The sequence below is a fragment of the Dasypus novemcinctus genome, chromosome 2 (genome assembly GCF_030445035.2).
Source record: "Dasypus novemcinctus isolate mDasNov1 chromosome 2, mDasNov1.1.hap2, whole genome shotgun sequence".
NCBI classification, from domain to species: domain Eukaryota; kingdom Metazoa; phylum Chordata; class Mammalia; order Cingulata; family Dasypodidae; genus Dasypus; species Dasypus novemcinctus.
In genome coordinates this window covers 131,317,086-131,461,264 of record NC_080674.1, presented here as the reverse complement: position 1 = coordinate 131,461,264, position 144,179 = coordinate 131,317,086, and the positions used below count along the sequence as shown (strand labels likewise).

The 144,179-nt window shown below is 40.2% G+C and overlaps 1 protein-coding gene across 6 annotated transcripts; it reads left to right on the top strand.

Annotated features, from left to right (window-relative positions):
* Positions 1 to 30,198: 30,198 nt before the first annotated feature.
* Positions 30,199 to 140,853, top strand: ZNF608 (zinc finger protein 608). Of its 6 annotated transcripts, none has more exons than XM_012524557.4 (10): positions 30,199 to 30,514; positions 33,839 to 34,932; positions 79,091 to 79,346; positions 128,337 to 128,424; positions 128,939 to 131,393; positions 133,022 to 133,439; positions 134,022 to 134,194; positions 137,314 to 137,467; positions 139,105 to 139,186; positions 139,865 to 140,853. In XM_012524557.4, exons 2-10 carry the CDS (start codon positions 34,027 to 34,029, stop codon positions 139,869 to 139,871), a joined length of 4,539 nt encoding a protein of 1,512 aa, XP_012380011.1. In that variant the 5' UTR covers positions 30,199 to 30,514; positions 33,839 to 34,026; the 3' UTR covers positions 139,872 to 140,853. The 6 variants fall into 6 exon arrangements, 5 of the variants coding, with proteins under 5 accessions (XP_012380011.1, XP_004456959.1, XP_012380010.1 ...); XR_011646451.1 differs by lacking the exons at positions 30,199 to 30,514; positions 139,865 to 140,853 and adding exons at positions 31,667 to 32,837; positions 133,566 to 133,591 and having other exon boundaries at positions 139,105 to 139,182; XM_012524556.4 differs by lacking the exon at positions 30,199 to 30,514 and adding an exon at positions 31,667 to 32,837.
* The last annotated feature ends 3,326 nt before the right edge of the window (positions 140,854 to 144,179 follow it).

Here is a 144,179-nt window from a genome sequence, read left to right as displayed (position 1 = left end):
CCCCCATGTAGGGGAGCCCCACACGGAAAGAGTGCGCCCCATAAGGCAAGCCGCCCAGTGCGGAACAAAGTGCAGCTGGCCCAGGAATGACGCCACACACACAGAGAACTGACACAACAAGATGACGCAACAAAAAGAAACACAGATTCCCATGCCACTGACAACAACAGAAGCGGACAAAGAAGAACACGCAGCAAACAGAGAATAGACAACTAGGGCGGGGGGGAGGGGCGTGGAAGGGAGAGAAATAAATAAAATAAAAAATAATAAAAATAAAAAGGAACCAAACCTGGGACCTCCCATGTAGTAAGTGGGCATCCAACTGCTTGAGCCACATCTGCTTCCCTGACCTATTTTTATTCTCTCAATCACATTAAGAATTTCTTTCTTTAAATGTGTTTCTTTCTCTGTTAGTTACCATGATATCATGTTTTTTAATGTTTTGCTTCCTAACTCACTGATTGCCTCTTATTTTCTTTTGCTGGCTCCATCTTCTCTGCCCAAGGCTTAGTCCTGGACTTTCTTCTCTATCTCATTCTCCCTATAGGTTATCTTACCTAGTTTATGGTTTTAAACACCATGACTCCCACATTCATACTTATTAGCCAAAACCTCATCCTCAAGCTTTAGACATATATCCAATTGCCTTCTTGACACATTTACTTGGAGGTATTTCAAGCATCTCTAACTTAAATCTTTATTTTCTATTGTAAATCTAGTCCTCCCCCAAATTATCTCTGGAGTAGGCAGAATATTGGTCCCCAAAAGATGTCCACATCCTAATTTCTGTATCCTGTGAATATGTAACCTTACATGACAAAAGGTATTTTGCCAATATGATTAAGGACCTCAAGATAGGGAGATCATCCTGTTGTCCAATTGGGCCCCAATTAATCACAAGAGTCCTTAAAAGTGGAAGAGGGAGGCAGAAGAGTCAGAGAAGGAGATGTGACAATGGAAGAAAGCATAAGAGAGATGGCAGTGTGATTATCCAGGTGGGCCCAATCTACTCCTTTCCCCACTGTGGTCAAGGTGATAAGTGACCACAGGAAGAGATTCAGAGTGTGAGATGTGAAAACCACTATTGCTGGCTTTGAAGAGGGAGGAAGGGGGCCATGAGCCAAGGAATGTGAGTGGTCTCTAAAAGCTGGGAACGGCAAGGAAACAGATTCTTCCCCAGAGCCTCCAGAAAGGAACAGAGCTCTACCTTGATCCCAACCCAGTGAGACCGGTGTTGGACTTCTGATCCATAGAACTAGAAGATAATCAATTTAGTTTTGGGGTTTTTTTTTTTATGCTGCTAAACTTGTGCTGATTTGTTATAACAATAGAAAATTAATACAATCTCTATCTCCAGAAGTGGCACCAACATCTACCCAGAAGCTCAAGCCAAAACCTTAGGAGTCACCCCTGATACATCCCTTTTAACTACTTTCTTCCTACCCAGTCCATCAGCAGATTCCGACAGTTCTAGCTAGCAAACAGATCATGAACTTATACATTGGGCCTAGTCAAGGCCGTCATCAACTCACATCTGGACTATCGCAATAGCCGCCTAAATGGTCTCTTTGTCTCTATACTGACCCCCATATAATTGATTCTTCATTTAGCAGTCACAATGATCTTTTGAAAAGTGCATGACACTTCTCTCCTTAAAACTCTTTAATATCTTCCCATCACATTTACCATAAAATCCAAGCATCTGAACATGGCCTACAAGGTCCTTCATTACCTAGATCCTGCTCATTTCTCTGATTTCACTTTGTTTTTCACTTTACTCTCACTCACTTTGTTTACCCTATTGGATTCTTTTCTGTCTCTATAAAGTGCCAAGCTCAAGGCCATGGCCATTATTCTCTCTGTACATGGATGGTTAATTCACATGTTTTCATTTTTCCAATTCTGAAGTCAATTATCACCTCCTCAGAAAGGCCTTCATTGACCTCTCCAGCTAAAGTATCCCACACCACCAGTCATTCTTTGTCATATAACCCTGTGTCTAATTATCTAGATTTGTTTTATTTGTCTCCTTTGTTCCTCAGCTAGAATGCAAGCTCCATGAGGCCTTCCTGGCTAATTTCAAACTTACCTCCCCAATACTTACAACAGTGCTGGCACAGAGTTGGTGATAAATGAATGCCCCTTGAGGGAGTGAGTGGGTGAGTGAGTGAGTGATGAGATGACATTTGGTTTTAACAAGTCACAAAACCTATTTTGGGATTAGGAATGTAGGCAGTGATTTCTAGAGTATAAGCCTTATTCAGATTTGCCTGGTTCTTATTTTCTAGCATATCTCTCATACCCCAGAATTTCTCAGAGACACTGAGAGTGACTTTATGACCACATCTGCATTATCATCATAGAATTTATAATCAAGTTTTTTCTTTATGGACTCACACACAGATTCCAAACTGAAAAGGGCTGGAGACAGGAGTGGGAATAGGCAGAAAGAGAGTAAGAAGAGTGGTAGGTGTAGTTAAAATTATGACTTTTAAAAAACATGTATATTACAAAATAATCTATTTACCCACCCAGTGATGAACTCTGTGTTTCCCTTGGAAATGTTAGTAGCAGCCAATGCTTTCTGAATGAGGCACTTGGAGTCCCTTGATGATATGTTCAATGCCATATCAGTGTTAGAAAGTTTTAATCTGCAATTAGATATATATTAAGCCATTCAAATATCATTGAATTTTAATGATTTGAATCTATGAAAATATGTAAATTAGTAATGGCTTATTAAACTTTACAGTTTCGGGTTATTGTAAAAACGATCTGTACATATAAAATGTTATAGGGAAAAAAGCTTTTTGTGAATTTTATTACATCATTCTTCAGTAAGGATGACAATGTAAATGTTCCTGCAATTAACAGTTTTTAAAAATAAGTATATTAGTTATTATGAATAGAAACCATTTCCATGAAAACTGAGTGCAAACAGCTGTTTAGATCTAAGCACTTTATCGTGATCCCTGACACTGTTTTGTGCTTTGGAAAGCTCTACTCAATTCACAACACACATTTGGAAAAGGCTTCCTCCTTGGCACCCTCCTGAAAGCCTGTAGTTATGGCGGTTACTTAAATATTATTTCCATAGCTACGCTGGCTTTTAGCCACAGTTGAAATGCATATCAACAAGCTTGCTGTGAGAATGGGAAAGGGGAAAAAAAAGAAAAAGAGAAGACAGAGGACACTAATTTTCCTTCTTTGGAGTAGGAGGTATAATGTCTTTATAAAGTAATAATTAAAAGAAAAACAATTACTGGAACCTTATCTGGACCATGCAGCTGTACTTCCTCCTTTTGCATTAGCAGTGTTTCTAAGGTTATGACAAACCATGAAAATTGCATCTTTAGAGGAGTTTTATTCCTTTTCCTATGATTTGATTGAAGCAGACAGCTACATTTTGTGTATATATAATTAGGCAGTAAAATAGGCTTTGAAGGCAGGTTTCCATTTAGTATGTGAGTCACATGCACAACAGCCTTTCATTCAACAGCCAAAGACTGATCTTTTTAATGCCTCAACTCGCTCAACATGTTTTCTGAATGCTACATCTTGCAATGAGGGGGAGAAAGGGGGGAAAGAAAAAAAAATCAGCTTTTAGCCCATATTTCTTTCTTTTTTTCATCTTCTTTCCAAAGGAAAAACAATCTGAAAAGCCAATCTAGAAAGTCTTTGGTGATTTAACCTTATGACAAACTGATTTTTATCGTCCTTTTTCCAGATTGTCGTCCAGGGCACCAGTGAATGCTGCACCAGTTCTTGGCGTGTCTAATCCCTCTCATAAAAGGCCATTGTGGCAGTAAAACTGAGACCAATGGCTTTTTCATTCTCCACCTCTCAGCTCTCCAAAGTAATGGCACTGGGTCTCCTCATCATGTTTTTCTTTTCAAATGCATAGTTTCTCCCTTTAACAAGGTTTTTTTTTAAAAAAAAAAAATTTTTTTTTAAAGGAGGGGGAAGGAAAAGGAATACAATCCCATTTTCTCAATGCTGCCTTCCCCATTTGTAGCACTAAGTGATTTTCCCCCCTGATGTTAAATTAGGGAAAGCTTTAACAGGGTGCTGTTATTTGAGATGAAGTCTGGTTTTTATTTATTTATTATTTTTTAGATTTTCCACTGAGATTTTGTGAGTACACTGAGAACAATCTTGGGTGTATTTTTTCACATAATAGAAATCAGGCCTATCGATGGTGCATCATCGTGCTTTATCTGATTAAAAGGCTGTTGCTTATTAATTCTCTATCCTTTCATCTCACTGTACACCATTTGCTATCTCCTGTCCCATTATGATGAACCCAAAGATGGCAAGAAATAATATCAAGTTTCTTGGCTGATTTATGCAAGTGATATTTGTGTTTGTAGAATGCCTTTCATCTGAAGACCTCAAAGCGCCTTAGGAACATTATCACAGTGACAGGGCCCCATTCCAACATAAAGGCTACGGAATGGCCATAGTCATGTAAATCTGAGTTTCTAGAGTGAATAGTACCCTGGTAACCAAGAGCGATGAACTGGGTTCTCATTTTTGAAGTGAAATTCGATGTCCATGCAAGAATTTCAATTTCCAATTCAGGCCCCATCGCTGAAGAAACCACTCAGTATTCAATTTACTTCCTGGGATGTCCCCCTGGGGAGGTAACTCCCTGAGATGAAGGGCTTTACATGACAGGCAGGTGTATATATTTCTTCAATTGGCCTAATCTAATAAAGTTAGACATGATTTATATGTGCAAAATGTTGCCATGTTAAATAATTCAGAGTGAAACGGCCTCTTCTAGTTGAGCTACAAATCGAGGTCAATCTGCATTTGATGGCACCTGCATGCCCACGGGGACTTTTGGACCAAGTGAAAGAAAAATGCATTCTTTCTGCTGGTTCTGAGGCAGTACACGAGGGCAGCTCCTACACTGACCTCTTTCAAAGTGGCAAGTCCTTGCTGGCTCTGCCTTTTTGTTAGGAGAAGGAGCAGCTTCCATTTGAAAGGTGTGATGACCACCAGAGTTTCCAGGTAAATCTGATAGGTGACTCCCCCCACCGCCTTTTTTTTCCCAACTTCCCTCTTTGTTAGAGACATGTACGCATGGAGGATCAAGGCCCCAAACTCTAATAATCAGTATCATTTAAGGGTTCTTTTACCACCTTCCTCATTCTTTGTCTCCATATCTACCTCATAACCTCATAACCTCTCTCCCCACACCCAATCTTTTCCCCCCAAACTGAATTTTTAAAGATTTATTTTTTTCATGAAAATAATATCTCAAGTCAAATCTCTATGGAAGCTTATCATTTAAATAAGCCGTAAGGTTTGCATCCATCACGTCTATATTAACCTTATAGACACAATGGGAGCCCATCTGCTTGTTTAAAAAAAAAAAGAGGTCTCTACAGTTCCATAGCTCTGTTTCTGAACCTCAGCAATGGTTTGCATTTATATGCTAAAGCAAAGCAGGCATTATTTCACCATTGAAGCCTCTTTGCTTTGCAAAATGAAATGGCGACATTATGAAAATGATCCAGCCGATATTGGTAGTTTCTTGATAAGAATCCAGTTTGTATGATCAACTTGTCAGCCGACTTTTATCAATGGATATGATGAAACAAGGGAAGCAGACCACAGCAGTTATTTCATCAAATTTTAACAGCTGATTGGGATCCAGCATTGTGTGTCCCTGAAAAAGGATGTAGCAAATGGCCAGTGATAGAAAACACTGAGTGAACTCTATCCCTGTGCCTCCCTTGGTCACACAGAACCATGTCATGATTTTTTTAGGGCTAGCCCTATTTCAAAAGGCTGATGCTTAGTTAACATTCCCTTTAATGCAATCATATGCTTGATCTTTGTTTTGTGTCCAATTCAGAGGAATATTCTACAGTTAGGAAAGGAAGACACTGACTAATTTTTAGTGTATGCAACTGAAGAGTGGAAATAGTTCCTTGACCCCCATTATGACCCTTTGTATCATGCTCTTCTATTAACATTTTCTTCATAGCATTTGCTGTGATCTGAAATTATCATACTTATTTACCTGCTTATTATTATTATTATTAGATTCTGATTCTATAGTTCTATAAATATTTAGCCAGCATAGAAATGATTAGATAATTTTATTTTGATTGTTGCTTAGTATAAACATTGACCCCACAGGAGTTAACTGTTAGCTAACTTCCAATAACTCTACTGTTACTTCATCAGACGGCACTCTAACGAAAAATCATACGCATACGAATGACCCTGAGTCAGTGAAAGATGCTGAAGTGACATAATTTTGACTCAAAGTTTAGATGTTGATTCTGGGTAGTTTATGGTATTCAAATTGATTGATAAATCATGGAAGTCAATATACTACTTCCTTTATCAACTAGTCTATGGATCAAGGACAGGTGGTAGTAAATCCAGCAAAATATTGTCTGGATCCCCTAACATGTCCTCTAACTCTCTCTCTCTAATTTCAAGGTCATAGAGCAAAATGGTCAAGAATGTGGACTTTGGACTTTTGCAGGCCAAGCTTCACCTCTGCCACTATGCCTCCATTTCTTTCTCTACAAAATGGGATCATACTTTCTACCTCAATATGTTTGTGTGTGTGTGTAAGACAGAGAGAGAGACATTTTAAAATGATAATGTCTGTAAAATACTTAGCACCATGTCTGGCACATAGCACTTGGCAAAAGTTAGCTATTATTGTTATTACTATCATTATTCTCTTAGTTATTTGTCCCAAGCTTGTTTTGCCTAGCCATGTTTCATCTCTGGAACCTATTGCTTGAGTCTACATTGTCTCCAGCTCATAGTTTCTTTTCAGTTAGCCTGTTCTTTCCTTTAGAGTTTGTTGGACTCATTTCTGCTCTTTATTGGAATGTATCATTCAATTCATCTGCCTCTTCTCAGGTCTGTCCTGAGCCTCATTTAGTCTCCTGGCCTTGTATTGAACCAGCATCTCTGAAATCCCATATTCCTAATCCAGCCACTACCTTGAGCCAATCTTTTGCTGTGACATGACAAATGGCAACCAGAATATTAGAAAAACCTTGCCACCAACTGGATGTTTGACCTTGGGCAAAACACAAACAAACTGAATTTCTGTATTTTGGGGTGCAAGATTAAGGGAGGGAAAAAGAGAATGTGGTTCAAGCGACTGGGCTCCTGTCTACCATATGGTAGGTCCTGGGTTCGATTCCCAGGGTCTCCTGGTGAAGGCGAGGTGGCCCACACAGGAGATAGCTGGTGCAGCAAGATGATGAAACATAAGGGAGACAAAGCAGACACAGAAGAACACACAGCAAATGGACACAGAGAGCAGCGAGCGAGAACAAATGGCGGGGGGGGGGGAATAAATAAATCTTTAAAAAAATAAAGATCATTGATTCAAATTAAAAAAAAAAAAAAAAGACTAAGGGAGGGAGTTGGATTACAGTGCTCCCTGAGGTCTTTTCCAAACACAAAAACTAATTCTAACGGTGCAAAATTTTCTTTATTCCTATAACTGTTAAGGTTAAATTTTGAAAGCAGGGAAACAGATGTGGCTCAACTGATTGGGGTCCCATCTACCATATAGGAAGTCCAGGGTTTGATGCCCAGGGCCTCCTGGTGAGGGTAAGCTGGCCCATGTGGAGTGCCATCCCACATAGGAATGAGGCCCTGTGCAGGAATGCCAGCCGATGTGGAGAGCTGGTGCAGCAAGATGACGCAACACAAGACAGAAAGGAGAGAAAATAAGATGATGTAGCAGAACAAGGAGCTGAGGTGGCAAAAGAGAGTAATCACCTCTCTCCCAGGTCCCAGGATTGGTTCCCAGAGCCACCTAATGAGAATAGGAGCAGACCTAGAAGAACATACAGTGAATCAACACAGAAAGCAGACAATGGGGAGAATGGGGGGGAGGGGAGAAATAAATAAAAATAAATCTTCAAAAAAAATATTTTTCGAAAGCATTTCTACTATATAGCAAAGCACTCAACCACACTATTATTTTATCAAATGTTAGACTACCTGATCTAGATGAAAAATTTGCTATTGTCTTTATCTCAACATTTCCTATATATAGCCAGCAGATTCTAATAGACTTTTTTCATTTTTTAAAGATTTATTTATTTATTTTCCCCCTTCCCCTCCTCCCACCCTGCTGCCCTCATTGTCTGTGCTGTCCTCTCCTCCTACCTTCTCCCCTCTTGGACCCACTGGAGACTTCCCATGGGGAGAGATTTCCTGTCAATTCCGCCACCTCAGTTCCTGGTTTCCGCTGCACCTCACCTTGACTCTCCCCTTGTCTCTCCTCTGATGGGTCATCATCCTGCTGCATGACTCAGCACGTGGGGCAGTGGCTCACCACGCAGGCACCACGCAGGCGCTCGTGCGGGCACTTGTGCGGGCACTGGCTCACCACGCAGGCACTCGTGCGGGCACTGGCTCACCACGCAGGCACTCGTGCGGGCACTGGCTCACACACAGGCACTCGTGCGGGCACTCGTGCGGGCACTGGCTCACCACGCAGGCGCTCGTGCGGGCACTTGTGCGGGCACTGGTGCGGACACTGGCTCACCACGCAGGCACTCGTGCGGGCACTGGCTCACCACGCAGGCACTCGTGCGGGCACTGGCTCACCACGTGGGCATGCTCCCTCTTCTTCCTTCTCACCAGAAGGCCCCAGAGATCAAGCCCAGGTCCTCCCGTTCGGTAGGCAGAAGCTCCATCACATCTACTTCCCTCTAATGGACTTACTGTCATATGTATGGTCTGTTTTGTCTCCATTATCAATTCATATTGGAAATACAATTTCAGTGTTTAATATTAGCAAATTTATTATGCCTCTTTGTGTAATCCACAACTGTCAAACTAAAGCACCAACCATTTATATGCTTATTTGGTGGTTTCACTAGTCCCCACATAAAATAAAAAAGCATAGCATTGGGGGAGTGGATGTGGCTCAAGCAGTTGAGCTCCCACCTCCCACATGGGAGGTCCTGGGTTCAGTTCTCGATGCCTCCTGAACAAACAAAAAAATGAGCAACAAGCAAAACAAATGAGAAAACCAACTCAGGAAGCTAATGTGGCTCAGTGGTTGTGTGCCAACCTCTCACATTTGAGGTCCCAGGTTTAATCCCCTGCCCTGCGTACCTAAAAAAAAAAAAAGGCATTCCATTTGCAGATTGCTTTATGTTTTTAAGCACATTCACATATATTAACTCTTTTGACACTCACAACAACCAACTGAGGTAAGTGGACCAAGCCTTATTGTCCCAATTTATAGCAAGAAAAATTAGGGCGCCACAGAAAACTGATGTGGCTTGCCCTAGGCAATACAGTTGATTAGTGACAACTAGGACAAGAGCCCAGTATTCTAATTTGAATCTAGGATTCTTTCCATGGTGCCTGTCCCCATTCTCAACCAGTTTACTCACTTCCCTCAGAGGCAATCAGTAAACCCTCCACGGCTTTAAGAAATCGCTCCTACCCACTAATAGCTTTGCTTTGTTTTGGGCAGAATTAGTCAAAGATTTGGCCAAAGAATAGCCAAAGATTTGGCTATATGGATATAAAAAAGTATGTGTGCATGTGCTTATATGAAAAGTTGATTTAGGGAAGGATATGCAGTTTCTAGTTTTAGATGTGATGCGTTCCTGGAGATACTTAAAATCCTGGCTAAACTTGGCTATAGTGCACAATTGTCTTCTTCACTATGGGCCCTGGAGTAAATCATTTAATCATCAGTTGAAAATAACAAGCAAACAATAGGATTCTGGAGAAGAATGAGTAGCATTGCTATTTATGGGAAGCAGTGAAAAATGGTTACTGTTTGAACTGTGAAGTTCTTTCTGTTTACAATCCCAAATGAGCTGTTAGGTCAGATACTTACATAAGCTCACCTTCCCAGTTTTATTACTGTAAATTCATGGGGGTTGGTATTAACTTCAAAAAACCTAGATGTTTCATTATTTTGCCACATCTTCAGTCTTCTGTCATTGATCTCTCTCGCACTTGGGAATCCTTGCACAATAGTAGTTGTTCTTCCATTTCTTTGGATCTGCAAATTTTGTAAAATCAAATTTCATTTGAACATTGCTCAAGCAATGTACTACATATCCATATAGTCAAGGAATATAAAAGAAGTAGAAAGTACCATTTGTCCTCTTGAAGTCTTACATTATCTTGAGAGATTAGGTACAAATGAGAAGGCAGTAGAGAGCCACAATGATATGCCATTTCACACCCACTAGAACGGTTACTATTAAAAAAATTTTTTAAACCCAGAAAATAACAAGTGTTGGAGAGGATGTGGAGAAATAGGAACACTCATTCATTGTTGGTGAGAATATAAATTGATGCAACTGCCATGAAGGACAGTTTGGTGATTTCTCAGAGAGCTAAGTATAGGATTACCATATAATCCAGCAATCCCACTTCTAGGTATATACCCAAAAGAATTGAAAGAAGAGACTCAAACAGATATTTGCACTCCAAAGTTCATAGTGGCATTATTCACAACTGCCAGAAGAAACCAAGAAAGTAACCCATGTGTCCATCAACAGACAAATGGATAAGCAAAATGTGGTATACACATACAATGGACTATTTTTTTCTTTTTTTTAAAGATTGATTTATTTTTTAATGTATTTCTCTCCTCTTCCACCTCCCCCCCCCCCCCATTGTCTGCTCTCTGTGTCCATTCGCTGTGTGTTCTTCTGTGTCCACTTGTATTCTTGACAGCGGCACTGGGAATCTGTGTTTCCTTTCGTTGTGTCATCTTGCTGCGTCAGCTCTCCACGTATATGGTGCCACACCTGGGTAGGCTGCACTTTTTTCACCCCGGGCAACTCTCCTTACGGGGAGTACTCCTTGCACGTGGGGCTCCACTATGCGGAGGACACCGCTGAGTGGCACGACACTCCTTGCGCACATCAGCATGGCGCGTGGGCCAGCTCATCACATGGGTCAGGAGCTCCTGCGTTGAACCCTGGAACTCCCATGTGGTAGGTGGACGCTCTATCCATTGAGCCAAATCAGCTTCCCACAATGGACTATCATTCAGCTATGAAAAGAAATGGAGTTCTGATACATGTAACAATACAGATGAACCTTGAGGACATCATATTAGGAGATATAAGCCAGACACAATAGGACAAATATTGTATGAGTTCAATGATTTAAAATACCAGAATAAGCAAATACATAGATCAGAAATTAGAATACAGGTTTCCAGGGGTTGGGGTAGAGTAGGAAATGGGGAATTTATGTTTAATTTGTACAGAGTTTCTGTTTGGGGTGAAAAGAAAAAGAAAAAGAAAAGAAAAGGAGACACTAGAGAAAAAATATATGATAACCTATGGAAAATGAAATTGTGTCATATGCAGTGCAAAGAAATGATGAAATCAAGAGAAGAACATTATGTGGGTTAGTATTTCTCAGTGGAGAAACCATGGCGAGGGTATTAGTTTCCTAGGGCTGCCATAACAAAGTACGACAAACCATGTGGCTTAAAACAACAGAAATGTATTATGCCACATTATCCCAAGCCAGAAGTCTGAAATCAAGTTTTCAGCAAGAGCGTGTTCCTGGGAAAGCCCTGGGGAGGAATCCTTCCTTCCCTCTCGCTGCTTCTGGTGGCCCTCAGCGTCCCCCAGCTTGCGGTGGCGTAACTCCAGCCTCTGCCTCGGGCTTCACATGGCCATCTTCTGTGTGTCTGTACCTCTGTGTCTTCATATGGCCTTCCTATAAGAAAGGACACAGGTCAATGGGTTTAGGACCCACCTGAAGCCCGCAGGGTCTCATCTTAACTAATCACACTTGCAAGGACCCTATTTCCAAATAAGATCGCATTCTGAGGTTCCAAGTGGACAGGAGATTTTAGGGGACACTATTCAACCCAGTTTAGTGGGCTTAGATTGACTTTTTAACCTTGGAAGGATTGTATGATTTGGATTGTGGAACCCAGTGAAAGGAATGGTGAATTATACCTATAGTCCTATGCTCTTGGTCTTAGGGAGATGGCATGTTGTCTTTCTAGCTAAAATAGTGGTAGCTATCATTTGAATGCCTATTGTGTGCACTATGTTCCATTCACATTATTCCATTTAATTCTCCAAAAAACCTTCTTACCCAATGCCTGACAGTATGCCTGGCACATAGTAAGAGTTCTATAAATGTTTGTTAAATGAATGAATGAAAACCAGTGTGTTTCACTTTCCCTGTGGCTATAACAAATACCATAAAAAGCATTCGCTTAGAAAAATGGGAATTTTTTCACTCCCAGTTTTGAGGCTATGAGAAATCCAAAACTGAGGTGTCAGCAAGGCAGTGCTTTCTCCCAGAGGGCTGTAGGGTTCTGGGGCTGGCTGCCAGCAACCCTTGGTCCTTGGCCCTTCTGTCACAGGCAGTGCACATGGTGACTTCTTTCTCTTCCATGTTCCATTGACTTCCAGCTTCTGACTGCTCCCTGTACCTTCTCTCTCTGTCTGACTTTCACTCTACTTGTAAAGGTCTCCACTAAGCTTCATTAAAGCCCAGCTCGATTGAGTTGGGCTGCACCTTAACTGAAGGAACATCTTGAAGAGCTCTTGCAGTAAGTCCACATCCACAGAATGCAGACCAAGACCAAGACCAAGAACACGTTCAAATTGGGGTACACAATTCAATCTCCAACATAGTGTATTTATGAGGAAATTGAGGCTCAGAGAAGTCAAATTACTTGTACAGGGCCACATAGCTTAACAAAGAAGTAGGATTTAAACAAAATCTGTCTGACTTTAAAATGGGGATAATACTTTCCTGAGTTATTGTGTGGATTACCAAAATATTCTGGCTAACCCTTGAGTACAATGCCTGGCACAGAAAGAGTCCTTAAATATGAGAATGAAACTTCACACCTAGGTAAGCTGATAGGAGATGAGTGAAGAACAACAAGGGAAGCAGTAGCAAAACCATTTTTGGATTTTCAACAATTTAAGGCAAGGTGTTTGGTGCTGATGGAACTTCAAATGACCCATGTAAAGCAAATATTTGATGTGATGTTTGCTTTCATGCTCAACTATGGCAAGTATTAGATTTTTTGCCTAATAGTTTTTTTTTTTTTTAGGCACCAGGGTTGGAGATTGAACCTGGCACCTCATATGTAGGAAGCAGATGCCCAATTGCTGAGCAACATCCACTCCCCTGTCTAATAATTTTAATTGTAGGCATAAAAGAGACAAGTAAATGAATTTTCTGGATTAGCCTCCATTTTTCATATTTAATAGTGGTTTAAAAATAATTTGTATGTTGCTATGTCAAGTAACATCAAGTAATATTCCCAAATCATATAATAACTTAATAATCTTTTGCATCACTGAATTAAATCATAAGCTTATTGAAATCAGCCTAAGTATGTATCAGTTGGAGAACTGATACTATAAATTCCAGTATTTCCTTACTAAAAGCATTATGAAACCATAAAAAAAATGATATGTACTGATCTGGGAAGATGTTTATCATGTATTCTTTTAAGTGAATGATAATTGCAGAAAAAGTTATATAGTGTGATTCCTGTTTTCACAAGGAAAAAAAAACCCTACATATGTGTTCTGATGAATGTATAGAAAAACATATGGAGAAGTATATGCTAATCTGTCAAGAGAAGTTTCTACTGGAGAAGGGATATGGTTAGGAAGTTTGAAAGGAAGCGTATACTTTTTTGCTTTATATACATCGATATTTAATTTAAACTTTTTAATATAAGCATGATTGGGTTTTATTTCTCCAATTTAAAACCCAAAAGGAGTATATAAAGATAGTGATCCAAACACTGCTGTTTGGTTCCCCTTATACCCAAAACTCCATTGAAATGACAGAAAACCTTTAAAAGCACTGCAAAACAACACAGGTTACCATCAGAGGACCAGTTTGAGAAATTCCTGAAAGACAGAAACCAGTAGAGAAAAACCTGGATAAAAGAAAGTGATTGCAAAGATATCAGTAATCTAAAAAATGCTCTAACATGTATAAAGTTCAGTAGGGACACCAGTGTAATCCTCAGGGCACCTAAAACACCACACCTAGAAAAGCCACTGCAGTTGGTCTGTTTTCTTCTGCTCCTTTGTCACAGCAACTGAACAGCAGGAAATAACTTCTTTCTAAACAAAAGAAGAATCAGTGAACCAGAGGCCCCTAATTTGTGAGTTCAAGCCAGAAAGGAACTCTAGGTAGCACAAGGTCTACTAAGGGGGAAATAACATAAAAGTAGGAGAGCAGATGTGACTCAAGTAGTTGGGTGCCTGCCTCACATAAGGAAGGTCCCAGATTCCATTCCAATGCCTCCTAAAGAAGACAAGCAGACAATGAGTGGACACAATAAGCAGAAAACAAATGGACAGCATGAGAAAGGACAATGAGCAGACACAACAAGCAGATACAAGTGGACACAGTGAGCAGACTGATGAAGGAGTTTTCTCAGGAGAGGGAAAAATAAAGTATATACCAAATTTAAAAACAAACAAACAAATACACATAAAAGGAGAGGAGGGCAGTTGAATCCAGCATTTGCTACTAGTTTAAAACCTTGAATAGGGTCTCTGGAGTAGGAGTTCTTGTGAGCACTGGGGTCAGCACCGGATATGTTATAATTTTCCAAAGCCAAGAGGAGTTCCCAATCCCAGAAGATAAACTAGCACCACACCCTTCCTACCCAAGGTCAAACCAGACCGAATGATATCACCAAGCTTTTAAAGAATACCCACACCTTGTAAAGAGGCTTGAAACTCAGGAAGCAGAACTAAGCCCTGAGGAAAGAGAGCCTCAGAGAACAGAATCATGTATTTAAACTCGGGAAAATTAATATTGTGAAAGATTCAAGAACATGCAATATACACAAAAGAATAGGCTTATGTGGAAAAGAAACAATAAGAGTTTTAGAAATAGAAAATTGCAATTGTCTATATAAAAATTCTCCATAGGAGAAATAACTGAATAAGTATGCTTACCATCCAATTAATGAGCAGGAAGATTGAGCCTAGTTATTCTACCAGAATCCAGGGCACAAGGACAAAACCATGGAGAAAAGTATGAGAAAACTGTTAGGAACTCTGAAGATATATTCAGAAGCTTTAGCATTTATTCTACAATACTTTCAGTAAGGTAGAACAGATATAATGGAAGAAAGGACATAATCACACAAAAAAGAAGAAAAGTATATACAGAACTGAAGAAAAATGAGTATGTTAAAGAGTTCATGGTGTGTTGAGCAGGATTTTTTAAAAAAGAGTCATACCACAAATTGTGAAATGTAAAAAGTAACTTTAAGCCACTCAGTTCAGGAGTAGTGTGCTACTTAGTTATAGATAACTAGATTAGTGACTAAAATTATCAAGATTCCCTGGTCACTGAAGTTCTAGCTCAGTGTTCCCTCTACCACAACCCAGTCTTATAACTTTATTGCTTTAAAAATGAGCACAGACTCCCTTTCTAAACTGAGCCATAGTTTTTTAGATATTAGATACATTTACTGGTCGATATTATCTAATTTAAGTGGACTTTTAAGTAAACTGTCTTTCATTAAGGAAACAGTTATAAAGATAGGGGAAAACAGATCATTCTGTTCATGGGGTATGAGTGTATCAGTCTGGGTCTAATCAAGATAGGAAAATGAAACAGTAATTTGAACAGAGAAAGTTTAATATAAAGATGTAGGAACTATAACAAGGGATTGGAGAAATTGTCTAGTAAGAAGGAAAGAGAACTTTAAAGAATATAGGAAGGGGGAAGCGGATGGGCACCCATCTACCATGTGGGAGGTCCAGGGTTCGATTCCTGGGGCCTCCTGGTGAAGGCAAGCTGGCCTGCACAGTGAGGTGACCTGAGCAGAGAGTTGGCCTGTGCAAGAGAGCTGGCCCGTGCAGGATTGCTGGCCCCCATGGCAAGGCGGCCCAAGCAGAGAGCTGGCACAACAAGATGACACAATAAAAAGAGACACAGAGGAAAGGCAATAAGAGACACAGCAGACCAGGGAGCTGAGGTGGCACAAGTGATTGAGCACCTCTCTCCTGCTTCGGAAGGTCCCAGGAGCAGTTCCCAGTGCTGCCTGAAGAGAAGACTAGCAGACACAGAAGAACATAGAGCAAATAGACACAGAGAGTAGACAATGGGTATATGTGTGTATGTGTGTGGGGGGGAATAAATAAATAAATCTTTAAAATAAAAAATAAAGACTATAGGAGGGGAACAGAGGTAGCTCAAGTGGTTGAGCACCTGCTTCCCATGTACGAGGTCCTGGGTTCAGTCCCTGGTATCTCCTAAAATATATACACACATATATATATATGAATAACGGATATGTAATGTCCACCACTTTTAGTGCTAAGATAAGGCACCCAAAGAAACATCCTGCACCCTCCCTCCCCCACCCCCAAGCTGAGATCTAGATCTCTCTGGAGAGGGCATGGCCTTGGCCAATCTTGCTAAGAATCCCCCCTCAGGAACTTGCTGTAAATCTAACTAAAGTGTTGGTGAAACTGTTTATAAGGAGGTGTCTCATAAGAGGCACCCTGCTACAAAAAGTGTCCAGGGGAGGGTTGGGGGAAACTGCTGGTCACTCTGTGCTGTTGGCTGTCCTCCTTGGAGGGGCAGGGTGGTAGGCTGCAGGAACCTGATGTTGGAGAAGCCAGCCATGGTGTAGGAGGAGCTACAAGAGCTGCAGGAGCTTGCTGAGCTAATACACTGGAACCAGTATGCAAAACCTTTTTCTTGCAATTTCTCTCCAGCGACATCTACTAGCAAAGCTTAACATTATGCCAGATGACAAGTAAAAGTGTTTAAAGTGCTCATATCCACTTTCACAGAGCTGGCAATAAGGGTGAATTCAGAAATGAGAAGAGAAAAAAAAAAGATAACTGGCATAATGAGTATGAACTACCTATCAGGATTTCACTTATCCTATCTTGACCTTCTTATATCAAAGTTCTGTAAAGGACTATCCAGATGTTTTCAAAAGGTAAACAGTCAGGTGGTATTAACATCAAACTCATTATTTTGTAATCAGAACTTTTATGTGGACACCATTTGGTAGAGTATGAAATAGTAAATATTATTTTCATAATTATTATTAAAAAAGCCACTAATGACTGTAAATGGACACAAGGTGCCCAGAGCTATAATTATTTCATGACTTTCATGAATCTTTTCTAGGATTCTGATTCCTCTTATAAATGATATACAACTCCCAACAATTTTTTCCATTTGTTTATCTTTTAATTTTTTGGAAGAGATTTTTTAGAATATTTGTGTAATCATCTTTATTAGATAGTTTGATTCAGTTGGCAGTGAAAGGATATTTATCAACCCAGAAACTTTATTGGCTCTTACTTATTATTTATTCTATTTGATTGAAATGAGACTTCCAAGACTGCTGCTGAAGTTGCAGATCATTTTTGTTTTTGTTGCCTTCTTTAAACAATGTCATATTGGATGCTTTGTTTGGTTTTGTTTGTGGTTTGTGACCTGGGGTTACCTAAAGTTTCAGCAATGTGAGCACTGGAACTGGACATCCTGGGTTCTTTCTGATACTGATCTATGCTTCACCTAAGGGATGCAAGGAGTTCCCTAATCAATTTCTTTTTTCTGGAGTGCAAAGGTTAATGACTTTATAGAATTTATTCCAACTCTAAGTGATCATAAAACATGTTTTAAAAAAATTTAAGGGGAGTGAATATGGCTCAAGCAGTTGAGCACCCACCTCCCACATGGGAGGTCCCGGGTTAAGTTTCTGGTACCTCCTAAAGAAGACAAACAACAAGGAAACAAAGAGCCAAACAATGATCAAAAACAAAGAGCAGTGAAGCGAACTTGTCCCAGTGGTTAGGGCGTCCGTCTACCACATGGGAGGTCCACGGTTCAAACCCCCGGCCTCCTTGATCTGTGTGGAGCTGGCCCATGCGCAGTGCTGATGCACGCAAGGAGTGCCCTGCCACGCAGGGGTGTCCCCCGCGTAGGGGAGCCCCACGCACAAGGAATGTGCCCCGTAAGGAGGAGCCGCCCAGCGCAAAAGAAAGTGCAGCCTGCCCAAGAATGGCACCGCCCACACGGAGAGCTGACACAGCGAGATGACACAACAAAAAGAAACACAGATTCCTGTGCTGCTGACAACAACAGAAGCGGACAAGGAAGATGCAGCAAATAGACACAGAGAACAGACAACCAGGGCGAGGGGGGAGGGAATAAAAATAAATAAATAAATAAATCTTTTAAAGAAAAACAACGGGCAAACAGATGAGGAAGCCAATTGGGGGGGGGCGGATATTAAAAAATAATATATTAAAAAATGAATCCTTTTCAAGAATTTACAAATAAAGTTTCTCTTTGTATCACCAAGTCTAGCACAGTGACTAGAATAGAGTAGGTGCTCAAGAAATGATATTTAATTGAATGAATAAAATAACTGTACAAAATAAACTACTAAGATTTTAATGTAGCTCCACTTTGCATTGAGGCAAGTACTGTATCTGTGGACCCATAACAAATTATTGTTTACCTAAGTAAATACAGAAGCCATTTACCTTCAACAAATTTGAGCAGTAGGATGTAAAATCAGCATGTAAAATCCTAAATTTCCTTTTTATCTGTACCAAGTCTGAACTTCAAGTAGAGAGAACAATTTAGGACAATACTTATTGAATTTTGACTACAAAGATAAATCGGTTCTAATAGCTAAGTTAAGTTTCTTTCTCCTTAACTCATTAGCTTCCCAGAAAGTTCCTGAATATAACGAATTAAGAGTTTTAGATGGCTAAATAAAAATTCGAGTCATTTTTGTCTCTCTTCATGTGTTCCCTTCCTGGTTTTTCACTTGTGTGTGAGACTGGGTCCCACAGAGCACCTTATGCTGATGAGAAGCAGTTATTTACCATGGGGGAGCAGCTCCCCAAGTCTCCACTACACCCTACTTCTTGGGTTTCCCATGTTATATATGTATTTTAATGCTGGGATGGTCTTGCTGTAGATACAACTGAAACTGTTGAATCTTCTCATTTCCTTTCTCTCTTTTCCTTCCTAGCTAGAATCTTTATTCATCAGTTTACCTCTTAAACTTCAACCATTCCCTCTCTACTGATTTCTTTCCCTCAGCATCTAGGTAGGTTGAAAGTTGTTTCACATTAGAAAGATACAAACTACTCTTTCAACAAGGAGCTTCTAAAGAGTTGGCGTCATTTGATCTTTCCATTTGCTCCTGTTTCAGTCCTCAACCTATTGCAAGTCTTGTTTTTGTTACCATGTCACATACATTGCTCCCTTTAAGATCAACAGTGATTTCCTGAATGTCAAATATGACAGAGACTTTTCAGTCTTAAAGTTCCTGACCTCTGCTACATTTGGACTTGTTGGCCACTCTATCTTTCCCACAGGTATTCCTTCCCTTGTTTTAAAAATCTCTCTGCTCACTTATTCAAGTCTTTATATTTTCTGCTCCACACTTAGAATGTTGGTATGGCCTTATGTCCTGTTTGTCAACATAAACTTCTGTTTTTTAAGGAAGTACTAGGAAATTAACCCTGGACCTCATATATGCAAAGCAGGCTCTCAACCACTGAGCCACACCCGTTATTGTTGACATTTACTTTTGCTTTGATCAACATGTTTTCATCATAAAGACCTATCCCTTAACAAGTTTTCATCATAAAAATACTGGTTAGTATTTTTAATTTGACCGTAGAATATTAGGGAGAATTTGCACCTTCTAATTTGAGGGCTTCTAAATTCAGAGTTAGCTTATTACATATTTATTGTTATTCTTTGTCCACTAAATGTACTTTTAGGGCAGTCTACTCTGGTAGTTGGATTGAATAAATTTTAATACACCCTGAGCTACTCATTAATCATTATTGTCCTCTACATTTTTGGAAAATCCATTTTCTTTACTATTGTCACATATATAAGACCAGTATTAGTTCATTAATTTGGCAAACATTTTTGAGCATTACAATTTTCAACAATTCTGCCAGTCATGGATGATATCATATAATTTATTATATCATTATATGATATAATTTATTTATTACTTCCCAGACCTTTTTGGAATCTGTCTGTCTATCTATCTATCTATCTATCTATCTATCTATCTATCTATCTATCTATCTATCTATCTATCTATATTATATATATATACCAACAAAAGCCCATAAATTTACTTACAAAAGATTAAAAAGTTTTCCATGGTCCTTCTAGGGCTAAGCCATTGTCTATGGTAAAGGCCATGAGGACGAGGGCAGCCCTACCATTCAGGCTGGCTGAGATCACAGTCTCGGTGGCTGTGTTATGAAGTCTGAGCCTTCCTGGGGCTGACCAAGGCACACAGCTTGGCAGACAGAGCATAGCTGAAATGCAGCTTCCCTTTTTCCCTCAGCAGAGCACCTTGTTTACAGTAAGGCTTCAACCTGCAGCCTGACCAGGTGGACAAACACTCACTAGAGCTTCCTTTCTTTTTGCCTCTATATCTACGAGCACTGTGTTTCCACTGCTTGGCATGTCCTTTCCTCCATCTGCATCCTAATGTGGCCCAATAATTTAAGCTTCCTTCTTCCCCAGATCCTATCCTGATTCCTTACATAAAGCAGGTTTCCCTCTCCCCCAAAGTTATCCTTTTTGGACTTCTTCTAAATCGCATCCTTCCAAAAGTTTGGAAAGTGTCTTGTCCAGAAAATTGAAGCATCTCAAAGGCAGACATGATGTCTTATTGCTCTTAACATTTTCTTCTGTGAATCTTGAATCATACAATAGAGGTTTGCTAAATAACGAAATGAATGGCCTCAAAATTAATCACAGGAAATGAGTTAATATTTGTAAAATGTTTAACATATTGCTTTGCACAGAGTGAGTGCTATACCAGTGTTTGGTAAATAAAATGAAAGTTTGATAGGACCTGGATTTGCATTTAAGAGGACTATTGCTATATAACTAATGATAATTCTGTCTATCATTTATTAATCAACTCAGAGACATTTTCCTCTTCTATCACTAGACTGTTAGTAATGCAGAACCATGGATAAAAACATTGCTTTTAAAAAAACTATGGAAAAACAAAACAAAACAAAAAATATAAATAAAAATATTATGTTTATTTTTCTGATTTAATTTCATAATATTTAATGATTTATCCATTTTCTGCTATAAGTTTTATCAGTAACCCCTTGTGTTATAATCTCATTATTTCACAAAATTATATCTATTTGTTAAGAACAATGACTGTTACCATGATTTCATCTCCTTCAATGCTCTTTTTTTAAAAGATTTATTTAATTTTTAAAAATTTATTTCTCTTCCCCCACCCAGTTGTCTGCTTTCTGTGTCCATTTGCTGTGTGATCTTCTGTGTCCGCTTGTATTCTTGTTGTGTCATCTTGCTGTGTCAGCTCTCTGTGCAGTGCCATTCCTGGGCAGGGTGTACTTTTTCCTCATTGGGTGGCTCTCCTTATGGGGCGCAATCCTTGCATGTGGAGCTCCCCTACATGGGGGACACCCGTGCGTGGCATGGCACTCCTTGCGCGCATCAGCACTGTGCGCGGGCCAGCTCAGCACACAGGTCAGGAGGCCCTGGGTTTGAACTTTGGACCTCCCATGTGGTAGGTGGATCCCCTATCCATTGGGCCAAATCCACTTCCCTTCAATGTTCTTTTAATGTCAACGTCATCTCTCTTTGTGAAAAGATTAAAATCTTTTCTCTTCGTTTAGTTTAATTCTGCTCAATGTTGCTTATATTTTCTATTTTCTTTCAATATATGCTGCCATTCTATTTAAAGAATTTGACTCTGTCTGAAATATTGGTTTCATCTTTAAAACGATATTTCTTTGTGTAACAAAACATGCACTGAAGAAATGTAAATTATCAAATATTTTCTTTCCTTCAATGTATAATACACCTGTAATGAAATATTGAATCCTCCTCCCTTGATTCCAATTTAATATATTTTGTAATTGGATTAGTTTTTTACCTCTTGATTGAAATATCATTTATACAAGAAAGTTATTAAAGTTCAATTGAGTACATGTTGAAAATATAGATGGAACATTACAGATTTTCACCAGATATGGCTGAACCAGTGAATTTGACTTCAAACAGACAAACAAACAAACAAAAACCTGTGTTTTGTTTTCTTTAATATTTCTGTATGCACAAATTTACCCTATTAGTTTTATGCCAAAAAACTTCCAAAGTCAATGGGTAGCTCCTTCCTTTCCTAAGACTTGGGAGATTTCTTTTTTTTTTTTTTTAAGATTTATTTATTTATTTCCCCTACCCCCTCATTGTTTTGAGCTCACTGTCTGCTTTCTGTGTCCATTTGTTGTGTGTTCTTCTGGTTCTGCTCGTCTTCCCTTTAGGCAGCACTGGGAACTGATCTTGGGACTTTTCAGGGTAGGAAAGAGGTGCTCAAACTCTTACACTACCTTAGCTCCCTGGACTGCAGTGTCTCATATTGTCTCTCCTCTGTGTCTCTTTTTGTTGTATCATTTTGCTGCACCAGATCTCCGTGTGGGCCACACTCCTGTGCGGGCCAGTACGTCATGCTGGTCAGCACTCTGTGTGGGCCAGCTTGCTTTCACCAGGAGGCCCTGGGAATTGAACCCTGGACCTCCATTATGGTATATGGGAATCCAATCACTTGAGCTTCATCTGCTTTCCTAAATCTTTCACTTTTTAATATAGAAACTCATCATTAGCCTCACCAATGACTAGTATTGCCACCCATTCTGGTAGCAATTTTTAAATGTTTAAAAAATTTTTTTCAGTTGAATGATAACAAAAGTTGGATTCTCTCTCTCATCATTTAAATCCTGAGTCTTAAGATCAGATCTTTTCTCACTTAGGATGGACACTTTCTCACAAAATTTGCATATATTTGAACAAATGTGCCAGGTCTTCTTGGTGTAGTGTTGTTTGCTGGCAGAAAAATGAACAAAAGGGGTTAAATTCATTCTTCAGGAAGAGGAGTCATCATCAATCACCTGCTCCTGTTCCTAAGCTCAACAAAACAGGAGGCACTGTTGCCTGGAGCCAGGTTTTGGTGGCAGTCTAGTGCAATGGTTAAACATACAGACTCAGGCTTATCCTACACCTCAGATTTTTTTCTCATCTGATGATAATAGTACTTATCCTCAGGGACTGCTTGAAGATCAAATCTATTAATACCTGTAAAAAATTAAGAGCTTCTGGAACATGGTAAGTCACAAAAATATTTCCCATTATTATTCACGTTCTTGAACTACAAACCAATTTTAAGTTTAAAAGAGTAGTACATTCTTAAGACATTTGTGGGTCTGTTAGAATAAAAAAGCACAATTTTTAAACAATGCATTTAATTATATAAAAATGCAACTTTAAAAATTTTTGAATAAAAATGCATGTCAATGGGATCTAAGCCTCTCAATCAGAAGCGGAGTGGGCATCACCGTTCCCAAATCCTCAAGACTGAGGAATGAACAAACATAATGGAGAAATGCAACTATGGACTAAAGTAGACATTATTATTCTAGTAATGGAAGAACATGTAACACTGATATAAAGACAGTGGTCACCAGAGGTTCTGAAGGGAGGGAGAGGAAAGAATAGGTGTAACCAGGGGTGTTTTTGTTACATTGGAATTGTTCTGCATGATATTGTAATGACAGATACAAGCTATTACACATTTTGTCAAAACTTATAAAATTGTGTGGTGCAAAGAGTAAACTACAGACCATGGTTAGTAGCAGTGCTTCAATAAGTGTTCATCAGTTGTAACAAATGTACCACCCTAATAAAAGATGTTGTTAATGGGGGAAAGTGTGAGGGGGGAGGGGTGGGGTATATAGGAATCCCTGTATTTTCGATTTAATAGTTATATAATCTGAAGCTTCTTTAAAAATAAAGGAAAAAAAAAAACATTTAAAAAAGGTATGTCTCCTTTACCCATAAACCTGATCTGGCATGACTGTTTTCAGTATTAAATTAAAAGTTTTCTATTTAATTTTTAAATTTAAAAAATCAGCAAAGAAATCTTGCCAGGGATTAATAATGCTTAGAATTATAAAAATTAAAGCACATGTTAGGACAATTTGCTCTTTTAATTTTCGTAGAATTCCTGTAAAATCTAAGAACCCCCTTAAAATCCAAAGGCACCTCATGAAAGCCCAAATATAAACAGAAAAACATTAAAATATGGTTAGAAGAAATATCTTGTACATTAACTCTATTCTTAGCAGATCCCCAATATGATCAATATGTTTTAAAGAACACAGGGTGCTTCTCTGGATGATTGATGATAAGGTCTTAAAGAAGAAAAAGAGGAGGAGGAGGAGGAGGAGGGTAAGTGGGGAAAGAGGAGGAGAAGAAAAGAAAAAGGAAGGAAAAAGTGACTGAAATATTTTTGGAAGAAGAGCGTCCACAGAACAGGCTAGCTCGCAGTATGTGTGCTGAGCTGTAGAAACCTCAAAATACTGGCCCAGGAATCAGCCAATCAGGAGGCTGAGAACCACATTTCCATAATGATGATTGGCTGATGGCTGGAGGCTCAGCTAAGCAGCCTGAGAGGATGGGGAGGAAAGGCTCTGCTGAGAAAATAGCAAAACAACTTTCTGGCTTTCTGTTGTTTACTGCATATTCTCCAAATGATTGTAGTGATTCATCCTTTAGGAAAGCTTGTTTTGAAAACAAAAGAGGCACAGTTGTTCACAACAAAAGTGGTATTCAACAGCCAAAGGAGTGTAATGGTATAATGGTAGTCTTTTATTTTTTTAAAAAATAAACTTTCATCTCATGATTTCTTTAACCAAGTATGTTAAAAAAAAAAAAACACCAAACAAACAACTTCCTAGATGATTCATGAAAGTAGGATTTAAATTATAAATTGGACCAGACTTAGTGTCTCTAATAAACATGTTTGCTTTATTAATCTTCTGTTAGCTCTGTGAAATGTGCTCGAATGGAATGTAATTCATTATATGTGGAAAATCCTTAAAATTTAACTTCAAAAGTACATTAAATATTTCACAATTAAGGGAATTATGCCACTCTTCAATCAGAAACTATTTCAGGCTTTTTTTTCTCCTTTCTCTGTAGTTTTATACATCTGAAAGCTAGAACTACATTTACCAATTTTTGGTACTGTTCTCACAATTCTTTACGCATATAAAAATCCATTGGCATTAAGTCACAGAGATTTAAACAAATGACAAGAGAGGGAGAGAAACAGACAAAGAAGAAAGTCGGAATGGAAAGTGATGGCTGTGTCCTGCCATCTTTTGACCTTCCCCTGCTTGTTAGTATTTATTGGGTTTTTCGGGTTTGTTTAAAAAAAAAAAAAAAATCAAATGGAGTAGTGGCAACATTTCACCTGCAAGTTTTTAAATTTAGTTCTACAAACATTCTTTCCCCAGACCTCTTTTCTGTAAATGACAGTAACTCTATAATGCAGATTAAGCAGAAGTACTTTGCAGTCTCTCTCAGTGACCATTCCTTGGCTAGCTAACAGACCAGCCATTCAGAAGCAATTTTCTTCAGGCTGAAATTTCGTGCTGACCGTAGCAGATCACTGCCCATAATAACCCTTCCCCCACCCAACACTAAATACAATCTGTCTCCTACTCACTGTAATAACGTGCAAATGACTGTAATTTTGCAGACAAGAAACAGCTCAAAGTGAAACGTGTCTAAACAGAGGTCGATTTGAAAAATCAGGGCTATTACCTAAATCTGTAAAATACATATTGTAATAAAACCAGCAATAGCAATCTCCTATAAGTAGTTTTGTTGTTGTTGTTGTTGTTGTTGTTGTTGTTTTTAATGTACCTTGTGTTTTGATCTTATTTATACACCAGCCTCTACTGGCATAAAAAAAAAAATCCTTTTTCAGAAATGAAATGGTTTCATTACATGCAATGAAATCGCTTTACCTTGCTATGCGGTTCACTGATGTGGATACGCACTGGTCCAGCACTGCTCCGCCCGACCCCGCCTGGCCCTGCAGGAGCTTAGGCCAGGTGGAGGTAAAATTTCGGACACTTAACACTGACCTACATTGCAGTCCCTCAGTGTGAACAATATACAAATGTTTTCCCTTAAAAGAATGTGCTGTTTTGCGGTATTTTGTTCAGTTCTATGGAACTGCAGGCATAAAAAAGACAAGATTTGCTGCTTTTTCTTTTCGATTATTTTAGAGGGCAGAAGTGGAAGAAGAAATGGAGGAATGCATAAACGCCTGGGAGTAGTACCTCTAATTTTATATTTACTATTAAAATTGATAGTAATGAAATCAGACCATGGAAAATTTGCTTTATATCATTTCAACTTGTTTAAGCTAAACCGTGTTACACAGATCTGTCAAGAGGGTTATTCTTCTCCGTCCCTTGCATGGAGGATCCCTTTAGCATACTCCAAGGAGTTTAAATTGAAGGTGAGCTAATAGGGCAATGATTTGAAAGGTCAACACTGTTACACAGTGTTACAATACACAGTGTGATTATCCATATTCACAAATGTATACCAGAAATGTCTACATGTCCTCCGTGGCAAGTGCATACCATCGGTACCTTTTCCCCCTAACTCCCCACTTCCCTGTCCAGGGAAGGACCTGAGAGTTTCCAGTGAGCGTGGACCTCTATTGCAGGTCTGCTTTTTGGAGCTTTATCTTGGTCCCACTAAATTTCAGGATAATGCAATAAGTCAAATGTTTGACCAAGAACACTGCTTATCTCTTCCTGGTGACAGTTATCTAGAGATGGCTATTGTTAAAAGTACTCCACAGAAACCTGAATTGGATTTAGTTTGCAGAGGTGAAAAGCCAGAGTGTTTTCACTTGAGGACACCTGGACTTTGCCTGTAGGTAAAAAGGTGAAGACCTTCTAGTGTTTGTGAGAGTGTTGGATAAATCACCAACTCTACATTCCCTAGAAAACAGGGCAGGTCACCAGCCCTCTGCCTTGAGGCAGGCCTGTTCATAAACAACTAGAGACAGATGATAATCTTTCTCCACAATCTACTTGGGTAGCCAGTAAGTTTCTCATTATGTCTAAATTAAGCCCATTTCCAGGTAGGCTTTATTATTATTTTTTGTAACCTTTCTGTCTTTCTTTCTTTCCTCTCTCTCTCTCCCTCCTTCTCCCCTCTCCCCCTTCCTCTTTCTAAGTCTTGAGTAAATCTCAAATGTCAATGTTGGCAAAGCTTTAGAAAAGTTAGGCTCAGGTAGAGATTCATTTCCTTATAAATAGAAGTCCAAGAAATTATTTTTGTTCCTTAATGCTATACCCCAACCAGAGGAAACAGACAGCAAAGAAAGACCACTGTGCTTTCCTGTGTTAACTGCCTGAAGTCCCAGCCTCTTTAGCACGGAGCTCTTCTGCCCTTAAAAAGGAGGAAACTTGCTGTGTTGGGACCTTCTGATCATTTTGTGGGGATGTGGCACTTGTAGAGGAAGGTTTAATCTTGGAGCCCAGGGAGATGAGATGAATGGTTAACTAGCTCAGTACACAGTCCAGATGCTCCTCCCACTCCTCCCTTTTTCCCAGACTCATTTCCAGACCTCTCTCCTCTACCACAATTTAGAGGAGACAGGCATTGACATGTAAAATTACAAAGTGCCCAGAAGTAGGGAATAAAGCCTTGGTGTTATCAAGTATATATACATGCAGATGTTAGTACTGAGACAAATGTTTTTCCCTGTTACCTAGATGGGAGATTAAGATAAAATTTTCTTCTGCATACAGTAGAATTTCCCAATTGTGTGATGAGAGTTGCTCTGGTTTTCAAACCTGTCAGTTATCTTAGTTTCAGTCATCAATTAGGGGATAGCCTTTAGATGTATCTCGATTGGCCCCTTTGTCAAACAAAACAGAACAAACACCAGCAAAGCCAGCATAACACCAAGGGTTTATTCAAAAGTATCTGAGAAGAATTTGGGAGGCCGGAGCTGGGGGTGGGATGTAAATGGCCTGTGAGGATGTTGGAATGTAGGGAACTGCTTTAACTTACCAAAATGGTTTTGGTTAAATGTGCAGTTGATTTGGGCATAAGTTTTCATTTTTGGCCAGTGGGCCTATAGAAAGGTTTAAAATTTAGACTTAGGTGTTGAAGTTAGGGCTAGATCTGATTATTTCCATATTAGGAAAGCTAAACTTTGGTTTTGGTTATACTAAATCACTCTGTGATCTGCTTTTACCTTTCCAGTTTCATCAGACCTCATTTTCTATGCCTTTTGAAGTCTTGTTGTTTTAAGAGCTGACCATTGATTTTTCTAAACTATAAAACATATGGGGTAGCCCTAGGCTTCCAAAGACTGAAATGCAGATGACACCCCAGAGACACAGGAAGTGCCCTAGTGTGATTTCTTCTTTGAGTACCACTTTCCTAAAAGCAGAAGAGTGAAAAATTCACCATGTGGTGCTGTGTTGTTATTGATGGGACATACATAAATTGTAAAATCTGTAAGCTCAGAAATGTAAAACAAACATCAAAGCTAAAATGGAGGACAAATGGATAGCAGACAGCCAATTCACCTCATTTTATTTGTTAATGTACAGCCTAGATTTAAAATAAGTACGGAGACATAAGCACTATTATAGATTGCATTTCTTTGGTTTATAGGACCCAGTAAAGGGTGGAAACTGCTCTTTATTACTATTTGCTGCATCAAATCTAGTTCATGTAGGGTTGTGAAACAACTAATTGGCATTTTTTTTTATAGACTAAATATATTGAAATCTCAAACATGGGTCAATAGGCATTACTTAAAACCTGTGACATAAATATTTTTATCGATCCACAAAGTCATCACTGAATATTTACATCATAAGCTATCTTCTGCAAGCCCGATTCCACTGTATATGTCCATTTGACTCAGTTAACACACATGCTTAGATTGCAATTGTCATGAGGAAATTACAATCCCAGCAGTATAGCACCGGATCCTTAAAACTTGGAATCACGATGCTTTGATTGAATTCAGTGCACCCTTTGGCTTTGATATTTCCATATTATAGCTCTTAAAAATAACAATGAAAAATTAAAAAAGAAAAAGTGCTCTAATGGCTTATTCTAAAAGAAGTAAATTAGCTTAAATAAATTCGCTGTTATACAGCACCAGACTAAACTTATTTCATATTAACTTCTTATTCTTGACCACAGAGCCCCATTTAGTTGGTTGGTGGCATTTGTCCTACAATAAATTCTAAAAATATTCCTGTATTCTTGGTGGATTGCAAGATGTAGCAAGATTTTGGGGGAGGAGAACTCGGACCATTTGCCGGTTTAAAACGGGGAAGGGGACTATTTGAGGGGTTAATCTTCCTGGTATGTTTCTCTCACGAATCCATTTGGGGGAAAAAAATGAAGCTGTCCCGAGGTGTTAATATGGTTGGTTGGGCGTTATTTTATCTTTTTATTTTTATTTTTGATTTAATTTTGTTTTAGAGCCGCGTAAGACTAGGTGGAAAAGATTTGTTACTAATTCCAGGAAAGAATCATTCACGTGGTGGTGGTTAGATGGTCGCTAGCGTTCACACTTCAGTGCCGGTGGACCAGAAGACTGGAAACAAAAGGGTTACTTGTTTCCCCACCACTGCCTCCCCCTACCTCCGATCGATTTTTCTTATTTAATAAGCGAGTAAAAAGAGAGACACAGGGAAAAAAAAAGATGCAAGGGCAAAGCGGTGGGGGAGGGTTGAAGCCAGAAGCTGCAATATAGAAAATCAGTCTTGGGAGTTCACGCAGCCGAGCCCTGGGAACAAGGAAGGGAAGCCAGCGAAAGCTCGCAGTCATTTCCACACAGCCAGCCTTCCTTTTCTCCTCGCTATGCGCTAGTGGCTCATTTGGCTTCTCTCTGCCACCGAGCTATCACATACATTATTTCCCCCAAGATAACACAATCAAACTTGTATTTACTGACATCTTCTCCTCGCAGCCTGTTTGAGGTTTGTTTTAATAAATAAGTGTTTTATGTGAATGATGTAGTAATTGAAAAGGGCACGCCATTTTTTTCCCCCTTACTGCAGGAGGTTCCTCAACCCCAATCTGGTTGGAAAATAAAACGCTTTGTCTCCACAACCACCCCCCACCGCACCCCCACCCGCTCGCAGTATGTGTGTTTTATACGTGTGTATATCTCAACCCCCTACAGTAGCCAAGAGAAAGCAGATAGCCAATCAGAGAGCCCAGTTTCATAAAAGCTGCTCTTTGATTGGCCCGATGCGAAAGGGCATTGGGAACAAAGAAAAGTCCCTTTCAGGTACAGAGGCTGAGAGCTCCTTTTGCTCCACTCCCCCTGTGCATGTGTTGTGTTTCGGTCCTGATTTCAGTGTTGCAGAACAAGCTTGTGTGTGTGCACCAGGGGGATCTTTGTTTTCTGTTTTATTTTATTTTTATTTTTGTTTTTGTAAAAAAATACATAGGACGGTCTGTGACATTTGATGGTCCATCTTCTTTAATAATAAATTTGTTGAAGAGATTATAATTTCCAAAATAAAGCGGCTGCAACCAAACACATTCAATGCAGTTAGAAGGAAAAGGTCAACTCGATCCAATACAGACCGTAAGTACGGTTGCGTGGTGTGTCTATATAGCACTTAGCCGGGACTTCATGCAGGGGAATGTGCGAGTTTTATGCATTGAAATGAGGAACTAGTTACAGGGTTTGGCTTTTGCATTTAAAACAACAACCCAAGAAGGGGTGAGTTTTATTTCAGTGGAGGGTGAAGCATTTGTAACTTCACACAAATCAAGCTTGACTGGGCACTCGGGCTAACTTGAGTAAATTACCTTTTGGGCTTTAACCCAAAAGAGAATAAAAGTGACATAGTTACATATCGTGGTCTGCAGTGTCCATTCTCTAGCTCACCTCACTCCCACCGTCTTCTACCCTGGCAGTGCGGACCCCCTTCCAGACCGAGCCAGAGAAATGGGGCAGGGGCAGAACAAGTCTATTTCTGTCTCCTCTCACATCTTAGTGCCCAATAATTTAAAATACAACAAGGGAATGGTCACCAATTAACATGTAATGGTTATAATTGCCATTTTCCACCTTCTTAAAAAAAGCAAGCAGGAAAACACCATGGGGCGGGGGCAGCCCCACCCAACCCAAACCCACAAATAGTAACAATGGTGTGTTTAATACAGGACCTGTCTTGGGAACTAGCAAAATGTTTTTGTTTAATACTTGAGGGGTCCTTAAAAATCCAAAAAACTCGGAAGCCCCCCTTCTTTCCCCGAGGCGCCCCTGCCCCTGGCACCTTGGGAAAGCCGACAAATTGAAGATAAGTTGAGGAAAGGTTTATAAGGTGTTTCTTTAAAACATCTGCTTTGCTCTTGTGTTCATTACATGTCACTCCTTCTTAACTTCCGAGATCCTCGATCTCCGAGAAATGTTTCACATTCATAACTTGTAGCTGTGCCCACTGCAAGGGAGGGGGAGGCGGCGGGGGCGGGGGCAGTGTTTGCAGGGGGAGGGGAGAGACCTTCAGCTTTTTTTTTTAAAGACCAGATCAGTATTTTCTTGATACGCTTGTCACCATTTTTGTTCTCACGACAACCAATTGAGCCCTTGATCCTCACGTGATGTGAAAGGCTTGCACTGTAACAAAATCGCTCCTTTTAGGTGGTTGGTGGTTGCGAGCCCGCCCATCCCCCTCCGCAGCCCCGACGTTTCCAGCAAAGCGCCTCTCCACTTCCAATCCATCAACAATTCATTACAGCTTTTAGCTTCCAAACGCCAGCTAATTAAAAATACTAAGCCAAGCTCCGAGGCCATCTGACTAAACACAGGAGGGGGTGGGCGAGAGGAGGTGGAGAGGAAAATAAATAAAAGGGAGACGCACCGTTTGCCACGGACTATGAGGGAGGAAAACCGTCCTGAAAAAGGTCGCCTTAAAAAAAAAATCTTTTTTTCTGACTCTAATTATCGAATTACCACATGACTGATTGGCTTGAGCGACAGCGGATTTTTCTCCCCTCCGGACTATACTAGGAACTCGGTTCCTTTTTCTTAAAACAACATAAAACAGGAAAACATCACATCCTTCAGGCTTAGAAGACAGCCAGCCTTAGTCGCCCTTGTGCTCCCCACCCCGCCGCCCCCGCCCCGGGCGAACGCTGTTAGTACCGGCTTATCCGCTCCCGGAACCGTCCGCTTCCCTCCCCCTGCACACCTTTCTTTTCTCCTCTGGCCCAGCTCCTCGTCCCACCCTTCCTTCCTCCTCGTCCTCCCCCACTTCTTCCCCCTCCTTGTCTCTTAAGTTAGTTCAAGAAATCAAATCTGTCAGGACGGGCGGAAAAATGCCACTTCCCGACTAACAGGCGGAATCCAGCCCAGATTTTCAGTCCTTTCTTCTTATTCTTTCTTCCCTTTCACTAATTTATCCCGATGTTAGCACATTCTGTCTTGTTACTAGCGGACGCCTGTAGGTTTGCTACATGGGATCATTACTTACTGATCACGGTGACTCTGAAGTCTGCAACTGAAGGCGGAATGAGAAGTTGGGGAAACTTTTTTCTCTAAGCTCTCTCGCTCTCTCGCTCTTTTCTTTTTTTTTTTTTAAAAAAAAACTATTATTCTCGATGCTTGTTAAGAGGGAAAAAAACCCTTGGTGCTTCTGTTGTGAATGTGAAACATTATCTTCCAGCTGTACAGTGACACATTTTTTAAAGGAGAAAAGGACTCCTGATCCGTTTGCCAAAAGGGGGGTGGGGAGGTGGAATAATGTTATCGAGTGATTATGCTGGCTGAGATGTGTTATTTGGTTTCTTCCTTCTTGATCATTTGGTGTTTAAGTAAAATGAGGCACAGGCTTGTTTGCCGAGTGGAGTGGGAAAGGCATTTTGATTTGCTGGCCTAATTAAAAAATGATAAAGGATTAAAGGTAAGCAATGTCTGTGTGTCTGTGTGTGTGTATTATGTATATTTATTATTTTTGTGGCAATCAACTGTTAAAAAGGGGCTGATCCCTTTAAAAACCGTTTTAACTGATCTTTGTCAAACACACTCATTTGCGGTCATTGAGGCCACCTTGGCGCGCAGATCACTTAAAGTGTATGTCTTAATCAGTTTCCCGTATAGTCAGTAGCACCATATTTAACAGACTGAGCAATTCTGTGACCTAGGAATACGGTGGAATTGTTTAGATGTAATTTTTTTTTTCCTCTCAAAAGGCAGATTTTTAACATTTTACTTAACACTGTCTTTTCCATAGAGAAATGCTTTTAAAGACATTGTATGTATATTTCATACAATTGTATGAATTGTTGGGGAAGAAAGGGTGGGAGAGAGGTATGTGTATGGGAGGGGATTATTGGTTGTTTTCCTGTTCCTTACTGGGAACAAAACCAGATTGCCCAGACCAAAAAAAAAAAGTAATAAAATCAGAAAGAAGGAAAATTAGCCGGCATAATTCTGAAAACTACCCTCAGAGACTGTCCAGTCCTGGTCTTTTAAATTGTAAGAACTAGGAAATGTTTAGGGATGTTTATAGCCATATTCCTCCTTGTCTGAAGTGTTCAGGCTGTATTTCTGGGGTTGAGGTACCACATGTGCTAGGACAAAAACCCTAAACTTTTTTTAAAACCAAAAACCTTTCTGGATTTGAATCAGGTTCTTAAGATACTTTAATACCTTTTAAAAAGTGACTTTCTGTGTTGTTGATGAAGGGATTTTCTTTTTACCTACAATAAGTTAATGACTGTCCTGGGTGTGCTTTTCGGTTTGGTTATTTTCCTTTAATCCTGATATTGGACTTTGGAGACAATACTTGAACCACCTTGCTCTCCATCCTTCCCTGTACCCTTTACCGACTCCCCAGTATTAATCGTTTTATATTCTGGTAACACCCAGACAAGAAATATTCGACTTTTCCCCCCTTCACAGGAAAAGGTGGACCTGGACTAAAGGGTGTAAAATCCCTGGACACATTCCTGGGGCAGCAAAAAGAAGAGGACGATTAGAAGATTTTTTTTTTTTTCCTTTAAGAGAAAGCCCAGCGGAGCTAAACGAATGTCCCCTCATCTCCAAAGGAAAGTTCATCGGATTTTTATTCTAGAGAGCTCATCTTCAGGATGTCAGTGAACATTTCTACTGCAGGAAAAGGTGTGGATCCAAATACGGTTGATACTTATGACAGTGGCGATGATTGGGAAATCGGGGTTGGAAATTTAATAATTGATTTGGACGCTGATTTGGAGAAAGACAGACAGAAATTTGAGATGAATAATTCCACCAACACCACTAGCAGCAGCAACTCTAAGGACTGTGGAGGTCTGGCCTCCAGTGGGGCTGGTGCTACCGCAGCCTTAGCTGATGGCCTAAAATTTGCTTCTGTTCAGCCCTCTGCTCCCCAGGGGAATTCACACAAAGAGACCAGCAAATCAAAAGTGAAAAGGAGTAAAACTTCTAAGGATGCTAATAAATCTCTGCCTTCTGCTGCCTTGTATGGGATTCCCGAGATCAGCGGCACTGGCAAGAGGCAGGAAGTCCAAGGGCGCCCTGGAGAGGCAACTGGCATGAATTCAGCGCTGGGTCAAAGTGTGAGCAGCGGCGGCGGCGGCAACCCAAATAGCAATAGTACCAGCACCGGCACCTCCGCTGCCACGGCGGGGGCAGCCTCCTGTGGGAAAAGCAAAGAGGAGAAGCCAGGTAAAAGCCAGAGCAGCCGAGGCGCCAAGCGGGATAAGGATGCGGGGAAATCCAGGAAGGACAAGCACGATCTGCTCCAGGGCCACCAGAATGGCAGTGGCGGCCAGGCCCCCTCCGGGGGGCACCTCTATGGCTTTGGGGCCAAGAGTAATGGAGGTGGCGCGAGCCCCTTCCACTGCGGGGTCACTGGGAGTGGCAGCGTCGCTGCTGCAGGGGAAGTTAGCAAAAGTGCCCCGGATTCAGGGCTCATGGGAAACTCTATGTTGGTAAAGAAGGAAGAGGAGGAGGAGGAGAGCCACAGGCGAATCAAGAAACTGAAAACTGAGAAGGTAGGATAAAGTCGCCTTCCTAGATCTCCCACTTTCCTCTTTGTGTGCATTTGTGTGGGTGTATGTGCCATGTGCGTCTGTGTGCCTCTTATTCCTGTTTTCTGGTTCTTTGTGAAATTTCTATTAAATGCTTCCTTTACGTTAAAACTTGGCATGGGGAGGGGGGGAGCTTACTTGGGTGCTGTGTTTGCCTCTTGCTCCTGTGCTGCTGTTGCTTGTGGTGCTAGGATTTGGGTCCCCAAATGGGAGGGCCTCAGTGTTTCTAGGAGAAGTGCCTTTTGCCCTGTAGATGGGCTCCTGGCCAGCCAGGAGATGCCGTGCGCTTTAAATAGAAAACTGGCTCCTGCACCCATTTGACTCTTGTCCTGGTTTCTCCCCTAAGGATAACTGCCTTCTGTTTTAATTTACACGTCCTAGTATTTCTGGCAATGTGTCCTTAGGTGTAAGGTTCACATTCACGTTCCTTCCCTGGAACTCCAACCTCAACTCATTTTTTTTTTCTTCCTTCACTTTCTCCAAAATAGTTCTTTCTCAAGAATAGTTCTGTCAGACGATATCCTTGGATATGTTCCTGTTATTGGTCCTGAATCAAATCTCAAGCTTGGTGTCCTTAGGTCATTGGTTTCGTTATCATGCATAAAGATTGGAAGGGTTTGGTGGCTGCTAGGACTCTAACCTTGATCCCACCCCGGGTTCTTAGCTGGAGATTTAAGAATGTTATCACTCTTTGGATCACCCTGGGGCTGGATTCTTGGATTTCTAGTTTTACTGGGGAGCTGAAAGGTTGGTAAGAAAAATGAGATAGTCTTGGTGGATTGGTGTTCCTGAAATGTGAAAACATAGCCAAAGGGAATGTGGATAGTAATAGTGAAGTAGAACACTAGAATTACGTGTTGCATTTGAGCAGTGTGAATAGTTTATAGGCATTTTGGATTTCTTCTCCTCTCATCTGTAGCTAGACACTGCTTTTGAAAAACTGCCTCTAGTGTTGTGCTGCTTACGGATGGAGGCCTGTGTCTTATTTGTCTAGTGAGTGTGCATTGAGTAATGCTGGGAACAGAATGTGCTCTGTCCATCAGGCGGGTTGGGAAAGAGCTGGGAGGTGCTTGAGTGATGTTTCTTTAAAATTAAGCTTTACATTAATTCTACAGGTTGTGCCTTGCAGAAGCAGAATTTATATCCTAATGTGGTTTGTGGCATGATTGGAAATATTAAAGAATTTGACTTTTGCTACTTTTGAGCAAAATTCTTACTTCCTCAGAATTTTAAGTGGTGGTAATATGTATTTGGGTAATTATTTCTGTGTAAAGTTCTTCATTGCTTTCTAAGCTTTTGTTTTTGTGCCCTTGTGTGTTTAGGTTTTAAGTTGAAGTAATATGAATAAAGTTTTGATTTTGTGAATTTACGAGTTTATGAAGGTACTATTAAGATGTAGAACATGCAAAATGGGCAAAAAGCCCCTGAACACTTATTTATGTCTCCTTGGTCAGACAGTATTTTACATTGATGAATTTGAATAATTTTTTAAAAATCCCAGGCTTCTAATCTTATGTTTAAATACGTAGTTCCGCATAATTTCTGTTGCAAAGCCTTCTGAAATCTTCTTATTAACTTAGTACAGTAGGGCATTTACTTTTGTTGCCAATGGTCTTCAAATTGCAGCTCTAATCTGCTTTAACTATCTAGATGAATTGCCCTAATCCAGTGCTCACAATGGCTGTGGTTAAGGAGTCAGAGCCATTTGATTGGATTCACTGGCTGCCTGGAATGTGGGAGGTACTGCCCTTTTGCATTCCCCTTAGCCTTTTAATCTTCCAGCCAAATGTTCACATTCAACAATTTTGTTTAGCTGGCAATCGGAACATTTCAGTATCTCAAAGGCTGCTGTCATGGCAACTGAGATTAGAGCATGGTGTCGGTTCTCCAGTGTTTGTGTTCTTCTCACTTTCTAGTCACAGAGGAAACTGGGTGAAGAATGGAAGAATTAAATTATTCATATACATGCAACACATCTTCAGCCAGAGCAGTATAAATGTGATTATATGAATTACATCAATGAGGAGCAAACAAGTCATGGTGGGTCTGAGGTGGGGGGAGGGGAGAGTGCAAGAACATGTTGCCTTTAGATTCATGCTTGGCCTCTGCAGGCAGGAAGCCTCACTTCCAAGGAGAGCCACTGGTGTTGGCACACTGGATCTTGAGGCACAGCTTCCATCCAGGGTTTGAATTCGGCAGGTTGGGTCATTCTTTATCAAGCTGGGGTGTTGGTTTAGGATCTCAAAGAGTATGTCTTAGCTATTCCTCGGTCCCTACCCCACCCTGTCCTCTTGGCACACAGAGATGGAACTTCATGTGCGAATGCCATCCAGAGAAGTAACTCTAGTTCCACAAACTCTTGGTTGTGTAAAATTTAGTTTCAATTTAAAAAATTCTTCCTACTGATATGAGGATACCTATTGAGGAAGTTAAAGGTTTAGTAGGACAAGCTCACCGGACAAAATGTTTCAGTAATTTTAAGAACAGGTTCTGGACATTTTAGAATATTTTAATTTTAAGCCTTGTATGATCATCTGAATTTGTGAAGAGTAAGTGCCTTAAGAGGAAGATGATTCAATTTTGAACAATCAAGATGTGGCTTATGGCGGACAAATGTGAACACTGAAAATCTGAAGGGGTGTATGTGTGTGTATCTATGCGTGCATTTTTTGTTATTGTTTGTTTCTTTTGTTTTCTGGCTGGAAGGATCACAGGAGATTCATAAGACTTGCTGTCACTGGTTAATTTTCACAGCATGCTTAAATGTCTATTTTTAGTCTGTTTATTCTGTTTCTTCACTACACAAAGTCATGTAAAACATGATAAATTGGACCTTATGAAACCTAATTAAATCAATGAGTGTTCTACTCCTTTATGTGGAAACCACAAGTATGTTGTAAAAGTCGCCACTCCCTTAATACGTGAACAAAATCAAAACATGCCATAATTCTAAGATGTTTGAGCTATATTTCTATAGCCCATTTTGTGGTTAAACCACCAGTGACATGTCTGAATAAGTAGATTTGATGGGTTGGCTTTTGGTTGTTAAAACCTGCTTCTCTTCCCCTGTCTCTCTTTTTTTATTATTATTTTTAATTTTTGACTGTCTTTCTTTTGAAGCATAAATACCCTTGTATTGAGGCTCTTCTTGTATCCTTAGGAGTCTTTCAGTTTTTTACTTTATCAGATGTGGAGGCATTCAGCTGGGCTAAACAGTTGTAGAGAGTACATGGGTTTATTGGATCGTTGGAAAATAAAAAATGCATAGAAAAATTCTTAAAACTGCTGATACTTAAATAGAAACGAAAGTCACTATTGTGTTTTAGGGTTCAGATTATTCTGTAACTATATAGAAAAGAATTATTTCTTTAAGCTCATATTGCTTTTACTACGATGGTCCTTGACAGCTTAAAGCTGCTGTCTACAAATGAACCCTTCTGGAAATAAAGGATATTGTTCGTTGTTTTGCTTCTTGTGGAAGTCCTTTTACACTTCACTAGGGAGTTCTGGCACATTTTCTGAGTATGAGCAATTTAAGATTATTTTGATTAATGGGTTATCTGGATGATACACTTATTTTCAAATAGAGTGCATCCTACAAATTCTGCTTAGAGAGTGCAGTTTATCTACTGTGAAATAAAAGGGCAGAAAGGTCACTTGCTATAATTAAAGAACAAAGTCCATTGTTGTCCGACAGCAAACTGTTTTGAAAGCTACATAAGGGATTTAGCTGTTAAAAACGTTGGTTACTAAGGATGGCTCCCAACCAGCATTGATCCAGCTCCTTACTTTCTATAGGCTTCCTCAGAGGGTGACAGGGCTTTTTAAGCTGGGTGCAGAGGGGCTGCCCTTTCCCTAAGGAAGTTTTCTATGAGAACCCATGGAGCTTGGATCCGACATTGAATCCTCTTCTAACTTTTAGTCTTTGAAATGTTAGATTTGCTGGAGAGGTGGGAAAAAACCCCAAACCCCAAAACTTGCAATTAATCAAGATTGTGCTAAAGGAGATAATGTTTAGCAACTTTCAATAACTTTGCAAATAGCCTGTATTAAAAAAAAAAAAGGAAGGAATTGATTGTCTAAATGTCACGAGGTTAAGAATGCTCTTCAAGTGAAATTGCTTGGCGGCAAGGTTGTTTTAATTAGTGTTATAAAGACTTATTTTTCCTAAGCAGCATTTTATAGTTAGCAAATGAAATGTATGCCGAAAGTGCTAAGCAGAAATCTCCCTAACCACAGAGGTGTTCAATAACCAGGCTCAAACAACATGGAAAGTGCCATCTGTTCTTCGTTTTCAGCATTAAAAAACAGGGATTGAATGGCTGAGATTTGCTCCAATTTTGACTGACCGTGTGTGGTTTTTTTTTTTAAATTTAAAAAAGTTCACCTGGTACTTCATAGAGACTTCAAATTGCAGTAATATGAGCAACACTGTGAAAACACATGTTCCTACATTTATTTTAACCAGTTCCACTTTTATTTAAAAGATTTCCAGAAGCCCAGCCATTGAACCCTTTATAATGGTTATTCAGTTCCTGCAGGCAATCACAAGGAGGGGTCAGTTCTTCAAAGATCTAACTATTTAGTCAGTACCTGAATTATTCTGTCAATTTTCCCCCTGGAGGCAAGGGGGAAAAGGCTCTCACAGGCTAACTCTGGTCAGCATTTATCGGTTAATCTAATTGTGTATCATAGTGCCCTAGACTGATGTTTGTTATCCGGAGACCTTGCTGTAGTCAGAGCTGTATTCTAGGATTGTCAGTAATGAGGAAAATATTCTTTTAACGATAACTTTTGAGTCCTTGACTTTTAGACGCTAAAATTCTTGGTTTAGGATTTAGTAAGAGCCCTGGGTAAAACATTATCCGGCCTTTGTTTGAGGTCTTTTATTGGAGCTAATGACTGGGCTTGTGCCTCTCTGAAATAAATGACATTATCTCTGAGTGGGCTGACAGGAAACAGACATGTTAATGGTGAAGCTGCGGGGAGGATCTGCTCAATTCTGACAAAAGAGTTGGGAAGGGACCCCTGGTTGTGGTCATTAACACATAATGCATTCTTGCTCTTCCTAAGAGGCCCTTGATAATTGGAAAGCTATTTTAGCCACAAGCACTTAAATCATAAATCTACTATTCCTAGTTCCTTTGCATTCTTAAAAGTAGCAAAGTAATGTTTCTTGTTAACAAGTGTGTGATCTCCCTTTTTTTTTTTTTTTTTAAATGTTGGCCGTTCTAGGCTATTGGGTGATGATGAGTTTTGGAGAGCAGCACGTTGAACTGGTTTTATTAGATGGACTCTCTTTGGCTTTCATCATTTTCAGTCATCCTTTGCTTTAATAAAGTGAAAAAGTGGATCCAAAAGCTCTTGTTTGTCATGTTGTGTGTGTGTGTTGGGGTGTGTGTGAAAATATATTTTTTATAAATTGGGGGAAAGATTTTGCTCAGTGATTTGGATGTGATGAGACCTGCCTTTTGAAGTTTATGTTTAAAAAGTGAGTATAATTGAGTTTCAGTGCAGTTTAAACTCTGCTCCCTGAGTGAAGATAATTGCCATGTTGAACACACTCTACTGGTGTAGAAGAGGTGGAAGGATCATGTTATTCTATTCTTTAATATTAAGCACTGGAAGTTTTCATAGTAATTACTGTAGCACAACATAGTTTTGATTGCCAGTGCTCTGAACTTGCCAGCGATCAGAACATCAAGGGTTTTGTTTGGATACTAAACAGTTCTCCCAAAGTTCCTTGCGTAAGATGGAAGCTAGAAGGAAGGGAATACCTTGCTAGAGACATGGTAGTGGAAATAACCTTTCTTCAGTAGGATTGATCTTTATGACACCTCTTTATCTCTATATCATTTAAAGTTACAGGAAAAGAGAACAGGGGGGTTCCCTTTCACAGGAGTGCCTTATGTCAGCATTAAAGAGTAATACAGGGATCATATTGTTACCCTTTAACGCTGGCATCTCATAGATGTGTGAAAAAAATGCTATAATTGCATCTAGAGATGTTGGATCGGACATGGATCAGGAATTGTAGTATGGGCTTTTATTTTTTTATATTAAAAAAAAAAGTCACCATTGATTTTACTTTCCACTCTGCTGCAGAGTATATGGACCCCTCTGTCTCCAATTTTCTTTCCCAGCCGAAGTTTCACCAGTGACTACTTGCTCTGTTGCAAGTTCTTTCTAATTTAAACTAAAAGTTTTGGCAATTAGAACAAAGCCCCTGCAAATGAATGAGAAAGGTTGTTAAGCTATTCATAGTAGACTGACCAGTTGTTGGGCTGTTGGTAATGTTATTTTGAGAACTCAAAGGGTATTCAAATAGCTGAGATTGGCACTTTGTTCCTAAGGCGGAATTGTGCATATTTACTATATTTTGGCTAGAAATACCTTTGGGAATGTATTCAAAGAGATGATGTGTTTTGCCTGAAGAACTGAAATGATCATAAAGCAAATACTTTTTATATATATTTTGATGGGTCATTGGGTCTTGAACCATGTGGTTTCTCAACTGGTATTCAGAAGGCTTCACCAATACCACCCCCCACCCCTGCCCCTCCCCGTGGCACCTAGGTGAAAACGAAAAGGGTATTATAGTTTTAACAGTGCACTCAAAGGGATAGATGTTTTGGGTAGAAGAAATGGGGTTGAAATTATTAATAAATTCTATGGAGTTTTCAAAGCCGTTTTCTCTTCCTTCTCCTCGTTGCTTCTCAGCCCCTTTACCCCCCCACCCCCACCCTCAGTGCGGTTATTATTCACTGTGACTCCTCTAGCTCCACCAGAGGGCTTTTTGCCTCCTGGGAATCCTCATTTTCAGCTAGCAACTTAAGAAAAATGTGCCTACAGGGACATTTAGGCATATTCCAATAATGCCACATGAATGCAGCTTTTACAGTTTAAAAATGCAAATAAAAATATATTGATTATATTTTGTGTTGTAGATAATGATTTTAGAAAGCAGATATTCAGGTTGTAGAATTGGCTTATTATGTTAACCAGAGAGCAGATGGCATGGTGCCACAGACGTATAATTTTACTTAAAGGAACTTTTAGGGTTTTGATGTGTTTTCTTTTCCTCTTATTTCCCTCATGGCTTCTTTTTATTGAAGGGTAACTTAAGGAGACCTGGTAGCAATTTTACTGCTTTCCCCTGACAGTTTGAAATAATAGCTTGGTCTTTGGTTGTGCTGATCTTCTACCAGTCAACTTGATTCTGGTTTTTGTCATGTGCCAGTGAATTAAAAAGGTAAAAAAAAGTGTCTGTAGTCTGTTTTAAGAAATGGACTCTTACATGCTTCAGTTAGCAACAGAAGACAAAAGTTCTAATTGGTCACACTTTCATAAACTCCTGAGAGTAACCGTTTGTCCTTCTGATTAAAGAAAATTTCTGGTTTGGTTTCTTAGGAAAGCCCATCTAACCCTCTGGTTGTCTTAGGTACACCTTTCTGTCTTTGGCATTAGTCAATGAAGGTTCAAATGTTGTGTCTAAGTTGCTCCTAATTAGGTAACAAGCCTTCCCCATACTGGAGGGCTGTGTGTTTTTTTGTTTTTACACCCATCAAGAATGGCAAAAGTGTTTGAATTCAGTTAGAATAAAAGTACCACTTGTTTCTATGCCTAGATTTTTGTTTCATCCATTCTTCACGTAAAACCTCATCAGGATGAGTTGGAGAGCATCTTCTGACTTTTTTGGGCAAATGGGCATAGCCAGACCAGATTACTTTTGGATTTCCTGTTACCTTGTCTGATTTTTTTGATGGCTCATGGTAAAAGCCACAATAATGTTTGAATTGGAATAGTTGGAGCCTCAGGTTTTCATCTTCATGGAGAACTGTTTATTTGTGTGTGGTTCACCACAGTACATGGATAATGCTATCAAATCTGTGCTTTATTATAGGCTTATGACTATCGCAGCAGCACTTTAGTTATGTTTCTGCATTTTATTTCTTTGCCAATCCTTTTTTGATGGAAATGAAATTAGAAATGAATCTTTGCAGCCAAGGGGAAAATAGTCAAAACAAACGGAAATTGTCCTTTGAGGCAGTTCAGAAGTAAGTAGTGATGATGGATTTGTTTTTGTTTTTTTTTTTTAATTTTAAAATGGGTGAAACGTAGGGAAAGTATTTCAATTTAACTTCTCTGTAAAGGTATGTTGGAGATGAACTGAACTCTTTGCCAGAGCTACTCCAACTATTGGCTTTATCCCGTTGTATTGTTTCATATCTTAAATAACCGATTGAAAGGAGACTCACACTGGAAATCTTTTTAAGCTGCTCTGGAGGTGGAATCTGAATTAAGTAATATTGTTTACTTCTGCTCCCGAAAGGGAAAAAACATGATTTTAAAACAGAGCAATTGAGCTTTTCCCCATCAAACTCCATTTGGCCAACTGTCTACGTTTACATTCCTTGCCCAAATCCTTCACTAGCCTTTCCCATGATGCTGCAGCAGATCCAGACACTGAAGTAGAAAGCCAGCAGCTGTTTCCAGTACTCGGTTGCTGTATTATCCTCCACAATCTGCTCTTTTTTCTCTCCCCTCCTCCACCCTTAAAATAGAGAAACCTTCTCTTTCCCTATGACATTTGCATCCTTTAGTTTATCTGCCTGTAGGTTTTACATGTTATCAGTGTCGCTGGTTTCTCTGCAGGCTGGTTATTGTTTTCGGGAGCGAGCCCCACCAGATGGAGGGCCCGGGTCCCCTGGGGGCGTGGCCGCGCACGCCGTGGGCCCCGGCGGCGCGCTCCCGGCGGCGTGGGGGAAGGGGGCGCGTAGCCGGGGACGCGCTCTCCTTCCAGTCCCGGACCCGTTTATGGCCCTGAGCTCTGTAAATCTGTCAGCTCTTCAAGACGCCTTCACCTCTTTCTTCATTTGCTCCAGCTTCTAGTTTGACAACGTTCCCCTGAGGCGAAATTCTAATCTGCTTCCAATTAGTTGCAAAATGTGACTGAAATTTCCACATTATGACTGCTGTTTTACTTGCACGCACACATCTAGAAACAAATTAATGTGCTTGATTTTTTTTTTTTTTTTTTTTAGGCCTTGGATTTACTTTAAGAGGAAGGGTCTGGAAAGACTAATAGAAATTACATTTTTTTTCTTCAAAGCGTCATATACTGGGCATGTCGGGAAAAAAAAACGGTGTCGGGCGTTCCCCCCTTCCTTAATAAGTCTTTTCCCGCTTGTCAAGATTTTTCAAAATGCATTACATATGTTTAAGTTATGCAAATAAATCTTGTATTTCTAAAATAAACAAAACAAGGACACGTGGCCAGGTTCAACGGAGGGGTCCCTGGCAGTGTTTTAATAGAACACGAATGCGCACAGATTTACTTCTAAATATAGTTTATTTGGCCAAAGCACCAAAAGAGCACCCCCAGCCCTTTACATTCTTTCATTTGATATACAAAGGCTATAAATTCAAGCAAAACTATTGGGTGATTAATTGGCTCAACATTCTAAGGGCAGAGCTTAAGATGTCACTATGTGCGTTCATTAATGTGTATTCTGTACGTTTGTGTATATCTTGGAGCACATCCTAGTGGTGCTGTTGTGCTGGGGTTGTCATAGCCGAAGGGTTCCTGGGGCTTGCGGTGGTCCTAACCCCTGGTCCTTTTTTATGATCCTCTTTGGAGAATGTGCTGTTATGGATTTTGGGGTGGTTCTGCTTTGAGAGAGATCACCCCAACTTCATTTCTTCCTTTTCAGTGATTTTATATGAAGATATTGCTCCATGTGGTTATATGTAAATATTAGAGTTGTTTAAGTCTTGGTGGCTTAGAAGGCCAAGTTAAGACAAGCTTTTATCACTTGCACAGAAACTACATTCTCAAGTTCTGGAGGATTCTAGTACCAACACAGTGGATGTCTTAGTTTTTGTGAGAAGGTTAGAGTATGTAAACAGCTGGTGCATTTTATAGTGGAGTTCAGTCATCAGCTTCTTGTCGGATTGATAGCAACAGTAATAATGGGCTTTAAAGAGGTGAGAATTTTTTTGATGGTAAAGTGGTTTTGTTGATCACATTACTCTGTATTAGTTTCTAAATAACACCTTCGCATGTAAATGAACTCATCAATTGTTTATCATCATTGTCACGTATAATCATAAAAACCCTATATTGATTGATTTATAATGTCCTTCTTATGTGCTAATTTCAATCTCTTTAACCAGGAGGAGCATTGAATACACTGGTTCAAAGAATATCTTTAAAAAGTTTTTTTTTTTTAACTGTGCCAGAATTCCACGAAATAAGTAGTACTCTTTGTATTGCTTCCTTTCTTCTTACTCAGTGATTGGTAGAAGGAAAAAAAATAGTCAGACTGAAATCCTTAAAATTTTTAAATGTGGGCCTTACAGATTGCAGAGACCTCCTGGGTATTTTTTTTTTTTTTAAATTGGCCCCATAGTGAAATGCTCACAATAGGCACTATTGTGGTAGCCGCTCGAGTCCTGGGGTTCACTAATTACCCTTTAATGAGGTCAGTCTGCCCTGGCTTTTCCCTACCTCTAGAGGAAAAGCATACAAGACAGTTGGAGTTCAAGTGGATCTTGCTGTATTTGCAACTTAGCATAACTGCTTTGAAGGCCCCTGGGGTCCTTAATTGGGGCCCCGCATTTTTGTTTTGGGGGAGCCAGCACACAGCTCCCCATTGTGCTTTGTGGAAGCCACTGTGCATCTTGGAAGCATACATGCTTTTGTTGATGGTACATAGTTTTATAAACTCCAAATGAGCTTATTGCCTTTTAACCATTGGGTTAAATAATGCTAAATAATGGAAGAAACTAGAAGTCTCTGGGTTGGGCAGCCGCCAAACAGTTAAAAAAAATGAATAGTTTAATTGTAGAGCAATCCATTTGTTTACAGATTACGGCTTCTGTGGTCACCAAATCCTGTGGGCCAGGAGGTGAAAGAATGAGGCCCTAAGGTACAGGAATTGAATGCCTAATGTTGTATTTTGTGATTTTGCTCTGCTGTTTTTACCCTTTCACAAAGGAGGCAAAAGAGCGAATTGTTTATTGGTGAGAACTGCCTGGCCAAATGCATGTTTTAAGTTGTAAAAGGGGGCGCGGGGGTGGAGGGGAAGGGGAAGTAGGTTGTCATTTCTTCGCTGCCTGGTCAGGAAACTAAGAATTTAAGGTTCTTCCAGCAGAGAGTGGGGCAATGGCTGCTCTTGAATTTTCCTGTTTGTTCCAATGAATGGTGGTGGTGGTAGAGAGTAAAAAGAAGAAAAAAGGTGTATGGGAAGGAAGGTGGGTGGCAAAGAGCCTTTGTTGAAATGGCTCTAAACAATGCAGTCTTCTGAGTAATTTGAACTATGTACAGCAGTTTCCCATTATTTCATTAGTTATTGGTCATGTTATCAATGTTTCCATAAGGAAATAATGTGTATGAGAGGGACTCTTCAGCGAGGACAATAAAGGTCATGCCGCTTTTTAAAGAAAGGTCTGTTGACTGGAAGCCTGAATTTCAGGACCTCCTCCCCGCCCTTTATTTTTAAACAAAACAAAACACCTTTTTAATGTTTAATTTAACATATCTTATTATGTCTAGATGATTTTAGCACTGTAAGACCATACATAAATCATGGCATTTTCCCCATTGTAATTGTAGTTTGTCCTTCTAATCTTCTTATGAATGAACAGGCTTAAGGAAATCACTAGTGTTGTTTTTTTGGAAATATTGTAAACACTCCCTAATTCACTGTTTTTATTTTTACATTAATCTTGGAAGTGAAACCCTTTATCTTAACCTGCTTTCTCCTGTACGGACTCTCATTCTTCCCGATAACTCAGGATATCTGTTTCTATGTGATGTCTCTGTATTCCATTTGGCCATTAACAAAAGCCCATTTCTTCGGTAACATTAAAATCATTTGTTTAACATTGATTCATATTAGACAGATTGAATACATTAATTGACTTCAGGTGATCTTGATTTGTCTCTTTACCTTAAGTTGCCATACCATTATTTTGGTATCATGAGCTTTTTAAAATGGCATAATTTTTATGCCCCAATGATATCGTGACTGATATCTTCATTTCATGCTCTGTCTTTTGGGAACAACAGTAGGATTACAGGAGTGAGGGTGTAAAAATTAGCTAAGTCTAAGTGGTTCTCAAACGTGTGACTTTTTTCTTTTGGTTTTATTTAATGACCTTTTAATGTGCCCTTATTCATTCCTGATCCTTTTCTCTTAATATTTTCTATATTAGTAAGGAAAGAGAATGGATTTCCTTCCTATGAGCCATATAACATCATTTTTAAAACTCCAAATTTTAAATCTTCTAAAACTTAGTTCTCTTATAGTCATTAAGTAGACTAAATCTGTAAGAACAAGTTTTAAAATTTGTGTAAGTTTTAAAAAGTCATGCAGTAATTTACTAAATATAAAACAAATCTTTCAAGTGCTCACCTCAATATGATTTCTTCGGATGTTATTTGAATGTCAACAGGTGCTCAACCTAGGCTTACTTAGCAAACCAAAACAAAGTGCAAAGATAAAAACAAAACAAAAACCACCTTGGCTCCTGTTAATATTTATGACCACCTAGAGCCTTTGCAAGCTTGAAATCTCTTTACAGTTTTAATCCCTTCTGGAAAGAAAGCTCTCTACCAAATTGTCTGTACCAAAATGTGAATGCTTCTGAGGGTTTTAAAAGTGTACCGCCTAAACCTACCATCAATTTCAGTAAGGTTAGTCATGTTCTTCTTGTCCCTAGCTCCTCCTCTCTAAACTGTTCTTTTAAATACTGTTTAAGTGGACCCTTAACTGTGAGTACAAAAATACTAACCTAAGATTCTCTGGAAATTATTTTTATAAATCTGCTTACACCAAAGTCTGTTACTTGTGGTGATCTTAGCTCATATTAAAGGCTTAAAGTCTCCTTTGAAAGGCTAGTGTATGAATTCATAAACTTGCTATCAATTCATACACATTATTTCCTTGTAGAAATCAGTGTTTTCCATTTACCTGGCGTTACTACTATCTCAGAGTTAAGCCCAACAGATAATCCTGCCCAGTTCTAGAATGATAGAAGTTCTGTAATATTTACAGTTATTTACTGGTTGGATGACAATACCAAATCACTTGGCCTTTTTGGATTTCAGCCCTCTAAGTATGTCCAATCTTAAACATGGTGAATTTTTCCTTTTCTGACACTTGTAATAAAATCTGAAAAGGATCAAAGACTTGAAAAATATAGAAAATATCCGGTTTATTCAAATCACATCTTTGCTGGTGTTCAACACATCAAATACAGATCTCTTCAAATCGCCTCTGAACTTTGTGAGCAGCTTCCCAATACCCACTAGTAGCAGTAGGAAGTAAATGGTGGTGGAAAAATAGGTACTGTTATGTCTTTTGTCAGTAAAATAAATTCTGAAGGCGTTTTGAAAAATTTCATTTTGACTCTGTTGTAATTCATTTTGGTATCTAAAGGATAATACTAACTGTAAAAATATTATGTGCAATGAGGTATAGATACCACCATGTTATTTGAGTCTGAATGTGCATGCATAATTGGAAAGATTATTGGAGAGAGAGTGTTTTGCTGTGGTAGATGTGGTTTAAATCCTAGCACTGAGCATAGCATTTACTTTCTCAGCTTACCCACAAAATCTGTGACTAATTTAGTGAATGTGAAGATTTTTGTCCAGATGGTTAGGTTTAATTGTAAAAACTGGAAGGATTTCAAAGTATCCTTTGGGGGAGGATAAGGAAACAAGAACTAAGCAACAAAAAAGAATGAAAAGTAACCATAAATCACTAAATATAGCATATATGTGTAGTATATATTTATAAACACACATAGATACTTTAAAAACATATTTCTATATATAGTCAAGGAAAAGCTGAAAGGATTTATTACAATAGTCAGTGTGAACCTGTAGGATAGAGAAGTTATTTTTAGTATTTAATGATTTAATATTTTCTGTTCATAAGTATTTTCCTAGTATGTGTGTGTATTGGCTCTTCCTGGCCTCGGAATATGTTTTCTCTCAAATATACACATTCCTGTCACTGGTTGTTCTTGGTTAAGGAGCATGGGTAGTTACGCCACCAGACAGTAGGGCGAATACGGTTGTTGTCCTGGACTTCGTCGGGGTTCTTCCCTGGCCAAGGTGCTCTTTGAGGCTAGGCACAGTCTTCTCTTCTGGAGCTGCTGCTCTGAAGCTCAAAGAAGATGAAAACTTGCAGAAAGAGGTGTGGTTAGATGATGATTCGCCTTTTTTTCAGCATCCATGTCATTCTTCATAGTGCTTGCATTTGGTGGCAATGCCGGAATGAGTAAAACATTCCGAGCTGCTGCTTTTAAAGCTGTTGAAGACCTCCATTTTCTTCCGGTTGCTTCCTGTGCAGATCAGAGGATAAAGGGAAGAAATTGCAGATCAGCTCTACAGTAGCTGGGACACTGTTGACCTAAATTTTGGGTCAGTAATCATAATGGGCTTGAGGTTAATAGGCTAATTAGGGTCTGTAGTTGGCCTATCAGAATTAAGAAGAAAGGTAGAAGAAAGAAAATTAAAGTATCATGAGGTTTAGGAAGTAGCAGAACCGGAGAAGGTGAGATCACAGGCTATTGGTAAAGATCTGCTTTGTTCCTGTGGAGTGGATGAGCCTTAAGGCACAGGGTCCATGAGGCATACTTCGTCTTTTACATGGGTAGAAAATAGGCTCAAATAGTTAATTTATAAATACATTTCATAATATTTAGAAAATTTGAAAAATGAGATTAATTTGTATGTATTATATTTGCCATTTTTCAGTTCTTGAATGTCCGATTTTTGAGCCTTCAGCATTTTTAAATGCTTCAGCTTCAGGTTGTCTTGCACTGATGGTAAGGAAGATAAGTAGAAAGCCAGCCATGTGGGATAGTGATTTTTGGATTATGGAAAACCTGTGTAATACAGCCCATGGATGAGAGAAACAAAAAGTCAGCCAACTCAAGCAGAGGTGGTCGCTGCTTTGATCTCTTTGGTGAAGTTCCTCTTAAAAATACCTTTCTTTCTTTTTTTTTTATTTTTCCCCTGATCTGTCTCTATCCCGGAGAGCCTAATTTTCCAACATTTATAAAGCACTTTGCCTTTCACTAACCAGTCATTGAGTCACCCTTACGGTGATTTTGACAGTACCACTATTCCATTAAGCAGACTTAAAGCCCAAAGGAATGGAACGCAAATGTAGGGAACTCCTTGGTGAGAAGGAGAGGCAGGAAAACTTTCCAGTGTCTTATATAACATCATCTGGATAGTCAACTTTTCCTCTTCACTTATAAAGCTGATGTTGCAGAGATAACACACTGACAGGAGACTTCTTCATTGTCCAGATGGAAAGGTAGCTGGAGATCTGCCTACTAGTTGAGAACATCTTCTGTGGATGCTGCTTAAGACATTTGAAGCTAGAAAAAGTTTATTAGGGATAAGGTTGAAGTGCAGGGTCTGATTTTACAGAGGACATTTTAACAGATATAATGTTAAGGAGTGAAATTCAAATAGGTGCCTGACATGCAAGTAAAATCTTGAGGATTGACTTTTTTTTTTCAGTTGAAGTTTTGTTCATATTTTTTTTTAACAAATCAATTTTATCGATACCTATTAATAAAACATACTGTTCATCCAACGTGTACAATCAACAGTGTTTGGTGTAATCACATAGTTGTGCATTGATTACTTCAGTCATTATTAGCGCATTTTCATTATTTCAATAATGATAATAACAAAAGACAAACAAGAAAATTCTTCACCTCTCAGTCTTCCCCTGCTGTACATAGCTGCTATTTCTGGCAATTCTTGCACATTTATTTACTTTTTTTTTTTTTTAAGATTTATTTTATTCCCCTTCCCGTTGTCTGTGCTCTGTGTCCATTTGCTGTGTATTCTTCTGTGACCACTTGCATAATCCCATAGCACATCTCTTCTTTGTTGTGTCATCTTGCTGAATCAGCTCTCTGTGTGTGTGGTGCCACTCCTGGGCAGGCAGTGCTTTTTGCACGTGAGGCGGCTCTCTTTGTGGGGCACACACCTTGTGTATGGGGCGCCCCTACGCGGTGGTACCTCTGTGTGGCATGGCACTCCTTGCACGTGGCTGCACTGCGCATGGGCCAGCTTGCCACACGGGTCAGGAGGCCCTGGGGATCGAACCCTGGACCTTCCATATGGTAGGCGTACACTCTACCAGTTGAGTCACGTCTGCTGCTCCATTTATTTACTTTTTAAGCGGTTTTATTGGGATATATTCACATACCATAGGATCTGTCCAAAGTGTATAATTAGTGGCTTTTAGTATAATCACAGTGTTGAGCATTCACCACAAAAAATTTTAGAACAGCTTCATTACTCCAAAAAGTAAAACTCCATGCCCCTGAGGACTGATACTGACATTGTTATGGTGTTAGACTTGAGAGCATATAATTTTCATATATTTCTGGTTTTCATACTTGATGGTATGTATATGTATTTAAATTGTGCTTTTCTTTGCATATTTCTAAAATACCTGATGAAATTGATTTGAGAACTACAAATAATGTGCCTAAAGGAAAAGGGTGTTGTGAGGGCAGCTGTACAAAGTCAAAGCCACTGGATCCCAAGGACACAGAAAGATAACAGATGTGATGATCTCCAGTGTACCTTTCAACCCCTCTCAATTTATTGTGGGTCAGAATTCCCCACAGTTTGTATAAGTTTTTTTAATTTCCTTTGAAACCTTGAGGTAGGCAAAAGAGGGGGTTTAGGGCTGACAGAGCACACTGTTGTGCATACTTTCTATTGCAAATCCTGGCCCATATTAGGGAACACAGTGGAGAAGAAGTTCACTGGATAAACAAATAGGAGATTTGCCTATTTGTTGAGAATGCCTTCTGTTGACAACTCTTAAGACCTTTGAAGCAAGGAAGGAGATGTAAGGGATGAAATTGAAGGAGGATCTGACCTAGCTATAGTTTTGAAGCTCTTTTAGAGTAGAGAGCTGTGTCAGGTGAGATGGAAAGGAAAAAGATTCAGTAAATGAAATTGAATTGAGAGTGGAACCAAGCCTGGACTCCTCTGTTGACTGGACGTTTGCATCTTTTTCCGGATGTGCTTTCTAGTTTTTTTTTTTTTTTGTGGCTCATTGTACATGCTGTTAAATCCACTCAGAATACACACATGGAATGTGTTCTGGATGATCATGTCCACATTGGGTTGAGAATTGGGCACAAGCCAGCTCATGCAGAACTTCCTAGGCTATGGTAAGGAGTTTGGATTTTAGTCTGAGTATGAGAAACTTTTCCATAATTTTGAACAATGGAGAGATGTTATTTAGTTTAAAAGCTTACTCTTGGAAAGTGGATGTGGCTCAAGCAATTGGGCTCCCGTCTATCATATGAAAGGTCCAGGGTTGGATTCCCAGGGCCTTCTGGTGCGGGCAAGCTGGCCCGTGTGGCAAGCTGAACCATACCAGAGTGCTGGGCTGTGCAGGAGTGCTGGTCCACACGGAGAGCTGGTGCAGCAAGATGATGCAACAAAAAGAGACACAGAAGAGAGAGAATGAGAGACACAGTAGATCAGGGGGCTGAGGTGGCACAAGAGAATGATCACCTCTCCCAGAAAGTCCCAATATCAGTTCCTGGAACTGCCTAATAAGAATACAAACAGAAGGGAACACGCAGCAAGTGGATACAGAGAGCAGACAACGGGGGCGGGCGGTTGGGGTTGGGGGAGAAATAAATAAAATAAATCTTTGAAAAAATAAAATAAAAGCTTACTCTTGACTATTGTGTGGAGAATTGACCATAGAAAGGAAAGAAGGAAAGTATGGAAGTCATTTGCAAGATATTTTCAGTAGTCCCAGAGAGAGAGTGGACTTCATTTCTGTGGTAGTCATGGAGATGAGTAGTGGTGACACTGTTCTATGTAGAAAGGACAGGAGTTGGATCTGGAGATGTGAGAGGCTGAGAAGTGAGGATGAGGCCTAGATTTGGGGGTGGGTGGAATCAAGAGTTCTAATGCACTTTTTTTTTCTAATGCACTTTTGAGATACCTACCTGATGGTTGCCAAGTGACAGTGCTTAATTAGCTGGTTGAGGTAGAGACCCAGATTTGCAGCACCCATCGTAAAGGGGCATTTATGCCCTGGGGTTGGAGGAGATAGTTAGAAAAGACCAAGGCCCAGGGCTGAGCTCTGGAGCTTTAGGTTGAGTGGGCACTGTATCCAGTAAGGAGGAATGAAACCCAGGACAGTAGGTGTTTCTGGAAAGCAGTAAAGAAGTTATTCGGGCAAGGAAGGTGTGATAACTGCTGAGGAATCAGCTAAGATGAGGAGTGAGAATTAACTGTTGAGTTTGGAAGGATGGAGGTCATTGGTGACCTTAACAGAAGTGGTCCTGGGTGAGACATGGGGATGGGGGAAATAAAATCGTGTTTGGAGTTCTTGGCATTTGAGTGGTGGTGAGAAAAATGGAACATGCCTTCTGTAGCACCTGTTTCTATAAGGGGCAACACGAGAGCAGGGAACATCTATATCTTTGAGTCTATCATGCTTTGAAGTTGGGAGTTCTAATAGGCTGTTTGTATGTTAATGAGTATGATGCAGGAGAGAAAAAATGGCTAGCTGATACTACCAGGGAGAAGGGGTGAGTTGCCTTGGAAAAGGCCTGTGGGAGAGAGGGGGACCTGGTGGTGCCTGGGTGCAGTTGTGGGCCTCTGGAGCTGGAACAGGTCCTCTGTCGTTAACAGATGCAGTTGGGTTGGTAGGTTTTGTGGTAGAAAAATTAGGAAGTTTTCATTTTTATCATATGTGCAGGATATATATATTTTTAAAGATTTATTTATTTCTCCCCCCCTCCCCGTTGTCTCTTCTATGCTCTGTGTCTTGTTTCTTTGTCCACTTCTGTTGTTGTCAGCGGCACGGGAATCTGTGTCTCTTTTCTTGTTGCATCGTCTTGTTGTGTCAGCTCTCCGTGTGTGCGGCACCATTCCTGGGCAGGCTGCACTTTCTTTCGCGCTGGGCAGCTCTCCTTACGGGGTGCACTCCTTGCGCGTGGGGCTCCCCTACGTGGGGACACCCCTGCGTGGCATGGCACTCCCTGCGCACAGCAGCACTGAGCATGGGCCAGCTCCACATGGGCCAGCTCCACACAGGTCAGGGAGGCCCGGGGTTTGAACCACGGACCTCCCATGTGGTAGGCGGATACCCTAACCACTGGGCCAAGTCCGCCGCCCTGTGCAGGATATTTTAAGGGATTTAAGAAATACAGACTGTGGATAGCAGTTAAATAGTCATTTCTTCATTCTTTGCTTGCTTCCTCCCACAGTTTAGAGAATTGTCTTCATAATTACCTAACCATTTTGTGTTCTGACAGTAGAAATACTATAAAGGGGGCAATGTCAGTGCAAGTCTCAATTTACTCTTCTATTCAGTCATTCTTTCATTCAGCAAATATTTTTGAATGCCTGTTACTGGCCAAGCACCATCCAGGTCCTGGAGATACAATAGTGAACAAAGTCTCCACTTTCATGAGGTTTATATTCTAGTTTATTCTGGTCAGAGAAATACACTTCGGCTGGTGTTAAGTGCTGTTAGGGAGAATCAAGCAGGGGTAGCAGGTAGAGAGAGAAGGTAGGAAGCAGAGTTTTTGTTTATGTTTGAGTGGGGACCTAAGTGGAGTGAGGAGGAGCCATGTGACACCCCACCCCCACCCCGAGAGAACTTTCTGGGCTGAGGGAACAGCCTGTGCACAGCACAAGCCCTGGAGGGGGCATGTGTTTAGCATGTTCAAGGGGAAGCCAGAGTAACTGGATCCGAAGGAGAGAGAAGAGAGAGTACCGGGAGATGAGGTCCAAGAAGGAGCACAAGACCAGGCCCCAGGGAGCCTTCAAAGGCCAAGTAAGACTCAGAGGGATGGGAAGGGCAGGGTGGGGGGTGGGGGTTGAGCAGAGCGGGGTGCGCTGTAACACCTTCCAGAAGGATTCCAGGTGAGCAGGACTCCTAAATGTCACTTCTGGGCTCTGTTCTTCAGGTCTCTGGACATTGTTCTCATTTCTAAGTGGCTAAGGGAGATGGAGGTGTTACTTGTGTGAGTAATATTAATTGATTTCAGGTACAAAATTATAAAAATTAACATATTAATATGTTAGTTAATAGGATTTTTTCAGATAGTGGATAAAGAAGACATTAAAAGAGTATTTACTTTGCCCAGAACAAATATTTACCAAGTATCTTTAGTTGTACAGACTTATATTCTAAATCATTGCAATAATATAATCCACCATTACTAAAATTACTAACAATAGAAACATAACATGATGAGGCAATGGTATAATTAGAAACTTTCAATCTTTGGTTTTTGCACTTCAGTGGATTGCTTATATATTCCTTGGGTTTAGCACGCCTCCCAGTTTGGAGACTCCTAGTGCCCTGAGAAACTAGTCACATTTATTTACTTATTTTCCATCTCTGTAACTTTATTTATATTTATGATTTATATAAATGGAGTCAAATAATATATAGTATTTTGTGTCTGATTTCTGTCACTTAGGATAATTTTTTTTTAATTGATGAAAAAATATTCATATATTACTATTCAGTACAGTCCATAGTTTGCTCTAGGTGCATTTTAGTTCAAATACCACCCAATTATTAACATCTTGTAATATTAACATACATTTGTTCAGATTTGTGGAAAAACATTCTTATGTTTGTACTGTTAACCACACTCATAGTCTTCAGTAGGGTTCACTATGCTATACAAACCTATGTTTCTTCCTTTAGCTTTTCTTCTAGTGACATTCACAATCCTAAACTTTGCCTTTCAACCACATTGGCTCTGCTAATTACATTGACTCTAATGTGCTGTCATCTTCTCTATCCAATTCCAGTTACAATCAACTTTATCACAAATTCTGCACAAATTAAAACTTTTTAAATGACTTTTTTTTTTTAATGGAAAAAGCATTATATGAGTCTATACAAATTTAAACTATACCAAATGTTATTTAAGGGAAAGTAGATTTTATTTCCCCCGTCGACCTCCAGTTAATTCCCTAGAGTCAACAACTTTTAACAGTTTGGTATATTCTTCAGCATATATATTTATATTTCTTGCCTCCTTACACGAATCAGAGCATATTAATGAAACCAATGTTAACTGCTTCTTTTCACATAACTGTATGCCTTGGAAAGCCTAGGTTCTCTTTCTTCATTTGTTTCCATAATTTATTTAACTGGTCCTCTATTGATATGTTGCCAGTCTTTTTCAGTTAAAAAATTCTCCATTGAACATCTTTGCACACAAGCAATTCAAAATTTAATTGTCCCTCAACATGATTGCATCGGTTTGCATGAAATGCTTGTATTTCTACAGTTTAGCTAATACTTTGAACTATAATTTTTTTACTTTAATTTGTGCTAATCTGATAGTAACCCATTTTTTTAATTCGCATTTTTCGTGTTTGTATACCATTGTATTTCTTCATATTCCTACACACTGATGCATGTATAACCTTTGCCTAATTTTCCATTGAGTTGTTGGAAACATTTCTTAATGATTTTAAGTATTCCAATGTATACTAATTAAACTAGCCCCTTTGCTTTGCAATTATTTTTTTCTTCCTTTTCTTCATTTGTCTTTGAATTCTGTTTATGCTAGTTGTATGTAAATATCTTTAATTGGGTAGTCAGATTTATAATTCATTTCCTTTTATGGCTCCTGGGTTTTGTGTTAATTTAGGTAGACCTTTCTTAGTCCAATATTATTTTTTTCTTTTATTGTAATTGACTATATGATCTCAACCAGATGGTGATTATGATTTCTACCTTAATAGCTTTTGGAGCCATAGTTCTATAGTAAGTTATTTTCGATCCTCTATTCAATATCTTTGAACCCTTAAACATTGTTAATCAGAGCAGCGCATCTGAATCATCTGAAGAGTACTTACTGTTTTTTCCTTTCCCCAGATCCCCATGCCCAGATCCCCTACCCAGATTCTCTAGCTCTACAGGGGGATGCCCTTGTGTACTCTGAAAATGCTTCAGACAGCTCATCTGAAGAATTATTTCTTAAGGGTTCTTTATAAGAAAAGCACCCCAGCATTGTTTTAAGTATGCCTTCATTAAGTATTTACTATGGGTGGTTAATTAGTGTACTTGGTCGAATGGGAGGTAGAACAGGAAGGACTAAATGATTTGCAGCCCCAGCCCTAGAAATATTTGCAGCCTGGTAAATGACCCTTCCGAGCATCTCCTATGATCGTGGGCAGAAGCATCCCTGCACAGATGAACTGCTTAAGTAGGAAAGGCTTTGCTTAGTGAGCCATTTTGGTTTCGGTGCCTGCAGATAATTGCTGTGGGGGTGAGAGAAAATGTTTTGGGAGTTTATAAGCTCGCAGTTTTAAGTATTCCTGCTGTAGGTCTGACCTGTGGAGGTTCTTTGGGAAAGGGGCTTCAGAAAATTGCCAATTTGCTGTGGTTCCCCCTTAGCAAAGCAGACCCAATAAATCCTGCTGACGGTTGGCCATAGGCAGTCTTCAGGTACATTGCTTCCTGTTCCTGCAGGCTCTTTGCTCTGATCCCTGTGTGGATCAGTTTGTGATTCAGGGGTGATTGGGAATTGGGAGACTGGAGTCTACTTGATGCTCTGGCTGTGTCATGTTTATGACCCTGGGCAAACGTTGCTATCTCTCTCTGGGCCTTAGTTTCTTCTGGTCTATGTTTTCTTCATGTCCTTTCACTTCTGAAAGAGTTGTAATTCCCTGAGTTCTTTTTTTTTCTTACGTTTGCGGTAATGGAGTCTGGGGATTGAACCCAGGACCTCATATGTGGGAAGCTGGCGTTCAATCACTGAGCCACATCAGCTTCGCTGAGTTGTTGTTGTTTTTGTTTTACTTTTCTTTTCAGGAGGCACTTGGAACTGAACCCAGGAACCTCCTATATGGGAGGCAGGTGCTCAACCACTTGGCCCACATCTGCTCCCCTCTTTGCTGAGCTCTTATGGCAGTGGAGACTAGTGTTTTTTTATCTACATCTGTTTGATTGCTATTATCTGTGAATGCATATTTCCCCTGCTATCCTGAGATCCTTGAGGACATGGATTGCTTATTTTTATTGCCCCAGCATCTAGCACTGTGCCTGATACTAGGAAATTCTCAGTGAATATTGAAATTAATTCACTTTATTTAATTTTTTAAAGGTTTATTTCCCCTTCCCCTCTCCTTCCCCTCCCCATTCCCTCCCCTTTCCCTCTCCCTCCTTTCCCCACCCTGCTGTTTTTGCTGTCTGTGTCCGTTTGCTGTGTGATCTTCTGTATCTTATTTCTCTTTTTGTCTCCTTTTCTCATTTTTTTCCTCCTTGGATTCACTGGGATTTGATCCTGGGGACCTCTGATGTGGAGAGAGGTTCCCTGTCAGCTGCGCCACCTCAGTTTCTGGTTTCTGCTGCACTTCACTGTGACTCTTTCTCCTTCATCTTTCTTTTGTTGCATCATCATCTTGCTGTGTGACTCACTTGTGCAGGCACTGGCTCACCATGTGGGCACTCAGCTCGCCGTGCTGCCTGAGCACTTGGCTTGCCAGGTGGGCACTTGCGTGGGCACTCAGCTCACCATGAGGGAACTGGGCTCGCCATGCGGGCACTGGCTTGCCACACAGGCATGCTTTCTCTTCTTTTTCACCAGGGGGCCCCAGGGATCAAAACCAGGTTCTTCCATATGGTAGATGGAAGCCCTGTCACTTGAGCCATATCTGCTTCCCTGAATTCACTTTTAGTAGTATTGTAGAGCAGAAGACGGCCTTAAGTTTGGACACATTGGGTCTAAATCTTTTGTATTCCAACTAGAGATCACAGGTAAAAACATGGCTGGGAATCATCTGGATTTTCTTCTGTCTTGCATTTATATGGCTTTTAAACAATTTTTTTAATGCACTGTTAGCTATATAATCGGTTATACTGCACCTGCTTTCCCAGGTCTGGTAAAGCATGTCTGTTATATTTTATAAGACGAAAGATAAAGACACTTTACCCAGAGAGTTATGCCCTGTCAGAATAACAGATTGCAATGGCATCCTGTTTGCTGGCAGATTTTTGTCTGATGATTTCTTTGTTACCCACAAAACCCTCAGGGCTAAAATGGAAAGCTACTCTTAAAAAAATATTTAAATAAGACAGAAGTGCCTATTATAATTTAGAGCATAGGTGTGACCTTGAGAGAGTTGTTTAAATCAAATAACTACTTAATTTGCAGAAAATGCCAGCCCAGATACTTGGAGTATAATATGATCTCAGAAACTGAGGGATGAATTCAACCCCTTTATCCCTGCTGAAATTTGTGTTAGTTGGAGAACAGATCATTCTGACTTATGGTAAATAATAAAATGATCACAACCTTATGTCATTAATAGTCATAACTGTTATTAAAAAGAACAATGGTTTAATTTTACCTTGAAGTTGCCCATTAAACTCAACATAGTATTAAAATATATTTGTCTAAAAAATGCCCTTGCCAGTATACATTTAATAGATGGAAACCATATGTGTTTTTGTGAAAAAGTGTTTCTCCTAAACGAGTTCTAACAGAGCAGCTGTAGCTGTGTTGGACAGTCGTGGCAGGATGTGGTTCTTTCTGTTTCTACAAAGTTGTGTGTCTTGACATAAAGAGGGCTTTTGCTGGGAAGGTGGTAGAGAAAAAGAATCTCATAGTCAGATATATCAAAAGATGATGATGACCATTAATGAAAAATCTGACAGCGTTAACAAAGCCTCTGGGTATAGTGTTCTTTTGAGATGTGCTTTCAGAGACTTTGCCCTTCCCCCACCGTAAGTTCCTCAGGTAAATTGTTTCCTGAGAAGGCTACCTCCTTTCTAATATGAAAAATACAATCAGTAATTTTTAATCTTTGTACAATGCCTGGCATCTAGCTGCTCAAGGAATGTGTGTTGAATTTGAATAACCCTTTAGTTTAAACTCCGTTTAAGGACTTCAAAAGCCATGTCCTGATTGGGTTTTATGACAGCCTTCCAAGGTCATCTGAGTACATGTTATTGCTCCAATTATATAGGTGAAGAAGCTGAGATTTACAATGAAATGCAGTGCCTTTAATTTAGTAAACGTTTATTGAGTGGGCACTATAATGAAAAAGAGCCACTGTCTCTTGCCCTTAAGGAGTTACCCCCGGTCAGTTAGGATTTTATTGAACATCTATGAACATGCTCTCCAGGGGAAAAAAAGTGCTGAGATGTATAAACATACAAATCTTTGCTTCTCTAATTAAAGGGTGTCTCAGACTTCACAAAGTCTTTGAACCCCAGGTAAACAATCTCTGATTTAACAATTGTTTGTCAGCAAGTCCTTGAATTGAGTGACTTGCTTAGGGGCCAAACAGCTCAACTACGGAGAAGCAAAGGGAACCCGTGCTTTTTCTTCCTCATATGTTTATTCCCAGCAACCCATGCTGATTTTGAAATGATGAACAGCAAATGAAATAATAGGAAAACACTTTGTAAATATAAAGTATTCTACAAATGTAAATGCAGACAAACCTTCCCAGGGCACGCATTTTGTAGTGTGGCTTATGTGCATATATCAGAGAGCCTGCTGGAACCCACTACACGGTGAGTTGCCAGCTGTTTGGTTTAATCTGATCACTTAAAAAAATAAGCCAATCCTCACTGGTGCTTATGTTAAATACTGATATAACTGAAACGAATGCTGTGCCCGTGGCATCTCTCTCTGCAAAAGCTTGTATGTATGGCTTGTGAGAGTTGGTTTAATTCTAATTGAAGAAATATCAGTGGGACTTAGATCTCTTTTCCTGATATAGTTGGAAAGAAGGAATTTAAGTAATTAAAGGCAGAAACTGCACATTTTGATTTTTGCTCTACATTGGATAGAACCATGCTAATTTGAAGGAACTCATTAATGTGCAGATTAGTCCTAGTTTTTCTTGAATGTATTAAATTATGGTGGGTGGAAGAAGTATTAGAAATGGGTATGTGTGAGGTTTTACAGAACTTCTGATTGCTGGTGCAGAGGGAAAAAAAATGGACGTCCACCATGTACATTAATTTAAAAATAATTCTCGTTTATTACATTCCAGCATTCAAAAAGGGATGTGGAGAAGGATTGCCTGCCTTTATTCACCAAATTGCAATTTTGCAGACCCTTACAAGTTCCCATATGTTAGTGAAAAACATTTTCCAAGAAATTGGCAGCATTGCACTTTGTAGCTGATGCCAGCTTCTTTCTTGGGCCAATTCAACAGAGAAGAGAGGGGAAAAAATGCCTTGTTTTAGTGGCTGACTTACTCTGACAAGCTCTCACATTGCCCCTCCTCTTATTAATATTCTTTTTGATGTGCGCTTGTAAAACAGAGGATTGGCTGTTAATCTCCAAGATCTCAAGGGCTTTTGGCAGTGGCCCATAATTGATGTGTTCACATGGCTGTTGTCTGACTACTAATGATTAGACAGCAGTGTTATCTCCCAGCTAAATCAGTGTTGCTTATAAATCACACTTGATAAACTGCAGTTTCATTTCTTCAAAGAGTCCGTACATGTCTACATACTTGGATAGAACTGCCAGAGGCATTTCATGATTCCATGACAGCTTAGATTAGGTTTATTTTTCATTTCTCTTTGACAAAATATTAGAGTTTCTAACGCCTGTGAAGGAGAATTTTTTTGTTCCCTAACAAGGCATTTGAAGAGTGTGAGGCAGAGAAAAATTACCTGCTCTTGGTGGGAAGATGTACAGGTTGGGATGGCAGGTCACAGTTTTTCCTTCACCACTCACCACTCCAACATCAAGTGTCTCTGCCTTGGCGCCATGGCACTCTGAAAGAAGAGAAGAGGTTGCTGGGAAGGAAGTTCTCAGAATGTGGGCCTGTACTCAGATTGTGACATGGCAGGGATAGACCATCTAGAACTGTGAGACTGTGGTAACTGTTCAGTCACAGGATGTTTTGAACTCATGCAACAAGGTATGACACCTCTTTATAGAAGGGCAAGAGAAAGCAAGAAGGTTTTACAGGAGGAAGAGGTAACAGCCACAGAAGTCCTCTCTATTGTCCTCCTTCACTGTCCATAGTGGGCACACTTTGCTGGCCACGACACACCAGAATCCCTATCTACCTGGAACTGCTGGTCACTGCAGTGAAGAAACTAGCTTGCCATGGCTCACACACAATGGGCCTTGGTTGAGAATCTCCACTGAGTCTTGGACCCTTATTCTGCCAAAACTCCTTTGACCTTGAGCTAACTTTTCCCATCTAAAACTGGAAGAAAAAAAAAAGGGGGGAGGAGGAATTTAAATAATTTCTAAGGTCATTTTTTTCAGTTTCATTCTGTAATTTTGCTTATCCTTGGGCAATGAGACCCCATTGCCCCTCAAAGCTTTCTTGCGAAGAGTAATTAATTAATTAATTTTTGCTTAATTGTTTAGGTGAAATATTAGATTTCAAAGAAGTGGTTAAATCAGAATTATTTGTCAGTGATTTTAAAGTATCTGGGTTTTTTTTTTCAAAAAGTTTAAAAAAATCAAAATGCTTTTAGAGAAGTTTATATAGTTTTAAGATGTGTCCAAATATACGTATTTTATCAATATATATGACCTCTCTTCAGAATAAAATTATGTTACGAGGCGCTGTTTGGGAATGGGATGTTTTGTTAACAAAGTTGTAGTTAAAAGAGTTCCCAGAGCTTCTCAATACAAGAATGCAGGAGAATGCATTTTCTGTCCAAGCTACCCCAAAACAAAACAAAATAGTAGTCACATAATGCTCAGAGTGCTTCAGAGTTATTAGTAAAGATATAAAAATTGTTGCTTAAGACAAAGGCTTGCTTGATAGGTGAGCTCTTTATATACTATTAGATATTTTATATATGTAAAACCAGATATTTTCTCCAGTTTAGTTTCTCACTTGTGTCCTCCATTCTTAAATGCCAATTTTATTCCTTAATTGCCTAAGAGTTGCCCTTGACGTAAGCTCTCCTTTTCCCCTAGTAAATTTGGGGATGTAATGAAAACAAGCCCCATAGTCAAGGAATAAATGTTTATTGATAAGTATTAACAAATCAACAAAAGTGCTTAACTAAAAATGATTTGTGGTTGGGTAAATACCTTCATTAAAATTAAACCAATTTAGATATAAGTTGTTTTGGTTCTTGTTGTTAGATTTTAATGCACTGTGGAAAAACATTCACGATGAACTTCAAGAAGATAGTCTCTCAGTGATTCGAATGGGTGCTTCCTTAGGTTTTGATACAGAAAGCAACTGCAGTAGAGTTCCTAATGTAGCTGTAAAATATGAAAAAGTTGCCTTAAGAGGTATTGAGTATGGTTTTGATTATATAAAATATGTATGTATATGTAAGTCCTGGATGATAATATTAGAAGATAAAAATAATTGGAATATTTAACAAGATTTTTTACATCTTTAAATAACATTTTCTTTAGAAAAAATAAGTAATTATAGTTTTATGAAGTATATTACAATTACGGCAATAAGAAGTATGTATTCTTTTTTTTTTTTAAGATCTATTTATTTATCCGCCCCCTCCCCCCGGCTGCTCTCTGTGTGTCCACTCTCCGTGTGTTCTACTGTGTCTGCTTGCACCCTCAGTGCACTGGTAAACGCTGTCTCTCTTTTTTTTTTTTAAGATTTGTTTTTTATTTCTCTCCCCTTCCCTGCCTATGCCTCCCCCCTCCCCTCCAGTTGTTTGCTCTCTGTGTCCATTTGCTGTGTATTCTTCTGTGTCTGCTTGTATTCTTGTCAGCGGCACAGGGAATCTGTGTTTCTTTTGCTGCGTCATCTTGCTGTGTCAGCTCTCCATGTGTGCAGTGCTGCTCCTGGGCATGCTGCACTTTTTTCGCGCTGGGCGGCTCTCCTTACGGGTCGCACTCCTTGTGCGTGGGGCTCCCCTACACGGGGACACCCCTGTGTCATGGCACTCCTTGCGCATATCAGCACTGCCTGTTGGCCAGCTCACCACATGGGTCAGGAGGCCCTGGGTATTGAACCTTGGACCCTCCCATATGGTAGGCGGATGCTCTATCAGCTGAGCCACATTCACTTGCCAAGAAGTATGTATTCTTAAATTTTATAAAGATGCTGGTTCTTCTTGACTGATTTAAATTCTGATTCAAATCGGTTTGATTTAAATTTAGCTTTGTCTATTGCTAAAACTGTTTGCAGGTGTTTCTCCAATAACTGAAACTTTTGTAACATTAAGGGAGAGAATAATAGAATACATATTCTTATAATTATGGGAAGCTCCCTCACCCACAGGGTACTTACAGTTTATTATTACTATATAGAATATGTCACCCATCATCTCCTTTTCTTTGGCCACATCACACACAAATTCTTGTTTAATTGGTTAGAAATCTTAGGTTATTGTATCCATTATAAAAGTTGTGGTCCCATGTTTCTTTTGGAGCTCATCTCTCATTGTGGTGTGCATTATTTGAATAGGCATGTGATTCAAAATTAGTCTTAATAACTTGACTCCAAAATTAGTCTTAATAATTTGTTAGAGCCATCTAAAATCTGTTTTTAAATAAGACACACATATATAAACAAACCATCTGGAAATCTGGATGCTAAGATAGTGTGGTCCCTAATCCCATTCTTATTCTTTTGCAGCCTTAAAGGATAAATGAAGTAAGTTAGTGACTGTGCCAGCAGGAATGGATAATAATATTCCTTTTTGTTTACATTTGTGTATTCTTTTGGGACCATTTTCACAGGGTATGTTTCATTTGATTCTTGATGAATTCTCATGTGAAATAGCGAGGGCAAGTATTCTTAACTCCATTTTATGGATGCTGACACTGGAAGAACATAGTGTCATTCTCTTTTAAGGAGGTAAGGGGATTGAACCTGGGACTGCGTACATGGGAAACAGGTGCTCAAACCACTGAGCTATACCTGCTTCCCCCAGTGTCATACTTTAGCTAGGATTCCTTCTAGGACACCAGCTTTGGGAAGAGGAAAAATAATTGTTCCTCCCCAATAAGATCTTATTATCTACACGCTTACAAAAGTGTAAATATTCATTTATAAATCCATCCCCCAGATATTTTGAACTCTTTCATTAAGCTATCCTCTGGTTTTTAGAGGCCATAATAACATGTTTTTGTTTTAGTATGTGGGGTTAGCCACGAGGAAAGTTAAAACCCTGTAAACATGACTATTGAGGTTGGAAAACAGTGTGTGCTAGGGCCTACCAATGCTAACATATGTTCAACTCTTACCATATGATGGGCTTTCTATGGATCTGCTCATATAATGTATTTATTACATTAAATACAAGTAGGTAATACTATGATCTTCACTTTAGAGGTGAGGAAACTGAGGCCCAGAAATGTTCATAAATTGTTCAAGATTATATAGTTAGCAAGTAAACCATCCGAGATTAAAACAGGGAGACCTGCACTCTTACCTATTACACTGTATTACCCAGCTCAGATTTTTAATGGGATGTTTGGCATATGACGTCAACCCACCTGTCATACTGTGTGAGAAGGAACTCTGAGGATTGATGGTCGTAGTTGCCCCACCCATGACTAGATTTTTGAATGGAAAATACCTCCAGATTTCTGGGATTTCCTGATTCATTTCTAGTCTCCAACAAGATGTGTTTGAGAACGATAATTGTACCATCTAATTCATTCTCTGGGGGGGGGGCGGAATTGAGATAAAATATTCTAGTTTTCAAGATTTCAAATGCTATCCAGAACACATTGCAGTTACATAGAATGTTTAAATGTCCTCTATTCCTGTATGAACACAGAAGTGTAGTTTTTTGCTTTTTGTTTGTTTGTTTTTAAGTTCACTTTTTTGAAAGTTTTATCAAAGCAGGGATATTGTCTGTGTTGGTTATCATTGTATTAGTGCCTAGTACAATGGCTGTCATGATCAAAAACTTTTAGATTAATATTCCTTGAATCTAAATATGGCACCTCAGGTCTCTCTTCTGGGTCATGACTCCTGGGTTTTATCAGGAGATCTTAGAAGTAGTAGATACATTAAATTTTTTTTTTTCCCTCTTATTCAGAAATGGATCTGCATGCCTTTTTTTTTTTTCTTTTTGAGGTAACTGGTCTGGGGATTGAACCCTGGACCTTGTAAGTGGGAAACTGGGCCCAACAATTGAGTCACCTCAGCTTCCCTGAGTTGCCTTTTTCATTTGATTGCTTGTTGTTTTGTCTTTGTTTTAGGAGGCCTTAACTGAACCTAGGGCCTCCTATGTGAGTAGCAGGAAGTCAACTGCTTGAGCCACATCTGCTCCCCACTTATTCCATAAACTTTCTCCCCACCTTTTACCTTCTTTCCCCCTTAACTTCCTGCCATTTTCCAAAACACTCTTGACCTCTTCCCGCCCCCCCCCCCAAGTATGTTAAAGTCCAAGGGCAAACCTAAATGAGCTATTGAAAATATAGGATTTCCTGTCAACTTAGACCAGATATTGGCAAGCTTATTTTATAAAGGGCTGATAGTGCATATTTTAGGATTTGCCTGCCCAGAGAGAGGCCAAATCAGTGATATTATCTGGGTACTTAGAAAAATTAATTTCCACTGATTTTTTTAATTGGTGAAATTTTAATTCTAATGGTAATAATTGAGTAAAATTTTTTGCCATAAATGTCTGCTAATGAGAAAAATGGCATTCTCTTTGGGGGGAGTGATATTTCACTTAATTGGAGTTCAGTTAGTGTGTGCTATTGTCAAATCAGTCGTAAAAAAAAACCATCTGTATTAAACATTTTTAGCTTGTGTGCTGTACAAAAAACAGATTTGCTGGTACACGCATGAGTTTGTCAACTTCAGAGATAGACTAGGACTAAGAGAAACCCAAGGCAGGGTAAACTGCCCTTGATATTTCTTCCTCTGTAAGGCTTATTGTTCCAATACTGGAAAGGGAAGGGGTTCACAGGGAGGGAAATCGCATTTGTAGGGTGGAAACAGCAACACAGGGAACAAGGTCATTTTAAATGATGCAAGAGAAGGAAGGGAAGGAGCAGTTTATTTCAGTTCAGTGTCTGACATTGATTCTTGAAAGGTGCTTTCAACTTGTCAGGACGTTGTTCTGAGAGGGGGCAGCATCAGATGGAGGGAGTTTGCAAAAGCATATCCTGTATGTCTGTTGGTTTTGTGCTATAGTCTCCTGCCGTGAGGGCCTCATAATTTTCTTGCGAGCCATTGGCACACAAAAGATCGTGTGACCGCAGCTGTGGCATTGAATTGTCATTGCTTTGCCTGCATTGAAACAAGGTTCTAGGGAGGTGTAGAAGGCACACTATGGAGGCTCCTGACAGCTATTAGGGTGAAATTAAAGAGATATGTTGGGAATCAACAGTCATAAAAAATACAGAAGCCCTGCTCTTCTGATAGGTGCAGGGTAGGCAAAGACTCTGGCCAAATCCTCAGGAGCGGTAGGAGCGCATCCCCCGCTTCTCTGCGGTGTAACACTATCCTGGGGTTCCTTTCTCCTTGGGTTTCTGTCACCCGCATTCCCTCCCGGTTTGCTGTGACCTCACCAGCCGCTCTGCTCTTGTTCCTGTCCTGCCGCCTCATGGAGAGTGTGGGCCTGTGGAGCTCTGTGTCTTTTTCTTCATACTCTTCACTTTTTCCCTGGTCATCACATCCTCTCCACTGGCTTCATTACTTTTCTATGCCAGTGACCTCTCTCTAGCCCTGATTTCCCTGCCTGAGTTGGCCCCTCCTCCCCGCCCCCACCATAACTGCCATCTCTTCCTTGGAGGACTGCAGTGGCGTCCTAACCAGTCTTCCTGCCTCCAATCTCGCCCCCCTCCCCTGTTCTTCCCACAGCTGCTGGTGTGATTTTTTCCACACAGAAAAGTCTCATCTGCCCACACCCTCCTTGAAAATCCTTAGTGCCCACTTCTAATTTCACAGCTCTCAGCCTGGCCTGGGATCTTTGTGAGTTGCCTGTCTCTCTGGCCTCATCTCTCCCCATTCTCCCGGGCCCCAAAGCTCTGAGTCGGTTAACAGAATGTGACTTCCAGAATGGCTCAGCTGTGCGGGCACCTCTGGACCCTTCCCCAGGCTAAGTCTTACCCACCCTTAAACTCCATCTCTGAACACTCCCCGCCCCACCCCCTTGTGCTCCCACAATGCCCCGGGCTTAACTGACCATCTCGCCTCTGACCACTCACTGCCCTGTGGCCACTCTTCAGCTTCTGCCAACCTCGGGGGCCTATAGGGTCCTGAAGCAATGCCTGGCACATAGTAGGATCTCGGTGGAAATTTGTTGGATGAGGGAATGACTTCTCCAACAGTGAGGCGGCTTTAAACAGCAACCCTTATAAGGGGGAGGAGAAGGCTGTGGGGTCAAAACAGGATCCCTGTCACCTACACGAGACCCTTACACCATCTTTGATGCACTTGTGGATTTCAGGATCTCTGAATAAGTGGTTGAAATAATTGTTTTTGATTATGTGCCTCATTTCTTCTGTAGTAGCTTTGGTTTACTTTTATTTTAAAGTGGAATGCTTAAAATGTATTTTTTTTAAAAGTTAAAAAACTTACAAAACTAGTAATGTTCATGTTAAAATTCATAAATTTTATAAAATGAATGTGATCCCCTCTACCTGTTTTCGTGTGGATAAAATTTCTGGAGGGATGCACAGAATCTGTTACAAGAGAGGTTTTCTCTGGAGAGTATCCACTTACTGGCTTTTAAACTCTGCTATGTTCTTAGGAGGGAAAATAGAATTCTGGACCCGTGAGCAGCTCTTTTTTGTGGGGCTCTGCAGGAAGAAACTTTTTAAAGTTTGGATTATGGTACAGAATTTGATAGAAGGCATGGCACACCTCACTGGGAGCATCTAGGGTTTTGACAAACTAACGTACCTCTTAAAACTTCACTTTCCTCAGTTTAAAAAATTAGATGAGAAAACCCACCTCTGCCTCTCTGTAGAGCTATATAAAAATGAATGTGCCTTTAAAGTGTCCTTGAAAATTGGTATTTTGATGACTATAAGAGCTCTATGGTTTTTTTTTTTAACTCTCTTTAATGCATCATTCCATCTCTGTGATATTATACTAAGGTGTATGTTGTGATTTGCTATGAATTTAAAATTTCAAAAATTTCATTTATTTGAGATTGGTCAGTATTTTAGATCTGTATTCAGCAGTGTGGAGGGAAGAGGGGCAAGACATACATGCTGAGCCTCATTAGAAATATGATGGATTTATGTGAGCAATCTTTGCAGAGAGGAAAAGCATGGTACGTAGGCAGTGAGTAAAAATTTTCCCCTTCTGTGGCTGGCCTCTGATTCTTTTGAAAAGCAGGATTTTGACCCTTTCTCAGGCACCATCTAGTTCTAACAAAGTATGACCCGGGCACTTCCTTATCACTTAATTTGTTGTAGCCAGCGTGTATTGTGTTTATAATTCAAAAGTCAGAAATTTTCATCGAAAATGCTCCTTTTAGGTTGTTGCAAGTGAAGATTCCTTAAAATAAGGGAAAGAAAGGAACTGCTTTTAGTTGAGAGGAATGGGGATACAATTATTTTTGCCAATCGAGATTTCGTTCCTTTCCTCTACTTTCTCCCCTTTGAAATCGTGTCTGTGTCCAGAAGGGTAAGGGTGAATGACCTCTAACCTTTCTCTTACCCCACTAGGAGAAATTAGAGGTTATTCAAAGACAGTATATTTATGGCCAGTATTTACTAAAATTCATGCATTGTTCAAGATGTTTTGAAGTTGATTTATTCATTGATGTAGGTGCATCACATGCTAGAGCAAAATCCAGTGTTAAAAATCCTGAGTTTACTCCAGAGCTTCTCTTATGTTAAGGGGTTGGGAAAAAGATTTAACTGATAGAATGGGATTTGCATGGAGCTTTCCTGGAATTCAGCTTTGTACAAAGTAAAGGCACTGGTGAGAAGGATTCACCCAATAAGACAGGCTTTATAAAATGTCTTTACTATTGTCTCTTTTTATTGTGATTTATTTTTGTGTTTTAAGTGACTTTGGAATAGGCAGGAAGAGAGGAAATCTGAGAATGCTTATGAGCAAGATATGAAAACACTTATCATTTACTGCTACTATTTAAAGCACACCAAGTCCTTGAGCAGTGAAAGACATTAGCAGCACATTTTAAAAAATATGTATTGTTTATTAGAGAAGTTGTGAAATTACACAATGGCACTTTTAAAACAGCTTAAGTATCTGTGGGTCAGTGGTAGGACAGGTTTTTTTCTTCCCCCCAAAGAACATAGTTGAGGCTAAGTGTTTTGACAACTGATGTGGTCTGGTGGAAAGTGTCTTCAGTGCCTCCATGCCTAGGTCCACTTCCACTCTGCCAGAGGTCACTTTGCTATGGAACTCTGTACAGTTGAGGGTTTGCTAGGAGAGAATTTGGTTCGGGTTCAAAATAATGAAAAGGTTTAAGAGTCAATTGTTTAATAACTTTCGAGTTTTACATACATATACAATACCCTTCTCTTTCACTTTGAAAACTGTCACCACTAGAGAATAAAGTAGAGCATGTCTTACCCCTGTGGTTGACCATGTGGGCCTTTACTTTGTGACCTGCACGTTGGGCCACGTAAGGGGTGATGTGCTAATAGCCAGTGACCCCTCAAACAGCACCATAGAGCCCCCAGGTTGCGATTCTGAGATTTCAGCTTGACTTGGGATCCCTGCTGGGAATGGGAGCATCTGCCTGGCCTGCTGGCCTCGGGGGCCAGAGCCCCAGTCCATTCCCTGGCTGAGACCTACCAGGTCGGCAGCTAAACCATTAATAGTACTTTCCAAGATACTTTTTCTGGCCTTCACAACTGGGAATGAGAAAACGGAAATAGTGATATAATTCTCCTGTGCATGGTTGTAGCTCTTAGAATTGGATGATTTTAAACAAAAACAACCATGAAAACAGAACGTGAGCTTTGGTTTCAGTGAGGTTTTTAAGTGAGGTTTCTGAAGGGATTGTTCTGCTTGGGAGTGCTGAGAAGCACTATTGCAACCTAGCTCTGTACAAAAAAGGTGATTCAGTTGTGTGACTTCCAGCATTCGGAAAAGGGCCAAAAATGACCTCTGGAGGAAGGTTTCTTTCCAGCTCTTGTTCTATCTTACATTTTGAAGTGTTTGCTTTTGGTGTTAGACCATTGTGGGCTCATATTCTGGCTCAGCCACTGTCCTTAGGTGACCTTTAAGTTACTTTACTTTTCCCAAGTTTCCCGTTTCTCATCTGTAAAATACCTGTTTTACAGATAGCTGCTGATGTTATTGTCGGTAGCTGCTGATGTTATTGTTACTATTTTTTACAAGAAGGCCCATGGGCTTTGAAATCAGCCCCTTGGATAAATTGCCATCTCTGAGATTTTCATTTCCGGCCTCTATAAAATGGGGATGTTGTGAGAATTAAAGGAGACAATAGCTATGGTGCATGTAAGAATTTGTCTATGTTTTTTCCACACAGCAAGCTGTAAAACATAAACAGCTTTGATCAAGTTTTGAAAGGAAAAGTCTCAACCACATTTATGAAAGACAGAATTAAAAATGACTGAAAAATGGCTGTTCCAGGTTTGTCTGTCATGGATGGAATTTCAACCTTGACAGTTAATCCTGGAGAAAAGATCAGTGCTTGCAGAAACAGGTTTTAAAGCATCTCCTGCTTTGCTAGTGAAGCAATGACGTCAGGCAGAAATGGTGGTTAAAATGCACAGTAAGAGAGTACAGCAGTGGTCACCTTTGAAGAGCTGTGATTTCCCTCCACTGTTGTGCAGTCTCTGTCTAATGCTTTTTAAATTAAAGAGGTGGCTGTAGACAATCTCATAAAACTGCCAAATACCAGGATATGGAGAAAACGTGAGCATTAAGTAATAGTGCCATCGTGCTCCTAGAATGTAAAAATATTGACTCTGAGAAAAATAAAACATCGTGCTCGCCCTGATGGTTGGCAAGCTGAAAGTCCCAGGTTTGAGGGGTTAAGAGGACGGGTATGGAGATTTGTGGCGACAGATGGAAGAAACCCCCGGTAAGCTCCCCTGTCAGCGATGCAGACATGACACCAGGACGTGGGAGGGAATCTCTGTTCATTGAAGCTTGCCTGTCTCCACACTGGGTTTTCCCCTTCTCCCCCTGCCTGCCACACTAGCTGTCTCACTCATCAGAGGCCCCCAGCGCCTCTTTGTTGGGCCCTGGTGGAGCAGAAGTGCTTGCCAGAGCACTAACCAGCCCTGCCCTGGAGAGCCTTCCCCATTTGCTGTCAGTTTCCAGGTACATCACTGACTGACACAGTCAAATGCTCGAATGATGAAAAGCTGCCACAAACAACACTCCAGCTTTGGAGCCTTCTCTGCTAATCAGCACTCAGGAAGCCCTTGAAATAAGGGGAACAGAGAAAATATTGCCAGAATCTCTGTAGATTCCACCCCCCAGCCCTCTGATTACACACACTAAGTGCTGCTATCTGTGTAAATAACCTTTCCTTCCCCGCCTCCCTCCACCCCCCTTCTTCCCCCTCTCCCCCCCTTCTTCCCCCTCTCCCATGCTCTTAGGCTCTCTCGTGTGATAAATAGCCAGGCTACTGCTCAGCGTGCACCAACACCTGGGAATAATCATGCAAAAATAACAGTGAGAGACTGCCGCGTCTGTTCTTGACATTAACTTTCCTCAGGTTGACAGGCTGCCACCCCCAGCTGTTAGACTTATGGGTCTTTTTTCCACTAGAGATGGCTGCTTTCCTGCTTTCCTCTTTTGGGCTCCTAATAGGTTACATCAGTGTCCCATCGAGATGACATAAAAGAGCTTTGACAAAGGAACCCTTGCTAAAACCAGCCAGTTCTTTATTCTGATCCTTTTTTCCAGTTACAAGTATTTTTAGACTAATAATCTCCAAGCGATTTTTAAAATGAATACTACCTGATTAGAACTCTATTAGAGTCTCCCCCTCTGCTCTGAAAGGTATACCTTGAATAGAATTCTCTTGAATTGCCTTTGAATATAGCAAATCCTGGCATTTGGTCTTCTAGGGCCAGACCATCTATCGATTTTTGTTTGGTCCAGGTCTCGAATATATTTGTGATAATGATAATAGTATCGACAATAGCAGTGGCTCTTATTTATTGAGTACCAGACCCTGAGCAGACTATTGCATGATCTCATAGAGTAGTCACATTAGCTGGGCATTATTTGCATTTTACAGATGAAGGCACTGAGTCCCAGAGAGAGCCAGAGACGCCTAAGGTTATGCAGCTAATGACAGAGCTGGGATTCCAACCCCAAAGACTGATCCCTGCACCAGATGGTCTTGGACTACATGCCTGGTGCTCTGCAGTCCTGCCACCACGGACAGCCCCTTGCATGCGGTCCTCCCAGTTGTAATTTTGCTGTATTTATATGACTATTTGATTAGAGCCACAGTCTTGCCCACTAATCAGGAAGTCTGTGAGGACAGGGACCTCTGTTGGTTTTGGCTCACTTGTTTGTCAGCAGGTTGCACAGTGTCTGGCACACAGCTGTTGGGCAATAGTCATTTACTGGGTGGGTGTGGATGTGTGATCAAGCTGAGGCACATAGAAGATTTGTGGAGGAGCAGTATGTGAAAAAGAAGTGCAACCAGAGATGAGAGGGAGGGACTAATCAGGACTTCGTGGAGATCATATCATTGTTCTAAGATGAGGGTGGATTAAGCAAGTCATCTGCTGCCAGATGCCCATGTGTGAAAGAAGCACAATTTCCCCAGGCTGTTTTTCCAAGGGTAAAGCCCTTTTCCTTATACATTTTTTTTTTTAAGATTTATTTTATTTTTTTATTTATTTCTCACCCCTTCCCTGCCACCCTCCCCCCAGTTGTCTGCTCTCTGCGTCCATTCGCTGTGTGATCTTCTGTGTCCGCGTGTATTCTTGTCAACTGCACCCGGAATCTGTGTCTCTTTGTGGCGTCATCTTGCTGCGTCAGCTCTCCGTGTGTGCAGCACCATTCCTGGGCAGCTGCACTTTTTTCGTGCGGGGCGGCTCTCCTAACGGGGCGCACTCCTTGTGCGTGGGGCTCCCCTATGCGGGGGACACCCCTGCATGGCAGGGCACTCTTTGTGCGCATCAGCACTGTGCGTGGGTCAGTTCATCACACGGGTCAGGAGGCCCTGGGTTTGAACCTTGGACCTCCCATGTGGTAGGCAGATTCCCTGCCCTATCCGTTGGGCCAAATCTGCTTCCCTCCTTATACTTTTAATACAGTTTAACTGCACTTACCTATGCATTTGAATGGGATTATAGGTTTATGTTAAATATAGTAGGATTGCAAAAAGAGCTTTGTAAGTTTGCATGTAAGGTTAGGGAACTGTAATATCAGACCAGGAAATAACGTTTTTTAAAAAAGCCAGTATCACCAAGCTAAGTGCTGTGTTGAATATTCACTTGGCATGAATTATCTTGTCAAGTCCTCACAGCAACCCTATGGGGTTAATTATTATTCCTACTACTCTTTTCCAGATTGAGACACTGAGCCTTTGAAGCAGCCAAATAACTTGTTCAGGGTCCCACACAGCAAGCAGTGATAGGGTCAGGATTTGAACCCAAGCCTTTCTGCTAACACAACCCAAGCCTCCTCCTAAGATGGGAAGTCTTTGTGGAAAAATTGCTCTGCTTTACTGAGCCTTGTTGCCTGGAGAAATTATGGTTTAGTGTATGAATCCGTGACCTGAGCAGTGAGGGTACAACAGAATTGATCTTTTTACATTAATTTTGTTTTTTTATTAGAGCAGTTGTAGTTTACAGAAAACTCATGCAGAAAGTACAGCGTACTCACTTATGCCCCTGCCTCCCTTTCTCCCAGTTTCCCTACAATTAACCCTTTGCATTAGTGTGGTATCTTTGTTACAACTGATGAAACAATATTGTCATGATTATACTGTTAAGGATAGTCCCTAGTTTACATTAAGTTTCCCTCTTTGTGTTGTACCAATTCTATGGGGTTTTTATTTTTATTTTGGGAATATATATATAACCTAAAATTTCCCATTTTATCCACTCTTAGATAGACAATTCGGTGCACAAAGTTGTACCTCCATTGTCAAAGCTTTTCCATCACTCCAAACAACTTCTAGCAATTAGGCATTAATTCCCCATCCCCTACCCTTACCCAGATCCTGGTAACTTGTATTCTAGTCTCTGACTATGAGTTTGCATATTCTAATTATTTCCTATCAGTGAGCTCATACAATATTTGTCCTTTCACGTCTGGCTTATTTCACTCAACATGATGTCTTCAAGGTGCATCCATGTTGTTGCATCTATTGGAGCTTCATTCCTTTCACAGCTGAATAATATTCCATTGTACGTCTGTACCACATTTTGCTCAACCATTCACCTGTTGATGGCCACTTAGGTTGCTTCCACCTTTTGGCAATTGCAAATAATGAGTGGAGTTTATCTTGTGTAAAAGGCAAAATAACTCTTGAAAGTCTGTTAAAATTCTGCATTACATACGGTTTATGTGTGTTAGGCTCCATTAGATGCACAAGAAAGCTAAAACCTTTTGGCAGGAACATCTCTCACTAGGGGCATTACCTGGCAGAAAAAACTGGCTGCAATATTTCAGTTTATTTCCCATCCATGCCTTTTTTGTCTCCCAGTGTATGCATGTTGGTCTCCTGTAAACTTTCCACTTGTAGGATGCTACTCTTTTATGCTCACCTGGCTGCCACCAGAGAGCTCATTTATCGACCTTGCACAAATAGTGGCCTCTAGAATGAGAATATTTCTAGAATGAGTGTATTTTCTGTAGAGTGGGTAGGTTGGGCTAGATGACCTTCACACTCAAACAAGGTGTGATTGTGTCAGCTCAGCTGCCTGCGGCGGGGCAGGTCAGCACTAGACTGCAGGGGGAGGGCAGCTGCTGCCCAGCACTGCCACTTGATGCCAGTTATTCTTTTTAAGGGATAGTGGCAATTCAGGATTTTCCCTAATCTTAAAAATGTTGCCAGAAAATTGGAAGGTTTTTAAAAGTGGCAAACCTACCTACCAAATAACTGATTCCCCACAGTGCACCCCCCCTCTCTAGGTGATGACCTTGGGGAGAGAGGAGTTACAGTAGTAGATCACATGGGTGGTCTTTCTGAAATCTCATGGGGATGCGGGGGAGTGGGTAGTAGGGAGGAGGATGGTTTTCCTTTTGTCTTCTCATCCCCAGCTCAGACAACGTTTGGTAGTGCTAATCAGGTAGCAGTGCTGGCACTTCTAAGCTTCCCTGATGAAGCCAGTGCAGTGGGGAACTAAGAAAGAAATTCACTTATGCGAGTCAAAGACTTGAGCCTTTAAAACTACATTGCCTATCAAGTTTAAGAGCCTTAGACTATTTTCACTTTGGGGAACTGTTTATGATTAAGTTCATAGTTATAGTCAAATGGTCTGAACCTTAGCTTTCTCATTTTAAAACACATGGGAGAACAGGGCTGAAAGGTGCCTTCTATAAATATCATCAATTATTGTGTTAATGGAACGTGTGTATATATGTGCATAAATATCTGTAAACAAGTTATGCTGAAATAGAGATTTATTTGAGAAATTCTCTTGAGATAGGATTTGTTATCAATATTAGAAGGCTTAAGAATACATTTCCCAGGTGAGGAAAATGGGCCCCAGAGAAGTTAAATGACCTTTCCAAGGTTGGAAGCTTATTAATGGCAGAGTTGGGGCCAAAATCCAAGTGTCATGCATCCTGACCCTGAAACTTCTCTTGCCCTATTATACCATCATCTCCAAAACCAGAGAGTTGATGCTAAGACTCATTGCCTCTTTTGTCCTCTTGTTTGTCAAATGAAACTCTGTTTGTTCCCTTGATATTAATGTAAGCTGGTGCTCAGGTGATGTAAAAGAATATTTTCAGAAAATTGTTCCAATTTGTTTTCAGTTTATATGTATAGCATAAAATTGCAGTCACTTTACAACTCTACAGACTAAGAATTTGTTGGGAAATGGGAAAGTGTGCAATAACTGGTTTATAATTTTCCTTAGTCTTTAATTCTAATTCTAGTGTTTCTAATCTCTTTTAGTTGTGATAGAGACCACGGGAAAACATTGGCTGTTTTTCCCCTTAAATTTTCTGCCTCAGAACCCCTTTCTCCATTTGTCAGCTCAGCTTTAAAATAATAGCTATCAGAGTGAACTTTGATCCACATTAAGCTGCATTTACACGAAAGCATAAATCGCAGTATCTGGGGATTGGGACTGTTAAATGCTTTTCTTTCTTGCGCTCTGTGATCAAGAATGCAGAACAATAAAAAGTGTGGAGCAAAAGAAGTTTTATGGTAGTTTTGAGAGCAGGAAATTAAGTTTCTTTAACATGCAGATGGGTGAAGGGCTGTTCTATTGCATCTTGGATCACCTACGCAAGAGAATGTGAGTTTATCATTTTAGTGATAACTGTAAAAGTGATAACTTTTGCAAAAGTGCAAACTGTGGAAGTAGTTCCTGTAGTCTGTATGAACAAGGAGCTGACACAGACAACTGCTTCAGCTGTTTAACCTGGAGCGCACTTCCTCAAATGACTTCTCTCTTTCTCTCTCTTTCTCTCTTTTAACCATTTTCAACATGATATTCGAGATATATGAGTCCCTCAAAGATCCCAGTTAATTTCAGTATTGGCTCAAAGCAAAATTTCCAAAGAACAAGGGATGGTGGCTCCTTCCAGGAAGACTAGCTTCAGAGAAGTGTTGGAGGCTGTCTGCTTCAGGGTTCCTTTGAGTTCCTTCAAGATGATCTTTAACTGGAATTACAGTTTATCCTTAAATGCAAACTCCAGAGATTTAGTGCTATGTCTAGGAATGGAATTAATAATCCTTTAAAGGCCTCCAACTACCAGAAAGGAAACAATATACTCCAACCCCTTACATTCTCCTTTGGATTCCAAGCACATCTTAAGATCAGGGGAACACATATCCTGAGCTTTGTTTCATTTTTTCCAGCAGTAGAGATGGATTTGGTCTGTCAACCCCATCCACTCTTGTTGGGGCTTCTTACCACCTTCCTAGTGGTCTGAATTCATGGAAGGGCAGGTATGAGTTCTGATCACAGGACAAAGGAAAGCCAATTCAGCAACATTCTTAATGTTGGTGTCATAATATCATCTTCTACCAACTAAGTGTCTAGACAGGTAATCTGGAGTGCTGGTATAGGCTTTGCTTTGGCTTCTTCACAATTGCTAACCCTTCAGGAAGGTCAAAGCTCTCCGTAGCAGTTATTAACAGTTGTTAAAATGGACCAAGTGATTGAATGAGTTGATTATTGAGCTTTATATTTAGTTTGTGTTCAGCTTTTGATTTCATCAATTTTTCATCATGGCCAGAATTTTTGTTTGCTCCTTGCCCTATGGGTAGGGGTGCAGAACAGACACCAGTGCACATCAAGATGTTATACTTATTTGTCTGTCATTTGTATTTCCTGGATTTCAAGGGAGGTCTTCTGAGACTTGGTCTCAAACTCATCTGAGATCTTTAAAAGTTGGACCATTGAAGGGACTTGTGTATTGGAGAAACTCAAGTTCTTTTGATATTGGACACAGATATTTCTCCTCTAATATAAATTCTTTGCAGTAGGACACTTAATTAGGAGTTAGTGGTTAATACATGCTAATAATAACCAGTTTATGTGTTTCAGTGTATGTAATCGGAGTTTATAGTTTTATATATTCAGCAGAGTAGGTTAATATATTTTAGTTGTGATTTAATTTGTTATGGTTTATAAGGTACTTGGAAAACAATTTAGTCTATCCTTGTGTTTAAATGTGTAATATTACAAGTATGGTATTAGAGTTTCTCCTTTGAAAAATGTGTTACAATTAAATAAGATTTCATTGCAAGTGGGAAATAGTTTTATTTTTGCAAAACTTTTTTCTCGTTCAGGTCTGCTGTGGTTAAAGGTTGTTTATTGGTGAATTTAGAGTTGTAATTCAGGAAGCTAGAGTTCTATTATTTACCTTGTTTGGCATGAAAAAAAAATAAAATGCTCATTTCTGTTCTACTTTATATTTTGGCACCATTGAAACATTCAAAGTGTATTGTAATTGCAAATGGAATTTGGAATGGTGATATATTCTAGAAGTGATATAAACCGATTACATTAAATAGAAATCACAGAATGCAGCATCACTGCAGTAAGCCTGTCTGTTTTGCAGGTTGACCCCCTGTTTACAGTGCCAGCACCACCACCGCCGATTTCCAGCAGTCTCACGCCTCAGATTCTACCATCCTACTTTTCCCCATCTTCATCCAATATTGCAGCACCGGTTGAACAGCTTTTGGTTCGGACTCGTTCCGTGGGTGTCAATACATGTGAAGTTGGCGTAGTGACAGAGCCAGAGTGTCTTGGGCCCTGTGAACCTGGGACCAGTGTGAATTTGGAAGGGATCGTGTGGCATGAAACAGAAGAAGGTAAATAAAATTTATTTTTATATATTTCCCCATGCCCTCTTCCCCACAATGTATTTATGTTCATTGTTGAGGGGATTTGTTTGGTGGTATTCAGAGAGGAAAGAAAAGTGATTTTTATGTTCTCTGGATTTTGATTGAAGTAAGAACTAAGTTTGGCTTTTTGTTCATGGCGGCTTTTATATAGTCAGGCTGAATCAGTGGTTTTCTGCCTTAAGTCTTAAGTTGGAAGGCCCGTGGGAAGCAGAGTTCTCTTTTCCCCTAAGAGGTATCAGGGAAATTAGGAAGGGAGAGAGTTCATTTTATGCTTGGCGTGCTTAACCAATTTGTCTTGACGTGGTTGGTTTTGTGTTGTAGAGGCTTATATTTACCATCTGCTTTGAGCAAGTGCCATTGCCCATGATGTGGCTGTGGCTGCTTGGTGATCAAAAGTTTAAGCCCCAGTTGAGCCATTGGGTTCTTGTCTATGTCCAGAGACACAGCACCTTCCCTGCCCCTAACTCAGCCAGCCATCTGGCAAATGTAGTCCATTTGTCACAAGGGAAACAAGGTGCAAGAGAAATGGATGAGGATTAATCTATTATTGCTGTTGGAAATAGAATTCAGTATATGCCGTACTGATAGTAGATCCAAAATCGTGGTTGGCATGCCTGTACAACAGGGTTCAGATGGCCAGTGGTGTTAACAGAGGCCAGCAAGCCATGGAAATCTACATATACTGAGGAGAGAGCTGCATTGCTCCCTTGGGGAATAAACAGAGTAGACATGGTAAAGGAGGCATGCCCCAGGGTGCACTGGGGAAACAAAGTAAAATGAACTACATGGGGGTGGGGTGGGTACTTTTCTCCTTAAGTCTGGATTGTTCAAAGATAAAGGGGATGACAGCTGTCAGTATCATGGCCATTTTGGGAGAGGAGTGAGGGCAGGGATGAGGGTAATAGGAAGGGTCTCAGACTGGAAGTTGTTTAGGTTCCTGTGTACCAAGGGAAAAAAATTAGAGGACTGAAAATCTAGTGGAAAACGTAAATATGTGCGAAAGAGACTGAATGGCTGAGAGAGAAGAATTGGGGATAATTGGTGGGAAAGATGTCGTTAATTAAGGATGTGAGAAATTGAGGAACGAAAGGAGAAAATAAAAATCAAGAATGAAAATTAGGCGCCAGGTGGACGTATAATTGTTAGCAAAAAACAGCTCAAGCTTTTTAAGATAAAACAAAAATTTTTAGATAAATGTTTGAATTTCATATATTATATCTACTCTTTTTGTGTGTTATTTCTAAATTTTAAAAAAATCTTAGCATTGGTAAAGAAAAAACAAGGACTTTATTGTACAAGAGGGGGCTAGAGGAAGGGAATGAAAGCAGATGTGGTGAGCCCTCTTGTTTACTCAAATGGAAATGATGATTGAGATTTACTTTTGACTTTAGAAATTTTTGGTGTTTTGAGTGCCTTCTCTTGGTACTTTTATTTTAATTTGGGTCTTTCAGATATTCTGGGAAGCCATTTAAAATGAAACTACATTGGGAGGAAGTGACGGAGAATGAGCCAAAATTGGTTTTCCAACCGTACTTGTCTGATCAGACATGTGAGGTTCCATGTGGGGAACAAGCATCTCTCTTGTTACCCATCTTTGGATGTATACGGTGTGCCCCCTGCTTAGCAGGAGCGAAGTTCAGACTGGTATCTTGATGTGAAAAGCATGGAAAAGGAGTTAAGACATTAACAAGGCCGCAGTTAATTAGTGCAGGTGCAAATTTGCAAGTAAAGAAAAGGATGTGGGAAGAATAAGAGTTAATTCTCAATGAACTTGGAAGCAAGATTTTCTTCTAGTTGGGTAATTTACGTGATAGAATGAAGCTCTGCTGTTTCATTTTGTAACACCCGTCAGTTTATTGCTTGTCATGATTTTATTTATTCAAGTGTGGGGTAGGACTGAGTTCCTGCAGCGTGACCTCACTGGGGGGTAGCTGTTGTAAAATTAGCCACACACTCTCTGGAACAGCTGTAAGGCTTGGGTTATTTTTCACTTCACTTTGCTTAGAAGTCTGCTTAATTTTGACTTTTAACTTTAGCCTCCAATAAAAAGACTGGATTATTTAGTGTTTATCTGAGTTTGAAAACTAGAGCAGTACATGAGTTGATATGGAATACTGGCACTCTGGGCATGTACTTAAATAGCTTTAAGGCACTATTATTCATCACTATTATCATTTGGTAGTGTTAAATATTTTAAAAATCCACTCACCAAAGGGCTCCACCTTGTTCTCTGGAAAATCAATTCCCAGTGTACCTGGTTTTATATGTTATCCATCCATTCCTGCGGTTGCATCTTCTGTAGATTCACATGGCATAGCTTTAGATGAAATGGTTTCAGGCTCAGTAGCAGCGCCTTAGTCATCTCCAATCTTCCCTTTATTGCCTCGACTTTTCTAGGATTTGGAATGTGTGCTTGTTTACTGTGGTGACAAGAAGGCACTGAAGCTGTTAATAGAGCTATTGTTGCTGAATAAACTAAACTTCTGACCTCTGCAGAATTTTAGAACTTGTCTTAGAAAAGGCCTGGGTCATGTGTGTATTTAATGGGCATCCATTTCAAGAACATTCCATTTGCATTTTTTTCTCAGCACAGTGTGTTTAAAAACTCTTGTACCAGTTTAAAAATTAAACCCACTTGACCATTAATTTTTCCCTTTTGGGAAAAACAAAGTGAGAAACAGAACACATTTGGAGCGGGTTAGTTGGCAGAGCTAAAAGAGATGGATTTGGGGAGAAGGGCAGGGGGAAGTCAACCACGGTAGTTTTGTAGTATGAGCTTTAACGAACCAAGAGCTTCAGGTTGAGCACTTATAAAACTGTCAGTTGCCTTTGACTAATGTCCTTTAGATTGAGTTGAATAAAATCACTTCCTGGTATTTTCGTTTTGAGGGTATTGGGTATTGTATAACTGGTATTGTTTTTCACAAACCCAGTTTGTGAGGTGCAGTCCTATGTGTTTGTGTGTATGTAGATGGAGGTGTAAAGGTTGTAAAAGTGTGGTTTTTAAAATTTTCCTCTAGATTCTAGAGAATTTAAGAGGTCAAATCTGCCATCTTTGGGGGAAATATTGAGTGGTTTTGTGATTTCTTTGGGTGGTAGAGAACAGCACAACTGGAATTTGAAATCCCAAGTTAAAACTTAATTGTTTCTGGGTAGCAGATGTAGCTCAGTACTTGAGTACCTGCTTGCCATATATAAGGTCCTGGGTTCAATCCTTGGTACCTTCTAAAAGCAAAAACAAAAACAGAAACTTAACTGTTTCTTGTTCTTGGAATTCCTCATTAGAGGATGGATCTTTTAGTCAGGCTTTCCTCTTGATGCATTAGTACCAGCACTGGAGCGCTTCCTGGTTGCCTAAGAACCAAATTTTGCTCAGGGGTAAAGTGTTACAAATGGAGTTCCTTCTGGAAAAAAATTAATGGGGGCGGCAGACTTGGCCCAGTGCTTAGGGCGTCCATCTACCACATGGGAGGTCCGCGGTTCAAACCCCGGGCCTCCTTGACCCATGTGGAGCTGGCCCATGCGCAGTGCTGATGCGCACAAGGAGTGTCCTGCCACGCAGGGGTGTCCCCCGCGTAGGGGAGCCCCACGTGCAAGGAGTGCGCCCCGTAAGGAGAGCTGCCCAGCGTGAAAGAAAGTGAAGCCTGCCCAGGAATGGTGCCACGCACATGGAGAGCTGACACAACAAGATGACGCAACAAAAAGAAACACAGATTCCTGGTGCCGCTGACAACAGAAGCGGACAAAGAAGACACAGCAAATAGACACAGAGAATAGACAACTGGGGTGGGGTGTGGTGGGGTGTGGTGGGGGGAGAAATAGAAATAAATAAATAAATACATCTTAAAAAAATTAATGGGTTTCATAGCATGCTTAATCGGAGAGAAAACTTATTATTGCATTCGTATGTTTGGATATTCTACTCTGATCTTTCTACTTTAAGGTACATGAATAGGAGAAATGATGTACTGTACAAAACTCACACATGTTGGAAAGAATTTCCTTAGCATTTCATTCTTGGCATTTGGGACATGTGTATAGTTATTTCTTTGAAAATTTGCTGTTTTGGGGAATGGGGAAGAGAAGAAACATGGCATATACTTCAATGTGTGTAACTACATGTATTGAGCTTGGCTTGCTAAAAAGCTCATGTAGATGTATTTTCCTTTTGATTTTTAATGAATTATGTGTCTTTTTGGGTCCCCACCCCCCATACCCAGGAACATGTTTCGTTCAGGTGTGTCCTTCCTTCATTACCATTTACTCCCATTTACCACCGCTCTGCTGTTCTGTCATTCTTACCCCCTCCCCTCTCCGACTGGTTAAGCAAAGGCAGAAAGGGAAGTGAGAGAAAGAAAACTAAAGTCCATAGATTATAGGACAGTGGTTCTCAATGCTGACTGTGCCTTTATGTCACTTGGAGGAGCTTTAAAAACATCTGCTACCCAGGCACCACCCCCAGGCGTTTAATTGGCCTGGCTTGGTCACCTGGAATGGTGTTTGTCCAAGCTCCCCAGGTGATTCTACCGAGCAAATAAGGTTGAGAGCCACTGTCTCAGAAAAGAGCCATCGTCCTAGCCCTTTACAAGTTGCTTGACCTTTTTCCTTTAAGAAAGTCACATGTATTAGTGCCTCATTTTCTCAGTTGCAAAGTGGTACAGAGACATCTGCCCTGTTTGTCTCACAGGGTAGATTGTGTCTGTCAAGATGTTGTAGTGTGGCAGGTGAGTAGAGTTGTTTAATCACTCTGCTAATGAAGAAGGCTGCAGATTTGACCCTCAACTTGAGCCCCACAGAGAATTTGAGGAGCTTAATGAAAAACTAATTGGTAGCACTCTTCCTTAATTTATTAATAAGTGGAATGGACCTTACTATTTGTTTATCAAGTGAGCCAGACAGAATAGTTTCATTTCTGTGTGGCCTTCATGAATTATTTTTGAGATGATATTAAGAAAAGTTAATAGTGTAGCAAATATAGAGAATCCTACTAGAATCATTTGAAGTTTTCAGGGGGGACAGTGGAAAGACAATTGCTGATGTATGATAATGAGTGTGGTTTTAATGAGAGAAGACTTAATGACCAGATATGCTAAAGGAAGAATGCTTGTTTATGTAGTCCTTCACCTGATGGTTCTATGTGTTTTCCAAGGAAAGAAACATGATATTGGGAATTAAAATTTTAAGGTCAATTAATTGGAGGAATAAATGGTTCTCTTTTAAATCCCCAGAGCTGTCCCTAAATTCTTTTGCTTTTCCTTTATCTCCAAAGGCAAAGAGCATAGTGTTTGAATATGCAATATAGAGGGTTTCAAGCTAATTCATGAGAAGGCAGCACATTCGTACATTATCAACAATAGGTATGGTATTCTCCTGTTCTTCAGCATTTACTTACCAATCTTGTTAAATGAAAATTGAACATTTCTTTTAAACTTGATTCTTTTGAAAAAAGGTTAACTATTAATCCTGGCTTACTTTGATTTTTCAGTCACTGAGCATGGAGTTGGTATACTACTTAACTGATATTATTCTTTGAGGTATTTCCCAGTGATTTTATAAGTTCAGCTGTGACTCACAATGTTAGTAAGATGATCACTTTCACTTCTGCATTTCATTACTCCACAAATCAGTGATGATTATAAGTCTGCCCACAATGAGGAACTTTCTACTGTCGCTAATGGGAGTGCTCCCTGTCAATACTACGCTAAATGGAGATAAACCTGGCTCTCTCCCCCAACCCCACCCCCATGCGAATTTGGCAGATGAGCATAGTTGTTGAATTACTGTGCTCATAAGAAAAAGGGCTTAACTTTGACCTTCAACACGAACTCTATGGAAGTTTTGAGGGGCTGAAAAACTTCTAGACAGTACCACTCTCTGTCTTGGCTGTAAATGTCCTTCCCCCCTTACCTTCCTGGGCCACCTTGCAGTATGAATAACTGATTCTTCAGGTGCCAGTGAAAGTGTGGACTAGTTCAGTGAGATCTAGTGGTGATAGAGCAGCTCAAAGGAAGTGCCGTATCAAAGTGCACAAGAGCTACCCGTGTTCAAATGCAAAAGGCAACCCAAGTAGAAAATCAAATCTGTACATTTGCTGGATCATTAGACCACCTGTCTTTGTTTCCTAGGGCTACCATAATAAAGTGCCACAAACTGTATGGTTTAAAACAACGAACTTTGTCTCACAGTTCGGAAGGGTAGAAGTGTGAGATCAAGGTGTCACGCTTCCTCTAAAACTTGTAGGGTTGAGTCCTTTGCCTCTTCTAGCTTCTAGCGTTTGCCCGACAGCCCTCCCTGTTCCTTGGCTTGTAGATGCATGGGTGCAGTCTCTGCCTCTGTTTTCACATGGCTTTCTCCCCTGTTTTTGTCTGTGTCCAAATTTCCTTTTCTCATCAGGCACCAGTCTTGTTAGATTAGAGCCCACTCTAATCTGGTTTGGCCTCATCTTAACTAATCACATCTTCAAAGGCCCTGTTTCCAAGTAAGGGCACGTTCACAGGATGGTGGGGCTTAAGACTTTTATCTTTTTCAGGCGGACACAGTTCAACCCCAAACACCATTATAGGTACCCCTGATTCTCTGAGTATTATGGTGAAATTCAAAATAAATATAAAATCACTTAAAGTATATATATTATAAACAAAAAATTCATATCAAAGTAGTTTCTATGGATTAATGAAGCTAATGTTACTAGCTTCACAGAAAGATATAGAAAGTAAAATGAGGGATGGGTCTTCATGTAGGCATATAGTGACATTCAGTAAAGATTCATTGAATGAAGGAGAAAGAGAATGCTTGCCCTGCCTTTTTCTTGGGTTTTGTTCTACTCGTGGACATACCCTGTTTTATGTCTCCCTGATGAGGTAATGGTGCCAAAATTTGTATATAAAGAGTGATTGTGCATTTTGCTGGAAGGTAATAACACAGACAGTCATTTTGCTTCTTGTCAATGTGAAAAATAAGCTTCTATTAGGCAGGATTCAGCATAATGTTTTTGGACCAAACATTTGTCCCTTTGTGTCATTTGTATACATTTTAGTGGTGACATTAGGTGTTAAGTAATGAGGCAATGAGTTTTAAATTCACTTTGTGAAGATGTTTTGTTACCTCGTTTAGTTGCTTGTTTTTATATGTGAAAACAGAATGTAAAACAATTAAATTAAGCTTGTCCTAGGACTGAGGTAAAATAAATTTAAGAAGTTGTCTTTTTGAGATTTGTGTGTGTTACTGCCCTGTCTGCTTGTCCATCTTTTCCCTGAGGAAATTGGTAGATAAGAAAACCTTGAAAGAGTCTTATTAGAATAGGGAAAGAACTGAAGACCTATTCGCTAACTACAAAGTAGAAAATGTCACATTGGTTACAAAGAATATCTGTTAGCCCATTGGGACATATTGTTTGAAGTATTTAATTGACTTTTAAAAAATTATTTTTTATAACCTTTTTACTAAGATATAATCCACATATCATACAATTTACCCATTTAAGTGTAAAATTCAATGTCTTTAAAATAGATATATTTACAGTTGTGCAACCATCACCACAATCATCAATTTTCACACATTTTCATATCTTTTAGCAGTCCCCATTTTGTTGACTTTTATATCTTCTCCCTTGTTTCTTTATTTGATGTATAAACATGTATATTTTATGGCTAAAAGAAAGAATTGGTCTGTTGGGCCCTTGCTCTGGGCCAGGCATTGGGCTGAATGTGCTTGCCAGGCAGTGATTGTCTTTAATCCTCAAAACAAGATCCACAGTAAACTCTATAGCGTGATCTCTATTTTAGTAAAGAGACTTAGGAAGGCAGTCACCTGTGTGAGGCAGCACACCTGGCGAGTGATGGAGTCTGAATTCAAGCCCTTGGCTGTTCCTCTTTCAGAGTCCTTGTTTACATCCACTCAAGGGTGCTCGGGATTTCGATCTCCAACTGCTCAAAGTTCCCTCGTACTTCACAAAGTGTCCTTTGGTTTGGGGAGGAGGGAGTAAACGGTGATTCAATAACCGGAGTTCTTGTTAGCATAGAAGAATAGGAATTTCTTTATAGCTCTAGCGTCTAATTTTGGCAGCAGTAATTGAATCAGCTTCAGCAGGGTTGACGTATACAAACCATCCTTTTCAGCCCCACTATGCTGTAAGCTTCTTAAGTGCACAAATCCCATCTGTTTTGTTCACTGTTGGATCCCCAGCGCCTGGCACAGAGTAAATGTGGCGTACACATTTGTTGAATGTTGAATAAATTTGTAGAACAAAGTGATATGGTCTTGATACCTGTTTAACTTTGAGTAGTGCAGCTTTCCAGTCAGGAATATGCCTCTTTTAAATTGCTTGGTCTAGACAACCTGGAAAATACCGTTCTAGAAATTGGCTTTGTTGTTCACCTGCCCCATTAAAATGTTATTTGATTATATTTTATTATAGTTTAGCTTCCAACTTAGCTATTACTAGGAGAAACTAAATATTTGGCTTGCTTTCCTCCCTCAATCCTTCATGTCTATAATATGTTTTTTATTTTCTGATTATAAAAGGAATGCATGGCCATTTTAGGACATTCAGAAAAAAACAAAAGAAAAAAAAGGAGAAGGAAAGCAAATCATCTATAATCTCACTGTCTGGGAAAACTCTTAATGTGTTGGTTTACTTCTTTCTTAGCTGTTTTAATATGCATTTAAAAAAACATAGCTGAGATCTTTCCATCGGCACACTTTTGAATGTTGCTTTCTCCTTTTTCAACCTTAACATTAAAACATAAGCATTTCAGTGGAGCTGGTATAGCTCAGAGGTTGAATGCCTGCTTCACATTTACAAGGTCCTGATTCAATCCCTAGTACTTCCTAAAAACAAAACAAACAAAAAGCATAAGCATTTCTGATATTATTATTAAACATTTGCTAATAAGTATTTTCATTGATATAAAACATTGCATTGACTGGACACACCAAAGGGTAATATAATTTAAATTCCTCTAATGATTTATGATCTTCCACCTCTTAGGTAAATATAAATAGCACTGCATAATACATCATGGCATTTTTGGTTTTGTTTTATGAATTTGAAATTTTTATGCTAGAATCAGTTCTAAAGAAATCAAATTGCTAAGTCAAAGAATACAAACAGTTTTAATGCACTGGAACTCGTAGTGCTTTAACTGCTTTTCCAGAGCATTCTACTAGCTCATACTTTCAGGTGTGAGAGAGACTCTCTCATCCCTCCCAACTTCGGACTCACTGTTCTGATTAGAAAAGGGCTGCGGTTGTGGGTCACATGCATAGCTTGCGGTGCCTATATGCAGGGCTCTACTCTAGATAAAAAGGGAAGGAGACTTTTTCCTTGTAAATATCAATGTTGCTCAGCAAGTGACCCCCCCCTCCTCCCAAGAGAGCATAGTTGGGGCTCTGCCTTCGTGGAGGGCTCCACCTGGATGATAGACAAGTTTGTATTTCACTTCTGCTTGTGTCTAGAATGACATTTTACAGCCCCTCTCCCAAATGAAAAATATTAGACTTTTAGGTATGATAAATCCAAGCACCCAAAGGAGAAATTAGCTTGTCAAGCTTCCATTCTGAATTGGGATGAATCTCACCGCCCTGTTTCTTTCTCTGCAAACATCTTTATTTTGGGTTCTCCTTCAGAATAAGGAAAGACGAAGGACAGGGTCCATGTAGAAAACCTTTGTGTCTTTGATTTGTTTGTAAGATATTATTTGTCATGACATATTTGGTCACTTGGCAGATTTTTCCCTGGCAGGCTCAGCCCTGCACTGCCCCCCTTTCTTCCAACATTTCCCTCTTTCCATAGTCTCATTTCCTCTGTAGCTGCTTCTGTGTGTAGTTGTGGCAGGAGGAAGAGCTGTCCAGATAGTTTATAAAATTAATATCTAGCAAAGTATTCCTATAAATGCCCTTTCCCAGTCCTTGTCTTATCCCGATATAAGTCTAGCTGATTTTTCTCTGGCAAAATGAAAATAAGTTGTAATATGGGAGAATGCCTGTTATAGGTTTCAAAAAGGCCTTCTCAGCAAAAAAAAAGTTTGGAGAATTAGGTTTATGGGCACAATTGCAGAGTGTCTAGCAAAGTCTGATGGAGCACAAACTACTCAGGGAACCTAAGAGAAAGATGATAAGAAGTACTGAGGGGGAAACGGACTTTGGCCCAGTGGTTAGGGCGTCCGTCTACCACATGGGAGGTCCGCGGTTCAAGCCCCAGGCCTCCTTGACCCGTGTGGAGCTGGCCCATGCGCAGTGCTGATGCGCGCAAGGAGTGCCCTGCCATGCAAGGGTGTCCCCCGCGTAGGGGAGCCCCACGCGCAAGGAGTGTACCCATAGGGAGAGCCGCCCAGCGCGAAGGAGGGAGCAGCCTGCCCAGGAATGGCGCCGCCCACACTTCCCGTGCCACTGACGACAACAGAAGCGGACAGAGAAACAAGACGCAGCAAAAAGACACAGAAAACAGACAACCCGGGGAGGGGAGGGGAATTAAATAAATAAATAAATAAATAAATCTTTAAAAGAAAAAAAAAAGAAGTACTGAGGTAGGCAAGGCCCTTATTGCTCATTTGATAATTGCTTAAAATTGAATAGTAAGTTGAACAACCGTATCTATACAACACACATACATATAATCATTTTGTAATTAAACCTGATTCTGTGTGATTTGAGGCACCTTTACAGTATTTCAGTTCTCGGGCTGTTATCTTTATATGATATATAACTCATTTGATGCGTCTGAACAATTGGACACTTTTGCCTGGGGAACCTCATGTTGCTCTGTCAATGCAATCTAATTGTTCCTTAGGATCTTCTTCATGTGAAAAATACCCATAATTAATCTAATTTTTCTTATGGAGAATTTGAGGAATAAAGCTATCTAAATAGAATTACTTTGTGGAATGCATCCTTTATGGATTCTGGTTGCTACCTAAGATGGGTCAGCCTTTCCAAGTTTTGAGTGTACATATGTGTGTAAATTTGACCAATTATTTTTAAAATATGCTAAAGGAGAAAAGTTTGCCTTTCAGTTTAAAGTTTTCACTGATGTGTGGACACTTAATTTGAGTTATAGATTGAAATTTTTTTTTTTTAAGATTTGTTTTTATTTCTCTCCCCTTCTCCCCCCACCCCAGTTGTCTGTTCTCTGTGTCCATTGGCTGCGTGTTTTCTTTTTGTCCGCTCTGTTGTTGTCAGCAGCATAGGAATCTGTGTTTCTTTTTGTTGTTGTTGTTGTTGTTGTTGTTGTGTCATCTTGCTGCATCAGCTCTCCATGTGTGTGGCGCCATTCCTGGGCAGGCTGCACTTTCTTTCGTGATGGGCAGCTCTCATTACAGGGCACACTCCTTGTGTGCATCAGCACTGCTCATGGGCCAGCTCCACATGGGTCAAGGAGGCCCGGGGTTTGAACTGCGGACCTTGCATGTGGTAGACCGACGCTCTATCCCCTGTGCTAAGTTCGCTTCCCCCGAAATGTTTTTTTTAAATATTTACAAAGTATTTTACAAAATTAGTTTCCCAAGTAGTTTTGAATCATACTTTATAACATGAAAAAAAAATGGCCAAGCACTTGCCATGTCACATGTTCCCCTGGCTCAGGGGGCAGCTTGTGTCTTACCAGCTCTTCAGGGACCGCATGTACATTTGCACAGTTTATATGTTGCCGTGTAGATGTCTTGATCGCCACATTTGACAGACAACTTTTTAAGTAATTCAAGTTGAATGAGCCAGCTGAGCACATTTGCTCCTATTGGCCATCTTGTTTAAAGAGAACTAACACAGGCTGCTTTCCACTGCTCTCCTGAGCTTCATGAGGAGATTGAGTAGCTTTTCAGATTGTGAAAAGCTGGCCAGTTTCAAAGAGTGTGCACACAGTTAACTGCTTCTTAGCAGCACTTCATGCATATACATATAAAATTATTTCTTGTTCAAACAAACATTTAGGGGATGGTGCGGAAGAAAACATAATGAAAACATAATTGAGATTAGAGGTATTGGCATTTCTGGAACGTAAACTGAACCGGCTGCAGGTAGCAAGCATGTGGATGGTGCTTTGAGTCCAGTAAGTCTGTGACTACGCAAAGGCAGACAAGTTAGGAGCCCATAGATCTGAGGTGTGACAATCTTCATTGCAAAGAACCAGCACCATCCTGAACTTGTTTCTTCCGTGCATATCTCTGCTTGGTGGAGTGACTAGGGCTAAATGGCATTATCACATTCATAGAGTTTTATTTTTTAAATGTGTGCAGTTCTGAGTTGATATTAGGACAAATTACCCAATGGGACTTTTGGGGACTGGTTGGTCAGTTTTCAAAGAAGCAAAATGCAGTGAACTACTTAAATGTATATTTGACTTCACATTCATCTTCAAGATTGAAAAATGGAGCAGTATTTCAATCACCAGTTGGTTTACTCTTTAGTAGAGAGCCCCTGTAGTGTAGACCTTGTAGGACATCTCACCTTATACCCGGCTTTTGAATTAAATGTCTTCTAAATAATCATCCGCTTTAGTAGTCTTGAGTTTGCAGTTAAGCAAGTTTCTGTAGGACATTTCCAAGTATAGAATTTTATCAAAGCACGTCATATGTTGAGATTGACTGTTAACAATTTGAGACTGGTTAGCATGACCATCCTCATTTTCTCATAGTGGATAAACTAAGATATGGGTAAAATATGACATGTGCAGAAGCAAGGCAAGGTCTAAAGGAGAATCAAAAGCCACACAATTTCAGTAGTTTCATTGATGAGTTGGGAGGGATCTAGTCATCTTGCTCACATGTGCTCAGCTCAAGGTTTGAGTATAAAGTGGGCCTAACTGTGCTAGACTTTTCCTTTGAGGAGTCAGGTTGCTAAACCAGGACTGGATTCAGACTTCTTGATAAGTATGGTTCCAGATTTGAACTCCCAGCCTGACCACTCCTGAACAGTAGATCAGACTTTACACTACACTTCACCAAAGGGAGATGAAGCTATTCTACAAGGAGTAGGTAGCCCTTAATTTAACATACATTTACTCAGCATAAATTGTCAGAGTACCTCATTTTGGGTTGTTCTTTCACCCTGTGCATTCCTGGTAGTTTCCATATGTGATGGTTTAGTGTTTGGCACTATGCTCCAATTTATTTCATTCTGATCATTGATGGAAAGTGACGAAGGGGTATCAGGAGTACCAAGCCCATTAATAAGCATAAAATGATTGATTAGAGCCAAAAATGAAAATATTAAAAAAATATTAAATTGGCATGAAAGCAGCCAGAGCTTTTCTGCTATTGCATGTGAACTTCTTTTTGGTTTTTGGCTACTTGAACAGTGAAAAATGTATTAAGTGTCAGTATCTAACTAAAACAGCGTATGAGAAATTAGGCTCCTTTACAATGCACTGTGATAACCAAGCAAAAGTTGCATTTTCTACTTAATACCAGATATTGTGTTTTTTAAGTGCTAGAACTGCATGAGTGTATAAACCAAGAGGTATTTGTTATATGTTGATTAGAAATTCTTTATATTTTTGGCTGAAATGTTCTAATATCTACTCATTTAGCAGATTTTAAAAAGGAGATTATTGAGAACCCCCCAAAAGGTGTTGGTACTGTAGTCGGGACTACTATTAGACAAACTGTTTTTGAGAGAAGACTTGCAACTAAACCATCAGGAAACTCCAACTAAAACAAAGTATATGGAGTGATTGTTATACCTCTTTTATTTTAGATTTATTTATTAATCCCTACCCCCCACCCCATTGTTTGAGTTTGCTGTTTGCTCTCTGTGCTCTTTTGCTGTGTGCTTTCTGTGTCTGCTCCTCTTCTCTTTAGGAGAGAGGCGCTCAATCACCTGAGCCACCTCAGCTCCCTGTTTGTTGTGTCTCTCATTGTCTTTCTTCTCTGTGTGTCTTTTATTGCGTCATCATGTTGTGTCAGCTCACCAGGCCAGCTCGCCTTCTCCAGGAGGTACCAGGAACCTAGCCCAGGACCTCCCATGTGGTAGGCAGCTCAGTTGCTGGAGCCACATCTGCTTCTCTGATTGTTGTAACTTTGAAGTTACTGTAGTGTATTGATCTTAAGAGAGAGGGAGACCAGTTAACAGGAAAAGGAAAGTTAAATGACTTGTTAGAAACACCCATTTCTCACCATCCTCGTTTGTTATATATATATTTAAAACATACACACGCCTAATGAAGTTCCCTTTGGATATTCCTGCTGCCTTTTCTGCTCTTGCTGATGTTATCCTCTGTTCACTGTGAAGGCTAGCATTTTACACAAGTCAAATAACATGATGTAATACAGAAATGCTTTTGGATTTATAGGGAGGCTTGATAAGGTGTGAGGGAATGTGAGAACCCTGGAAAAAAACTAGATGTCAAGAGAACTGGGCCGTAGTCTCACTTTTCTTGCCATCTAGCTGTGTTCCCTTGGCTCTGGGCCTTACTTTCATTACCTATAAAATGAGGGGTTTGGAGTACATCTTTTAAAGATACTTGACATTTGGATAGCAAAGGAGTGTGAAGATCTTAGGTTGTTCTTCATGCCAGAATCACTTTAGAATTAAAGGATTCTGTAGAAAATGCTTAGTGAAGAGTTGGTCATCATGGAATTACCTTTAAATAACTCTCTGTTGTTTCAATCCTGTTGAAAAAGTAGGCATGACTTGAGTCTCCAAAAAATGGATCTATTTCTAGGGCTATTTATTTACTCGATTCGTTTATTGAACAATTAGCAGTTGTACTGGTAGAGTGGAGCCTGGTCTTACTAGGTTGACATTTCTTTTATGCTCTGTCAACCTCTGAGGAAGAGTGAGCACATTGAAAACATTCTGTGGTAAGATTCCTACAAATTCAGTTTTCAAATCCTTGGTCTAATATCCTTGCACAAACTCTGACTGTTTCTTGTGATACTTTGTTTATACTTTGAATTAGACTCCTTAAAATGCCCAAAAGATCACCACCATGAAATGGAGATTTTAATGAATGCATGAGTGATAACTTATTATGTAGTTTAATTTTCTTTCTAACCTTTACTCAAGTTTTACATGAATGTAGTTAAAAAAAAACAACAAACCCAAACAGTAGTTTCCCATTCCACCTTTTCCTTCACCCAATTTCTACTCCACAGAGGCAACTTTAAACTTTTAGCCTTTTTTTTTAAAGATTTATTTATTTTATTTTTATGTATCCCACCCCCCCCCCCCCCCCCCGGCCCGTTGGCTGCTCCCTGTGTCCATTTGCTCTGTGTTCTTCTGTGTCTCCTTGTTGTCTCATTAGGTGGCTCTGGGAACCGATCCTGGGACCTTCCAGAATGGGAGACAGGTGATTATTCTCTTGTACCATCTCAGCTCCCTGTTCTACTACGTCTTCTCATTTTCTCTCCTCTGTGTCTCTTGTTGTGTCATCTTGTTGCTCTAGCTCTCCGCCTCACATAGCACTCCTGCAAGGGGTGGCATTCCTCCACGGGGCAGCATTCCCATGTGGGCCAGCTACCCAGCTGGGCCAGCTTGCCCTCAGAGGGTGGCACAGCCATGTGGGCCAGCTTGCCTTCAACGGGAGCCCAACTGTTTGAGCCATATCCGTTTCCCTAGCTGTTTTTTGTTTTAATTTTCATTAGAGAAGTTGGGGGTTTACAGAACAATTATGCATAAAATACAGGATTCCCATCTATCACCCTTTTATTAACATAGGTGTGAAACATTTGTTACAATTGATAAAATACATTTTTAAGATTGTAGTAGCTGGTATTTTAAACCATATTTTAAAAACACATGTTTATGGCTATTTCTTGATTTATTTTTTTCAGTTTTGAGTATTCTGTATTAACTTCTTAATTTTTAAACATAATCCATTCTTATGGGTATGAACTCTTATAAACAGGACCTTTTGACAAGTTTATTTCAGTTAAGGTATGGCAGAGCTAAATCAGAATGGGTCTTAATTCTATTACTGAAGGCTTTCTAGAGAAGGTCACAGAGAAAAAAGCTTTACAGAGAATGCCACAGAGAGGCTGCCCACCACAAGTGATTTTAGTTTAAGTCAATATTCAGTGCTTACATAATTATGACCAGGTATATATTATTTACAGCACAGCCATGTACTAAGATTGCATTCTTTTATCTTCCAGGTTTCTCCCAAGAGTTAACAATTGTCTTATTTTTCCTTTGCTTAGTTTTCTTTGTATCTATTACTAATTCACTATCAACTATCCTGCCAGAATTATAAATTGCTTTTAAAAGTATATTCAAATACATCAAATATTCTATGCATTTCATCTTTTGGTGTAGTTTCTCTGCTACCATGTTCTGACCTGCTCCATTCTGAACTGTTTGTTCTTTAGGCCTTAAATGGAGTTATATAGTTGCCTCTTGTGTTGGATAATGTATTTCCTTTCTTAGTCTGTCCCTTCATTCGGATGGAGCATGTTTCTAGTAACTTCTTTCTAAAAATTTTTTAAAGATGTCTTTCTTTCTCCCCTCCCCCCTCATTGTCTGATCTGTGTCTGTTCTCTGTGCACTCTTGCATGTCTGCTTGTCTTCTCTTTAACTAGATGTCCGGGAACCGATCCTGGGACCTTCAGGAGTGGGAGAAAGGTGCTCAATTGCTTGCACCACCTTACCTCCCTGGTCTGCTGTGTCTCCTATTGGTCTTTCCTCTGTGTTTCTTTTTGTTGCGTCATCTTGCTGCGCCAACTCTCCACTCGGGCTGGCTCTCTGCTTGGCTCTCTGCTTAGGTCAGCTCACCGGGCAGGCCAGCTCACCTTCACCAGGAGGCCCCAGGAAACAAACCCTGGGCCTCCTATATGGTAGACAAGAGCCCAGTTGCCTGAGCCACATCCACTACCCTCTAATAACTTCTTTAAAAAAGTACATTTTTAAAATCTTGGACATCTGAAAATGCCTTCCTTCAACTCTCACACTTAATTAATAATATAGATGTATATGATGTATATGATGTAACTAGATGTAGAATTGCTTGAAAATCCTTTTCCTTTTGAAGGTATCACTCCATGTGCTTTCAGCTCCTGGTGCTGCCTTTGAGAAGTCTGATGCAGTCCTGGTTTAAGATCTTTTGATACCTATTCTCCCCCCACCTCCCAAATCTTTTCTGTATGTCTAGCGTTCTGACATATCTCAAGGACCTACTTTGGTGGGTGAGTCTTTTTATGGTTTTATTTTTTTGTTTATTTGCATGAGTCTTTTCATCGTCTATTAAACTACACACATTAGTTCTTTCATCAGAAACTTGGGCCCTGTGGTTTGGAAATTTTATCAATATTTCTTTGGAGAGTAGGTAATTTCCATTTCTATGTTCTTTCTTCTAGAGCTCTTTTTATGTAGATGTTGTTATTGATTGAATTGTGTCCCTTGCAAAAGACACGTACCAGTCCTAACCCCTGGTCCTGTGAATGTTATCCTATTTGTAAAGAGGATCTTTGAAAACGTTATTAGTTAAGATGTGGCAAAAGTGGATTAGGATGGGCTCTAAGCCAATAAGACTGGAGGAGAAATTTGGACTCAGAGAGAGAGAGAAACCACGGGCGAGAGCAAAAGAGAGAGAGAGTGAGAGAGAAAGTGAGGGCGGGAGAGTGAAAGGGCACTTGCACACTATAAGATGGAGGCAGAGATGAGTTTTATCATGGGTTGCCGGCCACCCACCAGAACCTGGAGAGAGGCATGGGATGGATTCTTCCCTGCTGACACCTTGGTTTTTTAGCCTCCAGTACTGTGAGACAATAAATTTCTGTTATTTAAACCAACCTATCTGATATTTGTTACAGCAGCCCTGGGAAACTGATGGATTTGAACTTCCTGTACTAACATTCTATTTCTTTGATCTTTTCTCTCCTTTCTCAAAACTCTGGTTTGTAGGTGTGCTTATATATTTTCTATTTTGGGGAGATTTTCTAAGCTTTACTTTCAATTTTTATGCTGAGAAAATAATTTTTGCTCTCATACATTTCTCATTTATAAAAGCTCTTTTTTTTTTTTTTGTTACCAGAATTATTTTCTTTTCTATGTCCTCTGATTCTCATTCCATGAATGCATTTCTCTGAGGATATTCAGGGCCCTACCCCCACCCCCGCCCTGCCCCAGCATTGTTTCTAATTTCTCCAAGCTCCTTTTTGTTTATTTTGGCTCCTGTATTTTGTTTTGGAGACTTTCCTGAAATGCCTGATGAGCCTTGGCTGTCTGTGTCTATGAGGTGTGCTAAGGAGCTGTTTTGAAGTTCCACGTGATTGGGTGGGGCTTGTTGATGGTATAGGGAGATTTGGATGGGTCATTTTCCCCCAGGGGGTTCCCCCAGCTGTGGCAAAAGATATGCCTTTTCTCTTGCTTTGATCATTTTTCCCCTAGAAAGTCCACCTTTAATTTCCTAGTTAATGAACTTTCTTGGAGCCAGCCAAGTCAGGAGAAAAATGTTAAAACTTTCACTCTGTAGTATATGAACTTTGACTTAGTCTTCCTGTCTATATTATTAGCATCCCCATCTCACAGATGAGAAGACTCTTAGAGAGCCTTAAATTCCTTTGTTGAGATTTCTCTGTAGCTACCATTTATTTCATGATCTGAAATTGAGGGAATTTCATTCAATTTGGAATGTACCATCATGATTATTATTTTTTTAAATAGAAGGATCAAGTCATTCAATTCACTGTTGTCATGATTTACTTGATTTTTTTTTTTTACAAAGGTGGCTTTAGTTTTGTGTGGGTTTCAGACTAACTACGGACATGGGAACTTAAAACAGCATATAAATGAAAATTCTAATGACATAAAACTGCAGTTTTGTCTGCCAATCAGTTACTTAAAAAAAGAAAACACCATAAAAGCCAATTCAGTAGCTTTTGGATTTGACAGACTCTCTCCTGACCACAGCCCTACTCCCTTAGAAAACTGGAATTAACCCTTGCTTATCAGATCATTGTTTTGGGCTTGAACTCTTACTTATTTCAGCCTCATTCAACAACCTGAGTTGTTTACCATGCTGATTTTTCAAATTTCTTTCAATAATTTTAGCAAAACTCTCATCTCTTTCTTACTTGACCATCCTTTAATACTTGCACCTCTAAGAAGCCAAAATTGAGGCAAGTCTCCTAAGCATTTTTTGCCCACGCCAGATGTGTTGAAGATGCCTCATTAAAACCAAGGTCCAGTGCTGGTGTTCTGAAGTTGAACCGAGGTCTCGGCAAGGTGTGTGGCCAGTGCCCAGAAGTGCTCTGCCTGCTTAGCCAAAGCACATGCGATTACTTGTATTTTCAGTGTTTTCTTTTTCAGCCAAAAAGGTGCTTTTTCCTTTAGTCAGTCTACTTTAGAATAATGAAAGGTACTTACTTTCCTTCCTTGATTAAAAGGCTGTAAAAATTATCATAAACATCTCATTTATATCTCATTTTGAGGCAGAGATTTTTTTCTTTTTCACTGATGTATCCCTAGTACTGAACACCTGGGCAGCTCCCAATAAATCCGTATTGTTGTCTGGTGAAGAGAAAGGAGGTCAAGTTAACCCGGGTTTTGTCCTTCTACTACCCATGACTTTGTCCTTCAACTGCAAAAGCAGTGCAGTTGTCCACCTCCCCCAGTAGCCCTGCCCCTGGCTAGGGCGCTTGTTGTGCTGTTCTGTTGGGGAGTCAATAAGGTGACAGACAGTAAGCTCAGGGAAATGTGTTTATACCCTTAAACGTGTTATCTTAGAGGAGCACAGTTTGTAATGCTGCCGTGAAAAGAAGCCTTCTTTCAGATGGCCAGCTTGATGCAGGCAAAGCTGCTAATTTGTTTTCAGCTTCAAGGAGATTTAGAGCCGTGGCCCCCCTGGCAGTAGCTCACAGTCGAATTGTTTTCTTGCTCCTTCATCTAAGTCTGTTGCACAGAAACAGGAAAGGCTGGGATGTTTACAGAACTGGCAGGACTGAATTCTTCTTTTGCAGACCGACATGGAGATTTGTTGCCTGAGTTATTTCTGACTTAATGGTGTACCCTTGGGAAAATACACCAATCCTTTTTCATATCTGAGGACAACCACAGAACCTCCCATGGGAAGGAGAATGCAGTCCAATGAGTTACCTGCAGGGTAGAAACAAGAGCACAAGTTCTTAGCCCAGTAGCCCTGGGTAGAACTATCATTTGCCCTGCCTGTCGTGGATGGCATGCAAAGAAAACACACACATCAGCTTACTAAAGCAAGGCCTCAGAAAATGCCTGGCACCTTAAGACAGGTTGTGTGCCTGGCCTTGCCTTTGCCTGTCAGTTCTGGCTGTGGACATTGACAGTCTGGCATAGTGGGCCTGGGGGTTCCCAGATGTTCCTTCTGGCCTTTCCATTAAGCCCCAGCCTATTCCAAGTACATGTGCAGGAGCCTATCATGGCCAGGACTTTCATTATGATGCAGATTACCATCACTAATTAGATTAATCTTAGCCTACTATAGTTCATTGAGATTTTGTCCCAAAGCGGAGGCCTTTGTGTACTGATAGTTGAAGTTTTAAAATTTCTTGGTAATGCCTGGATCAACATTGTAGGGATTGTTTTCTTGCCAGCTTTTCTTTTTTTGGCAATGGAAAATGCATGAAGAGTGGCTTCTTTGAAGCTTAAAGGCACACAATAAGCTAAGAACTCTAATTGAACTTCACAGCTGAAGGGGCTGACTTATGGGCAGCATTTGAACAAACTTCCAGTCACCATAATTTAGTAAGGCTTAGTTGCCAAAAGCCGTGGAAGGCTTAATTTGATCCATTTTTGAATTAAGAGCCTGCAGTAAATTAATTACTATATATTGGGGATAATAAAGTCTAGCAGAATGAGAGCACTTTGGGGTTCATCTGCAGAGAGGAATCAGGATGGGCCCCTTGCTGGTTTCTGAACGTTTCCTGGCCTGGGGCCTTGTGCTGTGCTGCAGAAGGATTGCGGTCATGCTCCATGCCCACCGTGGAGGCATTTGAGCCAGCTTTTGGCTCAGCAACGACTGGAAGGCTTCGCTTTATTGATCATAATAAGCTGTTCTGTCTTATTAAAGTTGCATCATGGAGTCTGGTTTTTAGGACCCCCATTGAGAATTAGTTGCAGAAGAAGCGATTTGCTTGTATTTTCCGACAGTTAACAGGCCAAGCAGATGGAAGAGCAGACCAGAAATAGTTGGGTTGGCCGCCTGCCACTGTTCTATGAATTTTGATTTGCATGGATATATAATAGTTTTCGTTCTCCCTTTTTTGGAAGTACTTGCCTATGAGATTTGGGGAAATTAATCCTTGGTTTCTTGTAAAATACACACTTGAAAGCTCATGTTGCTGCAGTGTGCCCCACAGACCCTGTGTTGAGTCAATTAGATCAGGACATCCTAGATGCAATGTTCTGTCAAAGAGGAGAGCAAAATCTTCAGTTTTCCCTAGCTTTTCAGGGGAATGGTTTTCATTCACAATTTGGCTATGTGTTTTAAGGTGTTCTCCCTTCAAAAGTTAGGGTTATTTTTTCTTTCAGGTTTGTTCACCAAAATATTGAATAAAAGGAAGAAAAGATATAAAACGTAAGTTTAAAAAAAAAAGGAATTTATATACAAATGTGAAATAAGCAGTAGCTTATTTAGGGTGAAGAAGATCTGAGTTCTCCCCCAATCAGTTAAAAATTTTGTTTTACTACATAGTAAATATAAGCAAAAATTATATTTAACATATGTATAAAGTAGAAGGAATAACATGAAAACATACTTTTCCTGCCTTCCAAATTAAGAAATAGAAAATTTCAGTTTCAGCACCTAGTCATTTTTCCTCAATCCCACTTTTTTCCCTTCTTTCCCTGCATAACCACTATCCTGAATTTTATGTTTTAAAATTCCCATGTTTTATCACATATCTCTGAATTTCTATATAATATATTATTTAGTTTTGTATATTTTTAAACTTTATCTAAATGGAGTCATGTGCAGTAGGTTGTCTGCTTGTTGTTTTTGCTCAATGTCTGCTCATCCTCTGTAGGAGGCACTGGGAACTGAACCTGGGACCTCCCGTGTGGGAGGTGGGCGCTCAACTGCTTGAGCCACATCCACTCCCACACCGTTACTATTTATCCATTCTTGTGCCATGTACCCTTGGAGTATGTCCAGTTCTTTGCTATTTCAAACAATGTTCCTGTGAACATTTTTGTACGTCTCCTGGTATCTTGAGTCAGCTTTTAAGCAAACCAGTCTACTTTAAACAGTGTGCTGATATTTTTTCAAAGTTTGTTTTGCTTCAGAGGCCATGTCACAAAATTTTCCAAGTAATACAAATTATAGAATGATCATGTATTACACACTTCAAAGAAAGGCTTATACTTACACCACAGTATAAGGAATAATAGCTTTCTTTTTCTGCTCTTAATAGTGTTGCAGATGAAAGTCATTGCTGCTGCAAAATGCATTTCATTGATATTTGTTAAAACTCCAGCTTAAGGAGTCAAGTAGAATTTTAAGAACTTGCCTACCTCCTCTATGTGCCTTGCAGCGTTCACCTATCCCAGCCTGAGCTCACAAAGCTTACACTGTTTGCACATGCCTCGTGGGAGGCCTCTAGGGGTTCTGGCCAAGTGTCTGCAGCAGCGTTCACTGAGGGCTTTCGTGGCTTCTCCTCACCTTCAGATAAAGCTGAGGACAGACTAGGTTCTCCACAAATAATATGCCCCTCTTCAAGTGTGTCTTCCAGGACAAACTATGTTCTGCACTCTCATCTCCTTGCTGCCCGTGGGCCTTTGCCTCAGGTCTTCTCTCTGCCCAAAGCCCCATTCTCCCAAATCTTCTCCATCTCATGTCCTTCAGGTCTCAGTGCAGGTATTATTTCCCAGATAGATATTTCTTGACTCGCAACTCTAAAGGAGTTTAAGGAGTTATTACTCCTTAAACCATTGTCCTATTTTATAATTATTACTATTTTAACTCATTACCTAAAATAACTCTGACTCCTTGGTTATTAGCTACCTCATTCCATGTGAGCATGGACTCTGACTCGTTTACTACCCTATGCCAAGCCTAGGACATGGGGGACGTGGGGGGGGACCGCAAATATGTACTGAGTAAATGAGTTTTCCTTAAGTAACAGTAGATTGAGGATATTTGTAAGTAAAATGGATGTAGTAATTAAAACAATAAATACATATATAATATAAAGATGTGTTATTTCCTATGTTGTTGATGTTACCTAAACTGGTAAACTGTGACTGACTGACTATACTAGTCCTAAAGGTTGTTGAGGGGAGCTTGGATTGAAAATGTCTAAGCCTTTTCCTATAGGAAAACAGCAGCCCTCAAAGATAAAGCACAGACCAGGTTGGAAGGCTCAAGACTTTGACTTTATTTCCATCAAACCCATGACTCTTAAGTCAACTGCAGTAATTATAAGTGTCTGCACATTTTTTAATAAACTGGCTTGTGCAGTTGGTTGACATGAAGTAGAAATTTACTAAAAACATGTTAATTTTTTTCCTTTCAACACTTAGGTTAGGTATTCAGAGTTCTGTAAAATTTATTCTTGCCGATACTATGTAACAATCTCATTATTTCACCTCTATGAATTATTTATCTGAAGAGCTTGGTTGCAGGCTCCTTCAAAGCAGAGACTTTTATATTTTAATTTTTTATTCTATTTTACAAACAGTTATATGCTTTGCAGAGAAAGGGTGTTTGATAAAAGCTTATTACTTTATTTAAATACTTTTTTTTTTTAACCTTTGAGTCTACTAGCCCATTTGTTCTGCATTGGGCCTGTACTTTGTTTACCTTAGAAGCATTTAGAAAATATAGTTGCTAAACATTCTGATTCAGTTTGGGCATTGGGTTTTTGTTTTTGTTTTTCAAACTTCTACAGTTTATTCTGATGAACAAGCAGCGTCAAGGACTAGTAAACCAGAAGAGAATACTGTTTTTTTTTTTAACATGGTTGTCTATTGGATAATCACCTGGGGGGAGGTAAAGCCCATTGATTTCATGGGTCCCACTCCCAGAAGTTCTGATTTAAATTGGAATGAAGTATAGCTTGGGCATCGAATTTTTAAAAGACACCCTTTTAAAAGAAAATAAAGAAGAAGAAAAAATAAAAGACACCCTCGCCTCACTCACTCTGTATTATTCTAATGTGCAACAAAGTTTTAGAACCACTGCACTCCATTGATGAACTTCTTGAATACAGTGCCAGATGCAGAGGGCTTAACTTTAAGTTTCTTAGATTTGCCTGATAACATTGTTTAACTGGCATGCTTGCTAAAATACAGATTTTTGAATACCAGTCCAGACTTCCCAGAGGAATTGCAGGGGAATCCCAAGCTCCTCAGGTAATTTTTGTATAATATAAGTTTAGGGAACATGGTGCTAGCTTAGTAAATACTCCACTTCTTATCTTACGGTAGTGGGGTGAATTTTTTTATTTCTCTTAATTTCTCTGGTTTGCTTCTGAACAGAGAAATCTGCTTTGCAGGCACTAACTGCCTTTTGAATGAGTTAAAAAAGAAAAAAAAACAAAAAGACTTCTAGATTCAGGATATAAGCAGCAAAAGGCAATTATGCCATTTCAGTGAACAATTATAATTGCTTTCTTTCTGTAGTTAAATGATCGTAAACTACATGCTGCATAAATCTTTGAAATAAACAGCCTATTTCAGACAAACATTTGATCATGGGAATATGGCAAATTCTCAATTGTGTATTATAATGAGTAGGGTTATCATGGATAATTAAAAGCCAAAGATGATGAAAAGGTCTCATTGAACTTGAATCCTTATCCCCTCCCCTGGCCCCCTTCTGTGGAGACTTTAAAATTTGGAGCTGTGAAAAAGTTGTCTGGTTGTGTTTCATACTATTGCATTTTCATGATTTTTGTCTGTGGAGCAACTAAGATAAAACTATACATGCATACATATATATATATATATATATTTTTTTTTTTTTTTAAGGAAAAAAAAGAAAGATGAAAGAGCACCAAATAGAATTTATTGAATTCTATTTGTGCCCAACATTTTGTGAGTCACTAAAAGAGAAATTAAAATTATAAGTCCATCTGTAGTAGTTAGAGGATAAGCCAATGTTTTAGGAGTGTCTAGGAAATGTACAACCTGTATAATCTCCCAACTGGTTAATTAATTGCACAATAATTGAGAGTGGAATGGAGAACTATACGTTACACTATATGGTGTTTCTAATCATTTGTAGGAGGAAGTTCTCTCAGTGTGAAATGAAAAACTGAGTTTAATAATGACAAGCATTACCAGCTTTGTACTGAATCCGTTTGAAAGGATGCAAAAGCTAGGCTCACACTGAGGGTGTAGGGTTGGGGGGTTGCCAAACTTCTAGATATTTCAGTTAGGTCCCCTTCATTGGATAGTGAAAACTTCAGAAATGTATTGATTATATGCATGTGACTAATTTCTCAGGTTATAAATGTATTTTTTTCCCTGAAGTTTGAGAATAGCCAGTCTATTACATTTCTCTTATTTATTTATTTACTTACTTATTAAAAAGAGAATCATCTTAATTTAGTAGGACCTTACTGTTGTTGCCATGTACTGACTACAAATCTAGGATAAACACTTAGGTTCATACTTTATTCTGATGAAAGAATTTTTAGGAGACATTTTCTCTGGGCTTCCTCTGAACATTGTCAAGATCTGAGATTTTTGCCTTTTAGCATTTGAGATGTTAACATCAAAAGGCTGTTCCTTCAAAGAACTTCATGTTGCTATTTAAATGGTAATTACTTATCCCCGGGTTTAGCTCTGGGTTTGGTAAATTTTACAGGCTCAGTATTTTAAAAAAAAATTTAGTTAGCACATATACAATCTAAAATTTCCCCCTTTAACCACATTCAGATATAAGTTAGAGGTATTAATTACATTCATGTTGTGCAGCTATCACCACCATCCTTTACACTTTTCCAGGCTCAGTATTTTTATTTTATATTGTTGGTGCTATGAGATGAGAGTCTGAATCAAAAACAAGTAGGTAAAGATAGTTGAGTGTCGACACACCTAGATCCAGGTATTCCATTGTTAGTTGGGAGAATCCAGTGAAACTGAGCAAGTGATCCTTTTGCTGTTTGCAATTACCCATTTTACATGCATTTTCCTTTCATATCCAGAGATGATTTTTCCAGTCAGCATATCTTGTTGCTCTAATTGAGGGTGTAGTTAGATTGGTCCTTCAGAGATTCATTATTTCCATGGAGGAATAATAAATCATTGGTTTTCAAGTCTGGCTACACATTAAAATCACTTTTAAAAAAAAATTCTGGGCCTGGAACCCAGATCAATTGAATCACAATATATAGGGACCAGGCTACAGCATGCTTGTTTTTAAACAAATTATTGTAATGTGCTCCAGAATTGACACAAACAGATTTTGTATTTTATTTAGTGGAGGAAGAGTTAAATCAATTTTACTTAACTAGGCACCTATTAATATTTCATGTTATGTTCCTCAGTAGAGTTTTTAGGGGAAGAGTTTCTGCTTTTTAATAATTTTGTTGGATAATATTTATGAAGACTGTTACCTTTTCTGTGTGCTCACTGATCAAGAAACCCAAGGATGATACAATGTGTTTATTTCTTAGCCACACAAATAACACCCAATTTCTGTCATTTCTTTGTGGAATTTTTTTTGGTAAAGAGAAAGGAGATAAACTTGACTTTTGTGGTATTGTGTAGGTGAGACATTTATAAGAGAAGGTTGGAAATTGGACCTTTTGTACTCACTATGTGCTGTAGTAGTTATTAGAAACTTAATTTTGAATGGGATTTGTTTTCAAATGACCTGTTTCTGGTTTCAAATGACCTGTTGGATGTGGCAAGTTATTGAAAGCCCCAAGTGGCAAGGTAAGTCTTGGCATATTACTGATTCAGGAATTGGGCAGGCAAAGCCCTTTCTGGGCTTCTCTTTATATATCTCTATTTCCTGATCATTTAGTTAGTGCTTCCTTTGTGTATTTTAGTATCTAGTTGGATTATAATCAAGACCACCTACCTGATTTTAGCCTGCTGACTTTTTTGCCTTTTTATTCCCTCAAACCCACAGTGCATGTGTATTCATGTTTTTGCTTTCCATTCACGGAGATCTCCAGCTGGGAAAATGTAGTGTGTACAATACTCTCTGCCTTCAACTGACATTGCTCATAAATTGCAACAGAAACACTGCTATCAGCAGCTTAATAGCAGGTAGAATATAGCTCTACATATCAAGTCTCAGCAGGATATAGAATCTATGGTTACCAAATTTCCAAAGGAGAAAGGGAGGGGGTAGAAAGTTTTCTATCTCAGAATAACTGAAACTGCATTGAAAATTGACTCACTGAAAGCAGCTTTTTGAAAAGGACTTATAAGGGCTGACTCAGTGGTTGCTCTGCTGCTACTTTTTGCTGAATTGTTATTTTTGAAGACCTCACAAGAGGTTTTTGTGGTAGAGCAGTATAGAAAAGGCAAGCTTGCGACCTTTTCTTTTCCTTTAAATGAAAGGAAAAGAGAAGGACTTCGATAAGATTTATGAAAGGGTAATGGTTAACTTTAATTCTCATGTAGGGTAATTAGGTAGAATTAGAAATCAGACTCAGGTGCACTCACCTTTACATACGGATATGCCCCTGGCAGAGGAATCTTGCATGTCACAATGTAGAAACTAATTTGCTATTAGTCTTGCCTATAAACTATCATTTATTTTATCTTACACCCCTGAGCTGTCCAATTGTCTGACTTGAGCTGTCCAATTGTCGGACTTCTGCTAAAGGAACACACAGTTATGTAGCATATCAAGATGATAATATTTGAGGCTATGAAGTGAAAATAGACACTCTTATTTGTAGTTCTCTTCTATTAAAAAGAAAATAGCATTCCAACATGAGAATTTCCAGTGCTTTGGCACGACATTTTGTCTTAACAAGTGAGAGTATATTAATATTTTGTAAAGCCCTATTCCCCGCTATGAAGAAAGGACTGCTAGGCTCCGTCATCTTTTGTGAGTAGCTACAGCAGAACTCTGCCTCTTGACAGAAGAGATTAGTATGGATGGTAAAATATTCTTTCTTTAAATCAAGTAAAGCTCTTATATTAATACTCCTGTCAGAAGGCTAAGGGGAAAAAAAAGGCTAAGGGAGATAAAACATTCTCAGCTGCATTCCAGGCTCCTTGGTGACCTTTTCCCAAAGAATAACATACCAACTCCTACCTCCACCACAAACCCATATTTTAGAATGTTGGAAAGTAATCAATCAAAATGATTACTTCCCATTACTTTCCTGGAAGAACTCAGTATAGTTTATGCATATATTATTTCATATCTTGTCTTCAAAGTCTGTTAGCCTAGTGGCTCTGATAAGAATTACCTCAGATGCTTGTTAAAACAGAGATTCCGTGGTTCTTCTGGCAATATGCCTGAGGTAGGGCCTAGGAGTCTGTATATTTAGTAAGCAGTCACAGGCATTTTTCTCATCAGGTGAGTTTGGGAAAACACTAGAGTCTCATAGGCCTGGGTTTGAAAGCCATGTATATCATATTCTAGTGTGTGTGCCTGCATGTGTGTGTATATGTATGTGTGTTTGGGGGAAGGGATTCATAGATTCTCTTTAGCATATGTAGGGACCTGAGTTAGGACCCCTACTTTTACTTCCTTCACAAAGGGAACCCTGATTCTTAGTGTTTGGAAAAAGCCAGAGCCTTGCAGCCTGTGGAGTCCCCTCTGAGTAAGGCTGCGCCTGCTCGCTTCATTTGGCCCGAGTGTTGTGGGTTGCTCACGTGTGCACCGGTGCGGTTAGACCGGGGGTGTGGTGCCTGCTTGCCATCCTGACAGCACCGTCTCAGCCACGTAGTGAACGCCTCGGGATGCAGCCCTGCCCTTCGACCGCGTTCGCCACCATTGGAGCCTTGTGATAAAGTAAAACAAGTAGAACAAGAGGCTGGCAAGGCATGTTTAGAGAAACTTCATTTTGTAGGTGATTTCTGACGGCATAGGCATGTACGTTATTCCCGCAGACAGACACTGGGGTGTGGGTTTGGGTGAGTCACCAAGACCCTTGCTCTTCTCTACCATTCACACTTTGCTTCCCGTCGAAGTGCTGCTCCTGCAAGTCTGTGCTCATGTTCCCTGGAGGTTGTCCTGTCTCGCGGTATTGCTTCATCCACTGTTTTTTTTTCCTTCCCATGCCACTAAATACGGCACTAAATGGATTGTGTTTTTGCAGTATGTCCTTCCCATAGGTAATCATCTGGTTCATTCTCTTCAGTCACTTTATGTGCTGTAAGTTTGAGACATTTGTGTTTAGCTTGCCTTGCAGAACCTTGGGAAGTGTAGGCTTGATTAAATGAAAAGAGGAGCCCTGGTTCCTGAGTGGCTTCCATGGGACTTTGGTTATTGCTCAGTGCACTGCCTCCTTCCTTATTCAGACCTCAAGAAAGCCTTATTTTGATTCGCCTGTGTTCTTCAAAGCAACTTCTAATCACTAAGATGTGTGATAATTTTCTCAAATGGCTCCTGCTTTGGTCAGGCCACCCAGTGCAATGGGTTTCCAGGGAACCTCATGCTCATTGGAGAAGCACCCACACCCACTGAGTGGATGCTCTGGCCACAGTTTGCCCTGAAAGCTGCTGCATGGAAGGAAGGGAAGAGGAGAAGTTGCTGACCCAGTTGTGGTTTCAGCTCTGTTCTATTTAGACTGGGACCAACCATTTAACCCCTTCAGGCCTCAGTTTCCTTCTCAATAAAGAGAGAAAGTTTGGACTGATGATCTTCATGATTCTTTTCTGCTTAAAAATCACATGCCTTTTTTCTGGTTTGTTTATTTTATGGGAATTCTAGATATGACATGATGCAGCTCATGTGTGAATCGTGTACCTTATCGTGTATACTTAGATCTAACAAACTGGGGCCAGGAACAGATTCCTTGAGTTGGGAGCCAGGAGTGTATTTTTACAGTGCACCTCTAAGTGTTTTCTTCATGGGACTACTGGGTAATTACCACAGACGGGAGCCAGAACCCCTGGGTTCCAGTTCCCAGCTCCAAGCTTCCTCCTTGTGTGCTCTTGGGGAGGAACTTACTGCCTTCTTCGTGCCTCAGTTCCTCACTTGTAAAAGGGAGGTAGTACAGAACTCACTTCATTGGGTTGTTATGAAGAATAAATGCACTAATATTGTGAGACATATGGAACAGTTCCTGACACATGGTCAGCACTGTGCACACTTGGTAAATTAACAATCAAATACATAAAAGTACAATCCGAATGTCGTAATATTTGTTCCAGGCAGAGAGAGGGTCTGCTTTAGCCTGTTTGTATGTTCTCTATAAATTGAGATTCCAAACTTGAAGATGTGAAGACCTCATATTTGCAAATCTTTTTGCGGTCATGAACCATTGTTCTATTGCTGGCTTGTGTGTCCTTTCTGACTGTCAGTTACATCAGGCTCTCTGGCGTCTGACTGCAAGTGCTTCCAACAGAGGTGACCACGAGGGCAGGTGGGAAGCTGTGGCTTCCTATTAGGGATTAGTTCAGGGAATGAGTGCATCACAGGATCTGCAGTAAACCAACTGGCCATTCCCAGGAGCCAGTTTCATTGCTTATCAAAAGCAGTTCTCCCCCGGGGTCAGACAGAATGTAAATGACAAGATAATGCATGGTTGAGAACAGTGCCTTTTTTTTTGGGTGTAAATGTATTGTAAAAAAATATTTACTGCCCATCCCCAACCTGTAACAATAAATTTCTTTCTTTTATTTCTTCTATTAAGTAATGACTGGATTTGTGAATACATTTTAGGTAGAAGTGGAAAGGGTGCTCCTAAATATCTCATATGCTCAGACATCAGGCAGTTCATTTTACTTTGCATGGAATGGCTGATTTATATTAAGTAAATGAAAATTTACATCTCTCTAATCTCCTGCTGCAGAGGACACTGCGGTCACGTCGGTAGCAACCACGCTTACTCATGTGTCCGTAACTGGCATTTACGTTGCTGCTATTGTGACCACATTTGTAGAACAGCAATTTTTATCAAATTTTTCTAGTATTTCTTTTTCTGCTTTGTAGAATGTTTGCCTGCACGCTATGATTATTATTATTTTTTACCTATTTACCAAATTTCTATTAAAAAATATGCCTTAGCATATAAAATTAGGCTAATTTAATGAACTAGGATTAAACATTAAAGGCCACTATGTTTTAAACAGATAAAAACACACACATACACACACGGAGCAAACTCATTTTGTATTTTGGTCATCCGAGTTGTAAAGAGACTAATAAAAATAAGTTACCAATCTTCTGGAGGAAAAAAATGCGCCTTTACTATATTATGAAGGCAAGTATATTGAAGTGGCTTTCTTTCCATGTTCCTTTCCTTAAATTAGGAGCCAGGGAATGATTCCCAATAGCCTGAAGAGCTGACCTCTTAAAAAGAAGTTACTGTATTTGTATAATTGGAAGAGTAAGAGTTATCAAAAGTACATGGGAAAGAAAATTATCTTTCTGCATTTCACTTGGCACCAAGGAAGTCCCTATTAGATGTCATGGGCCACTTGTTGAGGGCAAATGATACATGTGCTCACATTAGCAGAAAGGCGGAGGAAATATTATATGCCAACAAGAATCACAGCGGGAAAACACCACCTGAGTTTTTCACTCTTAATAATCATGGATGTATAACCTGGGATTTGCATTGCTGAGCAATAAGTTAAATAACTTTATATCTCCTTGAAATCATTTTCTGGTGATCATGCATGCAGATTGAAAACCATGGGTTTAAGATTTACATTCAGCAAATGAAATTTATGTTCCCTGAAAGGGAAAGAAGGCTGTCATTTCATGCTTCCTACCCTTCATTGTCTATTTCCCTTTGGTATACACAAGCAGCCTCGCACACACAAAAGTATGTGCCCATTATGAAGAGAGAGCTTTCTGCTCTGTCAACTTTGTTTTATAAAAGCTCTGTTTTCTTTATTGCCTTTATCTATTACATCTGTAAAATTTATTTAAGCAATGACAAATCTCTCTTTGGGGCCCAGAGACTAGTAGAATAACTACTGGCAGGCTATTGGGAGGAGATTTGTTGGATATGACTGTTCGTTAAATTGCATGGAGTAGTGGGAGAGGCCAACAGTCTGCATCTGCTGTGGCTGGATGGGTTATGGTCTGTGTTTAGAGCTTCTACATCAGGTGAGTGACAAATGTACTTCATCAATTGCTTTTGTAATAGTTCCGTAAAAGTGGATGTCTCGAAATCCCAGCGAAAGGTTTCCTGATTTCTTTTACTTGCAAGATTACTTACAAAAGTTTCCAGTAAAAAAAGAGAAAATGCATAAAGCTGAATTGTTTACAGCTATATCTATCAGTCAGATTATTTTTAAACACTGAATCAGGTGACAAGTAATTTTCAGCTTGGCAGTTTCCCCTTTAGTGTTTTGATCTATATGCATATACACCATTTATATATGTGTGTGTGTATATAAATATATATGCATATACTTTTATTAATTTTATTATTTCAGTTGCTTTTAACAAACATTGCTTAAGCATCTACTCTTTGTCAGGCGCTTTGAAAGACACTATGAAAGGTGCTTAGCCTACCAAGGGAAGCTGATGGGTAAAAATCAGACACGCTGAATCTTCTACTGATGGTAAGAATACCCAGCCAGACAGTCTCAGGGCATTTGAGGAAGGTTTCTTGGAGTTCATAGCACCTGAACTCTAACTCAAAAGATTAAAGCCGGGCAAGGAAGGTCAGAATTCATCTGGCAAAAGTTGGGAGGAGAAGCTCATAAGTATGAAAGAATCTATTGCATGCCAGGGACATTTAAAGGCATCTTAAAGTGTGAGGCAGGGGAGTTAACTAAGGCCTGAATTTGGACAGTGGTCATGCCTGAAGAGGAGGGAATGGAACTGGGATTTACCAGGAGAAGAAAAGAGGCATGACTTGATTACAGATTAGCTGTGAGAAATGAACAGGAGACGCCTGGGATTGTCAAACAAGAACTAAAATAAGAAGTTAGAATTGTAGAACTGAGTTCTAGACTCAACCCCACAGTTTTATACTATAGACGCTTTCTAAGCGATTAAACTTAAGTAAATGTGTAGCAGGGTTTTCCAGTTCTGTGCTTCTCCCAGACCACTGGTTTCTTGAGAAGAATATGTTTGACCATTTGGGGTGCTGGTAACTGTTTAACAACAGGCTCTCTCAAAGGGGAAAAGAGTCCAGATTTGTAGTTTTCGTTTCCATGAGTGTAGACACTCCCACCACGGAGAGTTTCAAGCTACCAATGTGATGTCCTGGAATGTGGAGTGGGAAAGAGTACCCTCAGCACATAACTTAGTCATAGCCAAGCCTCTCCACTTGGGTTCCCATCCATAGATTTATATGCCTTTACGAAATTGTGTTATCTATAATCTTAGGAAGTTTATATAATGTGTTTAGAGCTTGGTATCAGAAATCAGTCTGCCTGTGTTCAAGTCTCTGACTTTCTAACCTGGGGCAAGTCAGTTAAGCTTTCTTAGAATTAATTTCCTCATCAGTAAAATAGTGATAGTAAAAGAACCTGGCATTTAGGCTATAAGGAATAAATGACGTTATAGACATAAAGACATTTATTCTTGTGACCAGTACATAGTAAAGCACTCAGTGTTCCTGATGTTTTTTTATTTTCCATCTTTAACCCTTGGGACCGTAATACAAATGTTAACTACCTGTTTTTTTTTTTTTTAAAGATTTATTTATTTATTTAATTTCCCCCCCTCCCCTGGTTGTCTGTTCTTGGTGTCTATTTGCTGCGTCTTGTTTCTTTGTCCGCTTCTGTTGTCGTCAGCGGCACGGGAAGTGTGGGCGGCGCCATTCCTGGGCAGGCTGCTCTTTCTTCTCACGCTGGGCGGCTTTCCTCACGGGCGCACTCCTTGCGCATGGGGCTCCCCCACGCGGGGGACACCCTTGCGTGGCACGGCACTCCTTGCGTGCATCAGTGCTGCGCATGGCCAGCTCCACACGGGTCAAGGAGGCCCGGGGTTTGAACCGCGGACCTCCCATATGGTAGACGGACGCCCTAACCACTGGGCCAAAGTCCGTTTCCCAACTACCTGTTGAGTAAAATAAGGCTTATTTTATTAGTTTTTGAGCTGTCTTCTTTGAAGATTCATGGTCCCCACCGATTCAACCATACCAAGATCAGTGAGCAAATCTTGAGTTCATTTTGTTCATAGGCTTCAAAATTTTTGCATTAATTTATTTTGTCCCCTTGCAGCTTTCATTCTTCTTGATTCAAGAGTTCTAATTTGTAACCCGTCTTTACACAGCAGCTCCTTGAATATTTTAGTTGATTTTCTCTGAAGCTGATCGTAACTTAGGATATAAGAAATGGGTCTACAGAGGGAAGTCCTTTTAGATAAGAACTGTTTACACATTTGCTTTGTTTTGAATACTTTACAAAATGTTTTGGCTCTGGTAAACGGTAGCCCATTGTATTTATGAGTTTAATGTGCTATGAGCGTGCATACTTGACTGTTAAAAATTTAAGCTATAGATTTAAGACTACAATTTAAGGAAAAGGTTAATAGCAAATTGTACTTTTTCTTTATCTAATTCTAGTATTAAAGTTGTGTTCGACTGAACGGCCCCAAAAAATGTACCAAGAAACTCTACTGGGGCTGAAAATACTATTCTCTTAACCCGAACCTTTTCAGAAAGCTTTTCAAATCTAGTATTACATTTACATATCTTGGAGTCAATATACAATCAAATACATGAGGTTGCAGAATTTAATTGAAAAATGGCTTTCTACTCACACATTTGGAAAAGTGTGTGCTAATTTGTATATACTAATTCGTATATTGGGAAATACTAAAACAGAATAATACCTGAGCTAAATGTTGAAGGATTTTGAGGCAGAAAATGTCTAAATCAAAAGCTAAACTAAAAACCCAAGCCATTTGGACTTCATACTTTTTTGGACCCAAGAAAACTGATTTCCAAAATGTTGACATCTTTATTTCTCCTTCATAGCATTCAGATTCTAGCCAGTCATTCAACACCTTTCAACGAGTTTTTCTTGATGCTTACTGTGTGGCACAGACAAGACCTGGGCTCTCTGGCTTACCTTCTGCCAAGCCACTTGCCTTTCCCCTCACCTTCTCCCAAGTGGCCAGTTTGGAAAGAAGAGATAATAGTTTCAAAGAAAACCTGAAGCCTCTGGACTGATAATTCTGCAACTCCTTTAGAGTGCTGAATTCTTCAAAGGAAGCCTGAGTAGAATTTCGTGTTCTCTTTTAGCCTGAGGACATCTAGTCTGTTGCTGGCTGTTCACATGTACAGTTACAAGTCTGTTTCCTTTCTCAGAAGCTCTCAGAGTTTCAGCTGAAAAAGATCTTCAGTTATTTAAAGCAAAGGAACATTAGAAGGAAATAATAGGTTCTACCCCATTCCTCCATCAGGCTTTTTTCTGCCACATGTATTAGTCCTCATGGATATGTGCCATGAAAAAAAAATATTCGTTTAATGCTCTACCTGCCACTCCCAAGTGTTAGCGTTGTTCATCGAAACCTTCCATGTTTGGATTGGTATTAGATTTAGTGATTAAGGAACTGTGGTAGGTACAAATCGGGTTTTTGTCCAGAATGTTATTTCTGTTGTTAATTTTTGTTATTATCATTATTTATTTATTTTTACAGTGTTGAGAATTACAGAGCAACCTGGAAAGATGTTGAACTCTTTAGTCAGGTCTTCTTTCAGTGAGAAGGGGTTTGTAAAACACTCTGATGATGAGCAGCAATTAACAGTCATTGCTTTCTGGAAAGAACTTGAAGTTGGCTGCCCTGCAGGTCAGAGTCAATAAAGACTGAGTTACTAACAATGGCCTTTCTCTCCTCCCTGAAGCCCTGGACTTAACCCTAACTTCATCAGACTGAAGAAGAAGAGAATGATGTGAACAATAGGAGTCTTGGAATTTGACTTGGGCCTAAAGTGCAGAGCTGTAAAGGGCTTGATTGATCAACTCTCATGCTTTTGTCCTGGGTGCAAGAATCGCCTCTTCTGAGAGGGCTGATATGCCACCTGGGGTCAGAACTTATCAGCTTGCGGGGCTAATGTTTCAGATGAGGCCAAAGTGCAGTCAATAATTAATACGGAAATTCATGAGTAGATTCCCAAGGACAGGAGGTTTTGGCTTGAATTCTGCAGTCTGTCCAAAAAAGAAGTCTGGGCCAACATCAGATTTTCCTGCCAAAGTCATGGTCATGTGTGTTAATAACACTAAGACAACTCTTAGTCATCATCAAATACTTATTAAGCATTTATCATTTGGGATCAAATTTCAGAATCAATAGAATTTTGCCTTGGATAAAGGAATCATCAGCAATTTTGAATTTATTTAAAAAACAAGAGTAAATTACCTCTAGAATCACCAGGTCAGGTTAAACCATAGTACTTCAGAAACTATTAAGTGTCCATGGGGAGTGTCGATTTACAGGCTCTGAAATTGAGGTACATGGTACTGACATTTAGAAATGTTACTTAAGGAATAATGACTAGAGGAAATAGAACTATCAGAGGAATTAGATTTTGGTTAGATGCCTGTGTGCTTCATCCTGTTTTCAGAGAGATTTAGGTTAGGAGGTATTGTGTGTATGTGTGTGTGTCTGTGTGTGTGTGCATGTGTATCATCTCTGTGTCTGTATTTATACACACAGTATATAGAACTAGACAGGCAAGCGATGATACCGAGTGAGGCCAGTCAATCAATAATCAGCTAAGTTTTGTTCTGCTCCAGCAAAATGAGGACTTTGCTTCAGTAAGTGCTAACAAAGGCCCTTTTACCTTAGCTCTGCTCTAGGTGAGAGCACTATTAGTCACACTTCATTAGGCTTGTTTACAGAAGAGAGTTGGTCTCTAAGCACATTATTGAAATACTGGTAAGTCTGTTGGGCTTTTTTTTCTTCCCTGAAAGATAAGAACTTTGGAATGTGGAATGGGGTTGGGGTGGGGAGGCAGCTTCTGACCTTGGTGGAAAAGAACTGGTCTGTTCAAATGGGGGTTGCATAGATGAGTTCGCATTGAACCTGCTCCAGCTTTCTCTGCTACCCCTACCCTCCACCACTCAGCCTTGCTGTAGTATCTGCTTTCTGGGTGTCCCGATATTGGGGAGCTTTAATTTAGATAAAATGCCAGGCATTCAGTTAGCTGTTCGTGAAAACTTGAAATGAGGCCTCCTTGCACTTAAGTAGTCCAGGGAGGAAGCTTCAGTGATTTAGAACTCCCTTTTTTAATTGGCTTTACTACCTAGTGGTCAGATGAGGAAGTGTTCACTTCAAACAATGAATGTGTTAAGAACGGTCACTTTATATTGGTTGAAATTAGTGGCAGGTATAGAAATAATAAACGAGGTCCTTAAGGGTCGAATTTGCAGTCCTAAAATTCTAAAAGGCCCTGAGCCGTCGATGTGCACGCGTCTACATTAAACCCAGGAATACCGGGTAATGAGTGCAGCTGCCCAGACCTGACACTGCTTCGCCTGGAAGGAATGCAGGAGGGCTTGCTGCCGGATGCATTTCAAAGGATGGACTTCTTACTATTTCGGCATCTCCCTCGGTTCTTCAGCTTGTGATCTGGGTTACCAGAGCATTTAAAGATGAAAAAGACTAAGGACATTTGCTGAGTGACTATTTTATGCCAGTCCCCTTCTTACAGCCTTTACATAAACCACATTGTATTAATATTCATATTATTCCTATATTATAGAGCTATAATATAGAGAAAACTAAGACACAGAGAGGTTTAGGTCAGCCCAAGAGGAGAAGCTGCTACAAAGCCGGCTTTGAACCAGGTCGGTGTGTCCCCACAGTCATGTTTTCAGGCACTTAGGGGGCCTCATTTGACCACCAAGCACTCCCTTTAGTCGTTCTGCCTCCCTCGTCCTCAAAGTAAATTGACTGCAGACTAAACTTGATTAGATTTAATTTCTTCAGCTTTCCTTATTACATTCTGAACTTGAGCCGTAATTACGTGGCTGCTGCCAGAGTGTGTGAACTACCTCCCACACTGCCTGCAGGGCATGGCCACCTCCAGGTGAGCAGGGAGTTTAACCAACAACTTAGACCTCATTCACCCTAATGCCTTTAATTGTGAGGATACTGAAGCTAGTTCCTCTGACATCCATCCACCCTCCTGTCTCCCTTCCAGATTTGCCAAGATGCTGGCTTTAATGACACACAAATATAGTTCTTTGTGTGCCATGTACCTGCATATCCGCCTCTTCAGTCACACACACACACACAGAGTTAGAAAGGCAGTTCCCTGTTTTCAGCTGCTGTTGTAAATTGCTATTTTAAATTTCCAGGAGTGGAATAATAGCAGAGCGATCATCTCCAGTAAATGCTATTGGCCTTTGTAAAGAATGGCTTGTTCAGAGGTTTTATGATTTACAGAGGACACAGCTGGTGGCCAGCAGAGCTGTAGGAATGTGTGCTCTCCTGGGCCCCGTGGAGCTGGAGATGAAAAGGGCCCAGAGCTGGCACAAAAGCAAATAAGCGCTCTGACTTTAAATAAAGCATCATAATTTATATGAAGGCTGGCTCTTCAATCCCAGTGAGAAACACCAAGCAGCAGCAGCTTTTTGATGTGGCTCATAATTGTCGATTGGTTCCTACTGTCTCCTTACATCTCAAGGACTGGGGATGGTAAGAAATTACTTTAAAACATAGTCCTATCATCTCTAGTTGTATTACACATATTTTGATAAGCAATTTCATAGTCTTTAAACCTGAAACTCTGCTAATCAGCCACAACCTAGATTGGTTCTGCAAGAGGCTGATCTACAAGAGGCAGTGGGATCTTGAGGTGTTAGGAAGATGGATATCTCCATGTTCTTTTTTCCTTGCTGCTCCCCACCCCCTGCAAAAGTATATGAAGTTTTTCATTCTTATATTTCATTTCCTTTACATTATTCAGTTTCATTCATCTCAATATTAACCTTGCCTCCTCCTTCCCCTATTCCTGCCATGGGAGAAAAATTAGGCAAGAAACAGACTTCTGCCTGAAGGATGCCTTTTCATAGCATTTTGCACCCTTCTGCCCCCATTTAGCTTTGGGGTACCCTCTTTTTTGGAGTGAGGGGTGGGGAAGGAATGTCATGTCTTGTTTTTGCCTTCAGGATAGTTTTTGTCTGATTTATGGTTCTCAACCTGATTTTCAAGTTGAAGAAATCACCTTGTGGAGTTGTTAGCTGAAAAGATCCTGTAATTAATATTAACAGCAGGAAATGACTGGGACAGACGATTTGAAAGGCCTGCATTCTTTCAGTTGCTTATCTAAAGTGACATGTGAGTCCAAAAGTGGGAGTGAGTGGAGGCCGCTTCCCCTCACGCCGGGGACGCCAGGCACGCAGTGTGGCCGGGGCGCCTTGTACTTAGCTGCCCTCCACAATATGCTGTAAGGAAGGAACAGTGTATGAGGAGGCAAGAAAATAAGCATCCTATCATTACCATGGCTCATAGTAGCCCTAGTTCAAGAAATACTTATGAAACATCTCTCCCACATTTTTCAGTGTTTTCATTTAAAAGAAGAAAAAATTCTCCCCTATCAGCTAATGCTGAAAGTTCTTGTCCTTGATTAAACTTTCCAATAAATAACTGCCTTCCTTTGAGGTTGAATTGGGGGAGGGGTGCAAATTCTCTTGCCTTTGGCTTTGAACCCCAGTCTTTCCATGAAGAAAGGGAGGAGGGGAATGAGAAATCATTCTTCTACTCTAGCAAGGAAAATGCTTTATAAAAGGGAATGGGAAACCTGCTGGTACTAGAAATCATCATTTAAACTCATCAGATTTCTGAGAAATCAATGGGTGCTTAATCAAAGATCAGGAGGAAATGCGGGTTTCAAACTGGCACCAGATATGCGAATGCTTGGTGTTTCTCAATGGGATTGAAGAGCCAGCCTTCATATAAATTATGATGCTTTATTTAAAGTCGGAGTGCTTATTTTGCTATTCCTTATCTCTGTGCCACCAAGCCTCAAAGGAAGGCAGTTAGTTACTGCAAAGTTTGGCCAAAGACAAGAACTGAAACTTTTATACAAATGGACGCACATATACATATACTTTATATACATACATTATGCATTATATATATATATATATATTTTTATGCATTTAAATTGTCCTAAATGCCTGTCTCTGAAGAGTCAGTATTTTTTCTATCTGGTCTCCGGGTGTCCCTCTTCATCTCTCTCATCTGGTTTCCCGTCCTTTATCTTTTGTCTTTTACTTGCTTATCACTACATCCTGCTGTGTGTTGGCTAAGCCTTGCTGACTGCTGCCTAAAAAGCATCCCCATGGGGGGTTTGGGCTTGGCGTTCAGTGCAGCCGGCTAAAAGTCTGTGACTTGCCTCCCTTGCTAAAACAAGCTCAGGGGGCTTCCTCCTGTCATATTCTCCACCCCATTCACACACCTACTCTGTCACTGGAGAGCTGTTCCCCTTGTAAACCTTCCCTCCTGCCTGTCCCAAGTGGAGACTCTGGATACCTGAGCAGGAACTAGTATAGAACTAGATGCCTAAGTAATAAGGACTACACATTATGATGTGAATGGTGTTCACAGATAGTAATCTCAAGCCATGAAGGACAGCGCAACTTTAGGATATTGCCTTAACAAAAGAGCAAGTGTTTCTTGTTACTGATCATTTTCAAAGTTACTTTCTAAAGACCTCCATGTGATTTTTTTTCTTTTAATTTTTATTCCTCCAAATGTCTATAACCCATGACATTTACTTGGAAACTTGTAAAACTCACATTCTGAATCTTGAAAAGATGTGAAGTATCTCTCTGCAGTAAACATCAATTAAGCTCTAAAGATCTGTTTGGACTTGATATATTTTTTTCAGTCATATCTTGGACTATCAAATTTTCATTAGTGCTTAAGCTTGTGAGCTTAATAGTGGGAACTATTGTCCACTATTGTGGCTCAGGCTCCCATGCAGATAAATGTATGGGACAGCATTTCGTGTTCCTCGTGGTGCCACACAAAAGCCTAATTTCTGCTCCTTTTTCTTACCCACAAGGCTTCTTAAAAGCCCATTGTATTTTGCAGAAGTGGGAAAGGATAATGTTACTAGAGAAGCAAGAAAAAGGAAAGCAGCCAGAGCTTCTTTTAGCTGACCAGTCAACTGGATATTGACCACCTGTCTTCATGGGAAAGAAATAGATGGTGGTGAATAAGCGAGAGTCTAGTTTTCCAAGAAGCTCAATGATTTTCCCAAATCAATACAGCTCATCAGGCCCCAGAACAAAGGCTGCGGGGGGAGGTGACAGTGATGGAAGTGGCTCTGTGTTCTTTTGTGTTTTAAACCATAAGGCCTATAGGGAAAACAGGTTTCTTTAGCCATGTTTTTTTAGGGCTTATTCAATTCATTTAGAGGAGAAAATCCTTTCAGAATTATTTTTTAAAGATCTCCAATAGATTGTCTTCTGATGACGAAATGTACCTTTTAAAGAAATGAGTGCAGTCGAGTAAGAATACCATCTTTTAAAAATGTAGATTAGAGCAGCATTTTGGCCTTGTTTTTGGCTTTTTGGTATTGGCTTAGCATATTTATTTGGATTAAGGTTTCACCTTATTCTTATTTATGGATAGGGTTTAGAGGAACCAAAAAGAATGCCTCAGTGTTCATATTAACCTCTGACAAACAGAGAATCATAACCATTCTCCCATAAATGAACCCTATTCATAATGTCCTGAAAATAACACCAGACCCTAATGGGAACGCCGAACAGTCATCGGAGAGCTTATAATTAATGTAGATAGAGTGATGCCAGCATATTCCAGCTGCTGACAGAGTAGATCTATCCAAATCAGCAATTTTTAGCCCTCCAGACCTTTAATCTTGAAGCTCCCTTGCTTTCATAAAGTAGTACATTGACACCAGAGCAGTGTTTCTCTGGGGTTTGTGTCTGGGGTGGCAGCACACTAGGGCATGAAGTGTTTCATTACACTTCCCTTTGTTAGTACTGCCCTATCTCCCGAGCTCCTTTGCCGTACACTATTTGTTCAGATAAAGCCCAATGTTCAGGGTGACTAATCGCAGCACTGTGTTCCAGATGGTTTGATTACAGGATGTGGTTAAAGTGACTCTTCAAACATTCAGCCCAGCAGTAGGGCTCTTTAAAAAAAATGCTGCATTTTCTGTCATGTGACAGCACTTAGTTTTCCTGTCATACTGCTGCATATATACTAGGCACAGGCAATTGAACAATCCCTCTGCTTTTTGGCTATGGGCAATTTTAGTTGTAAGTTTAAAACTTTCCCCAATAATTACAAATTTATCTTTGGCTTTTGAAGAAGGACCTGTCTGAAGGTAAAGGCTCTCTAAAGCTTGAGCATTGAACGAATGTAGTATTCAAGATGCAGCATTTAAAAAGTACCAATACTGAATAAAACAAAACAACAGCAACAAATACTTTGGGGTATAGGGCATTCTGTACAAAGGAATCATGATAAAAGATACCTTGTACAATAATCACATTGTATAAAAACGGCGGGTAGGAAGCAGGTTTGGCTCACCTGATAGAGCGACCACCTTCTGCATGGGAGGTCCAGGGTTCAAACCCAGGGCCTCCTGACCCATGTGCAGCTGGCCCATGCGCAGTGCTGATGCGCACAAGGAGTGCCGTGCCACACAGGGGTGTCTGCCTCATAGGGGAGCCCCGCATGCCCCGTTAAGGAGAGCTGCCCCTCGCAAACAAAGTGCAACCTGCCCAGGAGTGAGACCACACACACGGAGAGCTGACAAAGCAAGATGACGCAACAAAAAAGAGATGCAGTTTCCTGTGCTGCTGACAAGAATACAAGTGGACACAGAAGAACACACAGCAAATGGACACAGATAGCAGACAACTGATGGGGGGGGGGGGTGGAAGGGCAGGGAAGGGGAAAGAAAGAAATAAAATTTTTTTTAAAAGGCGGGTAATATGATACCTGAAGTATACGAACTTTTTTCTGCTCATGAAGCAGCATATCGTGGCATTTATTGTCACTAATGGTTCTACTGGAAAAATATATAAAAGGGAAAAAATATGTAAACTTAAAAAAAAGGATTATGGCATAAATGGGTTATATTTTGGTGTTATTAGAGTGAAGTTTATGTTTGCTCCATGAGTAAACACCAAGTCCATCCAGATATGGTGTTTGAATAAGAGTTCAATAAACAAGACAAAGCAAAAAAACACACATGCCTAATTCCAAAATCAGCATCCTCAGTGCTTGGCAAAGACTTCTGTCCCAGGGATGAGGCACTATAAAGACTCTGAAACAGTCTTTAAACTGTAATACAAACAGAGTCATGCCAATCCATTGGGAAACCAGGCATTTGCCCAGTTCTTGAGGAAACATCCTCACAAATACCAGAACCACATTTATAGCATCTTCCCCCCCTCCCCACCCTGCTGTTTTTGCTGTCTGTGTCCATTCGCTGTGTGATCTTCTGTATCTGTTTCTCTTTTTGTCTTCTCATCTTCTTCTCTAGGATGCAGAGGGATTTGATCCTGGGAACCTCTGATGTAGAAAGGTTCCCACAGAGGATTTTATCACCTGTAAGCCAGTAAGAGATTATGCTTTTTGAAAACATCTGGTGATAATGAATTAAGAGATCACTGACTGGGATTCAAATCTAGATTCTCTTTGGCCACTCTAGTTCTACCCCAAGTGTTTGCTGAACTTTCACTCTGTGCTGGGCTCCGTGCTCACAGGTGCTAGAAGTGCAGATACTGCTCCTATTTTCCAGGGGTGTGGTAGAGTTGGAAGAGCTAGGCATCCTGTACATATGAGTGGAGTACAGTGTTAAAGAGACCATGCACTAGGGTCCATGTATTCAAACACAGTAAGGGTTTATTTCTGGCTCACCTAATAGACAAGTTGGATGGGGTTCTCCTGGTCATTCAGGGTCCCAGATGAAGGAAAGACTCCATCATATTCAACTTGAAGCCTCCAAGGTTGGTGTGGCAGTCCAGATCCCAGGCAGCCAATAAGGGGAAGGATCAAGGGAGGCGCACACAGGATGTTCTTCTGGGCCAGGCTGTAAGGTGCATCATCAGGTAACTCATTTTCTTTCCATAGAACCCAGACACATGGTCACATCTAACTGGTAGGGGGGGCTGAGAAAGGTAGTCTAGTTGTGGACTCAGGACTGAGAGGAAAACATGGATTTTGGTGAGTATCCCTTGGTGAGCGGATTGCATATGGAGTGCAGTGGGGACCAGGTGGAAGTGGCCGTTTGGTTTGTTTGTTTTAATGGTGTGGATGGTATCTGTGTGATTGGAGTGAATTCAGAGAAGACTCAGTTTGTCCCTGATTCATTGGGAACCTTTGGGATTTGGACTAGGGCAAATTTAAGATTTCATTCAGGGGAATTAAAAGTGACATGAATGGTTGGAGAAACGTTAGGATGGAGGGAGGAAAAAAACCCAAAATCAGAAAAGGAGAATGAACATTGGAGGTGAAGGGAATATCAGCATGGTCATTGTCCTTGCCTGGATAAAGGACTGTCAAGTGCGAGAAGCAATGGACTGCCTCTGTGGTGCATCAAAAGGCACAGCCAGGACAAGCCATTCAAAGACAGCACAAGGAGAACCTTTTTAACAAGACAGCTTGAAAATAACTGGGCAGTCCTGAGTGCTGGTGAAATCCTTTGTCAGTGATGAAGCAGGAAGGAGGAGGGACAGGTGTTGTGGACCTTTGCACCATCTGTTGGCTTCCTCATCTCATAGCTATTACATCCTCCGGGCTCTGACCCATCATAGTCCTCTGTGGTCTTAGCCTCTTCTGACCTTTAGGCTTCTACTCTTATTACCAACTTTCCCTTTTATATTGCTGATTCAGATTCCCAAAGTCATTCCCTGTTTGGTTGCCTCTGCTTCAGGTGCCCATTGCTGGTCTGGGCAGCTGGTGCCGGGCAGTAGGATTACTGGTCTAGGAGCTGGACCACCTAGGGCTCCCCCATGAGTAGGGACCGTGGTTAGGGAAGGCATGATGAAGGTCACATCCAGAGTCCAGGCTAATGTGATCAAATAAGGGGTCTACTCTATAAATATGTAATATGCAGAGTTATACTTCCACTTCTGTTTTGCAGCCTCAGAGATTGGGTGGAAGTGCAGCCAAAACAGTGTTGCTTCCATTGCACCAAACAGGTACCTAGTGTGTACCCAATAGGCACACAGTAAATGCTAGATGGGCCTGACCACCCCTAGGGGACAATTAACCGCTAAGTATTGACAAGAGGAAATGATAACTAGAACACAATGACTGTGTGTGCTTTTGAAACCTCGGGCTATTTTATTTTGCCCCGTGGGTGGGGAGGGTGGAGGGGGACTTGGCCAAGGCTCAGGTTATATAATAAAGACAATGTCCTTAATAATGTAATTTGTGTCTTGTGGGGCATCTTAGATTCTGTATCAGTATTTGAGACTGTTAACAATACAAAAAGAAAACCCTGTGCGGAAAAATACTCGGAAACCATCCATTGCTCCCTTCAGCTGTATTCTTACTTTTATTAGTAATAATCCTCAGACAGTTTTCAGATAGAAAATGTTACAGGGTAGGTATTGTTGAAGAAGACCGTTGATGGCCATGCCCAGGTCATGGGCAGAGAGGGGAGGACAATAAACCTGCTGCGGTTTTTGAGAATATAAAGACAAAAGGCAGTTGAAGAACTCAATGGGCATTTAAAGAAAATATTAAATCATTTTGGAATAAGTGTACATTTATTTTCAATTTATGTAATTGAGAAAAACAATGTTATGTGTAGATTTATAAAATTCAAGTGAGTATTCTTTTAAAAGGACTAATTTTCATTTTTGGCGTTTACTCCTTTAAAAGTACAGTCTGCTTTATATGACCATGGGTTAGAAAATATTCAAGATTTAGAGACTTCAGTGAAATGATCAGTCATTTACATCTTTTAGAGGTAAAACACCAACCATCTTTATATTTGACCCTTTGCAATAGGATGTTGGCTAATCATAGAGGTCTCTTTTACAAAGAACCAGTGCATTTTGTAGTAGTTTATATGAGAAACATCCCTTGAGCCCTCATTCCAACAAAGAGGCAGATTTGGTTTATGTAAATATGTGCCTGTGTATATTCGCACATGAATTCTGGGCTGATATAAATACTGTGGCATTCTGAAGCCGCCTGTGCATGTAAAGAAAAATAGACACATATTTAGTTAGCACCGATTGATGGAGACTGTTCAAAACCTACCCAGAAGATGGGCATTTATTTTCGTCACTTTAAATACCGAGGACCTTTAGATAAATAAAGGTGACGTTCTGAAGTTGAAAGTGGACTTTTCTTTACAGGATTTTATTCCCACCGAGTGCAAAAACAATAATTTAAAATTAGGTAATTAATAACTGAAAATCAACAAAAAAAAAATACTTGTACTTAGATAAGAGGTTGCTTGTGTGGCTTGTAGAAATAGTAGTAGGAACTACTGTTTTCCGCAGAGTGGAAGTTGCAACTTCAATTTAGCCGTTTTGACGGCTTCAAATTGTAGCACCCAATAACCAGTGATTCATTGCCTGTTTGGGAGGCTTCCTTCTACCTAGCCCCCCAGGTTTCCTCCTAATTCTATTCTGAGACAACGAATGCAGTTCCGAGCGCTCTGAACCGGCTGCAGGGTTACGCGGCGCCGCTCAGCGGCGTGGGTCTGGGTGGGTGAACGCCGCACTGTCACGCAGACAGTAACCCTTCATCGCATCCGCAGGCCTTGATGGCGCGAACACACGCGTGCTCATTCTCCAAGCCGGGCAGCGCTCTCTCGCCGCCGGGCGCTTCCTGCGAGAGGATCGCGGCCTTGCGGGTGCGTCCCGCAGCCTCTCGCGCCAGGACCCCCTCGCCTGCCCGGCGGCCGCGGGGCTTCCATCCCTTTCAGCTCCGCGCAGCTCATTTATCCCAGGCCGCTGCCTCCCTGCTCCGGGTGGCCGCCGTCGGCCCAGCCAATCAGGCACGAGCGTTCGCAGGAGGCGCTGGCCAATCGGCCGCCAGCTTTTGCTGGAAACGCGAACCCCTTAGGGGAAAAGCAATAACAAAAGCCTTTCACTGCAGACAAATGTTAAGTGTCTGTGCAGACTTTTCCTGTTTTTAATTTTATTACTGCGAGAATGGAAGGTTTGTTGTTTCTTTCATGTTTCCTTTCAAGCAATTTTAATTATACATTTGTGCTACATCAAGGACTCTGGAACGCAGTGATTCAGCCTATTGCATCTAAAAATGCAGTAACCTTCTGGCACTAATCTGGCAGATCTATTCCTGCACTGTAAATATCGCTGACATGCTGGAGAATTTTAAGCAGCTGCAAAGGTCTTTGACACCACACACACTGCCCCAGAGAGCGGATGATGAGAAAACCAACGTTTCTCCTCCTTTTCCTCCTCCCTTTTCCTGAAGGGATGTGCTCATAAAGAATCCTTTCCTCCAATTGTTCTTCTTCTGCAAAATTGGATCAAGTGACTAATTTCCACTGATTTCTCATCTCAATATGAATTTTTATACTCAATGAATTTTAAAATGTCTGAAGGAATTACAATAGAATCAATTGAGGTTTGAGGAAATGCTTGCCTTGCTGCAGCCTGGCTTTTTAATTTTTATTTTGTCTTTCACTGTGCTACGGTGAGTAAATCCAGCTGTCACCCAAGTAATAGCAACATAGACCATATGGGAAACGACTTAAAAATCTCTTTTTGAGACTTTTAAAAGAAATTCTTCCTTCCCCAGTACTTGAATCCCAACCATTCAAATATTTTACCTGCTGTCAAAACATTCCCAAAGAAATGAGTGCTACCTTGCGATATTTCCCTCACCATAAAGGAGCTCAATACAGATTTTCTCTAAATTCAAAATGGTAGTGGTCAAGCAAGTAAGCAAACCAACTAGAAAGAGACTTTGAGTAATATCCCCATGTTATTTCCAAGAAAGAAGTAGGTGCAGAAAAGAAAAATAAAGACTTGTGGAAATATTTCTTTACCCTAAGGTGTTATCTATGTTTCAAAATCTAGGCCCCCCTTTTTATATGCTCTAAAGGAGCGATTAAATATATATATATCTATGTATATCTCATTTGTTCTCTAGAGAAATAAAAAAGGATGTTACATTTTGTTTCTCTGTGACATTTGGTATATTAAGTGCACTTAACTTTAGTAATTCACAGATGCAGTGCTAAATTAAATTGTCTGCAAAGCAGTTGGGAAGAGCAGAATGGCTTGTAGGAAACAAGTGTGTTGATTTTGAGATCTTTTTTTTCCTAATCCTCTGAGGCAAATACATACTAAAGTTGATTCTAAAGATAACCCCAAGAGCAAATCTATTGTATACATTTATTTTCTGAAAAGAGCTATTTTAGGAGCCCTTAATATGAAACAAGACCAAGCAATGAAACAGATACCATTCCAAAGCTGATCCTTGTCTCACAAATTCAAAGGGAAGGGTTTGGAAAGAGAAATCATAGCCATCTGTTTGTTACCTGGACTCTCTCTGAGTCCCCACTTACTCCTCTATACCTGTTTTTATGAACCTGCATGATTTTTTTTAGAAATAAAAATCACTGTTTTTTTTTAAAAATACTGGATTGGAAACAAAACGGATTCCTTTCAGTCACCTTCTGGTTTAAGCACTGGTAACTGCTGCTTAGTTTATATTGGCTGCTTGCCAAACGAAAGCAATTATGTGTAATAATAGAAAAATTAAGAGGTGAGTGTTGCTGTTTTACAGCAGGACATGGCAAAAACCATTTCCTTCTGTCAGCAGCATCTTGATAACACCCTCACACACCGTCCCACCCTTTTGTAGTGCATGCATACACACACACACACACACTATATCCTGTGGGTTTTAGCTTGAGGTCACTGAAACCAGAAAGAGGAAGAATGCAAACCACAGCTTTTGAAATCAAATGAGAATAGAACTTTGCTGGTAAAAAAAAAATAATAAATAAACCGGAAGCATAGTAGTTGGTGCTAACTGTATTCCCTCTTCATTCTCCGTCCCTGCAGGTGTCCTAGTGGTCAATGTCACGTGGAGGAACAAAACGTACGTGGGGACCCTACTGGACTGCACTAAGCACGACTGGGCCCCTCCCAGGTATGCATGTGGCTTTTTATTTCAGACTCTGTTTTTCTCTCCTCTTCCCCCCCTCCATCCGCCCTCTTCCCGTCTTCTCTTTGCAAGGAAACTATAGAGGGTGATTAATAATATATAAAAGTCTGCCTGTAATTGAAACCAGGCAAAAGAGAAATGAGCAGTTCAGGACTAAGCACAGTAAAATGCAGAGGCTGGATTTCTTTTCTTATCAAGAGAATTCTCCTCCCCATCCCTTCTCCTGCCTTTGTTTTCTTTCCTCAAAATGGGAATTTGAACTGGATTTGAAACTAGCTACCTGAGCTTTTTTCTTTAGTTTCCCATGGAAGAATCCAAGCTCTTTGTAGCCTGTTCTTTTGCAGGTGGAAGTCTAAATGAGTAGCGCATCCTTTCTTTGGCCGTGCCCAGTGCTCGAAGTAGTGGGGAGTTGACTGCTCTTTGCTGCATTGTGTGCCTTGTGATTTCACCTGGCCCTTTTGGGGGCACTCGTTCTGACTTGTGTTACTTGCTTTCCTAGGTTTTGTGAGTCACCAACAAGCGACCTGGAGATGAGAGGGGGCCGAGGCAGAGGGAAGAGAGCAAGGTCTGCTGCAGCCGCCCCAGGCTCGGAGGCTAGCTTCACTGAGTCCAGGGGGCTGCAGAGCAAGAACAGAGGGGGGGCCAATGGGAAGGGGAGGAGGGGCAGCCTCAACACCAGTGGACGAAGGACACCCCCAAATTGCGCTGCTGAGGACATCAAGGCCAGCCCCTCCTCCACCAACAAAAGGAAAAACAAGCCTCCGATGGAGCTGGACCTGAACTCCAGCTCCGAGGACAATAAACCTGGGAAGCGTGTCCGCACAAATTCCAGAAGCACTCCCACCACTCCTCAAGGGAAACCAGAGACTACTTTTTTGGACCAAGGCTGCTCTTCTCCAGTGTTAATTGATTGTCCCCACCCAAACTGCAACAAAAAGTACAAGCACATTAACGGCCTGAGGTACCACCAGGCTCACGCACATTTAGACCCTGAAAACAAGCTGGAATTCGAACCTGACAGTGAGGACAAGATCTCCGACTGCGAGGAAGCACTAAGTAACGTGGCGCTCGAATGCAGCGAGCCAAGCACAAGCGTGTCCGCTTATGACCAGGTGAAGGCTCCAGCATCCCCTGGCCCTGGGAACCCCCCTGGGACACCCAAGGGAAAGAGAGAGTTGATGAGCAATGGCCCAGGTTCTCTTAGCGGTCCTAAAGCTGGGAAGAATTCTGGCAAAAAGAAGGGCCTTAACAATGAACTGAACAACCTTCCAGTAATCTCCAACATGACTGCCACATTAGACAGTTGCTCAGCAGCAGATGGCAATTTGGCGGCTGAAATGCCCAAACTGGAAGCCGAAGGATTAATTGACAAGAAAAATGTGGGAGATAAAGAAAAGGGCAAAAAAGCAAACAATTGCAAAATGGACAAAAACCTCTCTAAACTTAAAACTGCCCGGCCCATTGCCCCTGCTCCGGCCCCTACACCCCCGCAGTTAATTGCTATACCGACTGCAGCCTTTACAACCACCACCACGGGGACAATACCCGGACTGCCCTCCCTGACGACCACTGTTGTTCAGGCCACACCAAAGAGTCCTCCGTTAAAACCCATTCAACCAAAGCCCACGATTATGGGAGAGCCCATCACTGTAAACCCAGCCCTCGTGTCACTCAAGGACAAAAAGAAAAAGGAGAAGCGAAAGCTAAAGGACAAAGAAGGGAAAGAGACCGGAAGCCCGAAAATGGATGCTAAGCTGGGGAAACTAGAGGACTCCAAGGGGGCTGGGAAAGATTTGTCTGGGCATTTTTTAAAGGACCATCTCAACAAGACTGAAGGGCTGGCTAATGGACTGTCAGAATCTCAAGAGAGCCGAATGGCCAGTATCAAAGCCGAAGCTGATAAGGTTTACACTTTCACAGACAATGCTCCCAGCCCTTCAATAGGGAGTGCCTCGAGAATGGAATGCAGCACTTTGGTGAACGGGCAGGCGCCAATGGCTCCTCTGCATGTGTTGACACAAAATGGGGCAGAGAGTTCAGCAACGAAGACAAACAGCCCTGCCTATTCGGACATATCAGATGCTGCTGATGACGGTGGTTCCGACAGCAGGTCAGAGGGCATGAGGTCAAAGGCCAGTTCTCCATCAGATATCATTTCTAGCAAGGATGGTGTTGTAAAAGGGCATTCTTCAACGACAGCACAATCATCCCAAATGAAAGAGTCCCATTCTCCCTATTACCACGGCTACGATCCTTATTATTCTCCAGGTTACATGCACCCTGGCCAGGTCAGCATCCCCACAGCTGGGAACGGCGGGAGCACACAGGGCATGAAGATCAAGAAGGAGTCTGAGGACGATCCAGAAAAGAAAGACAAGGCTGAGCAGTTAGAGCCCAAGAAAGCGGACCACAGTTCCGTATCCTTACAGCCTCAGCACCAGTCGGTGATCACACAAAGACACCCTGCCCTGGCTCAGTCGCTGTATTATGGTCAGTATGCCTATGGACTCTACATGGACCAGAAATCTCTGATGGCCACCAGCCCTGCCTACAGACAACAGTATGAAAAGTACTATGAGGACCAGAGGCTGGCAGAGCAGAAAATGGCCCAAGCTGGGAGAGCAGACTGTGAAAGGAAAAACGAGCTCCCCTTGAAGGAGCTGGGCAAGGAGGACAGTAAACAGAAAACCATGCCATCAGCCACAATCTCAAAAGCTCCCTCTACTCCAGAGCCTAACAAAAACCATTCTAAACTAGGGCAGTCAGTGCCTAATAAAACTGAGGAGACAGGTAAATCGCAGCTTCTCTCCAATCACCAGCAGCAGCTTCAGGCCGACAGCTTCAAAGCTAAGCAGATGGAAAACCACCAGCTTATTAAGGAGGCTGTAGAAATGAAATCTGTCATGGACTCTATGAAGCAGACAGGTGTAGACCCAACCTCGAGATTTAAACAAGTAAGATTGTGGAGCGTGGCCCCGACAGAGAGAGAGCACAGTCTGAGAATTGTACATGTCTGGGCTTGACCTGGTCAGCCTTCTTACAGAGGAGATAAACTAATGTTAGGTGTTTTCTTGCCTCTTGAAAAATATTTTAAAAGATCCTCAGAAGTGATTGTATAGTTCTAAAGTTTATGTTACTTGCTATGGTTGTGCTATGTAGTAAAAACATCAGGACATGTGGTTTGCAGACTTGTGTTCCATGCCACCAGCTAACTCGGTGATGCTGACTAGGTCTCTTAATTTGCCAATTAGTTTAAATTGAGGGCATTCATCCACTACACCACATTCCCTTCCAGCTCTGAGATTCTCAGTCTGAGCTCTAAAATATATTTATTCTTTTATGTTTCCAAATTTTTATTAGCATCTTCTAGGAATATGGAGACTGGGTCTCCAAATTCGCATTTCACATTTCCTCTTTTTATAATAAAACTTGGGGTCCAGATAGCTTTCACTTCGGGTCTGAGATGCCTAGATTCCTGTTTTCCACTCAGCGTGTGTGAGGGGATGGGGGCGGACTGGGGGATGGGCCTCAGCAGCCATCCCGCGGCCACGTGGCCGGCCTGCCTGACGCTGAATGTGCACGCACCTGGAAATCGGTCACCGTGAAACCACACATGTGCTTGTGCTTTCACGGTTCAGACAGCCTGACTTCACTGTAGCCCCATGAGCCTCAGTTCTGCTATAGCCCCAAGTCGTCATCCGCCTGTCCCCCGAGCCCCGTGCTTCGCTAGTCCCCAGTGAATCAGTAAGGAAATCCTTTCCTCACACACATTTCTGCCCTGTGGGCGGACCGCGACCCCACGCCGAGTGTTCACTCGAGACCTGAATGTGCCGTGGTGGATGCTCTGCAGGTCTCGAAGGCCATTTAGGATCCTGAATTCCCCTACTTCTCCTGGCCTGAAAAAGGCTGTTGCTTCACGGGGATATAGTAGAACTATATAATTTTTATGGTTTAAAGATGGCCCTGTTTTCTAGAGGAAAAGCCATAATGTGTGCTTTTAATTTGAAATCTTGTTTTGATTAAGGTGTTAGCACGTAATGAAAAGTGAGCCAGAATATTAAGCCAGAGCAGCGGTAGATGAAGAAAATGTATTAGGAAACCAAGAGTATTTGCCTCCTTGGTGATGTTAATTGCTATAATAATTACTTAAATTTACTTTTATTAGCTTGAGTTTGAGTTTTTAAGAATTCTTTGTATCTAAGTGAGGTATTAAAAGGAAAACGAGGCTTGGATTACTACATCTGAGAATGCTATTTCCTGTGCAGAAATGGCAGTAAGGGCCTGACTCTGAATTTCTAGCAGAACTGAGTTCCAAGCCCAGTTCCACAACTGCCCAGCAGTGTGACCCTCCCTGATATTGGTCAAACTTTTAAAGCTTTGCTTTCCTCTTCTGTTAAAGCGATCAGTAAAAGGGCCTACCTCAGACATTGTTGCTTTGTGAGAGAAGCGAGTAGAGCTATTAGTGCAGTGCCTAGCACACAACTGTTAACTCTGTTAGAAATAATAGTACTAGTGCTGTCACAATGATGGATGGGTTTTTCTTAAAACTTGAAGCTGTAACACAAATGTGTTTTTCTGTCAGGATCCAGATTCAAGGACATGGCATCATTATGTATACCAGCCAAAATACCTGGACCAACAAAAGTCAGAAGAACTTGACAGAGAGAAAAAATTAAAAGAGGACAGTCCAAGGAAAACTCCTAATAAAGAGAGTGGTATACCTAGCCTTCCTGTATCATTAACAAGCATCAAAGAAGAGCCCAAAGAGGGCAAGCGTCCTGATTCGCAGTCGGTGGATGAGAACAAGCTAAAAAATGATGACCGAAAGACTCCTGTGAACTGGAAGGACTCTCGGGGAACACGAGTGGCTGTCTCCTCGCCCATGAGTCAGCATCAGTCATACATACAGTACTTGCATGCTTATCCTTACCCACAGATGTATGACCCCAGCCACCCTGCCTACCGGGCCGTTTCTCCCGTCCTAATGCACAGTTACCCTGGTACGTGTTGGGGTTCTGACTCTATTGGAGGGAAGAGGCTTTGTTCAAATATTAGCTATTAAAAACTCAGGATAAAAGAGAAACTTCAAGAGTGACGTTTGTTTTGCTTGTTTTTATGCTGCTAAGAGTCCCAAAGCTGAAACTGATAGAAGGTGGGTTTTTTGTTGTTATTTTTTTTTTTACAAACCTCGAGAGTCCTTGTCTAGGACTCGTTTCCATGGTCTCTGATGGTCTGTTATAGCCATGGACCAACAGATCCTTTATTACCTAAGAACATAGTTTAAGCACTTACTGTCATAATCATTACACTTACTATTCCTTTTATTTAAGTGCACACGTAAATGGATGAAATGGCTATAAACTCAATTCTGTTTATAACTTTCATTCATCAGGATGAATTAACTGGGAGAAGAAAATTCGAGAACCTAGATACAGTTTAACAATGATGTAGTCCAATTCTTAATGCAATGCCTATTTTAAAATACACAACTCTTACTCCAGATTCATATAACCCAAATGACTTTTTTTTTTTTTTTAAGATGTAGCCTATAACTTGATGTGGCATTTGTTGTTTATCTGCAGGGGCCTATCTCTCGCCAGGATTTCATTATCCTGTTTATGGGAAGATGTCAGGGAGAGAAGAGGCAGAGAAAGTCAATACCAGCCCTAGCATCAACACAAAAACAACCACTGAATCTAAAGCACTGGATTTGCTCCAGCAGCATGCCAACCAGTACCGCAGCAAGTCTCCTGCTGTAAGCCTCCTTTTGTTGTGATTTAAAAGTGCTATGTTTTGGGGGAGCAAAAGGGACAAGCTAGGGAACAGACTTGAAATATGAATAGTTTTGGAGTCCAGCTGTGAATTCAGGATGCTGTTTTATCTTAATACATAAAGAATGGAATGTTCGAAAGCAAGATGCTTTCACACACTAGAGAAAAAATTGGTAAAGTGTGTGCAGTAGGAAGCTTCTCTATCACCAGATCAGTAGAGCTCGCAAACCCAGGAGAATGATTATTAGGTGGAAATTTAAATTCATATTGGTGCATTATCTATTTGTGAACTACCATATTTACTCATTTACTTTACAGATGTATAACATAAAACTTGTCATTTTAATTAATTTTCTAAGTGTACAATTCAGTGTTATTAGTTACAGTCACAAGGTTGTGCCATCATCACCACGGTTCGTTACCGAAATGTTTTCATCTCACCCAACAGAAACTCTGTACCCCTTAAGCAGTAACTTTCCCATCCCTCTCTTGTCCTGGCACCTGGTAAGCTGTAATTTACTTTCTGTCTCTGTGAATTTGCTTGTTCTAGATATTGCATCTAAGTGGAATCATACAATATCTCGCTTATTTCACTCAACGTCATGTTTTTATGAATCATCCATGGTTGTAGCATGCATGTATCAGGACTTCATTCCTTTTTATAGCTGAATACTCTTCCATTGTATGGATGTACCACATTTTGTTAATCCAGTCATCTGTTGGTGGACACTTAGGTGGTCCCACTTTTTGGCTATTGTGAACATTGCTGCTGTGAACATTAGTGTGCAAGTATCTGTTTGAGTCAGGTATATACCTCAAAATAGGATTGCTGGATCCTATGGTAATTCTGTGTTTAACTTTTGGAGAAATGGCCAAACTTTTCCACAGTGGCTATGGTGCAGAATATTTTTTGTGAAGACACTGAGAAATTAGAAGGTATCAGAGGACTGGTTTTTTTTCCTTTTTTTTGAGGTACTGGAGGCCTGGGATTGAAGCCAGAACCTTTTATGTGGGAAGCCGATGCTCAACCACTGAGCCACATAGGCTCCCCTGACTTGATTTTTTTCATTTGTTTTGCTTGTTCTTTTTTTTTTTTAGATTCATTAATTTCTCTCCCCTTCCCTGCTCCACCCCCCCCCCAGTTGTCTGCTCTCTGTGTCCATTCACTGTGTGTTCTGTGTCCGCTTGCATTCTTGTCAGTGGCACCAGGAATCTGTGTCTCTTTTTGTTGCATCAGTCATCTTGTTGTGTCAGCTCTCCATGTGTGCGGCACCGCTCCTTGACAGGCTGCACTTTTTTCATGCTCCCCTTACAGGATACACTCCTTGCACGTGGGCCTCCCCTACATCGGAGATTCCCCTGCGGCACAGCACTCCTTGCGTGCATCAGCACTGCACAGGGGCGAGCTCACCACACGGATCAGGAGGCCCTGGGTTTGAACCCTGGACTTCCCTTGTAGGTGGACGCTCTATCCATTGAGCCAAATCTGCTTCCCTGTTGTTTCTTTTTGTTTTTGTTTTATTTAGGAGGCACGGGGAACCTAACCTGAGACCTCCCATGTGGGAATCAGGCACTCAACTCCTTGAGCCATATCTGCTCCCAGAAGACTGTTTTATAGCATCCTGTGAATAAGTAGTTTAGAGGCTACACTGTTGACCTATTGAACAAGTTGAGTTTTGTTTTTTTTTAAAGGTCTTTCTTCGGAGGCAGCTTTTAAAAATCTAAGATTTCACATGCAAATTCAGATGTCCTCTTTCTCATAGGACAATGGAAAATCTGGTTCAGAATCACATGGCAGGAATTGATGGGAGCAAGTAGCACTATCTCTAGGCAGTCTGTCATGCTCCCAGCAATGTAAGCATTTATTGAAAGAAAACCTACGCAGTCTGTGTCACTCATCTATTTTGTTGGACTGACTTCCGTAGAGATTTGAGTTTTCAACTTCGCCTGTTGATCCTTGTCCCATGTTTAAAGTTCATGGGTTGGGGTTCATTATGAGCACTGCCAAAGGTCCATGACATGTAATAACTGGTAGTTTTATTCAGACACCAATTTGAATCTTGCACAGTGCGAAGCTCATGCAAGAATGAGTCACTTAGCTAAGGAGTAACGGCTACATCTGCTGTTTTTTGGCCTTCACTCATTATCATGTCCCTATAACTGCTGACATAACACACACATTGTGTCTTTGTGAAAGAGGGAAAGATGACTCTTCTGCCCACCACCCCCCTCCACCCCCAGGGCAGCTGCTATCCTACAGGACTGTTGTGAAGAGAGACGAAAGAAAGGATGTAATAATGGTTCTGGACTAGAAAAGTTTGGAATAAATTTAAATGCAGGGTCTGTGATATGAGTGAGTCCATTGGGGAGGCTCTGTAGAGGAACTGGAAGAGGTGATACTTGAGTCAGTTTCAGTGATACTCCTGGGCAATTTTTCCCCCCAAATGTAAAAGAGAATTTGAGTGAAAAAATGGTTATGTTCTAGTGGGTAGAAATGTAGACGAAACACTCGATCCTTAACCAAACTTTGATTTGGGAGGCCTGAAGCTTTTCTAACAGTGTTCAAACAATAGAAAGATTCCAGAATGCCTCCTGAGGCATTTCTTGTGAATGGTGGATGGTTTCCCAAAGTTTCTATAATATTGAGTTATATATTTCCAATGGAAAAAAGTAGATACCAAAGTGTTTAAAGCCACAAGATAGGGCTTCCTCACCAAAAGTAAATAAAGTGAAAATATAATAGAAAACTTGGTCCTAAAGAAATCTCAAAAACCACTTGATCCACATGTAAAGAATGTTTCTGGTAAGAAATCTGGTAGATGCTGCAATTACTGGTGATGATAGGGAGAACCCCTCTTATTTTCTGGTATTAGAGGAGAGCACTGATGCCACTTGGCTCACTTGGGGAGGGGCAATTCTTTCGGGTTGGCTTACTGCCAACAGAAATTAATGCATGCTTTTTGAAATGACCTTCAGTTAATAAAGACCCTTGACTGTTAATGTCTCTCCCTTTTAATTGTTAGCACAACATTGACAAAGGTGGTTTAGCACTGTTACTGGTTGTTTTTCAGGTGATTAAGGGGAAATTTTTTTTCCTTTGCAGCCTGTGGAAAAGGCTACGGCCGAGCGGGAACGGGAAGCGGAAAGGGAAAGGGACCGCCACTCCCCCTTCGGCCAGCGCCACCTGCACACCCATCACCACACCCATGTTGGCATGGGCTACCCGCTGATCCCTGGCCAGTACGACCCTTTTCAAGGTCAGCAGCTCTGTGGTTATTCTGCCTGCCTTCATTCTGCTCTGGAGAACAGTTGCTAAAACTACAACTGCCTTTCATGCCTTAATATGCAACGAAGGCTCTTCCCTCAACTTTCTGGTCTATTGAGACATGAGATTATCAGCAGTTTCCTGTTATCTCCCAGGCCAAGCGTAGTGTCCAGTGTCTGTGGCACAGAACAGAGCAATCAGAAGTTCAGATCTGCCCTCCAGGGCCATTGTAGAAGAAATGTAGAAGGGATGGTGGGTGTCTGGTGAAATTAGTCCTCCTGGTTTGTGCAGGCCATTTAAGTTGCTCTTTTTCCATGGTAACATGATCAGGTCTAATAATTTTTATAACCTAATTCAAGGACTCTTCACAGCTCTTCAGAGCTCTGACTCTGCCACTAAAAATGAAGGTTGAGAGAGAAGCATTTTTTAAAGCCATAGACTTGACACCAGGGACCTTTCCATTCCTGGTTTGTTAGTTGAGCATGAACCCCTTGTCTCAGCTCTACCACCTCTTAGTAGTAGCACTGTTGAGACCTTAGTCGTGACTCCCACTTACTAGGATCTTGCCACATTGCCTGTTACCCTGTCAACTAGTGGTTCTAAAGAGAGTATCTGTGTTTCTCGTCACAATAGTTTTGTAGTAGAATATCAGTCAGTCCACTCTAGTCCATATTTTATTCCTCCATTCTGTGGACCCTGGGATGGTGATGTCCTCTCCACCTCTGGCTTAGATTCCACATGGATGATGGATGCAATTCCTCTGCTTGCAGTTGTAGGCACTCTTGATTCCCTGGTGTGGTGGTTGACCATCTTCACCTCCCTGTTAGCTGACCTGATCAACTTGCAGTGAGTGTGAGAAGAACTTGGAAGAGAAATAACTGGTTATTTGTAGCACACAGCCTCTCTGTAAATACTGTGTGTAAGATAATATTATTATTGTGATGTCTAAAGTTACCTCTGGAAAGAGAAAATATATCCAAATAAAAGACATAGAAGAACAGATTAATCTTTCCTAGGTTTGAATTTCTTTCCTATCTTTTTTCCCAGGACCATTTTCTATGAAATTAAAAGGAATTTCTTATTAGGCAACTTCATGCCATTTGGAGCTATTACATTCTCTGACTGCTACCTTTCTCTTCCAGGATAAAAGTTGAGACTATTTTTCAATTTGATTGGTTGATTCCGTGGTACCTTCTGGGATACATTATGTTCAATTGTTGGGGAAAATGTTAAGTGATAAAAAATTATCACAAAAGTATTGTATCCCAAGCAAATAGCATGTCACTTCTGTAATTCACTATGACTTTTGATTCCTGTTGTTAGCTGGTGCCTATTATTTCTCCTGAGCTTCCTATTCAGGAATGCATGCAAACCGTTTAGCTCTCTGCAGAGCCCAAGAGATAGAATGCTGCATTCTCCTTAAATAGCTATTAAGAAAACTGCAGTGTGTTTATAAAGGGATAGAGGTTGGTCAGATCAGCAGTTTGTACACCATCCTTGCTGCATGAAACCTTCCCTGTATGTGTTTAGGAAAGGATGTATTGCTGCTGTTGGGTCTGCAGCCCTTCACCCACTGGGTCTGTATCTTTCTAAATGTCACAGAAGCCCTGCATTTTTCCCCCCCATTAGGCTTGACCTCTGCTGCCCTCGTTGCCTCTCAGCAGGTGGCTGCCCAGGCATCTGCATCAGGAATGTTTCCTGCACAAAGAAGGTAAATATCCTCTACATTTTGATTTAGTTTTCTAGACAGAGACATAGTTTTCTAGACATCTTAATTGAGAAGGGGGTGGTGAGAAAAGCAAAGTATAGGCTTTTTAGACAAAAAATTCAGCTCTTAGTATTTTACGCCATTTTAATGAAGGTGCTCATTATTGCCAGTATCCTTCCCATGCAACAACTTATATTCTACCATGCTCACTCTGTAAGCATAATGTAGATTAGTAATCAACAAATCAGTTTTTTACATAATTGAGATTTTCTTAGGTTGTCCTCAAAGCCCTGTTAAAATAATTTGCCACAACTCAATTTTATTATATTTAAAAATAAAGTTGCAAATGGGAACATTTATTTTGATAATGCTAACGGTAATGCCTATAAATTGTTTAAAAAAGGAAAATAAAGGTTGTTGATGTGGGAGGAGTGGGGTGAAGGGCGTGGGGGCTATATGGGGACCTCATTTTTTCAATGTAACATTAAAAAAAATAAAGACCAAAAAAAGGAAAATCATTTATTTTTTCACAATGTATATTTTTACCTATGTTTACTTCCCTTCTATGGAATTGAATGCCACAAATTGAATAAAATTAAAAGCCTTCCTGTCTTACAGCTTTCATGTCTCCAGTGTTAATGTTGATAGGAACCTATGCTAAGCTTTTCTTTTCTTTTGCAGAGAATAACAAGATTGGAAATGTATGTTGTCATGTGACTGGATCACATGGGGAAGCGCTTTATACAGACATCAGTTCCATGGTGTTAATTTGAAATGCCTTAATGGCAGGCAAAAACCAGTCATTTCATTTTTGTAAATTACAGATTTTATCACAGAGTAACAAATGTTGCTGTAATTAAACTTCTGTTTTATATATATATACGTATACATATATGTATATATACATATATATATATATATATTCTTTACTTTTTGTATCAGTAACCAGGCTCGCACACACAGGGTCTGCTGCCAAGTCGCAAACCACTCAGTAAAGGAAATAAAAAATGTATTTGTCATGTTGAAAAGTGTTAGCCACAAAAGGCTGTTTACTTTCTTTTCTTTTTCCTTTTAAATTGTAAATAAATAATGTTATGTATCAGTGTGCCTGAACCTTGCATACCCTTCAGATATTTCCTGTAAGCCCCTCAGAAAGGCTAACTGTGATGATGACACTTTGGTACAATTTAGATGTCTATTTGGTGGCTCCCGTTAAAGACGCATCAGTGTAAAATGTTCCTGTAGTCACTGTTTCATTGTACTTGTGTATTGTGGAAAATATACTTTTGGAAGGCATGGGGTTGCCAGTACCACAAAAACTGTGTTGTATATAATGTAAAGAGTAAAATGGGAAATAATGAGCATCTGTGAATAATGAGGTGTCATTTTTTGATAATCTTGAATGGCAAATAACCCAATAGCCTGCATACCAGAGACATCTGTGATTGTTCTATTACTTGAATAGTCCTGCAGTCCTTTTTTTTTTTTTTTTTAAATGTTTACAGTTATCCAGTTTTAGAAGAGAGAGACTTTAATGCCATTGCCTGGTTACTTGTTTTATGCTGTAATCTAGTTTATTTTATGTAAAATGTATATTGAATGCTTTCCTTTTTTATACCTGCCTTAAATAATTTGGCAATCAGAATTAAAAAAGTTTTTGTTTTTTGTAATTCTTGTCTGTCTCATGTTATTTCTAGCTGGCTGATAGTGATCCTAATATTTATAGTGTTTCTGAATACTTTAAATATCTTATGTGGGAGATATGTTTTTCATAATACACAGGTATAACAAACAAATTTAAATTCAATGTACTTAGTGTGTTTAATTCAGTGGATATGTACATATTTACGGAGTATTTACTATGTTTACATCCAAACGTGGATCATAGTATCACTTCAGATTGGTAGATACAGGTTTCTATAATAGTCCAAAGATGTAAGTGTTGTGACATTTGATCAGTAGATGTAAAAACATGTAAAAAGTCTGTGATTCAGCTAGCCATATATTTGACTTGCCATTACATTGATTTACTAGAACATTTTACACCAAATGTGCAGAATCAACTGCTTCATTCCAACAAATGCTTATTGTGCACCTCCTTTATGCCAGGCCCTTTACTATGTACTAGTGTATAGCATTGAACAAAGTAGACCAATAAAGCAGACAAAAATTCCTGTCCTATTACTTGAATAATCTAGTTAGTCCTATAGTCATTTTTTTTGAAGAGCCTGCATTTTTTAGTAAGGGGATGGAGTGAACATATAATAAAATATAGAATGTTAGATGATTGATAAGTGCTATGGAGAAAAATAAAGAGAACATATGGGAGTTTGTAGCTGCAAGTAGAATGGTCAGGGAAGGCCTTGGGAAAGAAGGTCCATGTGCCTTAACTGGGCAAGAGTGTTCCAAATAGTTCTTTCAGTTGATAGATTTGTCTTATAAAAATTTGGCTAGTTCTCCTACTTAGGAGCCTTTGCTTCATAAGTGAATAGAATTTTCAATCAAAAAGGAAATACTCCCACTGACTTTTTTGGAAAAATCACCTTCAGCTCTTGAGTTTGCTGTTTATCTTATAGGTCTATTCTATAATCTTAATAGATTTATGGCTAGTTCTCCTACTTAGGAGCCTTTGCTTCATAAGTGAATAGAATTTTGCAATCAAAAAGGAAATACTCCCTCTGACTTTTTTGGAAAAATCACCTTCAGCTCTTAAGTTTGCTGTTTATCTTATAGGTCTATTCTATAATCTTAATAGATTTACATAGGAGGATATTTTTCTCCTAATTTTCAGTTTGCTTTCCTTTTAGATTTGTCTTTTACAAAAGCCCAGTATATGGTGTTTATTCCACATGCCTTGCATCATTGTTTTAAGCTAACAAATTTATTCAATTCTTACATTGCCATCTTGATGCACCTTTGAAGACCTGATGTAATTTCACTGGAGATCTCTTATACCAGTTAAACAGGTTTCCTCTATTCACAATATGGTTGAAAGTGGCTTTTGTTTCATGGTTGCCCACAAGTTATTAGAGTTCTTGCTTGAATTGACCAAACCTTTAATTGCTCAAACATGGGAGAGCTAAACCATTTTGCATCTTCAACAGCTGAATGGCCATGTTCCTGTTGGTGGCTGGGTGACACTGAGGATTCTTGGCGATCTCTCGGCTTTTAGTAGTACATTTTCTTCTAAAATCACACTAAAGCTAATCTTACCTTTCAGGTACAAAATGATTGGATGTGTGTTTATTAGGCATGAGGCTTTTAATCATTTCCAGTTAGGCTGCTAACTAGATAGGGTTATAAATAGATGCGTTAGACCATCCTTAACTCTGCTACTGTAATAAACAGGAATGTTGATAAAGACAGAGAGATACATGATCAAATGCACAGTGTGATTTGAATCTTGCCCCTCCTCCCACCCCCCCACCCCCACCCCGTAGGCTTTTACTGTAACATTATTTGTGACTGGTTTTACATTAATCACTAAATGAAGTTTTGTTTCTTCCTCTTACTGTTACAGTATTGTCTTTGCTGATGATAACATGAATTGCCAAAGGCCAGAGTTTATTATTTCTTGTGCCCTTTCCCTGGCTGAGTACAGAGTCCGTACCGAATGGTAAATTAAAGATTCCCAAAAGACAAGCATACTTGGCTCCATTATGTTACTATGATGAATCTGCCATTAATACGGTTCTAATTGTTTTACTTTTATAGACATAAAATCAGTCCCCTTAGTGACTAATAATAGGCTTTATTGATTTTACTAAACATTATTCATTCCAGGCCTGCTCATACCAGCTTGTCCTGAACATATGCAAAAAGCCTGCAATGCTGACACAGTGCAAATTAACTTCATGGAGAAAGGGGAGTGAAGAGTTGTTTACAGCTGTAGTCCCACTGAATACAGAATATTAAAAACAAGGTAATAGGCTCCATATAGAACCATTTAGTCCTAGATTAGGGTCTCAGATGGCTTTTTCATGGAAACTTGCCACTGATGTTCAGCCTGGGTCGTTAACACTTCCATAGTAAAAAGGCAGGCCTTAGATATTCTCACTAGCTGCGACCCTGATTTAGTGTGGTTTCAGACCAAGGGTCTCGGAGTAACCAGAATGAATAGCTCTGACTGATACAGGATAAAACAGCAGTTTAAATGGTAATTACCGGTCATTTCATTCCATTCCTGATTAGCAAGAGACAAGACAGGCAAAACATTTATTATTGCTTTTGTCAGTCAGCATACCCTGCTTGCTGCAGAAGGCTGGGTCATAAATGTTTACTTTAGAAGAGGAAAAAAAAAAGGACGCTTTCCAGTCAGACTTAGCAGTTCCTCTGTCATGGATTCCGTTTTGGTTTTCTTAAACCAACTCGTCTTAAGACAGGAGTTCTCAACCTTGGCACTACTGACTTTTTTCCCCACCTATATTCTAATTTGTTAACATAAACGCAGTCTGGTAGATACTTTTATTTGAACCATACAGATGAGCAAAATTTTTAAGTGACAGAATAGGACTGTATTGATTCTTAAATCCACTCTTCCTCACCACAATAAAGGAAAAAAGAAATACTCTTGACTCATATATTGTAGGATCTGTTTTTGAAAAACTATCCCAACATGAAACATTTTTCTAAGGTTAACAGTGGCTGATGACCGGCAATCATTTTGGGCAACAGCCCAGCAGGTTATTATCTTTAAAGCAGAATAGATGTAGATGTAAAGGTTACATAGTATCACCAGATTAATCTTCTTACTTCAAAGGTTCCTCAGCATATTTCTCTGCTTCTTCCCTTATACTTTTGGAACAATTTCCTATCATAATTCACTGATGCAGTTGACCCTCGTTCATAAGCTTTATCCTCAACTTCATCTACATGTCATTCAAACCCTAAGACCCTAATGTGATGCCGCAGCCACACGGTCTAACCAATAGAGTGTATACATATGAGCGTACATGGCCACTGCAAGAAGTTTTAGTGGAATGTTATAGACAAAGTT

Coding starts and splice junctions, on each gene's coding strand:
- ZNF608 (XM_012524557.4), top strand. CDS start 34,027: ATGTCAGTGAACATTTCTACTGCAGGAAAAGGTGTGGATCCAAATACG. Junction 134,195..137,313: donor ACCGCAGCAAGTCTCCTGCT/GTAAGCCTCCTT, acceptor TTTCCTTTGCAG/CCTGTGGAAAAGGCTACGGC. Junction 137,468..139,104: donor CCAGTACGACCCTTTTCAAG/GTCAGCAGCTCT, acceptor CCCCCCCATTAG/GCTTGACCTCTGCTGCCCTC.